General features: G+C 42.3%; 4 protein-coding genes across 6 annotated transcripts in view; 1 reads left to right on the top strand and 3 right to left on the bottom strand.

Annotated features, from left to right (window-relative positions):
• slc35f1 (solute carrier family 35 member F1) overlaps window positions 1-19,433 on the bottom strand; it is a 112,907-nt gene extending 93,474 nt beyond the window's left edge. Inside the window, exon 1 of the mRNA XM_021600417.2 lies at window positions 18,969-19,433. Coding sequence (XP_021456092.1) covers window positions 18,969-19,093 — 125 coding nt within the window. The 5' untranslated portion in view covers window positions 19,094-19,433. The remainder of the gene's footprint in view (window positions 1-18,968) is intronic.
• A 12,948-nt stretch (window positions 19,434-32,381) lies between these two features.
• On the bottom strand, window positions 32,382-45,058 carry nus1 (NUS1 dehydrodolichyl diphosphate synthase subunit). Of its 2 annotated transcripts, XM_036975782.1 has the most exons (6): window positions 44,487-45,058; window positions 43,641-43,775; window positions 37,057-37,209; window positions 34,577-34,676; window positions 33,520-33,629; window positions 32,382-33,468 (listed from the first exon to the last, which is right to left on the bottom strand). In XM_036975782.1, the coding sequence occupies exons 1-5, from the start codon at window positions 44,851-44,853 to the stop codon at window positions 33,539-33,541; spliced, it is 846 nt and encodes a 281-aa protein (XP_036831677.1). In that variant the 5' UTR covers window positions 44,854-45,058; the 3' UTR covers window positions 32,382-33,468; window positions 33,520-33,538. The 2 variants fall into 2 exon arrangements, with proteins under 2 accessions (XP_036831677.1, XP_021456096.1); XM_021600421.2 differs by having other exon boundaries at window positions 32,382-33,629; window positions 44,487-45,057.
• Window positions 45,059-57,286: 12,228 nt separating this feature from the next.
• Window positions 57,287-66,861, top strand: gopc (golgi-associated PDZ and coiled-coil motif containing). 2 transcript variants are annotated; one of them, XM_021600422.2, is made up of 9 exons: window positions 57,287-57,870; window positions 60,927-61,091; window positions 61,438-61,461; window positions 62,261-62,436; window positions 62,693-62,858; window positions 62,966-63,061; window positions 63,189-63,353; window positions 63,883-64,057; window positions 64,380-66,861. In XM_021600422.2, the coding sequence occupies exons 1-9, from the start codon at window positions 57,601-57,603 to the stop codon at window positions 64,496-64,498; spliced, it is 1,356 nt and encodes a 451-aa protein (XP_021456097.1). In that variant the 5' UTR covers window positions 57,287-57,600; the 3' UTR covers window positions 64,499-66,861. The 2 variants fall into 2 exon arrangements, with proteins under 2 accessions (XP_021456097.1, XP_021456098.1); XM_021600423.2 differs by lacking the exon at window positions 61,438-61,461 and having other exon boundaries at window positions 57,289-57,870.
• A 1,122-nt stretch (window positions 66,862-67,983) lies between these two features.
• dcbld1 (discoidin, CUB and LCCL domain containing 1) lies at window positions 67,984-104,023 on the bottom strand. Its single transcript, XM_021600424.2, has 15 exons — window positions 103,762-104,023; window positions 96,361-96,579; window positions 92,270-92,413; window positions 90,951-91,002; window positions 90,578-90,650; window positions 86,914-87,047; window positions 85,047-85,087; window positions 83,042-83,248; window positions 79,437-79,558; window positions 79,061-79,208; window positions 77,026-77,130; window positions 76,862-76,940; window positions 73,431-73,480; window positions 72,911-73,030; window positions 67,984-69,820 (listed from the first exon to the last, which is right to left on the bottom strand). The coding sequence occupies exons 1-15, from the start codon at window positions 103,832-103,834 to the stop codon at window positions 69,276-69,278; spliced, it is 2,112 nt and encodes a 703-aa protein (XP_021456099.2). The 5' UTR covers window positions 103,835-104,023; the 3' UTR covers window positions 67,984-69,275.
• Between the last annotated feature and the right edge of the window lie 40,156 nt (window positions 104,024-144,179).

Below are 144,179 nucleotides of genomic sequence, written 5' to 3' on the forward strand. Positions count from 1 at the left end.
TGTTCCGCATTCATGACCCCTGGAAGAGTGCACCAGTATTTTTTTGTTTGGGAGGGGGGTCACTTTCTCACACACATGGCCATTCATCTCCTATGTGTGAGGAAAATTGTATGGAACAAGTCCTTATTGAGACGCGGAAGAAAGATAAAGCCATGTTCTCTCTCCACATCTTTTTCTCTCTCCGCCCATTTCTCCCTCCATCTTTTCCTTCCCCTCTCAACATCCCTCTTCTTCTAGCTATCTTTCCTCTCTCTCAGTTTCCTTCTTGGTCAAGCCCTCTGTCTATCTCTTCCCCTCTTCCTCCCCTTGTCTCTCCCTGTATGTTCCGGTGAGGGCTATTCCGCCAGTGTCTCTGGGAATGGACTGACTGGGTCCATGGTGGCTGGCTGGCTGCCCCGCAGACCTGACCTACAGTACTTCACTAAGCCCAGCCTCATCAGTTGGGGAGCGCTGTGGTGTGGTGTAAGGAGACACTACACTCAGGAGCGTCCCAGACCCAACTAGCTAACACACAGCCAATCAGCAGAGCTTATTCATCCAGTTCAAGGCTAGCGCCACTAGCTAATTAGCTACATCCAGACAGTCAGGAATCCTACCCAGCACTCTCAGCTCTCTTGCCCACAGATTCCTATTCATCAGTGGGGCAGTGTGCTCGGCTGAGCCTGCTAAACTCCCTGGGTCCTGGGGGACTGTGGGAGGCCTGGTTTGGCTGTCTGAGAGAGTGGTCACTCTGCTTTTCAAAAACACCTGGTAGGATGGGAATATCAAACATGGAAGTGAAGTAATTAACAGACTTCCTCAGCAGATAGTCGAAAGATCTTCTCCACCACTAGATAACAGTGTCATGTGAGGTCTGGCACTTAAGGTTTAATAGTGCATATGACATATTGAATCTGTGCAGTCTGAGGTTTCACTCTGACAAATGTGCATCTCTGGGTTTCTCTATATGCTGGCAGGTATGGATTTACAGTCTGTGGTGCCGCTGCACTGGCATATTGCATGTTGTTGCCAATTCCATATGGCACGTGCTCAAAGTGAGCAATCACAGGCGCTTAGATCAATAGTAACCTATCATCAATAAAATACGACAGTCAACATTAAATCCGTGCATTAAATAGATGTCTCTGAGCATATCATTTTGTTTACTTAGGAATTCCTGTCAATGAGGTTCGATAGTATGAAACTACATGAACTATCTTCTAGAAATGAATGACTGCTCTCCGTTGTTGGTGCAGCAGATTGTAAAGATGGAGGAGACCTAGCTATTGTGTGTCCCACCTCAACACTTTCCCCACTATTCCTCAGGAGTCACAGTAACATTTTTCATTTTTCAAAATAATGGCCCTACTCAATCCTCCGGCAGAAACATTTCCTATAGCATTTTCCTCAAAACATTCAACGTTCTTGATCGAGATTGAATTTGCTGCAGGAGTTCCTTAATGCTACAAGCCTAGGCACTGACACAGAAGTGCCCTCATATTTCCTTCAGTGACAGAGATATGAAACCTTATTTCCAGGAACAATGTTCTCTAGCAACATACTGTATTGTGCCAACACACATCAATACAACACAACACAGGAACTGACAGAAGACCTCCATGATGGCGAGATAATGTCTCTACCACCCCTTTGTCACACTCTCTCGGTGTTGATTCCCATGTTCAGCCTTATGCATTGACTGATGGCACTGAAATTATTTTAAATGACTGCTTTGCAATTCTTAGTAATGTCAATTCTGCATTTCTCATCTCCCTGGCGTACACACTAAGCTACGCCACATCATCCCAGACTGAGTGGAAGTAGGAAATGAAATATCACTGCCATTTCCCTTCCTGTCTTTGCCTGTGAAGGACAGTGCAGAGTGTATGCTACAGTAGTAGGGTCCTGAGAGTCAATCCCCCAGAATCCACAGCAAGACGGGCATGGACGATCCAGCCCTTTTAATGAACACCTGTGTTCTCTCTCTCTCTCTCTCCCTCTCCCTCTCCCTCTCCCTCTCTCTCTCTCTCTCTCTCTCTCTCTCTCTCTCTCTCTCTCTCTCTCTCTCTCTCTCTCTCTCTCTCTCAGCATGAATACACTGGGGACGACAGTCTCTCAAATTCAGATGACAGCAGACGAGAAAAAAAAAGCCCATTTCATTTCTCTTCGTCTCGCTTATCTCCCTCACTTTCAAACATGATGAGAAAATACTGTGTGTTGGTAAGATCCTCAAGCAGGTAGCGTACTGGTATACTTCCAAGACAAGCATGAACCTTCAGTTAGAAAATCTGTTTGCCATCGTCTGCTATAGTTATTGGAGCATGAAAAATAAAGCTATAATTTTCTTAAAAAGAGTTGCCTGTAGGAATGCTTTTTTAAAATGTGCAGGCACTGAATTTCCACGTTGAAAATATGTTCTGATTCCATTGGTGTGAAACAGACCAAAGCACAATTACCACACTGGGGAAAAGGCATCAGTTCACTGAGCCATAGCCCCAAGCTATCTGCAAGGCATCAGATCCAGCAGTGTTGAAATGCACTGCAACGTCTGAATATTACCACTTCAAAACAAACTTGGATACATGTTTCACTTGCATTATAAAATAGCTGCATTAGCGGCCTACCGTCAAGCTTCTTGGTGACCTTTGGAATACACTAACATGGTAAATGTAGGCCACTAGCCTGTTGGACCAACCTGTTGGTTTAGGTCAGTAACCTAAGAATGGTACGAGGCTATAAGGTGAATCCATTTGATTTCAATCCCTTTTTGACAGCACCTCTTTTGATTTGAACAAAGCCTTCCATTACATATATGCCCAAGTGCTAAGAAACTACCTTTTTGGACCTGAATGCCAAAACGTTCACGAGATAAAGGTGTTCAAAGTTGACCTATTTTACATACCCCACCCGTCGATACAGAACATTCTCTTGAATACAGGTTAGGTGTCATGTTTTGGAAGATAAATGTACTCAAATGTACTTGGAATTTCACCTTTCAAATGGTACCACAAAGATGGTTGGAGGTCATAGAAATATAGATATAGAATAGACATTCAATGGTGGATGGACCGACATTTCCAGAAGTAAAAATGTCAATTTGATTTCAATTTCAATGGTGTACAAGCTAAATTGCAATGGTCTGAAGGGATAGATAGGTCCATTCTATGAATTCAATTGTTATGATTGAAATGACACCCACCCTGCATTCAAGAGCATGTTGTCCATCCACAATTGAATGTATATTCTATGTCTATATTTCTATCATTTCAATAGGTTTCCTATAGAGGTTTGACAGGATAATTGAAAATAATAGATATTTCCGTTCAAGTCAACATTCTCTGATGTGTGGACCTCCAACCATTTTTTGTGGTACCATTTGAAAGTTGAAATTTCAATTTTATTCCCTTTTAAGTGCAGCCAAAACATGACACCCACCCTGTATTCAAGAGCATGTTGTGTCTAAACTGATGGCGGGCACAACACAAAAACCTCAGATGACGTGAAATACGGTCTAAGTAACGACATGTGCGAATATGAAAAAAGTGAATGCGTTTTTAGATAATTTATGTTAAAAGGTCAAAACAAGATGGAGATTTTTTTTTTAGAAACATTTCAAGAAATGATACAATATTTTAACAAGGCTGAGTTTCTGCACAGCAATTTGTGACATCAGCTGTAAGAAGGGCTTTATAAATACAGTTGATTGATTGAATTTGATTGTATAGTGGCATGGCTGACAAAACATGGGCCATGTCTGAATACCTAGACGTTCTAAATACTAGGCTTTTGTGGTATACGAAATAGAACGTTTTATAGTATGTACAGTTCAGAAAATAAAGTATGCTTTAAATATCAGGATGTCATACTCATTTCATTTACCAATACATTTGTGTTGATATTTGCTTACTGCATATGTTTTTACTTAACAGTGTGCTCTAAATAGTATGTAGTACTATTAGTAAACAATGTGTTGTTTTAGTAGGCGAGACAGATTCGGGACACGGCCATGGTTCATTTCAGAGACGCATGCAGATGGAAAAGACAGCATCATTAATTTATTACCAACCTGGCAATGATGAGACCATGGACCTCATAGATGTGACAGTCTTTCCCTTTACTCATATTTTATTTGAAAGAGTGTATTAGCCTGTGAATAAGGACATTTAACTGCAAAATGAGCAGTGAAGTGGGTAGACTACACAGTGATGTAATGCAGCATTTGCCAGTATCAAACACAAACAGGACATTGTCCATCTATGAATCTTGCCAGGAGTTAACCCTGCTGGGACTGCATGCCCTATTTTCAGTTGAAACTTTTCCTCCGCGAACAGTTTGTCTGACTCTATAGGATTTAATATGACAACACAGTGCTTCTCCAGAGTGCGAACTTTGGTTTCTGATGAGCCATGTAAGGCTCTGTGGCTTGACTCACTTTTGAATTACTTTCTGAAATTAAACTCCAAAACTGCAAGTGGCATTCGACGTTGGCTCAGCAAAGAGCTTTAGTATTGTTTCCAGAGACAGTGAGTAGAATTGGTTTGTTAGACCAAGCTCTCTCTATGGATATCATGTTGAGCTGAGTATTTCAAATATTTCACAAAATGTTGTCAAACTATTTCAAATCGATGTATCTTTATTCATTTCAAATTAACAGTACCAACTGAATTCCCATTTTGTATTTAAAAGTAATTGATTAAACCAAGCACCAGTCTTCGCTTTCCATCTTAATAAGTGGGCAGATAGATTCTAGGGTTCCCTTCAGCGGTTCATTGCCTAGTCATGCTGCCGTAGGAAAGGGGAACAAAGTTGCGCCACAGACAGAAGGGGTAAACCAGAAACGTCACACGGGCTATAAAGCTGAAGCATCAGTTTAGAATGTTTTCTCACCACCAAATATGGTAGTGAGAGGAAGTCCAGTCACGGGTAGTTGGAGAGGATGGAACTAGGTGAAACTGGGCCGCCATTCTGCTAATTTTCTCATCAATTTAACAACTGATACCCCAAATAATCGGTGTCCCCAAAACTAAAATCTGTTACGAACACAGTGCACTAAGTTTTATAGGCTTGACGCTTTGTCAAAGTTTTTTAAATTTGTGTTGTTTAGAAGGAGTGCAAGGTCGAATTCAGTTTACAGACGCTCACGTCACAGAAATAAGCAAATACACACTACAACAACCAATAGGATATCGCCAGCTTGGGCTTGGCTTTGCCCACCTCCTTGTTCTGCCCACTATGCTTCATTTGCTCCCACTGTAAACGACACAGATTAACTATCTTGGGTTAGTTTTAAATACCTTCGGTTGCTCTGTGTGACCCACAGTGGACATGAATGTCTTGGATGCCCAGAACAATGCTCTCCGCCTGCCGTTTCCTCAGACAGCCGCCCAAATTCCATGTATTATACCCCAGGTTGCCTGGCACTGAACCCCTCCTATTGGAGCCCAAATCACACTTCACAGCCTGCCAAAAGGCAATGGTTTAAAAGATATGAAAATAACCTGTCTACTACATTGTAAAAGCCACCATTAATTTATATCTATTTCTATCAAATAGCCGTTTCTTTTGCAATGCTGGAACCGAGAAAGTCCAATTTTAGCTTTAGCACACAAGTTGGAACAAGTTTTGTATTTATATTAGCAGCAGATGAGCACCTTTTCAGGAGTTGAAAAGATGAATCTCCCTTTTCAAGTAAACATGCTCTACGTGCTTGACTTGCACAAGGTTGAATGAAAACAACTAAAGAGAGAAAGAGACCCTCAGCCTGGCAGAATCTGTGCTCACTATTTCTATCCTCTTTACTTCTTTGAGGATAGCTTCCCAACAAAAACACAACACGTTGATTAAATCTCCATAATACCATTTGTTTTTATCAAAGTACAAAACATCTCCTGCAACCTATTCATCGTGGAAGCTTGTGGTACCTTAATAGACGTTATCTAAGGGCACAAAGACATTTGGAGGGAAGTCCTTGTGTTAATCTGTATTGTAACTGAGAATGAGATCGCTCTGTCAATCCTGCGACTTATCGATCCCAGCCTAAAGTATTTGAATAACAGATGCATGCGTTGCCCTGTTGCACCGCCGCAAGACAGTCAAAGTAATACATCTCGTTATGAGGTGAGAGAAACCCAACCAGGTTGGTAATTGAAATAAAAGAGCTCAGTGAACAGGACAGAGCCTCCATTTTCTATAGTGAAACATAATTGCGCTGCTAAAAATCACTCTGGTTTATGGCCTGAAGCCAGGCTGGGGTGGATGAAAATAACCCTAAAGCTAATGAATTCAGAGGACATGTCCCTTTTCATCCATCTTTCAACACACCACGGAATGAATGTTATTTCAGTTCTTGTAATATTTAATGAAAAATAGAAACAGTGTGACAGGCAGCAAGGAAAAGCTCAAAAGCTGCGTGAAGACGGATGGATAATTCCCGTAAACACATTGCTCTGGGTAAATACCACAGAGCCAAAGAATTCGCTTCATCAGCATAAAGTGGAGAAAGAAATCAATGGCAAAGTTTGGTGATAGTCTATTGTTCTCTGTTGTTGTGTTGAGTTCCCTCAAGTTAGTCTGTAGCAAGCTGCAAAGCAATACAATTGCACAGTCCATAAAGGGCAAAGCAGTACATGAACTGGAATCGTTTGTAATTGTCCACCATTTCCCTTTAGGATAGAGTACGCATTTACATAATGTATATACTGCAGTTTAGGGAGCTATTCAAATGTTGATTTGCAGTAACCTTTTAGCCTTACCAAAACAAATAGATTCCGATGCTGCCATTAGCCTATAGCTAAAATGTTAGAGAGATGATTATGCAAAACCCCTAACATGTCTCTTCATCAGTGAGTCTATCAAGTAGAGAAGCAGATACCCTTTATGTGATAATGCCTTCGAAGCCCGTGTTTGGAAGATATTTTGGAACGGGTGTTGCTAGGCCCAAGACGAAGTCTCACTGTGCCAATATATCCGCCAAACACCGGCTCCGAGGGCATTATCACTTTTATGCAACGGGTTACCAGCATGATTCAAATAATGATTTACATATTTGAATTAAAACATTATTTTGATTCATTCATTCATACTATTTCATCCTTCCACACGATATAGTCCCGACACAAATCTAGGGTCATACCCAAGTCTGGTTGGTCATTCGTTCTATCGGTTCGGTTGCCAGAGACGTGACCCAGTCGTTATGTTTTTGTTTTGTTCTGTATCTATGGGTTTCGAACCAGTCGTTTGTTCTAAATCTTGTATTACCATACTGGCTGGCAACGTTCTTATCCCTTGCTTGCTAGCTAGCCAACTACGGCTAACTCACAGTCACGTCAAACAGTGCAATAAGCTGTTTTCTAGGGACAATCATTTGGATACATCCATAACAATGTGCAATTCATGCGTGATTTCACCTGGCATAGAAAATGTGCTCTCTCTTCAGGACGGAGGAGCTAGCCAACAACACAGCTAACACAATCACTCCACTGAAGCTGGAAGGACTGCACTTTGTTTTACCTGTCTTCTATTGACATGTCTTTGTACAGTTGAAGTCGGGAGTTTACATACACTTAGGTTGGAGTCATTAAAACTTGTCTTTCAACCAATCCACACATTGCTTGTTAACAAACTATAGTTTTGGAAAGTCGGTTAGGACATCTATTTTGTGCATGACACAAGTCATTCTTCCAACAATTGTTTACAGAGAGATTATTTCACTTATAATTCACTGTATCGCAATTCCAGTGGGTCAGAAGTTTACATACACTAAGTTGACTGTGCCTTTAAACAGCTTGGAAAATTCCAGAAAAGGATGTCATGGCTTTAGATGCTTCTGATTGACATAATTTGAGTCAATTGGAGGTGTACCTGTGGATGTATTTCAAGGCCTACCTTCAAACTCAGTGCTTCTTTGCTTGACATCATGGGAAATCAAAATAAATCAGCCAAGACCTCAGGAAGAAAATTTCAGACCTCCACAAGTCTGGTTCATCCTTAGGAGCAATTTCAAAACTCCTGAAGGTACCACGTTCATCTGTACAAACAACAGTACGCAAGTATAAACACCATGAGACCATACAGCCGTCATACCGCTCAGGAAGGAGATGCGTTCTGTCTCCTAGAGATTAATGTACTTTGGTGCGAAAAGTGCAAATCAATCTCAGAACAACAACAAATAACCTTGTGAAGATGCTGGAGGAAACAGGTACAAAAGTATCTATATCCACAGTAAAATGAGTCCTATATCGACATAACCTGAAGGCCGCTCAGCAAGGAAGAAGCCACTGCTCCAAAACCGGCATAAAAAAGCCAGACTGCGGTTTGCAACTGCACATGGGGACAAAGATCGTACTTTTTGGAGAAATGTCCTCTGGTCTGATGAAATAAAAATAGACCTGTTTGGCCATAATGACCATTGTTATGTTGTGAGGAAAAAGGGGGACGCTTGTAAGCCGAAGAACAGCATCCCAGCCGTGAAGCACGGAGGTGGCAGCATGATGGTATTAGGGTGCTTTTCTGCAGGTAGTACTGGTGCACTTCACAAAATAGATGGCATCATGAGGTAGGAAATTATATGGATATATTGATGCAACATCTCAGGACATCAGTCAGGAAGTTAAAGCTTGGTCACAAATGGGTCTTCCAAATGGACAATGAACCCAAGCATACTTCCAAAGTTGTGGCAAAATGGCTTAAGGACAACAAAGTCAAGGTATTGGAGTGGCCATCACAAAGCCCTGACCTCAAAACTATAGAAAATGTGTGGGCTGAACTGAAAAAGCATATGCGAGCAAGGAGGAATACAAACCTGACTCAGTTACACCAGCTCTGTCAGGAGGAATGGGTCAAAATTCCCCAACCTACTTTTGGAGGCTTGTGGAAAGCTACCAGAAATGTTTGACCCAAGTTAAACAACTTATAGGCAATGCTACCAAATACTAATTGAGTGTATGTAAACTTCTGACCCACTGGGAATGTGATGAAATAAATAAAAGCTGAAATAAATCATTCTCTCTACTATTATTCTGCCATTTCACATTCTTAAAATGAAGTGGTGATCCTAACTAACCAAAGACTAGGATTAAATGTCAGGAAAAACTAAGTTTAAATGTATTTGGCTAAGGTGTAAGTAAACTTCCGATTTAAACTGTATATATATATATATATATATATATATATATATATATATATATATATATATATATATATAAATGATGCTTATTCTTGATTTTGACTGGCTGAGGAAAGCTGTCTGCCTGTCTGTCTCATCCAAAGTCCCGACCCCTACACCTTCATTACTATGGGACAGCTGGAGATCGAATTTCAAAACTGAAACAATGTTACAAATGTCAGAGTGACAGACAGCAAGGTTTATACAAATCGGCGCTATTGAAAACCAACTGCTTGTCTAAAAGTAATGGAAGATAATGTCTAGATGATCTTTACAGTGGAATTCAAGTTCATAAATAGTCTGGCTGGGCTGATGAGACAGTGGATTGCGTGGTGAGATGCAACAGAGTAAATAGGCATTTCAACGTCAAAGCCTTAACCGGAGGTAATTTTTGCAATAGACACTGGCTGGAATGCGCTTTTAACCAATCAGTGTCCAGGATTAAACCCACCCATTGTATAAGTTCTACTATAAACTGGGTGGTTTGAACCCTGAATGCTGATTGACTGACAGCCATGGTATATCAGACCATAAACCACTTGTATGACAAAATATTTATTTTTTACTGCTCCAATTACGTTGGTAACCAGTTTATAATAGCAATAAGGCATCTTGGAGGTTAGTGGTATTTGTGGTATATGACCAAAATATGACGGCTAAGGGCTGTACCCAGGCACTCCGATTTGTGTTGTGCATAAGAACAGCCCTTAGCCGTGGTATATTGGCCATATACCACACCCCCTCAGGCCTTACTGCTTAAATATTCCACTCCATCAAGTCATGGCATCAGCTAATTCAAGCTTCTGCAAACACAAAACTTCACAACCCTGATATACAGATACAATTGAAGTCGGAAGTTTACATACACCTTAGCCAAGTACATTTAAACTCACGTTTTTCACAATTCCTAACATTTAGTCCTAGTAAAAACTCCCTGTCTTAGGTCATTTAGGATCACAACTTTATTTTAAGAATAATAGTAGAGACAATTATTTATTTAAACGTATATTTCTTTCATCACAGTCCCAGTGGGTCAGAAGTTTACATACACTCAATTAGTATTTGGTAGCATTGCCTATAAATTGTTTAACTTGGGTCAAATGTGTCAGGTAGCCTTCCACAAGCCATAAGATGGGGGAATTTTGGCCCATTCCTCCTGACAGAGCTGGTGTAACTGAGTCAGGTTTGTAGGCCTCCTTGCTCCCACACGCTTGTGGGCAGAACACTTTTTCGGTTCTGCCCACACATTTTCTATAGGTTTGAGGTCAGGGCTTTGTGATGGCCACTCCAATACCTTGACTTGTTTGTCCTTAAGCCATTTTGCCAGAACTTTGGAAGTATGCTTGGGGTCATTGTCCATTTGGAAGACCCATTTGCGACCAAGCTTTAACTTCATGACTGACGTCTTGAGATGTTGCTTCAATATATTCACATAATTTCCTACCTCATGATGTCAAGCAAAGAGGTACTGAGTTTGAAGATAGGCCTTGAAATACATCCACAGGCCTAATTGGTGGAGTGCTGCAGAGATGGTTGTCCTCCTGGAAGGATCTCCCATCTCAACAGAGAAACTCTAGAGCTCTGTCAGAGCGACCATCGAGTTCTTGGTCACCTCCCTGATCAAGGACCTTCTCCCCCGATTGCTCATTTTGGCCAGGCGGCCAGCTCTAGGAAGAGTCTTGGTGGTTCCAAACTTCTTACATTTAAGAATGATGGAGGACACTGTGTTCTTGGGGCCCTTCAGCATGCTGCAGAAATGTTTTGGTAGCCTTCCCTTCAACTGTGGGACCTTATATAGACAGGTGTGTGTCTTTCCAAATCATGTCCAATCAATTGAATTTACCACAAGTGGACTCCAATCAAGTTACAGAAACATCTCAAGGATGATCAATGGAAACAAGATGCACCTGAGCTCAATTTCGAGTCTCATAGCAAAGGGTCTGAATACTTATGTAAATAAGGCATTTCTGTTTTTTGTTTTTAATAAATGTGCAAAAATTTCACATCCGGAGATCATCCGTTCACCTACTCTGCGTCTCACAAAGACACGGCGGTTGGAACCAAAAATCTCAAATTTGGACTCATCAGACCAAAGGACAGATTTCCACCCATCTAATGTCCAATGCTCGTGTTTCTTGGCCCAAGCAAGTCTCTTCTTCTTATTGGTGTCCTTTAGTAGTGGTTTCTTTGCAGCAATTCGACCATGAAGGCCTGATTCACGCAGTCTCCTCTGAACAGTTGATGTTGAGATGTGTGTTACTTTAACTCTGTGAAGCATTTATTTGGTCTGCAATCTGAGGTGCAGTTAACACTAATGACCTTATCCTCTGCATCAGAGGTAACTCTGGGTCTTCCTTCCTTGTGGCGGACCTCATGATAACCAGTTTCATCATAGCGCTTGATGGTTTTTGCTACTGAACTTGAAGAAACTTTCAAAGTTCTTGAAATGTTCCGGATTGACTAACCTTCATGTCTTAAAGTAATGATGGACTGTTTCTCTTTGCTTATTTGAGCTATCCTTGCCATAATATGGACTAGAGCTGTGTTCGAATACTCATACTAACCGCACTAACCATACTATTTGTGACGTGAATTGAGTATATAGTATGCTTATTGGTCATTGTATGGATATAGTTAGTATGCCAAAAGTTCCCAGATGTCATACTAAATTCACACAGTATACACACAGAGGACACTATATATACAGTATACTATTCACACAGTATACACACAGAGGACACTATTTCCATACTTTAGGGCCCATAATGCAATTCGGCAGGAAATGGGCGTTGCTTCAAATCAAAATCAAATCAAACATTGTTTGTCACATGCGCTGAATACAACCTTACAGTGAAATGCTTACTTACAAGCCCTTCACCAACAATGCAGTTTTAAGAAAATACACAAAAAAAGTAATTAACAAATTATTAAAGAGCAGCAGTAAATAATGCAAATAGTCTGGGTAGCCATTTGATAAGCTGTTCAGGAGTCTTATGGCTTTGGGGTAGAAGCTATTTAGGAGCCTCTTCGACCTAGACTTGGTGCTCCGGTAATGCTTGCCGTGTGGTAGCAGGGAGAACAGTCTATGACTAGAGTGGCTGGAGTCTTTGACAATTTCTAGTGCCTTCCTCTGATACCGCCTGGTATAGAGGTCCTGGATGGCAAGAAGCTTGGCCCTGGTGATGTACTGGGCCGTACGCACTACCCTCTGTAGTGCCTTGTGGTCGGAGGCCGAGCAGTTCCATACCAGGCAGTGATGCAACCCATCAGGATGCTCTCGATGGTGCAGCTGTAAAACCTTTTGAGGATCTGAGGACGCATGCCAAATCTTTTCAGTCTCCTTTTGGGGAATAGGTTTGTCATGCCCTCTTCACGACTGTTTTGGTGTGCTTGGACCTGTCGATGAGAATGGGGGCGTGCTCGGTTCTACATTCCCTGTAGTCCACGATCATCTCCTTTGTCTTGATCTCGTTGAGGGAGGGGTTGTTGTCCTTGCACAACACGGGCAGGCCTCTGACCTCCTCCCTATAAGCTGTCTCATCATTGTCGGTGATCAGGCCTACCACTGTTGTGTCGTCAGCAAACTTAATGATGGTGTTGGAGTCGTGCCTGGCCTTGCAGTCATGAGTGAACAGGAAGTACAAGACGGGACTGAGTACGCATCCCTAAGGGGCCCCCGTGTTGTGTGGCGGATGAGTTGTTACCTAATCTTACCACATCGGGGCGGCCCGTCAGGAAGTCCAGGATCCAGTTGCAGAGGGAGGTGTTTAGTCACAGGGTCCTTAACTTATTGATGAGCTTTGAGGGCACTATGGTGTTGAACGCTGAGCTGTAGTCAATTAATAGCATTCTCACATAGGTGTGGAGTGCAATAGAGATTGCATCACCTGTGGATCTGTTGGTGCGGTATGCAAATTGGAGTGGGTCTAGGGTTTCTGGGATAATTGTGTTGATGTAAGCCATGACCAGCCTTTCAAAGCATTTCATGGCTGCAGACGTGAGTGCTACGGGTCGGTAGTCATTTAGGCAGGTTACCTTAGTGTCCTTGGGCACAGGGACTATGGTGGTCTGCTTGAACCATGTTGGTATTACAGACTCAGACAGGGAGAGGTTGAAAATGTCAGTGAAGACATTTGCCAGTTGGTCAGCGCATGCTTGGAGTACATGTCCTGGTAATCCGTCTGGCCCTGCGACCTTGTGAATGTTGACCTGTTTAAAGGTCTTACTCACATCGGCTACAGAGAGCTTGATCACACAGTCGTCCAGAACAGCTGATGCTCTCATGCATGTTTCAGTGATACTTGCCTCGAATCGAGCATAGAAGTTATTTAGCTCGTCTGGTAGGCTCGTGTCACTGGGCACCTCTCAGCTGTGCTTCCTTTTGTAGTCTGTAATAGTTTACAGTCCCTGTCACATCCGACGAGCATCGTAGCCGGTGTAGTACGATTCGATCTTAGTCCTGTACAGTCGTGGCCAAAAGTTTTGAGAATGACACAAATATTAATTTTCACAAAGTCTGCTGCCTCATTTTGTATGATGGCAATTTGCATATACTCCAGAATGTTATGAAGAGTGATCAGATGAATTGCAAAGTCCCTATTTGCCATGCAAATTAACTGAATCCCCCAAAAACATTTCCACTGCATTTCAGCCCTGCCACAAAAGGACCAGCTGACATCATGTCAGTGATTCTCTCCTTGACACAGGTGTGAGTGTTGACAAGGACAGGGCTGGAGATCACTCTGTCATGCTGATTGCGTTCGAATAACAGACTGGAAGCTTCAAAAGGAGGGTGGTGCTTGGAAACATTGTTCTTCCTCAGTCAACCATGGTTACCTGCACGGAAACACATGCCGTCATCATTGCTTTACACAAAAAGGGCTTCACAGGCAAGGATATTGCTGCCGTAAGATTGCACCTAAGTCAACCATTTATCGGATCATCAAGAACTTCAAGGAGAGCGGTTCAATTGTTGTGAAGAAGGGTTCAGGGCGCCCAAGAAAGTCCAGCAAGCGCCAGGACCATCTCCTAAAGTTGATTCAGCTGCGGGATCGGGGCACTACCAGTACAAAGCTTGCTCAGGAATGGCAGCAGGCAGGTGTGAGTGCATCTGCACGCACAGTGAGGCGAAGACTTTCGGAGGATGGCCTGGTGTCAAGAATGGCAGAAAAGAAGCCACTTCTCTCCAGGAAAAATATCAAGGATAGACTGATATTCTGCAAAAGGTACAGGGATTGGACTGCTGAGGACTGGGGTAAAGTAATTTTCTCTGATGAATCCCCTTTCCGATTGTTTGGGACATCCAGAAAAAACCTTGTCCGGAGAAGACAAGGTGAGCACTACCATCAGTCCTGTGTCATGCCAACAGTAAAGCATCCTGAGACTATTCATGTGTGGGGTTCCTTCTCAGCCAAGGGAGTGGGCTCACTCACAATTTTGCCGAAGACCCCAGCCATGAATAAAGAATGGTACCAACACATCCTCCGAGAGCAACTTCTCCCAACCATCCAGGAACAGTTTGGTGACGAACAATGCCTTTTTCAGCATGATGGAGCACCTTGCCATAAGGCAAAAGTGATAACTAAGTGACTCTGGGAACAAAACATTGATATTTTGAGTCCATAGCCAGGAAACTCCCCAGACCTTAATTCCATTGAGAACTTGTGGTCAATTATCAAGAGGCGGGTGGACAAACAAAACCCCACAAATTCTGACAAACTTCAAGCATTGATTATGCAAGAATGGGCTGCCATCAGTCAGGATGTGGCCCAGAAATTAATTGACAGCATACCAGGGCTGATTGCAGAGGTCTTGAAAATGAAGGGTCAACACTGCAAATATTGACTCTTTGCTCTTCATGTAATTATTAATAAAACACTTATGAAATGCTTGTAATTATACTTCAGTATTCCATAGTAACATCTGACAAAAATATCTACAGACACTGAAGCAACAAACTTTGTGAAAATGTATATTTGTGTCATACCCCAAACTTTTGGCCACGACTATATTGACCACATAGCGTATCATTACAGCAGTATGTACCGGTATGTTGTTAGCTAGCTACCTAACATTAGTTGGCTACTTGTACATCAAACTTGCCAAAATATTAACTATATGCTATCTAACTAACTACACAAAGTTTATTGACTTTATTATTCCTGTCATTCTTAGCTTAGCTAAATGGTATAGTCAATGGACATTCGGGTGCTTTTATAAATTCGCTCTGGCTATCTACTCCGATTTCAGAGCACTCTCGTCTGAGTGTACCAGAGCGCAGAATAATGAATTTACAAGTGTTCAACATCCATTGAATATGGCTGGTGTCAGTAAACTTTGGCAAAAAAAAACGTAATTAAATTGTTGCCAGTGTAGCCGGTGCTATACTGCACCGCTGTAACTCTGCTTTGTGTGTGGTTGATTGAGACTATAAACGTGGACTTTGGAGATCAGGTAGTTTTAACCAAGCAGAACTCACTCTCTGCATCCTGCATCTGCATCCAAGAGGAAATAAAACATTTGTAGAGCCACATATGTTCTGAGAATCGTCGCCTCTTTCTACAACAGATGCACAATAGGAGGGACTGGGATCATTCGAGGAGCTAGCCATCGTTCACACATACTGCTGCTAATACCTTAGCTAGCTATTAACCACATGTTGAATTCAGAATGTTGATATCACCCTAAAAAGTACAATTACAAGTGCATCTTAACAATACCATCCACTTATGAGTAACCTCTAAATATACATCATTATTCATGAACAAAACACTGTGTGTATGACTTTGTACTTAAAAGAATCAAACTTTTCTGACGACAGAAAAAGCGTGCCTACCTCTCTCAGTGCATCAAAATGATTTGAGCACGAGCACGCAGGGGAAAACGTAAGTACACACTCCCCTTCTCCCAGGATGCAGGCATGCATAACAAATCAACACAACATATTAATATATGAACCTGGTGAAATTCACATAGTACTTTAACAACTGTTTTACCAGCAGCACAGTTACAGTCACCAATGCTCTGGATAACATGAAAACTGCCTGACCAGCTCTGCTAGGGCAATTAAAATGGTCAGAGTGGTCTCATTTGTGTCTGGAAGTAGCTAGCAAGCTAGCCAATGTTAGCTTGGGTTCTTGACTGCCGTACGCTCAAATCAACCCTAATCCTCGGCCCAAGCTTCCAGTGTGCGCTCCGAGAGCAAAACGCTCTGAATTTACAAACAATCTGACAACACTCTGAATTTACGAGCACACTCTGGCACTCCAGATTGAATTTAAGAACCCACCGAGGTTGTAAGATGTCTAACTAGTAATTTGTTATGCTAACTAGCTAGCAAGAGGTTGCATAGCAACAGCATCAACTTCCAGTAGACAGGCGAAGAGCTAGTACGCTCAACTAAAAGCATACTGCTCATTTACAGTATACTAAAATGAACTATTAGTATATAGTATGTAGTATACAGTATGTTAGTATGGGTATTCAAACACAGCTTTGGTATTTTACCAAAAAGGGCTATCTTCTATATACCACCACTACCTTGTCATAACACAACTGATTGGCTCAAATGCATTAAGAAGGAAAGAAATTCTACAAATTAACTTTTAACATTGTGCACCTGTTAATTGAAATGCATTCCAGGTGACTACCTCATGAAGCTAGTTGAGAGAATGCTAAGAGTGTGCACCGCTGTCATCAAGGCAAAGGGTGGCTACTTTGAAGAATCTCAAATATTAAATATATGTTCATTTGTTTAACACTTATCTGGTTACTACATGATTCCATATGTGTTATTTCAAAGTGTTGATGTCGTCACCACTATTCTACAATGTAGAAAATAGTAAAAAATGATTTTAAAAAGACCCTGGAATGAGTAGATGTGTCCAAAACGTTTGACTGGTACTCTATAGTACTCTACAGTACCAGCCAAACGTTTTGGACACATCTACTCATTCCAGGGTCTTTTTAAAATCATTTTTTACTATACACACACACACACACACACAGTTTACTATTATTATTTTTTATATAATATGTTTTATCCTGCTACCAGTCACTTTCTCATAATCCCTGCCTATATGTACATTCTACCTCAAATACTCCAGTATCCCTGCGCATTGTAAAATGAGTACTGATCCTGTATATAGCTTCCTCTCTTTCGTATTTCAATTTGTGTTCCTTTTTTCTCACATCAATTATACTTTGTTTACTTTAAATACTGCACTGTTGGGTAGGGCTTGCGAGTTAAGCATTTCACTGTACTTGTTGTGCACGTGACAAATAAAACTTCAACTTGAACTTTATGTTAGGGATGGCTTTTTTCATCTCTCTAAGCATAGAGCTATTGTACTCTTGGACAGTTCAGTACAGTAACTTCCAGCTGGTAAGAGAAGCCTTGATTCTTTGTGCAGCCCTTGGCAACAGCCCCAGTAAGAGATACAACAGCGAGTCACTTTCCCCGGGAGAGTGGAATTCTCTCCTTCCAGGACAACAATAGCCCCAGAGCAGCACAGTGGGCAACCCGATCTGGGCCTGCACAGATTACACCTCGCGGGACATTGTTCTCTGGCTAAATGGGAGTCCAAGGGATGAAAGGGCCAGCAGATGGCAAGGAGAGGAGAGAGCAGGCTGACCAAGACAAGACCACCAGCTGTCATCCTTCACTGTGTCCTCTCACTGTCGCAGCTGGTCCTCCATTACCCCTGTCTGAGGCTCAGAGGCACACACAACAAGCAGATACACAAGCACACGCCACACACATTCCGCGAGAGAGGAAACCTCCACTTGCTCGAGTCTAGAGTGTACAACCACACACACTTCTTAAGGTGATATGGCACTGGCAAACACACACATAGACACACAGCGTTGAGCCAAACCAAAGTTTAGGAGAGTGGAATAAAAGCAAGCAACAGAAAGTATTCATTTAGTCACTTAAGACACTCTGCTCCTGGGTTGTGGTAATGAATGTCTAGTCGAATTCTGTCTAGGGGTGTGGATGACTCAAGTAAACCATTATTTTCAACCTATGAGTCTCCAACAGGTTTTATACTAGAACACTTGAATAGGCTTTGCTGAAAGACCCCCACGGACGCAAGAATACGAACTCATGGTGGATGGGGCGATACACACAACAGAACAAAGACCATCCACTGGGCATTACTCTGATGACCACTCTTAATGAAGAATTTGCAGAGACTAGTAGCTTAATCACTATTATTTTCTGACCCGTGAATAGCCTACAATTGTTAATTGGAACCCCCAAGAGTCTGGAATGTTGGTTTTGGCCTTTTGGACATCATTTGAGAGAAAAGGTAACACCCTTTAAACGCATGAAACAAGCAGGATGAAAAAACAAACCATTCCATAGGCTATAACAAGCACATTATCCATCATTATGAGGACAGACAATACTATATGAGCTAGGTAATTGTGATTAATGCAGGTGGCTGATGATGCTGAATTTTCAGGCACCAACGCTATTGTTTAGTACAAATATAAAAAACACATAACCAAAAACAATATTTCAATATAGATAGAAAAAATTATATTGTATTATAAAACTGTATTTATTCACACACTATGCTGAAATGTGTTTTCTGTCTCTGACCAATGCTCTGCTGTTTCAGAAGATGATGACGTTTTGATTGACGTGCGCTGAATTTTAAACCTTGGCAAGTGGTGCTTTACAAAAGAACCGAATGAATCAACAATCATAGGCTATGTCAAGTGATTCTGATGTCGAATTTAAAACTTGAATAGTATGCATTTTTTTAAATCAAATTTGGTCCAGTAAAATCTGCAGTAGCATAACATTTCTCATCCTTACCTGCTAAACACTTTTCTTATCCTTTGAACCATTGTCGGCGATGACGTGATAGTTTCAGGAGGCATAGTCTCAATGGTGGTGACAACATGATTCTGCTGTGAGGGAATCATCTCTGAACTAAACATTTAACAATCAGAAACCAGGGCGCATTCTGCTCCGTGCAAGGAGATGACGTAGGCTCGGGCTACTCCACGAGGGTCGAGATCCAATTCTCCGGACGCGCGATGGATAACCTCAGCATTCCATAATTCACACAGGTGAAGGTGATGTTGACGATATTGATGTATTTCCACAGTGAGGAATGTGTTTTGGCCCCACAGCCTTTGGCGCGCGGGGGGCTCGTGCAAGATGCACCTGTTCCTTAGTGAAAATGTTTGCAGAGGTACCCCTGTTCGTCAGCGTGCATTTTCTTAATGCCTTCTCCGGACTGTGCGGTGATTCTGAGAGGCGACTCGTTTTGGATGAAACGTACCTTTATTAGCCAACAGGGGGAGTGCTTTCACCACAGGTAGTGGGGTTGAACCAGTGTGTCGAACCTGAGGAATAAATCCACGGATTTAGGCCCAACTGGAATGTACCAGCAATGTAAATAGCCTCCAGAAGGCAGATAATTGTGCACTGTGTAAATAGTCCCTACTAATAGTCTGGTGTGTGGTTATAACAGATAAGCAATGCATGTGTAAATGGGCAAAAATAATAGTGTATGGAAATGACAATGTCACATCATTTCAGTAATACTATTTACTAGGCTTTTACTTTTTCAGTTTCAAAAGGGTCTGGACTATGAATATTCTGCAGGGCCTAGTGATTATTTTAATGGCAAATAAGGACATATTTGTATATTCATTTAAATAATTGTCATCATCCATATCAGCTGAATTATAGCAATGTTTCTAGTGCCCATGAATATGTTTACTAGATTCACTATACCTCGCTACCTTGAAGTCAAGTTAGCTATCACATATTCTCGTGTGGCCAACCTTTGAAGTCCTGTCTCGAAGCCTGAGGCCAGAGGTCCAAGGCTAGCTGTCGCAAGATCAGATGTCAAGGAAAGCTGTCAGAGAGTTTGTAACTAAACCACAGTCACAAAAAGAGAGCTGAGCTCTGCTTCCTATAGTCAGAAAGAACCTCAACATAAACCTAGTCCTTTTTTCTCTCTCTGCTCATCTCTTCCCACACAGGGAAATATTCTCAGGCGGTCAAGACAGGCTATATTTGGAGCTGTCAGTCTCCTTGTTGAAAGCCCATGAGTCGGAGTCACTCGTGAACTGTACTCAACAATCACACTATTTGCAGGGAGAAAAACAGCATCTTGAACAGGAAGTGTGTTATCAAAGGCTTCCAAGATTAAATGCCATGTTCCATGATTTATGAAATGACGTCTGGACAGCAATGGGATGAAAGGGTCTCTTCTCTCAGATATAGAGAGGTGCCGTGTAGTTCTGCAGCAGCACAGTGTATGAGAATCTAGGGAGACTGTGTTGAATCATCGGAGACCTTAGTCATAATTGTAATTCAAATGGCCATGCTACACCTTGTCAGAGGAACTACAGCCTCTTATTTAAAAAAATAAAATACAGTCAACTTCATATCCATAATCTCCAGCACCACCCCAACATCAACATATGTGAAAATGGCACGTTTATGTTTTATGGGGAAAAAGACAAAGGAAGACAAGTTTTTTTAATGACATCATTGGAGTGCATCATGTGATTTTAACCAATTATGAGTAGGAATTGCCTACTAATTGGTTGATGTCACTGGAAACAAATCTTCCGCTCTTGTTTTTATAGAAATGTGCCATTTTCACATACAGTGCCTTCAGAAAGTATTCACACCCTTTTACTTTTTCCACATTTTGTTGTGTTACAGCCTGAATTTAAAACAGATTAAATTAATATTTTGTGTCACTGGCCTACTACACACAATACCTCAATGTCAAAGTGGAATTAAGTTTTGAAATTTGACAAATGAATTACAAAATAAAAGCTTAAATAAGTTCAGGAGTAAAAATGTACTTAACAAGTCATAATTATCACATTTCAGGTAAGACCCAGATGCAGACAACGTCAAAGTAACAACAGTTTATTAATCACACAGGGGCAGGCAAAAGACAGGTCAAGGGCAGGTAGAGACCAGTAATCCAGATAGGTGGGGCAAAGGTACAGGATGGCAGGCAGGCTCAGGGTAGGCAACGGTCAGTAATCCAGACATCCTTCCTAACTCAGTTGCCAGAAAGGAAGGAAATTGCTCAGGGATTTCACCTTGAGGCCAATGGTGACTTTAAAACAGTTACAGAGTTTAATAGCTGTGATAGGAGAAAGCTGAGGATGGATCAACAATGTTGTAGTTACTCCACAATACTAACCTAATTGATAGAGTGAAAAGAGCAGTGTACAGAATACAAATATTCCAAAACATGCATACTGTTTGCAATAAGGCACTAAAGTAAAACTGCATAAAAAAATGTAACAATGAAATTAACTTCATGTCCTGAATACAAAATGTTATGTTTGGAGCAAATCCAACCCAAGACATCCCTTAGTACCACTCTTCATATTTTCAAGCATGGTGGTGGCTGCATCATGTTATGGGTATGATTGTCATCGGCAAGGACTAGGTTTTTTTTAATGATAAAAAGAAACAAAAGAGCTAAGCACAGGTAAAATCCTAGAGGAAAACCTGGTTCAGTCTGCTTTCCAACAGACGCTGGGAGACAAACTCACCTTTCAGCAGGACAATAACCTAAAACACAAGGCTAAATATACACCGGAGTTGCTTACCAAGACGACATTGAATGATCCTGAGTGGCCTAGCTACAGTTTTGACATATATCTGCTTGAAAATGAGGGAGACGCATTATATTATATTTGAGAGAGCTAGGTTTAATGTGTGCCAACAGGAGCAGGGCGAAACCACCAACAGTTTGATCACAGCTGTTCACAAGCTAGCAGAACACTGTCAGTTTGGCGCACTCAAGGAAGAGCTGATCCGAGATCGGATTGTAGTGGGAATAAGAAATATCTCACAATCTGAAAAGTTAGTTGGATTCCCAGCTTATCTTGTCCAAAGCTGTAAATCAGATTAAGCCAGACAGTAAAGATAGCAGACGATGCTGCGCCGCAGCAGCTCCTTGCAGAGAAAAGAGAGTGAGGAAATAAATGTGTTTTCATACCGTGCTAAAAAAAACAGAGGGGAACGCAGAACAGAGCCAGACGTGGAGAAAACAATCAGACAGGGATAGCTAGTTTAAGTGTTTGTCGCAAATGTGGGAAATCACCTTTCCACAGCTGGAAAGATTGCCCAGCAAAGGATGCGGAATGCAGGAAATGTCACAGGAGAGGACACTTTTGAGCTGCCTGTCGATCAAAGCAAATGCATGAGGTCTCAGAGGAGGAACAGCAGCTACAGCAGGATAGCATCTTTCTGGGAGAAGTAAGAGAAAAACAATGCTGGCTTGCACTCAGATATCAATGGGGAGGTTGTCATTTAAACTAGACACAGGGGCAGCAGTGACAGCAATCTGGCACTAGGCTATAGTAGAGATGGCCCTTTTCTCTCTACAAACAAAAAACTACCAGCCCATTAATAAGATACTACCAGTGGTAGGGCAGTTGGTGAGTAAACTGGAGAGTAAAGACACAAGTGCCATCCAGCTTGTCTTCTTCATTGACTCTCTTACCAGACCGTTGCTGGGGCTGCCAGCAATTGAAGCATTGTAACTCATTGAGAGTGCACGCGAACTGGAGGACCCAGGGGAGGTTTTCGAAAAGACATTCCCAAAAGTGTTTTCTGGCCTAGGAAGGCTAGAAGGTGACTACAAAATCTGCCTGAAAGAGGATGCTGTCCTCTATGCCCTTACCACCCCCCGCCATGTGCCTATCCCTTTATTGGCCAAAATAAAGGAAAAGTTGGGGAGGATGGAAGAAATCTGGCCTGTGTCTAAAACACACTAACTGGTGTGCATGGATGGTGGTGTCCCAAAAGCCAATGGGGACATAAGTAAGGATCTGTGCGGACATGACTAATTTGAATGAGGAATTCTGCGGAGAGAGACACATCTTACCATCAGTGGAGAAGTCGCTGGCTCAGTTGGAAGTCTTCACAAAGCTGGATGCCCGCTCAGGCTTCTGGCAGATACCCGTGACCAGAGAGTAGGTCGCTCACAACGTTTATAACACAGTTTAACGTTTTGCCATTTGGAATCGCTTCCGGTCCTGAGTATTTCCAAAGACGCATGTCCCAGCTGTTGGATGGGCTAAGTGGTATCATAGTCCACGCAGACGACGTGCTCATGTGCGGACAGGACAGAGCAGAACATGATGTAAGGCTCACAGCAGTTCTGACCAGAAGACTCCAGGAGACTGGCATGACACTCAATGAAAAATGCACCTTTGCACAGGCAGAGGTCTTGTTCTTGGGACACAAAATCAGTGCAGCTGGAATAGAGCCGGACCCGGAGAAGATCATCGCCATCACGGAAGATGGTTGAAGTCAGAATCTTCTTAGGCATGGCCACATATGTGGGTAAGTTCCTCCCAGTTTTCAGATACAACCAAACCCCTGAGAGACTTACTAGCCAAAGAGAATGACTGGTCATGGAAAAACAGGTGGCATTGGACAAAATCAAAGGGGACCTGGCCTCACATACAGTGCTGGCCCAGTACCGCCCCAACGCTAAGACAAAGGTATCAGCAGATGCATCATCACCTCTATGGGCGGTCCTCACACAGATGCAGGACAACATGTATGCTATTGGACGCCACTCCATGTCACAAAGCTTATCCAACACATTGCAAAGGTATGCACAAGTGGAGAAGGAGGCATTGGCCATCACATGGGCATGTGAAAGGCTCAGCCAATACCTTATTAGCCTGCAGTTTACAGTAGAGACTGACCACAAACCACTGTTGGCTCTGTTAGGGACAAAAGCTCTGTACGACTTGCCTCCCAGAGTTCTGCGCTTCCGCCTTAGATTGCTGAGGTTCACCTACAAGATGGTGTATGTGCCAGAGAAGGCACTGATCACAGCAGACGCACTCACCAGGGCCCCAATTAAACAATTAAATTAGACACCCATAACCACATCAGCTGGAGTCATCAATGGATTAACATCCATTTTTTCCAAGCAAGGGGTTGCTGAGGTCCTGGTTGGAGATTACGCCCCCCAGGTTTCTGTGAGCTCCTTTTCTGCTTTTGCCGCAGAATATGACTTCACACATGTGACCAGTAACCATTACCATGCACAGAGTAACAGTGAAGCAGAGAGAGCTGTAAAAACAGTCAGGGGACTAGCAATAGTGCTGAGGAAAGCTGATGCCCCACGCGCCTATGTGGTGGACACAGGCTCAAAACACAGAGCTCTTCCAGATCTAACAGACACACAGGCTGAGGAGGCCACAGACAACAAACAAAAAGAGGGGGAAGGAGAGAGAATGCTCACAGAGCCACAAGCTCACCCAAAAAGGGATGTGAAGCCACCAAAGTGGCTGAAAGACTATGTTGTGAATATAATATATACTGTTGAGGACCATACCCGGCAAAAAGAGACTGTACCTAAGTTGATGCATAGGAGTTCAGACTGTGTAATTTAATGCTTTCATACTTCAGGATGTGAAGTAGCATGTTAAAGTGAATAATACTGGTTTTCAAATTGCATTTCAGTTATGCTTCAGTGGTTATGAATGTTGAATATTTGTTCATTGGTGTGGGTATCAGTAACCTATATATGACTTACGCAGACTAGGCTAGTAAACGTGCTGAAGCTAGAACCTCGTTGTCTTGCCTCCCTATTTTGAGAGGGTTTAATTAAAGGGGGCTTTACTATTCTTAGGTAGAGTAATGACTTTTGCTTCCCACCAGGCCAAGGGGCGCACACTTTCTAGTAGGCTTAAATTGAAAATATGGCAAATAGGAGTGGCAATATCGTCTGCTATTATCCTCAGTAATTTTCCATCCAAGTTGTCAGACCCCGGAGGCTTGTCATTGTTGATAGACAACAATCCTTTTTTCACCTCTTCCACACTCACTTTACGGAATTCAAAATTACAATGCTTGTATTTCTTAATTTGGTCAGATATACTTGGATGTGTAGTGTCTGTGTGTTGCTGGCATGTCATGCCTAAATTTGCTAGTCTTGCCAATGAAAAAATAATTAAAGTAGTTGCCAATATCAGTCGGTTTTGTGATGAATGAACCATCTGATTCAATGAATGATGGAGCTGAGTTTGCCTTTTTTCACAAAGCTTTTTACTATAATTATTTGTAATTTATCTTTGTTTCATAGTCTAGATTATTTTTATTCAGTTTATTCACATAACTTCTCAAATGTTTAATACGTTTGCCCATCGGTTGTGCAGCCAGACTTATTTGCTATTCCTTTTGCCTCATCCCTCTCAACCATGCAATTTTTCAATTCCTCATCAATCCACAGGGATTTAACAGTTTTTACAGTCATTTTCTTAATGGGTAAATGCTTATTAGTAACTGGAATAAGCAATTACATAAATGTGTTAAGTGCAGCATCTGTTGGCTCCTCATTACACACCACGGACCAAAAAAATATTCTTTACATCAACATAGGAATCACTACAAAACGTATTGTATGACCTGGATAAGGCCACTATATTGTGATCTCTACATCGAATGGATCAGCATACTGCTTTAATGCAAATTTCTGCAGCATTAGTAAAGATGTGATCAATACATGTTGATGATTTCATTCCTGTGCTGTTTGTAACTACCCTGGTAGGTTGACTGATAACCTGAACCAGGTTGCAGGCACTGGTTACAATTTGAAGCTTTTTCTTGAGTGGGCAGCTTGATGAAAGCCAGTCAATATTTAAATCACTCAGAAAATATACCTCTCTGTTGATATCACAAACATTATCAAGCATTTCACACATTATCCAGATACTGACTGTTATCACTTGGTGGTCTATAGCAGCTGTTATTACAACAAGAGAAAGATGCTGTCAAGGATGTACCTTGTCAATGTATTGCCCCATGTTGCTCCCAACAATATACCTGTGGATCTAATGAATCCATCAAACTGTTTGGTCCGAGGCCAATTAGAATACTCCAGCTATTATCTGATAATACACACTTTAATTAGGCTACATATTACATTATTATCTAATCATTTAGATGTGCTTGATTTACATTCGTTGGTACATGTTGGGAACGGCTACTTCCTACAATTATGCAGACATGGTTTTGGAATGTAATATATTTTATCATCAGAAATATGTCATGTGTATGTGACTTTTATATGGCATTGTCATTGCGATTTTATGTTGGGACTATTATTCGGGAAAATATCCTTCCCAGACTCACCTGCGTGTGAGGAGGAATCACAGGAGAGATGTGTGACAGAGAAGTGAAGTGATGGAGATGTAACCTGTTGTGCCACTAAGGTTTGTGCTGTTGCTACATGGAAGGATTAAACTATAGAAAAGAACTCGATTGTAACCCGACTCGTTATCATCAAACCCACGGGTCCTTCGGAGGTGATAGATAATAATTAGGGTTACAATTACATGTTTCCAGACACTGCTCTAATCATCCATCGGCTGGAAGTTGAAAAGGTGCTGGGAAACATTTTCATGCACCAACACTCAGGCTCTCACCTATCGGAGTTGTCATGGAAACATTTGATGATCAGGCAGAGCTGGAGTATTTCTGCCACACACACACAACCAGATGCACAGGCAACCTCTCTCTCTCTGGTCTCTGAGTCTGCTCTACTCAAGGGTCACTTTCAATACAGGAGGGAATACTCAAGAGATAGCTGGTACCTGCCCACACTATTGGTTCTCTTGTGGCATGTACTCTACACACATGCAGCCTTGTCCATGTTCAAGGACTGATCATTGATTTCAACATGTTGTTGTAGTACTATGCTGCTGTCTGTTCATATTAAGTAGCCTCAATCCTTTTGAGTGCCTGTCTTTAGCATTCCTCAAGGCAGCCCTCGAGGTACTCATAGATTAATCATGATAACTAGGCATTAATAAAACAAATCTGCCAAGGACAAATCAGCCAGCTAGAAGGATCTGTTTTGTTGTCGTTGTTGATTCCGTAAGCTGAGCTGTATCCTAACCTTTGCGAGAGAGAGAGAGCGCGAGAGAGAGAGAGATGTCGTTATTAGAGGAATAAGCACACACATGTATCAGTCACTGTCAGATAATTGTGGCTCTGTCTGAAAGGGTATCAGTAGCCAAACCCCATTTCCAATTTCAAACCCGGTGTGGTGTAATGATGCATCAGGGGGACATTCATCTTAGCTGGAGTGTGTTAGTGGAGCATGGTTCCCCCAGCTACAGACAAACACCCTGAAAGGAAAGAAATAGCAACTCAAGTGTCTGCACTAAATATAGCAGGCTACAGCATTCAAATCAATAAAACAGAGGCAACTCGCGGGTCTTAATCAACCAAAGTCCGTGGATGTGTTTATGTCTTCCCTAACGTGTCCTGACTAGGCTCGTGTGCTCATAAAGGGATCCGAAATGATGATTTAGCCTTGGGCTTCAGGACCTTATTCTGAATCAATGTGCTGGGACTAATTCATGTAGATTTACTGACACCGAGGTTGGGCTTTGCTCTATTAAATCGATTGATCTGTTACTATTCATAGTGCCAACATCCTGTGATATTTGTCAAATTCACCCCAATGGGTATTTACTGCAGTTTACTGTCAATGCTGAATCAAGTCACAATGGGGGACTGCCACAGGTCCTAAAAAAGGAATACTGTGTATTGTAGTAGACCAAGGTATGTTATTTTAAAAAATGTTTTATTTAACTAAGTTAAGAACAAATTCTTATTTACAATGACGGCCTAGGAACAGTGGGTTAACTGGCAGAATGACAGATTTGTACCTTGTCAGCCCGGGGATTCGATCCAGCAACCTTTCTGTTACTGGCCCAACGCTCTATGCTGTTGCCATTGAGGATGAAACTGAGGATGAAAATATAGAAGTGAACATATAAGAACAGCAGTTCAGTTTATAATCAATTTTCCTTTTAATGTTCACCCTTCATTTAAAATAGGTACACAGGTCATTTGTTTCAAGATCATTTTTCTGGATCAAGAAAAACTGTTTTACAATCATACACAGATTAACAATGTGGTTGCCGTGGTTATTTCAGCACTACACAGGAAACATATAAAACATGTGAAAACCCCTACCATCCCTTACCCCAGATCATAGTGGCTTTGGCACTGTTTACAAATAGACCGTCTGTCTGTTATTTCCCCCTGCACCAGACTGAAAATGAAAATAAACATTCACAAATGAAGTACAAGGTCACATCTTCATTATTGTTTTCATTTCACGGCTCTATTTACAGTTAGCTGCTAGGCCAGAATACGGAGAGCCACCAATACTTTCTGGAATCCCCTTGATCAATCAGCAGGGAGAACCAGAGGGCAGTTATTGGGAAGGAAAGACTCATGAAAATATGCTTTTGTCATTCTGACTCTACATCATAACTGTACAAACGATGTCAACATCTCATATAAGACTCTTTCTGTTCAGTGGCCCCACAATGGTATTGCGTAACAAAATCAAACAAATGTGAATCTAGCACTCACGACTACTGCAGTCATCGATATTTCAGAAGGTTGGTTCTAGAATGGATAGGAGAATATTGTCCGCTTGGCTTCCCAAGCTGCGTCATCAGAGCTTGTGCAGACCAGCAGACTGGAGTGTTTAAAGACAAATTCAATCTCTACATATCCCAGTCGGTTGTCCCCACTTGCTTCAAGATGTCCACCATTGTTCATGTTCCCAAGAAAGCAAAGGTAACTGAACTAAATGACTAATCGCACTGTAGCACTCACTTCTGTCATCATGACCCCCTAAGAGCACCGGCTGCATCAATGTAAGTTAGAACAAAGAAATCCCTCAAAATCTGTCAATTTAAGCTAGAGATGTGTTTTTTTGCTTCGTTTTTTCCCGCATCTGCGGTGAAAGGTGGCAGAGCTAGAGCGGTACTTGGCAGACCATGAGTCATCCCGAAAACTGGTATTCTCACAAACGTCTGAAGCCGGTTACGACATTGAACTGCAGTCTGGTGAAGACCCTGGTGAGGACGACGAGCACACAGATGGGCTTTTGGTATAGAAATTAACGTTCAATTCGCTGGCAACAGCTCTGGTGGACATTCCTGCAGTCAGTATGCCAATTGCACGCACCCTCAAAACTTGAGACATCTGTGGCATTGTGTTGTGTGACCAAACTGCACATTTTAGAGTGGCCTTTTATTGTCCCCAGCACCTGTGTAATGATCATGCTGTTTAATCAACTTCCTGATATAATCCATCCACCTGACAGGTGTAGCATCTTGGCAAAGGAGAAAATACTCACTAACAGGGTTGTAAACACATTTGAGAGAAATAAGCTTGTTGTGCATATGGACAATTTTGTGTTCTTTAATTTCAGCTCATGAAAAATGGGACCAACACTTTACATGTTGCGTTTATATTTTTATTCAGTAAAATTTGAGCGTCCCGGATTTACATTTACTATGTTATGTCTAGTCTATGAGACCAGGCTGCACCGCCACCTTACGCAACAACCTAGACCGGCTACAATTTGCATAACGCACCAACAGATCCACGGACGACGCAATCGCCATTACAATGTACAATCCCACCTGGACAAGAGAAATACCCAAGTAAGAACGGGGTTAATAAACTACAGCTCAGCCTTTAACACCATAGTGCCCTCTAAGCTCAGTGCCCTGGGTCTGAACCCCTCCCTGTGCACCTGGGTCCTGGACTTACTGACTTCCCAAGTGGTGAAGGTAGGCAACAACATCTCCGCCATGCTGATCTTCAACATGGGGGCACCACAGGGGTGTGTGCTCAGCCCCCTTCTGTACTACCTGTTCACCCATAACTGCGTGGCCACACACTTCTACAACTCAGAGAGCCCTGGCAGAGTGGTGCCAGGAAAATAAACTCACCCTCAATGTCAACAAAATGAAGGAGCTGATCGTGGACTACAGGAGACAGCAGAGAGAGCACGGCCCCATCGACAGGGCTATAGTGGAGAGGGTCAAAAGCGTCAAGTTCCTCGGCATGCACATCACTGAAGACAACAGTGCCTCTTCAACCTCAGAAGGCTGAAGAAATTTTGCTTGGTCCCTAAGACCCTCACAAACTTCTACAGATGCACAATGGAGAGCATCCTGTCCAGCTGTATCACCGCCTGGTACGGCAATTGCACCGTCCGTCCCCAACTGCAGGGCTCTCCAGCGGGTGGTGTGGTCAGCCCAACACATCATCGGTGGCACACTGTCTGCCCTCCAGGACGTCTACAGCACCTGGTGTCACAGGAAGGCCAAGAAGATCATCAAAGTCCTCAGCCACCCAAGCCACGGCCTGTTCACCCTGCTACCAACTTGGAGACAGTAAAGGTGCATCAAAGCAGTGACCAAGAGACTGAGAAACAGCTTCTATCTCCAGGCCATCAGACTGTTAAATAGTCACCACTAGCCAGCCTCCAAACAGTACCCTGCCCTGAACTTTAATTACTGTTTACTAGCCACCTACCACCTTGTCCTCTACATTCCACAGGGATGCTGGCCCATGTTGACACCAATGCTTGCCACAGTTGTTTGAAGTTGGCTGGATGTCCTTTGGGTGGTGGACCATTCATACACACGGAAAACCTTTTAAGCATGAAAACCCCAGCAGTGTTGCAGCTCGACACAAACCGGTGTGCCTGGCACCTACTACCTTACCCCATTCAAAACGCACTTCCAATTTTCATCTTGACCATTCAACATCTGAATGGCACACATACACAATCCATTCCTGGCACACATACACAATCCAGTCTCAAGGCTTAAAAATCCTTCTTTAAAAACAGTCTCCTCTCATTCATCTACACTGATTCAAGTGGATTTAACAAGGGACATCAATAAGGAGCTTTGACATTATGTCATGGCAATAACAGGGGTTCTTAAAGCTGCAATATGCAACCTTTTGGGGCGACCAACAAAATGTACATAGAAATGAGAGTTATAGATCTGTCACTCATTGAAAGCAAGTCTCAGAAGCTGTACAAAACATTAGGAACACCTGCTCTTTCCATGACAGACTGACCAGGTGAAAGCAGTGATCCCTTACTGATGTCACCAGTTAAATCCACTTCAATCAGTGTAGATGAAGGGGAGGAGGCAGGCTAAATAAGGATTTTAAGCCTCGAGACAATAGAGACACGGATTGTGTATGTGTGCCATTCAGAGGGTGAATGGACAAGACTAAATATTTTAGTGCCTTTGAATGAGGTATGCCAGGCCAACTGGTTTGAGTGTGTCAAGAACTGCAACGCTGCTGGGTTTGTCACAACATTTCCCTGTGTCTATCAAGAATGGTCCACCATCCAAAGGACATCCAACCAACTTGACACTGTGGAAAACATTGGAGTCAACATGGGCCAGCATCCCTGTGGAACACTCCTTGCCCCAACAACTTGAGGCTGTTCTGAGGGGAAAAAGTGGGTGCAACTCAATATTAGGAAGGTATTCATAATGTCTTGTACACTAAGTATATATGTATTCTGGACTCTGACATTGCCCGTTCTGATATTTAATGACATTTTTGAATTGTGTGTATTACTAGGTATTATTAATGCACTTCTGTAGCAAAAAATACAATAATTTTGCTGCACCTGCAAGTATGTGACAGAGTTCAGCTATGCAGATGACAGTAGGTAACAGGGACCTTCCCTAGTCCTTTTGCAGTACGGTTGAATACGTTTTGCAATGCATAGAAAACATAATGTAGAAACAGCCGACATCGCAAACCCTCTAAAACACAACCATCTTCAATTGGAAGGGGATGTTTAGGGGTGTAAAGTGCTGCATCTGAAAGGAAGTGGAGTAGCAGTAGTGGTTGGGGCTACTCTCAGCTGCGTGGGCCAGTGTGTTTGATCTAAAAACACAGCATCCAGGGAGACGCAGCTCTCCTGCACACCTCAGACAGTTATGAAGCGTTTCAAGTTGCTTTCCCTTTGAATGATGGTGTCGTCTTTCATGCATTTGGATGATTGCTGCATATCAATTGAGAAGGACTAGAAACCTGCATCGGAGTCCCTCTCCCGAGTCACACGGCTTTCAGCTAACAAATCCAAGGGGACTATGGCTTGACTCTTTCAATTGTTCAAAGGTTGATCATTTGAGGTTTAAAAGCCACCAGGCCCTTGACACCTCTTGGTACATACAGTACTAGGGATACAACACTTGTTCACCAAACACATTACATGCAGAAAATGAGGTCATACAACACAACTATAAAAATCAACCATTTACATCCGTTCCATTTATCTCAAAGGAAGATTATTCACAAGACATTGTCAGCCTGTCTTAAAAAAAAACATCCAATCAAAGCAGGTACTGTATATATTGGGTTTTCAGTAACATTTATTGATCATTTAAACCGACAGGCTCCATGTGGAACAACCCACCAAACCTTCCAATGACAACTCAACCGCTGGCACCTTAGCTAGTGAAGGATTGGGAGTTTTAGTCCCATTGGTATGAAAAGTTAGCATGATGGTGAAAATACTACTGTATGCCATCTAACCAGAGAGAAAGAAAACACTGAATCTGGGTTTTAAAAAGAGTTCATGAGATAAGGAAATAGCAGACCAACAACATGGATGAACAACCGGAGGCAGCACTGTGGATTCTTACGGGGCAGTTCAATATGCAATCATCTTCACGTTATGGACGGAGCAATAGAAAGAGTAGTGATGGTCACATTGTATACAGACAACTGCTTTCTCTTTCTTCAAAGATTGGATTTAGTGTAGGTTAAGTGTGACATGCTGGCTGAGCTTCACACACGTACACAAGCAGACACAGTCCACCAATAGTAACTTGGAATAAAGACTTAAAAGTACAACCATGTAGTCGGGCATCCTTCACATCATGAGCAGAGTATAGTCATGGATTACAGAGCTCTCGTTCCACATTGATCAAGCGCTATATTTGAAGCACATTTCCATTCAAACCCCCAAGGAGGTCCCCCACGTAGTCAGAGATAGAGAGACCTCCTGATGAGCGATGTGGAGAAATGTTGTTCAGCACTAAACATTTTGCCTCACACACCCCTCTCAACACATCGCACCCTTCAGAGCAGCAGAACGTCATCCTCAGCCATACCTCAGGGGCACAGCAGGATCTAGAGCAAACAGAGAGAGAAGCGAAGCTAAACTAGATTTATACCATACTGCTAACCATGTCCTTCAGGTGATGTTGGTTCCTCGTTAATCTGACTGACGTGGGGGTAGATGTTCAGTGCGTGACGCTACCTTGGCAGGGCCCGTACTACCCAGCATGCCTCACAGAGGTGGCCTGGCAAGCCTTGCGCGTTCCAGATGAGCAGAGAAACAGTGAGTGAGTGGTGGTGGAGATGCGATTCAATGTGGCGGTACGCTGTCTGCTTGTTCTCTAGCGCCTGCACTGTAAACAGAGACCCGGGAGGAGGAGGGGCAAGGGCAGCTCCTACCCCACCCCTGTCGTTCCCAATCCTCTGAAGGGGGCCTGGCCAATCACTCACTTCCCCAGCCGCTGCTCACAGGAGGAGTAGTGCTGAAGGGCGCTGAATAAGTCCTCATAGGAGACATCCACATGGGAGGGTAAGGAGCTGCAGGAGAGAGGGAGGATGTCAGAGATATATACTAGTGAGACACCTCTAGCCTACTTCAGATGGCAGCAGTTTATCTCAAATCAAAATGTATTTGTCACGTGTGCCGAATACAACAGGTGTAGAACTTACAGTAAAATGCTCACTAACCAATAGTGCAAAAAAGGTATTAGGTGAAGCACCCGTAAAACTGCTGCCATTTCTTCCGGGCGCCATTTTAACAAATAATAATGCTAAATAATGTTGTTAAAATAGATACCAAGCAATAAGGGATCAACAGAAATGTCATGTTACATTAGTAAAGACTCACAGTAAATACAATTATGTACTTTACGACGGCTGTCATAAACAAATCTCCTGTGATTACCAAAAGCTGCTGCTTGAGCTACCGTCAAAGCAGTTACAGTACTATACCGCCATCTAGTGTTTGGTGAAGGTAAAAAGTCCAAAAAGGTCCTTACAAATACAGTCGGTCAAATAAAATGTTGCTTTGTAAAAACTGATAACGTTCAATAATGTGGGCCATTCGGACTGAACTTCATGACTCCCAAACAATGACGTCTAAAAATAGCATTGTTAGTGATGCATCATCATCTGGTAAAGTCTAATTACACATTTTATGTAGGCTGAACTGCAACATTAACTCTCAGTATTTCCATGATCCTTAAAATAGCCCTATTACTTATACAGGGTTGCACAGAGGCATTTTTAAAAGTCTTGCCAATCGTTCAAGCCGGGAGGTAAGTGAGGCAGCAGAGACCGGATTACCAGTTATTCTGCACAGATGAACACAACAGGCCCATATCCATTCTACTCCAGATGTAAAGCATAAGCACACACACACACTTCCTCAGTCTCCCACACACACAGCGAGTGGTTATAATGGGACATTCCTGTCCAGCTCTACAGAGCAGCGACTATCCCAGAATGTCTTCTGCAATACTCACATGAACTCTGTCAGTCTGATGTGCCAGGGCAGGAACCCCAGGGTGCTTTCTACTGGGCCGAACTTCAGAACCAGGTCAGGATCTGGTGTAGTCTTCGACTCTGCACAAACCGAGATAGCATGGACAGAGGTCAATGATAAACACAATCAATGGAAATCTCAAAAGTGCCCTCTCGAGACATTTTTTGTGGACCCGAAGAAATCAAACGAGTATAATAAACAAAATCCCCATCAAAATCTGCCTGTTGAAGCTAGACAAACGAGTTCTCTACATGGCGGACTTCTGCATCTGCGGTGGAAGGTGGCCGAGCTACAGCGGTGTTTGTCTTCTCCCGAAAACGGCTGTACCGTCCGAACGGTTTGGCCGACAAGCTAATATGACCAGTCTATGGAAAGATGACTCACGAACATGTCAGTTGTTTTGCTCTAAGACCCCCCCACACACACAAGCCGCACAAGACTCATCTGAAGTCGGTAGCACCGATCTGCCAACTTCTGTCTGAAGAGTCCTAACGGTTTGGCCTCTCAAGAGCATGTCGATTGTTTTGCTCTAGGACACCCCCAAGCCTCACAAGACTTGATGAATGGAAGTGTACAGTGCCTTCAGAAAGTATTCACACCACTTGACTTATTTCACATTTTGTTGTATTACAGCCTGAATAAAAAAAAGAAGAGAGATTTCTTGGGAACTGGCCTAAACACAATAACACATAATATCATAGTGGAATTCTGTTTTTCAAAATTTGTACAAACTAATAAAAAAATTAAAAGCTGAAATGTCTTGAGTCGTCAATAAGTATTCAACCCCTTTATATCAAGCCAAACAAAGTTCAGGAGTAAAACTATTTCCACCAGACACTTGTAGATGAATTCACCATTCAGCATTACAAAAACAAGTCCAAATCTACACTGGAGTTGCTTACCAAGAAGACAGTGAATGTTCCTGAGTGGCTGACTTACAGTTTTGACTTGAAAATGGTTGTCTAGCAACGATCAATGACCAATTTGACAGAGCTTGAAGAATTTAGAAAACAATAAAATGGGCAAATATTATACAATCCAGGTGTGGAAAGCTCTTGCGCACATACCCAGAAAGACACTCATCTGTAATCGCTGCCAAAGGTACTTCTACAAAGTATTGACTCAGGGGTGTGAATACTTATGTAAATGAGACCATATTTCTGTATTAAAAAACAACAACTAAAAAACACATTTGCAAACACGTTTTCACTTTGTCATTATGGGGTATTGTGTGTAGTTGGGTAAAAAATAAAAAAAAAGTATAATGGACACCTTTAAAAATATAGAAAACATTAGATCAAACCATGAATTGGGCCTTACTGATATTAGTCCATAGTAATGCATTGAATAACAGATTCATACATGGAAAAACAGATATTTTGTTTTGAAGTGTTTGTCCTTTATCTGAGAGATATAAGAAAAATATCAGGAAATTATTATTTTTTTGACATATTTAGGAGGTTGCTAAAGCATAAGGACTGTTGAAAAGATTGAGAGAACCTAGATATCTGAAATGACAGTTCAATTCCTTCTTGAATGTTAGGCTGCATCTACACAGGCATCACAATTCTGATATTTTTGCTACTAATTGGTCTTTTGATCAATCAGATCTTCTGCCAATAGTTTGGCAAAATAATTAGAACTGGGCTGCCTGTGTAAACACAGCTTAGAGAACAGCAGCAGCAGCTTGCCAAGCCCCTTAGATAGTGAGATGATTAGAGACTCCCTTTCGCTGTGCGCCCCTGGATCCTGACAGCGAGCGGGTCTCCGACATCTGATTGTACTGACGAGCAGCTGCACTGACTGGGCCTGAGGTAAACACACCATAACTTCACGGTACACTACGCTGGACTTAACTGCACTGAAGTGAACTCTGCTATCCTCTGTAGTTTATATTCTGTCTGGAGACCATCTTTCTCATGAGTTTGTTCATATCCCTGCCTTGGGTCTCATCCAGCACCTTCTACTGAATGAGTACACACGGATGTGTTCCACTGAAGTACTCGTGACGTGATTTACAGCGGGCGAGGGTGATCAGTCTTAGCCAGGGACTAATGACGGGCAGAGCTGGGGTGGGCAGAGGGCTCAGGGAAAATAACCCACTGAGAGAAGAGGTCACTCTGGCACAGACTCTCAGTGCTTCATGTTTCCTTCATCTTTTGATCAAACACTGTGGAAGGCTAGTCTAACAGGGGGCTCCTTGACCTTTACTCAAACCCTTTCCTACATCCTTGTTGAGCTTCAAATAGTGAAATTGCTATTCAGAACATCATGCCAAAGGAGAGCTGGTGAGCTAAGCTTCACTACAGCTTGTAATAGTATGGCACAGATTTACAGTCTATGATCAATAGAATGTCTGTGGGGTTTAACCTGATAAAACAATGAAATAAAAGGTATTGTCCACAGTGAGAACCATGTCCTGTCCTCCTGCTGGTCATGGGGGAGGGACCTCCTCCTCACCTCTGAGTAGAGAGTCAAGCACAGTGACGTTGATGTCTTTGGCTGTCTTCTCCATCTGTTCCACAGCTCTACACAGCTCCTGTGCTGCCTGGACGATCCTCAGCTTCCCATCATCTGGAGACAGCACCTTCACCACTGACTGACACGACAGCACTGTGAACACACACACACACACAGGAACACAGTCATAATCAGCCCCACAAAACACAAATACCGGTACTCAGGCACAAACACACACCCATTCACAGTAATAATACCAATCAATGTGTCAATGTAAACATGTCAGGTGTCTGACTAAAGGTCAGTGGGTGGTAACTCGGAAATCCTGCTTCACAATCCTGCTGTTGCGCTTGAATATTGCATTCATAAACAAGTGATTTGTTGGATTACAAAACAATCAATAACAGGAATCACAATGAAGAACAGTATCATAGAATTCATAAGTTATTTACGTGAATTATAGGGTATTTAAGCAGGAATTCATTATTATTATTTTTTTTTTTTTTACATTTTAGCATACACTCTTATCCACGGGTTAAGTGTCTTGCTCAAGGGCACATTGACAGATTTCTCAGCTAGTTGGCTGAGAACTTTTCCGTTTGCTAGACTACCTGCCACCCAACTTCCTTTGGTGAAGAGAATTCTTCTGTGTTGTGTTCCTGCACAACTCCATATGGTCTAATTCTGACTGTATGTCATAACAGATTGACTTGCTCAGGGGATAAAGGTGTGGTGCCAAAAGCATATGGAGAGTAAAACCACACAATGCATCTTAAATTAGCCCATACAGGCTGGCTGCAGTCCACATGCCACAGAAAATATAAACAAAAGCCTGGTGGAACTGGAATCCATCTAAAAAAAATTATAATATTTATAATCGGTTTCAAACTTCATTCAATAAATGAGGAATTGTGAAAATTGCACTCCCAATGATGCCTTGCTATCTAAAATCAACTCAAAGTGTTTGTGTATTTGTATCCACTAGAATAGAATTGAATTGATTATTTATTCATAATGGTTATTCACAACCAAATAGCCTACACATGGCAGAGTTCTGAATGCTTCTCTGTTGTAGCCCTTCCCGTTTTTCAGGCTATGGTGTTAAATAGGCTTGATGAAGTGATGTCCTTCATTTACTACATATCATTAATGCAGTCTATGTGCTTATCAATGCACAAACGCCTTTACTCCCGCCACTCCTGTCAATAAAATAATGTCATCCAAAATAGTCATACACAAGTTTTGGTGTGTGTGATGTTTCAAATGCATTTTGTCATTACTAAATGTGTAATGTGATAGGCATTTTAAAATGACTATTTAAACTGGGGATGCACAATATAAAAATCGGTGAACATATCGGAATCGGACGATATTGGCTAAAAAATACCAACATCGGTATCGACCCGATGTCTAGTTTAACGGCGATGTGAAAAACTGAAAGTTGACGTGCACACCTATATAACATAGGTAGATGACATAATGACACCACGTAAAACATTGCGCTACACCTGCAACTCAGCATTCCTAACCTAGCCCACAACGTCTACTGTGTGGATCAAACAGTCAACAAGTCGAGCAGTCATTTGAAAGAGTAAGAACATTTCAGCAAGGCAACTCAAAGGAGAAATCCATTAAAGCCAAGATAATGGAATTAATTTCCCTTGACAATCAACCGTTCTCTGTCGTGAGTGATGTTGGCTTTCGTGACTGGTCGAGCACCGGTACACACTAACGTTACGAAGTGTGCTATTGTTCAGATGTTGCCCTACCGGAGTTACACAGTATTAGCGTCACGACATATATACTATGGAACGCTGTTTGGGTTTTTGCGTGTCAAAAAAGATACGTCAAATAGCACTATTTGACAATAATACTATTGGACACGTTAAATAAGCTTTTAATTTGACATGTCATATAACACAGTTTTAATTATAGAATGTTGTGGGTTCTGAATTTGCACGTGCAAACCAAGCGCCACCACTACTATCAGCACTGTCAAAGCTGTACAAAAAAGAATGCAAACAAGCAAACACCGGCCACGAACGATGTGCTTACAATAATAAAGCATTATTTTAGCTTTATATTGGTAGCACCAATACAACCAGCCTGAAAACAATGATCAGAAGAAACTGCAGTCATTTACACTATTCTTGGAATTTGCGGATTGCCTTCAAAATAAAAGTACAGTGGGGCAAAAAAGTATTTAGTCAGCCACCAATTGTGCAAGTTCTCCCACTTAAAAAGATGAGAGAGGCCTGTAATTTTCATCATAGGTACACTTCAACTATGACAGAAAATCACATTGTAGGATTTTTAATGAATTTATTTGTCCAGGCCCGTCTGAAGCAGCAAAGGACCCTGTACCTGTTTCCTCCAGCATCTTCACAAAAGTATCTATATCCATAGTAAAACGAGTCCTATATCAACATAACCTGAAAGGCCGCTCAGCAAGGAAGAAGCCACTGCTCCAAAACCACCATAAAAAACAGACTACTATTTGCAACTGCACATGGGTACAAAGTTCAGACTTTTTGGAGAAATATCCTCTGGTCTGATGAAACAAAAATAGATTTGTTTGGCCATAATGACCATCACTATGTTTGGAGGAAAAAGGGGGAGGCTTGCAGGCCGAACACCACCATCCCAACCGTGAAGCACGGGGGTGGCAGCATCATGTTGTTGGGGTGCTTTGCTGCAGGAGGGACTGGTGCACTTCACAAAATAGACGACATCATGAGGAAGGAACATTATGTGGATATATTGAAGCAACATCTCAAGACATCAGTCAGGAAGTTAAAGCTTGGTTGCAAATGGGTCTTCTAAGTGGACAATGACCCCAAGCATACTTCCAAAGTTGTGGAAAAATGGCTTAAGGACAACAAAGTCAAGGTATTGGAGTGGCCATCACAAAGCCCTGACCTCAATCCTATTGAAGATTTGTGGGCAGAACTGGAAAAGTGTGTGCGATCAAAGGAGGCCTACAAACCCGACTCAGTTACACCAGCTCTGTCAGGAGGAATGGAACAAAATTCACCCAACTTATTGTGGGAAGCTTGTGGAAAGCTACTTGAAACATTTGACCCAAGTTGAACAATTTAAAGGCAATACACTCGATTAGTATTTGGTAGCATGTAAACTTCTGATCCACTGGGAATGTGAAAGAAATAAAAGCTGAAATAAATCATTCTCTACTATTATTGACAATTCACATTCTTAAAATAAAAGTGGTGACCCTAAATTACATAAAATTGAATTTTTACTAGGATTAAATGTCAAGAACTGTGAAAAACTGAGTTTAATATGGATTTGGCTAAGGTGTATGTAAGCTTCCGACTAACTGTATGAACTTAAATGTATAAATTGACCAATTCAGCACAGTTGGGCAAGCTCCTGGCAGACTTCATACAAAATATTGTGTCGTGACGTAATTCTTCACTGGATCAGTCTGAAACTTTGCACACACACACTGCTGCCATCTTGTGGGGGGAAAAAAATGAAATTACACCTAGGATCCTAACGCAATGTATGGCCTTTTTCATGCATTTCAAAGATGAAAAAATAAAACATTTTTTGGTTTGTATTATCTTTTACCAGATCTAATGTGTTATATTATCCTACATTAATTTCACATTTCCACAAACTTCAAAGTGTTTCCTTTCAAATGGTATCAAGAATCTGCATATCTCCTTGCTTTAGGTTCTGAGCAACAGGCACATTTGGGTGTAATTTTTGGCGAAAATTTAAAAAATGTAAGACCTTAAGAGGTTTTAATCACCCCGATAAAAACATCAAGACACAAATTACTAAAGAGGGAGCCAGAGATCAATATAGCCTAACCAGAAGAACAAAAACCTGTTCCCAACCCCCCCCCCTCCTCCCTCTGCTGCTGGCCTTCACATATTCTGCCAATATGCTCCTGATGTTGCCGGTAAAAGGCTACACCAGCGGTCGGTATCCTTTTGCATTTGGAGTGCCAAATTACTGTACCATTTCTACTTATCTGCGTGCCAGTTATGATTTTCATATGCACATTTGTGGAACAGTTTAATTTCATATATAATAAAGTATTCTTATCTAAAAATCTATGTCATGTGGTTAATCAACACTATCTAAATGAAAATGACAAATCTGAAAGTAACTTCTATTGCCATTGCATATAAGTAAAAATAGCCTACATAAAGGCAACAAATAAAAACATTGCAGCATCGCAGATAGAAAATATCCTGATAGAAATGTATATCCTATAAATCCTGTTGGTTACGCATGGCCTGTCTGCAAGGAACTTGCCTCCATAATGGATCAGTCCACTCAAACAGGTGTAAATAAGACAGTTGTCTTGTACACCATGATTATTCAATATTTTTTTGCTGCTGCTCGACTAAAGAAATCTCAGTCGACCAACAGCCTATTAACAAAACAATTGACTAAATGGGGTCAGCCCTTATCTCCAGTTTTGCAAACAGGCGTGCGTGATGTACTTTACAATCGAAGTTACCTGCTACATATCTCAGAGTTCTGCGCTCAGCTCTTTTGCCGCCAATTGCTCTCTGTGTATCCATTATATTTCAGTGGGTGTATCATACTATGCGTTCATATGGCAGAGGGAGACACATTCATAACTACATTGCAGAGGCCTGCCTGGCGTCCCGTGACAGATGTCGCCTCATCTGTGCAAAAGCCCACCATTCGACGAAGCAGCAAACAAAAGTCAATGCACGGCCCTCACAGCTAGTGTCCATTTGGAGAACATAAGATGGGGAGTTTGAGTCGTTCAGTCAGTTTCCTCTGGATATTGCTAGCTATAGCATCAATTCTTAAGTTTCACAGTGCTATCTGACAAAGGTATTGAATCAAGTTTCTGTGCCTCCCAACACATTGTTTTCACCATATCAATTGCGGCCGGTAATATCAAAGTTTCTGCAATAGTGTGTGGTTTCATAGCGTGGCTTAGCCATTCACCATGGGAATGATTCAAGTGCAACGGTCAAGTGCAGCCTTTTCTCATGATCTAAGGGAACTCTCTGGTTGAATTTTGACTTTTAAATTAGATTTATTTTACCCCGTTTTCTCCCCAATTTCATGGTATACAATTGGTAGTTACAGTCTTGTCTCATCTCTGTAACTCCCGTACGGACCCAGGAGAGGCAAAGGTGGAGAGCCGTGCGTCCTCCGAAACACAACCGCACTGCTTCTTGACACAATGCCCACTTAACCCGGAAGCCAGCCGCACCAATGTGTCGGAGGAAACACTGCATCTGGCAACCGTGTCAGCGTGCACTGTGCCCAGCCCGCCAAAGGAGTCGCTAGCGCACGATGGGACAAGGACATGCCTGCCGGCCAAACCCTCCCCTAACCCGGGCGACGCCGGGCCAACTGTGCGCCGCCCCATGGGTCTCCCAGTCACGGCTGGCTAATCAATACAATGTTACGACAATGTCTTAAAGGACTGCCTTTTCTCTTTGCTTATTTGAGCTGATCTTGCCATAATATGGATTTGGTATTTTACCAAATGGGGCTATTTTTTGTATACCACCCCTACCTTGTCACAGCACAACTGATTGGCTCAAACACATTAAGGAAAGAAATTCCACAAATTAACTTTTAACAAGGCACACCTGTTACTTGAAATGCATTCCAGGTGACTATCTCGAAGTTGGTTGAGAGAATGCCAAGAGTGTGCAAAGCTGTCATCAAGGCAAAGGGTGGCTACTTTGAAGAATTTGTTTAACACTTTTGATCTATTCACTATTATTCTACAATATAGAAAATAGTAAAAATAAAGAAAAATCCTGTAATATGTAGGTGTCCAAACTTTTGACAGGTACTGTATATGATACCCACGTTTCAGTCACACTTTTCTTTACCCACATGTAGGCTAAATGATTTCCATATTGATGAAAAAAATGATGCCTGACTTATTTATGTTCTATGGTCGGCCTACAGTACTTTTAAACTGATATGAGAGTAGGCTTAATTGTTCATTTTTGATAGGCTAATGTTGCTTGATGAAGACATGCTGTTAGCAACTCTGTGCTTTGTCTTGAGACTAAAATATAATAGGTGTAGCCTACAGACGAAGAAATTTAACCTTTATGGTCTGCACGTTTGTGAATCGTTGCGTTATTCAAGAGTGTAATGTGGTTTGTATCCATTTTTCAAACGTGTAATATGGTTAAAGATGAAAAGACGCTTGCATAGTCGAAGCACGCTGGCTAGTGGCTATACTGGGATATTTCATTGGGATATTTGCAGTAAATGCCCATTGCCAAGAGCCGAACGATCTCGCGGCACATGATGTTCCGTTGCGAATGTGAATTGAAAAGTGTACTGTAACACTGCCTCTCCAACTTTCATTAATGAGAAAAGCCCCTTAGCCTGCCTGGGAGCAGGTTAGTTTTTAAGGATTTGTTGCCTTAAAAATGTACCTGGCTAAAATGTGAGCTACTTTCGTGGTACCGGTTGTCCTGAGTTCAAAGTTACCTCACTAACTCCTTAAACAAAATATGTAGTATAGGGCACAGCTCTTTAGACCAGCACTCCTAATCTGGGAAGCTTGAAACATACCCTGGCCCCTGGTGTCTCACCTTGATGGTCCTGTTTGTCAGTGCCATTGCTGAGGAACTCTACAGAGTGCTGCTTGGAGCCTTCCAGACCCAGGAGCTCCTGCTGCTGCTTCAGGATCTCCTCCATCAGCCTGGAGTTGTTCCTCCTGAACACACCTGGGAACCAAAAAGGGATATGTGAGCAACCCAATAGCTTATATCATATGGGGGGTTACACACAATCTCAACAACTTTGAAACAAGAAAAATGAGCGAGAAATAATTTGCTGTCTTTTAGAGCTGAGATCTGAAATTAACATCATGATATAGCAAGTAAGGCTAGTCATTAGGGGCAAATAATGTGTCATATACCAGATTTGGCTGTGCCACACCACCAAACACTTAGACGGCCATCAAGAAGGATTCAAAATATTTTACAACAACTAGCCTATGACCCAGTAGGAGTGGCTGTGGTGAAACAGGAATAGCAATACAGTGTGTGAGTGTGTGTGTGTGTGTTAAGACAATTCCCTGTAGGGTCAAATAACGAATTAGGTGAAAAAGCCATTGGGCAAACCTTGAAAGCCTATTGAGGCTCCTCTGTCTGAAATCATCTGTAATGATACATTACTAAGCATATATGGCAGAAGTGGGTTGTTGTAGACTTCTGAAAGGGAATTAGGCCGTATAAAGCCATTTACTATCAGGAAAATAATGTAGATAAGTTATCAAAGATAACTAAGCACCAAAATAGAAAAATTCACGACTTGCTGAATCTGAATACAAAAACAGAGGTAGCTGGCACATGACTGTCTGCTGGTGTTGTATGTAGCACTTCCTGGCATGAATAAAAATAATGAACACATTTTATAATCAAATGACATCTTACCGTGATTATCGTACACACTGATATAAGATATGCCGACTGCCATGCACCACACGACAAGGTTGGCAATGTCTGTGTATCTCGGCTCTTCTTCCGCTATCAACAAGCCGATATGGTCAGGCAGCTTCTCCAGGGATTTCCCATCCGCCCCCCAGCGATACCGACGACCAACGCGTTTACCGGGTGCAGGAACGAGCTTTTTCTGTTTGGGAAACGAGAGAGCTATCGGCACAAGAAGCGCCGCTAAGGCTCGTGACCATAGCTGCCCATTCCAATTGCGAAGACGGATTCGGAACAAAGTGATAAACGTTCTATGAATGTGGAGAAGGACATGCAAAACCCGCCACATGAACTCGTACACGTGCACCATTATGCAGCCCTCCTCGACAAAAATGTCAAAATATAATAATTATCAGAAATGCATATAGCTCTGCATTTCAAGTGTAGTAATGATGGCTAAACAAGAGTCTAGTTCTGTGAGCCATTTCGCTTACTGCCAACACCTCCGTTTGCCGACAGCCATCTTCATCCAACCATTACCCTCTGAACTCGGAGATACACGTTACTCAGTCGAGCTCAGTGATTGGACGATTCAGCAAACATGAAATCACGCGAGATCTAGGGTTGGACTTTCTATAGCAAACTAGATTATTATAATTTTTTTAAATGTTTATTGGAACAATAATAACAATATCACACATCAATTCAGGGACATTCCTGTGAATATAATTGGAAAAAATGAAATAATAGAACACCAAACGACCCCCCCCCCCCCCCAAAAAAAAAGATTTCATAATTCATATGTGACAAGGCAACGAGACATTAACAGACATTCAAAGACATGACTTCTAATAATTTAACAACTTTTTGTGTTTCGCAAGTTTGAGGGATTTATGAAATTGTAACAGTTCAATGACAAAAACTACAAAATAAGGAATTTTTCCACCCCGTTTAGATTTGTGAATATAACATTTGGCCAAGAGAATAATAATCTTAATAAAATAGTTATGATTGGAATTACAAGGATAAGCTTATAATGCCATTTAACATCATCAAAAGTAAACATAGGTAATTCTGGAGATTTTATACAAACCATTCATGAATTTCAATCCATAGTTTACTAGAATGGCGGCATGAAAAAAATAAATGCTGTATAGATTCTGAATCAGAAGAACAAAAAACACAAGGCATTTTGTCAAAATGTTATCTTTTGTGCAATAAATCATTAACATGGTAGATGGAAGAAAATATTTTAAAATAAGTTTCTTTAGCTTTTGGGATAACTGGACAAGTAATGTAAAAGGTAGTCACTTTTGACCATAGCATGGGTTGGTCACTTCCATAGCAATATATTGAATTATAATCACCAAAAATGACTTCATTCAATTCCAATTGTATCCACTTATTGTAGCATTTTTTATCCAAAAGATTCAAGTCATTCATTTGTTAACTTTGAAAAGAGAGAACAACCTCATAATATAACAAAGTGTTCTTAATGAGTCCTAGTAAAGGAAGTGGAATTGCTTTGCAAACCTTCAAATATTCTCTCTGAGTAATATTAACCTGAAATTTACCAATGAACTCATCAAATGGCAAAAACTCCCCAGTGTTGTCTACCAAATCACATACAACCTAATGTGCAGGTTTAGTACCCTAGAAGTGCAAGTCTGTCTATGTATTCTACTCATACCTATTTACTAATGTATATTGCAGTAGCTGTTAATACAGTAGTTTAATGTTTTTTATATAGGCTACACAGCTAAAAGTAACTTCCTTATGTTAGGTTATATTATTAGAGGAAGAACTCAATGGACACTGGGAAAGCTAAAACCAAGTTTTTTCTTCCCAGACAGTCAATACAGCTGCATTAGACAAAGACATGGTTTCACCCGTGGTAGTATACGGTTGAAGTCGGAAGTTTACATACACTTAGGTTGGAGTCATTAAACTCGTTTTTCAACCACTCCACAAATTTCTTGTTCAAAAACTATACTTTTGGCAAGTCGCTTAGGACATCTACTTTGTGCATGACACAAGTACATTTTCCAACAATTGTTTCCAGACAGATTTTTTCACTTATAATTCACTGTATCACAATTCCAGTGGGTCAGAAGTTTACATACACTAAGTTGACCGTGCCTTTAAACAGATTGGAAAATTCCAGAAAATGATGTCATGGCTTTAGAAGCTTCTGATAGGCTAATTGACATCATTTGAGTCAATTGGAGGTGTACCTGTTGAAGAATTTCAAGGCCTACCTTCAAACTCAGTGCCTCTTTGCTTGACATCATGGGAAAATCAAAAGAAATCAGCCAAGACCTCAGAAAAAAAAGTAGACCACAAGTCTGGTTCATCCTTGGGAGCAATTTCCAAATGCCTGAAGGTACCATGTTCATCTGTCCATACAATAGTATGCAATTATAAACACCATGGGACTACGCAACCGTCATACCGCTCAGGAAAAAGACATGTTCTGTCTCCTAGAGATGAACATACTTTGGTGCGAAAAGTGCAAATCAATCTCAGAACAACAGAAAAGGACCTTGTGAAGATGCTGGAAGAAACAGGTACAAAAGTATCTATATCCACAGTAAAACGAGTCCTATATCGACATAACCTGAAAGGCCGCCCAGCAAGGAAGAAGCCACTGCTCCAAAACCGGCATAAAAAAACCAGACTACGGTTTGCAACTGCACATGGGGACAAAGATCATACTTTTTGGAGAAATGTCCTCTGGTGTGATGAAACAAAAATAGAACTGTTTGGCCATAATGACCATCACTATGTTTGGAGGAAAAAGAGGGAGGCTTGCAAGCCAAAGAACACCATCCCAGCCGTGAAGCATTGGGGTGGCACCATCATGTTGTGGGGGTGCTTTGCTCAGGAGGGACTGGTGCACTTCACAAAATAGATGGCATCATGTGGAAGGAACATTATGTGGGTATATTGAAGCAACATCTCAAGACATCAGTCAGGAAGTTAAAACTTGGTCGCAAATGGACAATGACCCCAAGCATATTTCCAAAGTTGTGGCAAAATGGCTTAAGGACAAAGTCGAGGTATTGGAGTGGCCATCACAAAGCCCTGACCTCAATCCTATAGAAGATTTGTGGGCAGAAATGAAAAAGCTTGTGCGAGCAAGGAGGCCTACAAACCTGACTCAGTTACACCAGCTCTGTCAGGAGGAATGGACCAAAATTCCCCCATCTTATTGTGAGAAGCTTGTGGAAGGCTACCCGAAACGTTTGACCCAAGTCAAACAATTTAAAGGCAATGCTACCAAATACTGATTGAGTGTATGTAAACTTCTGACCCACTGGGAATGTGATGAAAGAAATAAAAACTGAAATAAATAATTCTCTCTATTATTCTGACATTTCACATTCTTAAATAAAGTGGTGATCCTAACTGACTTAAGAAAGGGAATTGTTACTTGGATTAAATGTCAGGAATTGTGAAAAACTGAGTTTAAATGTATTTGGCAAAGGTATATGTAAACTTCCGACTTCAACTGTACATGTACAAATGACCTAACCTGTACCCTTAAAAAGGGTTTATTTACAACTTATTGGGTATAAGATGTTGGGAAAAGTTGTATAGGATAGTCCAACATATAACCCCCAACGTGAGTACAGTCTTCGCCAATGAGAACCAAGAGGGGTCTAGCTTCGTCCTTCCTGACTGGGAAAGGCCTCGTTTCGAGGCCGTGGAAAATCCTACTTCCATCTCATTAGATCAGAACAGGTTGGTTCAACAGTGATTCATATTACTGGTTTGCATCCTAAAAAAAGGGATAGTTGTGTTTTGCTGCATAACACTTACATTATTTGTCTACTCATATGATGTGGATCATTGTCAGGTTATTAGATATTTAAGCTTCTGTAACAAAATAACACCATGGTTATAATAACACTTTAAACAGGTAGTTTGTAAATGTGTAGAATGTGTTTGCTTTGGGTCCACATTGGTAAGTTAACTTGTGTAAATTAGACAGTCACAGAGGATTTTCTTCAGAATAACTGGTCAGAGCATAGCACTTTCCATTCACCTTCAGGCAACTTTGATGTAAGGCTTGATCACACCTGTAGTGACAACTTCTAACCATTACACCCATTGTTGCTTATCCATTGTTCACTAGATATATCCATGTAATTACACCCAACACAATGTTGAAAAACAGAATGCTTCCCACCACTAGATCACAGAACTAGACTTGGGCTGGACGAGATCCCAATGCTGCCACCAATGTAGCAGAAGAAAGTGAATGCTGCAACAGGGACTCTAACCAGGGCTCATACGTGGCAAAGTAAACTCTAATGGCCGTTGCCGTGAAAACCTAGTAGGCCTATGGGCAGAGGCAGTGGGTCAACAATGCTGGCATATGCCTTGTTAGTTGTTACAATAGCCTAAGTATATAACATGATTGACACAACATAATAATCATCATGAAACAGCTTTGGAAGTGCCATACTGTAGGTGGAAGCCAACATACTTCATTATTTTTTACATAGCCTGTTTAACTGGATTGATATGGCTTAACTGATCATATTCCAGACTCGTCATAGTTGCAAATACCATTCAGTTGCACCGGGGGAAATGAAACCAAACAGATCTTCTATTTCCCAACATTTATTGATGAATTACTTTCCCATCATGAAAATGTATCCCCATTCCCCAATCAAATACCTTCATCGATACCACAAAAAACAGACAAATACAACTTTTTATTCCAATCTGGCAACCCTCATAAAATCTGACATAACACCATTATCCCAAAATATAAAGTGAAACAAAGCACAGAAAACAGCATTAGCATTAATAAAATAAAATAAACGTAAGGCTATTATTATAATTACAAGTATTTTGGTGACAACCTGGTTTATTAAAAAATGTTGGTTGTTAACACTTTTTTTAAATAAACTACCGTTCAAAAGTTTGGGGTCACTTAAAAATGTCCTTGTTTTTGAAAGAAAAGCACATTTTCCATTAAAATAACATCAAATTGATCAGAAAGACAGTGTAGACATTGTTAATATTGTAAATGACTATTGTAGCTGGAAACGGTTGATTTTTAATGGAATATTTACATCAGGCGTACAGAGGCACATTATCAGCAACCATCACTCCTGTGTTCCAATGGCACGTTGTGTTAGCTAATCCAAGTTTATCATTTTAAAAGGATAATTGATCATTAGAAAACCCTTTGGAATTATGTTAGCACAGCTGAAAACGGTTGTCCTGATTAAAGAAGCAATAAAACTGTCCTTCTTTAGACTAGTTGAGTATCTGGAGCATCAGCATTTGTGGGTTTGATTACAGGCTCAAAATGGCCAGAAACAAATAACTTTCTACTGAAACTCGTCAGTCTATTCTTGTTCTGAGAAATGAAGGCTATTCCATGCAAAAAAATTGCCAAGAAACTGAAGATCTCGTACAACGCTGCCTTCGCAGAACAGCGCAAACTGGCTCTAACCAGAATAGAAAGAGGACTGGGAGGCCCTGGTGCACAACTGAGCAAGAGGACAAGTACATTAGAGTGTCTAGTTTGAGAAACAGATGTCTCAACTGTCAGCTTCATTAAATAGTACCCACAAAACACCAGTCTCAACGTCAACAGTGAAGAGGCGACTCCGGGATGCTGGCCTTCTAGGCGGAGTTGCAAAGAAAAGCCATATCTCAGACTGGCCAATAAAAATAAAATATTCATATGGGCAAAAGAACACAGACACTGGAAGATTGGAAAAAAGTGTTATTGACAGACAAATCTAAGTTTGAAGTGTTCGGATCACAAAGTAGAACATTCGTAACACGCATAAAAAATGCAAAGATGCTGGATGAGTGCTTGATGCCATCTGTCAGGACAATGACCCAAACTATGCAATAACTATTTAGGGAAGAAGCGGTCAGCTGGTATTCTGTCTATAATGGAGTGGCCAGCACCGTCCGCGAATATCAACCCTATTGAGCTGTTGTGGGAGCATCAAGCCAATCCAGTTTGTGGGAGGTGCTTTAGGAAGCATGGGGTGAAATCTCTTCAGAAAACCTCAAACAAATTGACAACTAGAATGCCAAAGGTCTGCAAGGCTGTAAATGCTGCAAATGGAGGATCATTTGACAATAGCAAAGTTTGAAGGACACAATTATTATTTCAATTAAAAATGATTATTTATAACCTTGTCAACATCTTAACTATATTTCATATTCATTTTGCAACTCATTTAATGTATGTTTTCATGGAAAACAAGGACATTTCTAAGTGACACCAAACCTTTGAACGGTAGTGTATGTAAATAAGGTAATTCTGTTTATTTATTTTTAATACATTTGCAAACATTTCTAAACCTGCTTTCACTTTGTCATTATGTGCTTTTGTGTGTAGATTGATGAGGAACTTGTTTTATTGAATCCATTTTAGAATTAGGCCTGTAACGTAACAAAATGTGGAAAAAGTAAAGGGGTCTGAATATTTTCCGAATGCACTGTATGCTACAGATCCTTCCTCTGATCTACATAAAGTGACTCCAATCTGATATTGACGTGCTCTCTACCAGACAAGCTGAACAATTACTCTTACAAGCTTGGTCCAGAGTGTGTGAGCAAGGCAACAAGGCCAGTAAACTCCTTTCACATCAGATCCGTGAATCAGAGGCCTCACATTTAATCCCACAAAACAGGACCCTGTCTGGTGCTACCACAGTTATACATAAAGAGATCAATGATCCGTTTTTTAAAAATTACTCTGCGCTGTACAACTCCCTTTGTTGATTGATTCGTTCTCCGACGGTCTGAAAAGGCTTTCAATTGATACAGACTTTCATGACGGTTTAGAAGAACAATTTACACTTGAGGATATTGCAACTGTAGTGTCCGCAATGAAAAGTGGTAAATCACCGGGTTTGGACAGTTTTCCAAACTAATTTTAGAGGACCGAACGTTTTCCGGTCTGCTTTACCCATTCCTGTCTCGATTATTTGCAGAGTGCCTTGATACATTACAGCTACCGCCTAGTCTTTATCAGGCTTCAATTTCATTACTATTAAAGGAAAGCAAGGACCTCCTGGAATGTGGATCTTATCTCCCAATCTCGCTTTTAAATTGTGATTACAAAATCCGAGCCAAGCTCTAAGCTATCCGTATGGAGGGCTCGCTGCACCAAGTAATACACTGTGACCAGACTGGCTTTATGAGAAATAGGCATTTGTTTTTCAATATTAGATGCCTTATGAATATCCTGTATGCCCCAGCGTCTGGGAACCCGGAGGTGCTGGTCTCGCTCAATGCGGAAAAAGCTGTTGACCGCTTTGAGTGGGACTACCTAACAGCCGCCCTTCATAGATTTGGCTTTGGTCCCAAATTCATTGCGTGGGTAAAGATGATTTATTTCTCTCCCATGGCTTCGGTACGGACTAATAACTTGTCCTCTGATTATTTTCCCTTGGACCGGATCCAGACAGGGTTGTCCACTCTCCACCAAATTAATTACTTACAAATCATACAATGTGATTTTCTGGATTTTTAGATTCCGTCTCTCACAGTTGAAGTGTACTGTACCTATGATAAAAATTACAGACCTCTACATGCTTTGTAAGTAGGAAAACCTGCAAAATCGTCAGTGTATCAAATACTTGTTCTCCCCAATATATATATATACAGTTGAAGTCAGAGGTTTACAAACACCTTAGCCAAATACATTTAAAGTCAGTTTTTCACAATTCCTGGCATTTAATCCTAGTAAGAATTCCCTGTTTTAGGTCAGTTAGGATCACCACTTTATTTTAAGAATGTGAAATGTCAGAATAATAGTAGAGAATGATTTATTTCAGCTTTTATTTCTTTCATCACATTCCCGGTGGGTCAGAGGTTTACATACACTCAATTAGTATTTGGTAGCATTTCCTATAAATGTTTAACTTGGGTCAAACGTTTTGGGTAGCCTTCCACAAGCTTCCCACAATAATCGTACTTTTTTAATTAAAAAAAAATACAACGTAAAATGTGATAACTAGGCCTATAGGCCTTAATTAGCATTCTTCTGTCTAATAAAATATATATCCCCCTCTATCACATCAGTACAGTAGCCTTTGCTTCGGAGGTGGAGGGGTTGGTAGCCTAAACATGATGCACACCTTGGCAAAGATTTTCAGCTTGCAGGCAGACACTGGAATAAGTTTCTGACTGACTGAGTGAGTGCTTTGCATAGGCGCGTTGTTCAGTTTTTTTTGTTGGACTAGAAGAAAATGCCTGGAATATAAAATAATGTTATTAACCGGTTTACATGCTTTTAAAATAACGGTTCTGTTCCGGAACAGTATGGATTACATTTGTTTCCGTTTCTGTTAATTATTTAAGTAAGTTATTTTCCGGTTTTCGGTTCTGTTCCCTGAACAGGTTCCAACCTCTGTGCAATATGTAGATTTTTGGGTGACCTGACCAAATTCACATAGAAATGGGAGTTATAGATCTGTCATTCTCATTGAAATCAAGTGTAAGACGCAGTAGATCTCTTCTATGCGGATTATTTCTATGCTTCCCGTTCTTAAGTTTTGTTTTTAACTTTCGGTTTTGTACGCCAACTTAAAAAGCTGAAAAATATTTTGGGTTATGGAAATTTTAGATGGTTTTGAAGGTACAATTATTCTCTATACTATACTTGCTTGTTTTGTCACAAACTGAAATTAAGCAAACTATTAGTATATTAGCAATCAGGAAATGCCGGAGCGATTTCTGCATAATGCTTCTAAGTTAAATCGAGCAATATACCACAATACATCTTACTAGTAATACATTTCTTGTTTTAGAAACATCACTAAGCATGCTCATCAGTTTTTTTTGTGAAAATTTGGCAGAAAAAATATTTTGCCTTGTAAAAAATATATTTTCTAATCTACCTGCCACAGTGGCTGGTATTTAAAAAAGTTAATTTTAGGCCCTGCTCCTAGTGCAAGGAGTGGCTGAAGAGATACTATATATAACTATATATAACGAGATTGTCTCCGCCCTAACAATGGAAGTCGGTGTCCCAAAGGCAGGAAGACAGGCGGTCGGTCTGCTTATCGTGGAGCAAACCCTTTCGCTTCACTGCCTCTTCTTCTTTGAGATTGGGTTGGCGGATCACATCCACATGTTAAAGTGCATACACCGCCATCTACTGTACTGGAGTGAGGACAGTCCCGGCCTACCTACATTAAATTCTCTTCATTATTTATGTTCCTCAAAGAAAGTGAAAAAGCCCTAGACACCACGTCCTCACCCTATTCTCTCCTGCCAACAATCATGTCCACATCTACACTTGGTTTCAGAAACATCCATGGAGGAACATTCCCCAATGCAATTCCCAGCCCTCTCTCTCTCCCCCCCAGTCCATATTCTACCAATAAGATGTCCTTCTGATCTCCCTTTCAAACTCACTCAGTAGGCTAATGCAAGTTTGTCCTGCCTTATCCTCAGTGGTAGTTCCCCACTATCCACCTACAATGCCTCAACAGGTGTCGTCCTGAAGGCACCCACTCACAGTCTAAGGACCGTTGACGGTATCCTATCCAGGTGCCTAGTACTGTTTTGGTTGCCAATCCATATACAAAGCACCCATAATCCAAAGATCAATGCCTGATACATATACAACAGTGTTGGTGTATCCAACCCCAAATCATACCCTGCTACTGCTTTTGTGAGGTTCAGCACCTTCCTACACTTAATTTCAATATACTCAACATGTCCCTTCCATGTAAGCCTCTCATTAAACCTCATACCTAAATACTTAAACTCAGACACCATATAGAATGGGGAGAACAAGTATTTGATATACTGCCGATTTTGCAGGTTTTCCTACTTACAAAGCATGTAGAGGTCTGTAATTTTTATCATAGGTACACTTCAACTACGTTTCCTGTAGTTCTTGACCAGGTTTGCACACACTGCAGCAGGGATTTTGGCCCACTCAGGTGCAGTCGTCCTGTCCCCTTTGCAGAAAAGCATCCCCAAAGAATGATGTTTCCACCTCCATGCTTCACGGTTGGGATGGTGTTCTTGGGGTTGTACTCATCCTTCTTCCTCCAAACACGGCGAGTGGAGTTTAGACCAAAAAGCTCTATTTTTGTCTCATCAGACCACATGACCTCCCATTCCTCCTCTGGATCATCCAGATGGTAATTGGCAAACTTCAGACAGGCCTGGACATGCGCTGGCTTGAGCAGGGGGACCTTGCGTGCACTGTAGGATTTTAATCCATGACGGCGTAGTGTGTTACTAATGGTTTTCTTTGAGACTGTGGTCCCAGCTCTCTTCAGGTCATTGACCAGATCCTGCCGTGTAGTTCTGGGATGATCTCTCACCTTCTTCATGATCATTGATGCCCCACGAGGTGAGATCTTGCATGGAGCCCCAGACCGAGGATGATTGACCGTCATCTTGAACTTCTTCCATTTTCTAATAATTGCGGCAACAGTTGTTGCCTTCTCACCAAGCTGCTTGCCTATTGTCCTGTAGCCCATCCCAGCTTTGTGCAGGTCTACAATTTTATCCCTGATGTCCTTACACAGCTCTGGTCTTGGCCATTGTGGAGAGGTTGGAGTCTGTTTGATTGAGTGTGTGGACAGGTGTCTTTTATACAGGTAACGAGTTCAAACAGGTGCAGTTAATATAGGTAATGAGTGGAGAACAGGAGGGCTTCTTAAAGAAAAACTAACAGGTATGTGAGAGCCGGAATTCTTACTGGTTGGTAGGTGATCAAATACTTATGTCATACAATACAAAATGCAAATTAATAACTTAAAAATCATACAATGTGAGTTTTGTATTTTTGTTTTAGATTCCGTCTATCACAGTTGAAATGTACCTATGATAAAAATTACAGACCTCTACATGCTTTGTAAGTAGAAAAACCTGCAAGATCGGCAGTGTATCAAATACTTGTTCTCCACACTGTATTTGCAGCCTGAAATATTGAACCTTCCTCCTAGAATACACCATAAAGCAGGACTTGGCCAGAGACATCCTAAACCCCCATGTTAGAGACCAATCTTCCACAACTCTCACAGCTTCTTGCATCTTCCTCATCACACATTTGACATTCCCACCTCTCTTTCATACTCATCTGCATACAAAGCCACGCCCACTCCCTGTCCCACCTCCTTAAAGATGCAATTTGCAGAGAAATCACTGCCATTTCCTGGTTGCCAAAATTCGAAAAGTCAGCCTAATTTCAGTTTGTCACAAAAAAGCAGTCAATGTAAATAATAATTTTACCATCTAAACCACTGTGAATATATATTTTCCATAACCAAAAATATTGTATTTTCAGCTGTTTGAAGCTGGTGTATAAAAGTGAAGGTAAAAGATGCAAAAATGAAACTTACAAACAGGCAGCATAGAAATCGTACACATGGAACAGATCTACCGCATTTTAGACTTGCTTTCTATGCGACTGACAGATCTATAACTCACATTTCTTCTATGTGAATTTGGACAGATCGCCCAAAACGTTACATATTGCAGCTTTAAATATGTAATCTTTCATCAGGGTTAACAACACCGGACTAACTACACTTCCCTGAGAAGAAACATTGCCCACTTAAAACCACACTGACAATTCTGACCCCACCTTCACCCTTATGACTCAATCGAACTTGATCAACAACCCTTCCCTCCACATGGTATTGAAAGCTTTCTCAATGACAAAATACACAACACTCATCACCTCTTTTATTGTCAGGGCCTTGGCTATCTCTGTGCTAATTGTCATCAGGGCATCCATGGCAGACCTCCCTCTCCTGAACCAACTCTGTGCTACGCTCATCAAACCCTTAACTTCCCAGAGATACAGTACCTACAGTCCTACTCACTATCATATTTTCTGTCAAGTCACACATGTTGGATGTCTGCGCGATCGGCCGAAAACTGCACGCCCTAGCAGCATCTTTACCTAGTTTTACAAACGGCAACACCACAGCACATTTCCACCCAGCAGGTACCACCCCAGTCATCCACAGCATATTAAACAACCCTAACACAGCTTCCAACACACTATCCGGTGCGTGCTTAAATATCACATAACACACCCTCGAGGAGCAGTCCGCCTGCAGCCCTCCAACACCCTTGTCATCTCAAACACCCTTGTCATCTCAAACATGCCCTTACGAAAAAAGATTGCAGTCAGAGTGCAGTATAACTCCAGTGCACTACAGTATGCTGCAAATACTGCATCCAAAATACTTTTATGCAGTAATTTTGCAGTGTAACGGCAATACGGGTGCAGTACACTGCAGTTATTCTGCAATTACTGTGTCCAAAATACCACAGTCAACTGCAATTGCTGCACTTTCAAAGCTGTAATAGTTTTTGTAAGGGTAGAGAACTCATCCATAGCTTCTCCTGACTCCCCCTTTCTCTTTAAGACATATCCATGCTTCTTTAACTTTTCAATACGTCTCTTCTTACTCTCATAACACAGGTGCTCACATCTATGAACCGCTGCATTTGTCTTTTCTGTACTTGATACAGCTGTGACGTTTTCTTCTACCAACACTGGAATTCCAACTCTGCTTTTACTCCGCTTCGCCTCTTCGCTGTAAACTGTCCCAAAGTTCAACAGGGATCGACTATCTCTGCTATCGATATATTTTTCTCTGCTGTGTGGCAGACTGTGTAGTCGATTCATAGCTTTAAAATGTGGCGGATAAATAAAGATGTCCCACTCAGGCCGTTTACAATTGAAAAAAATGGTCACAGTTCCGGTCTGCTTAAGGGGTGTTTCTCCCATAGGCACCAATGCATTAGCAGCTGGGTCTGGTCCGCTTAGTTCATTGATTTGTATATGAACCAGAAAAAAGGAGCGAGTGAGATGTCTCGCTTCCTGTTTTATCTCTGATAGCTATGATCCATATCCGATTTCGGATTTCCTGATATGATTAGGGGTTGGGAAAGAACGAAGTTCATTCAATTTAGCTAGTCTTTTCTGAAACGTAACTGTTTCGTATGATTTGGGAATTTAGAGTACGATGTAACTCAAGTATTACGATTCAGTAAACGTACAAAGGCAAAGCGCTGTTTTTATTTGTGAAAAGAAGCGGCTAGGTTAGCCAGCTAGATTTAGCCAAAGCCTTTAGCCTGCACTGTTGAAATGTCTGCCTCGGCCGGTGTCTCTCCGTCAGCCCAGGGCACTGCCTTGGTCAGTCCAGGCACGGGGATGTCCATGTTTCGGTGGCTTGAGGTTCTGGAGAAGGAGTTTGACAAGGCGTTTGTTGACGTCGATTTACTACTGGGAGAAATCGATCCAGATCAAGCTGACATCACCTACGAGGGTCGTCAAAAGATGACAAGTCTCAGCTCCTGTTTTGCTCAGCTTTGCCACAAAGCCCAGACGATTTTTCAACTTAATCACAAAGTCGAGGTGAGCACAAGCTTTTCTTGTATCAATGTTAAAAAGTATGTGTATGATCATCTGGTATGTAAGGGTGTGCTGGTTATGTATGAATTATTAAATAGCTGTCAGAATGTCACTTTCCATGACAGTGCGTCTCTGCCCATCCAGCTGACTGTCAATTGAAATAGCTAATTGACATAGCTAATCAGGCATCACACACACACGATTTGAGTGCCCCTCCACGTTGACAAATCTATTGATGAGAGAAACAAAATGAAGGATCATGCTATCCCTTACTTCACGTATGACCTCACCATGCTCACATTAATGAATGTTTGATCAGGAGTGTAGTTGACTCTGTCAACAAGACTTTCCCAGCAATTCCTGACTACCATAGAGCTCTTATTACTGCATGTAAATCAATACTGCATTTCAGCCTTCAGCTTCAGCTCAATATATTGCTGAGGCCCCCAACAACACCAGAACGTCATTGCCTATTAGGCTATTTGACGTGGCTAAAGTAAACAACATTTGTGGAAAATCCGCTATCATGCAATTTGCGAAGTGCCTCAGTTTTCTGTCCATTGGCAGAGTGTGTGACCATTTAAAATGATTCTAAGATATATTGAGAGAAAATAGGTTAGATCTGCATTGTTACATCCTTACCTAGGCCTACATGTTTTCTACCGGCCTACTGTAGTTTTATGAGCTAATGGTAGGTTGATACAATGGTCATATTAGATGGTGGTTGTCCCCATGTCAGGTATCGGGTTTATAGCAGGAAGGGTAAGTCAGAAGCCCATGCTAAATATACATCAAAGGCCCAAAAAAATCCATGCCTTGTGCGGCCAGTGGCCATTGTGCCCTTCTCCCTGAGTGCTGCGTGCTCCATCACGTGATTGGGTCTTTCTCACAGGCTACAAGTGAAGACGGACACATCGGATCAAATTCCGAGGTGCATATTGAAGATATTGGAAGAACATCCACATTTACTTTTCTTCAGCCAACAAGATGAGTAGGCATAATGGACAGCAAAAGCACTAGCCTATGTCAATCTACTATCCCCCATAGTACAAAAGTCAACCTATTCTGTGCGAGAAATAAATATTTGTTTACTACATGATTCCATATGTGTTATTTCATAGTTTTGATGTCTTCCCTATTATTCTACAATGTAGAAAATAATAAAGAAAAACCCTGGAATGAGTAGTTGTCAACTTTTGACTGGTACTGTATGTATGCATTTTGTTTTGTTTTAGAATGGACCATTATCATGCACCTGTATCAAAACAGGGGCATCGGGAAAAATACATGTCATCTATGCACTTAAATAGCGAATGGAAGACACTTTTCTCCATGGTTTATTTTCATGCCAGGCAAGTAGGCTATACTCCTGTTGTAAATATAAGCAAAGTGCTTAATATTAGGGAAGTTGAGAAATAAATATAGAAAGCTGGTGCGATTCTCCTCTTTTTAGTAAAGGCCATCACTCTGTTTGCTCACGCAATTGCATAGCCTATGGAAATGTTGCGCAGCATGAGCTCAAGGGTTCTCATGAAGTGTTTGATTAGATTTTCAAATACATTTGCATTGTCGTCAGTGATTAGAGGGACAATAGAGTGCTGAGTACCAGGCAGTTAGCAAGTTTGGTAGGCTACTAATGACCAGCAGCATCAGAGCTTGGAGAAGCCTAATCACTGTGACTATACGGTCACTTGGAATTTGACTGCCCTCATGACTCGTGACTGCCGATGCGGCGGTAATACGATCACCGCAACAGCCCTATTTAGGCCTGCCCTACTAGACTGTTATTGATTACCAAACATAAAAAAGTGATTGCTCAGCTATTAAGACTTCCTCAGCCTCGTCTCCGGACTGTTACTCGGGTATTGTTTATCAGGAAGAGGTCAGCCGGACGCCTGTTTTTTCCTTCCTTCATGCTTAGAGAGCACAGTGTTTAGGAGCAAGGATATAGAGACTCCAACCACGAGACACACATTCCACACTTGCCCAACACTCTATGTCACATCAGGAAGTCCTGCCCCTTTTTGACGTGTGTGTGTGTGTGTGTGTGTGTGTGTGTGTGTGTGTGTGTGTGCATTTGTCTGCTTGCATGCGTGTGTCTGTATGTGTCTTTGTATTTTGTTGGTTTGGCGTGCGATGCCAGCAGCTGCACTGTGTAGGCTAATGTTTCTCCTGATGTAGCATACTGCCACCTGTGTGTCCAGACATGTGGGCTGTCTCAGTCTGAATAGGCAAAAGTGGTCAGCAAACAGACACACACACTCCTAATGTCCTGAATTATTTAAACTGTTTTCCCCCCTACTACCCTACATTTGAGGAGTAAATACAGGCTAAACTGTCTTAAATGGTGGGTTGTACTGTAGAATATTCTAGGCCTGTTTGATTTAGACTGGGTCTCTATTATAATGAAGGCCTGCCTGATTACTGCAATGATAGATGAGTCTCTGTCTGAGGATGATGATTGATAAATCATTTAGGAGACGGGTAGTTTAGTATTCAGGTAGATTCACATGATATAATCACACTCCTCTTTCATCATCATAGGTGGAGTGAATCCTAACCTTATTCAAAGAATACTGTGGATCAATTCATTCATACAGCTGTGACATGCAGGTGGCCCCATTTCAATGCCATAAATAAATAGATGAATTGTTCTCTGCACTCCACTCTGCTTCCCGTGTTGCCAAGCTGAATAAGCTCCAGAGACAAGCACAAATATATCTATTTTTTTCCCAGGGTTTTGTTGTGTACAATAGACAACCTTCAGCGCAAGATCTGTAGGCCAATTCATTTTGGCACAATTCCTTCAGGCTTGAATAACAAGGAGCCTGCTTTCTAAGAAAAATAGCATTGTAAAATCTGATGGAGAACAGACTGGAAATGTAAAACGGGAAAAATCAAAAATGGAATTTGATCCGTGCTGGGATAATGATTTGGACCTGGTACACTTGACTTGACTAAACATACATGATGATGAGGGTTCCTAAGAATCTAGGAAGTCTGAAGAAGCGTACAATTATGTAACTCTGTCTGTCTGACTCTCTCCCTCTCTCCTCCAGGCTCAGCTGGTTGGCCTGCGATCGGAGCTGACTGACGTGCAGGCAGAGAGGGTGGTGGTGGAGAGGGAGGTTCACGACCAGCTCCTCCAGCTCCATGCCATGCAGCTGCAGCTTCACGCCAAGGCTGGGCAGACCGTGGACTCGGACTCCATCAAAGACAGGATGGTAGGGCACCGACCACACACCCTTACACCCACACGACTCTCGCTCTAGTTTCTACTACGTACGTCCTACTGTGGTTTCTTATGTCGCTGTTCCGTCCGAGAATAAAACTACCTTTATGCGTCTTGGACATTCTTGGGAAGAAATACAAATACCTTTTTTATTTTTTTATTTTTTTTACCGTTGTTGATGCGTTACTGTACCTGAATCTTCGGACTGCTAAATTATATTATGGTATACCTGCTAAGGTTCCAGTGGGCCTGTAAAGTGGTAAATGGTCGCATTCTTCCCCACTGCTTGGCTGTGATTTTCTAACCTCTGACCCCTTCTCTGTTCTTCTCACCTTAAGCCTGTTCCCTCAGTGGAGGAGATGGTAAGTGTGTGCATGTCCTCTGTGTGTTTGTTGTTGTTTGGTTGGGGATAGCTGTGTGTCTGTGTCTGTACTCATCCCACCCTCAAGTTCTGTCTTTTCCTGCTCTTGCTAACAACAGTTCATCAACAAGTCCAACAGGCTGCCTATGGGGCTCATGCTGGCAATGACTGACAGTGACAACTGATCTGGAATTATTGTAGCTTTGTTACATTGTCTATTATTGCCTATTCATGTATGTCCGTGTTGCCCCATTTGATTGGAACGTGCATGTTTTGTTACTTGGAACGTGTTTTGTTTCAATTGTCAAAAAAGCGCAAAGGGAAGTCAATGATTTCCAGGATGTGTGTGTGTGTGAGTAACCCAGTTTGTGTGTTGTTCGTTCTTAATCAGCAGAAGTGTCAATGCTTTGAACTTATGACAGCCAAACCCACAGTCACCGATCTTGTTTGCGTGTATTTTGTTACCAAGTAGATATTTAATTTCTGCTTCACCGATACTGTATCCATGTTTGTCTGTGACATGGTCTTTGTGGCTGCAGTCCAGCCTGTGAGGATGCAGCAGTGGACTGCTCTTTTCCTGCTCCCTGCCCTGCGGGCTGCAGTGCCTGTCGACTGCGCTTCCTCTAATGTTGATCAGAGGAGATTGCTCCAACCTCCAGTCATGGCCCATTCTCTCTGACTCCTCAGTGGAGCAGGGATGGGTCTCTGTACAGCAAAGTGCCAGCTGACCGGAGTAAAGCACTTTCTCTGTAGAGTTTAACTCAACCATTTCTCTTTGTGTGTGTGTGTGTGTGTGACAGGAGAGGGAGCTGCAGGACAACAAGAAGGAGAAGGTGAAGGAAGTGAAGTTGGAGGCAGAGGTCAAGCTGCATAAGAAGGAGAATGAGGCCCTCCGCAGGCACATCGCCGTACTGCAGGCTGAGGTCTACGGGGCTAGACTGGCAGCCAAGTACCTGGACAAAGAGCTGGCTGGAAGGTAACCCTAGCTCCAGCTCCAACCCTAGCTCCAGCTCCAACCCTAGCTCCAGCTCCAACCCTAGCTCCAGCTCCAACCCTAATCTTGACATAACGCAAATAGGATCTTCCCCTCCAAATTCCCAATTTAACCCCTGATCAGGGCCATATCCATTTTTCCACAAACAGAAGCAAGCAGATTTGAAATAGGGAGGGACTACCTGAAACCAATAATGCTGGCATTGGTAACTGGTTGTCTTTGTGTCCATTGTCTCCAGAGTTCAGCAGATCCAGTTACTGGGTCGGGACATGAAGGGGCCCGCTCATGACAAACTATGGAACCAGCTGGAGGCTGAGATCCACCTCCACCGCCACAAGACAGTCATCCGAGCCTGCAGGGGGCGCAACGATCCCAAGAAACCCCTACCTTCTCCAGTAGGGCATGTGAGTAGACATCAGAGCCATCGCTAGGGGATTGATCTTAATTGTAGTTAAGGTATTTGTACTGTTTGCTTTTCACTATTTATTTGCCTGTTTGATCTCTCCCTCAGGAAACAGATGTACTGAAGAAGACCCAAGGAGTTGGTCCTATTCGTAAAGTAGTGCTGGCCAAAGAAGATCACGAGGGACTTGGAATTTCAATCACGGTAACCTCCACCAATTTAGCCCAAACCAGAAAGTGTTAAATGCTATGTCTTAACCCGTAGTGTGTTGCTCATCTGTCATGGTCCATACCTTAATATGTGTGTGTATGTCTTATTTCCGGATGGAAAGGGTGGTAAGGAACACGGGGTGCCCATCCTGATCTCAGAGATCCATCCTACCCAGCCTGCGGAGCGCTGTGGGGGGCTCCATGTGGGTGATGCCATCCTGGCTGTCAACAGCATCAACCTGAGGGACGCCAAACACAAGGAAGCCGTCACCATCCTCTCACAACAGGTCAGACTCGGCTCCTGGGAGAGAGAAGGGCTGAGTGCTCGCATCTTGAATTCAGGCAAACTTAGCCTGCTGGTCCAGATATGTTTGCTTTGTTATGTTTGTTGTCATGCTATACATGTATGACACAATGACTGCATTGAAGCGTTGGTCCATGTACACTAAGGGACCATTCTAAGTAAAACAATAGTAAAAAGCTAAGACATTCTTTTTGTGATTTCAAAAGCATTTATTGAGTTGGGGACACCTTTTTGTGTGAGTCTGTGTGACCATTTAGTGGTTAGCCTGGGGGTTAAAGCTTTTACTGAGAGTCAGTCATCTCTCCTCTCTCTAAAACATCAGTGGTGACCTCGGTCAGTCTACAACCGGAGGTTCATGCTGGGGTTAGTCAATTCAGCCTGCGGGACTGCTGCTCTGCATTGGGGGGGGAAACAGTTAATCATGCCTCAGCAAACCAACAAATGAACTAAGTAAGCTCTTGTTAAGTTTTGTCTCACCCTCTGTGGTGTGTGTGTGTGTGTGTCTCCTCCAGAGGGGAGAGATAGAGTTTGAGGTTGTGTACGTAGCCCCGGAGGTGGACTCTGACGATGAGAACGTGGAGTATGAGGATGACGACGGCCATCGCTACCGGCTCTACCTAGATGAGCTGGAGGAGGGGTCAGCCGCCAGCAGGAACAACGGCACCGCAGACTCCGCATCGCTACAAGGTATGTTATGTCTACTGTACCTCATTATTCATAGAAAACAAACACATTGTTTTCATAGTAGTATGGCTTTATTTTAATGTGCGTGCATTTTAAACAATGTTGTCTTACTTCACATTTCGCTTGCTTTATACAAATGGGAGTCTTTGTGTTAATGTGAAAATGGACTTTAAAGAGTGCCAAAATGACATATGAGCATATGGGAATGAACCGAAAATGTAGCGTTTCATCCACCTGAAAGGCCCACAGAAGGTGATGGTAGATCCTCCAGTAAAGAGAGAGTATTCACGTCTGTCTCTCTCTGTCTCTGTGCCTACTGCTGCAGCTCTGGAGAAGATGTCCGTGAGTGACAGCCCGGAGAACGGAGACACCGGGATCTCCAGTGAGACGACATCGGAGGAGACCCTGTCTAAGGCTGCTGAGTCCGGAGAGAGCTCGTCATAGAGCGGGGGGGGGCGGCTGAAAGACTGAAGTGCATGTGTGTTTGTGTACTATACTGTATGAGATTTGAGAGACTGGCCTGCACCAGATTCCCCCGGAGGATATATGTGGGGATAGAGTTGACTCATCATTAAGTTGTTATGGAAACACACTCGGAGCTCTGTTGAATTCACGTTACTATCTTCGTGCAGTGGTGAGGAGCCAATTAGATGAGACCTGATATTGAGGAGAGGATGTGGGTCTAGTTTGGAGAAGATGGTAGATCTCTCAACTGAGTGGTATTTTTCTCTGTTTGCGTATAGTTACTGATCCTTTTTTACCCCACACTGACGACACTACCTTACTGGGACTGCCCTGCTGGTAATGAATACTATTTTACAAGGCCGAGAAAGATCTTCTCCCTTCATAAATGTTGGCTTTTATTTCTCTCTTCCACATGTAGCTATTGTAGATGAGGGTCTTTCTCTCAACTTGAATGTTCATCTTCTACCACTGATTATGGTATCGATGTTGAATCCCACATCAAACCTGCACCGCTCTTAGATCCACCTACCAGTAGGCCTAGTCCTTAGTGTTCAGAATATGAGAGAGCTACATTCACCTACTGTATGTCAAAACAGAATGTACAGTGAAAGAATTCTAACTATATCAGCTATGAGGGTGTTCCATCTGTGTTTGATCAATGGTATCACATAATGTCACCATAGTTCAGTGTTTAAATGCTGGATACATCTGTTTTTCAGTCCTCTGAGCACTCATTACACAATGTTTTTCTTTAATGGCTCAGTTAAAAAAAAATTATATTAAAAAAACTCAATATAAAATCATTTCTGGGTAGCAATCAATTAAAATGGTTAAATAGAAGCAAATTGCTCCTCAGCAAGAGCAGTTTCTCAAGCAAGAATTGTGGTAGAACTGTCTGAGTGGTTTGAGTGAGGAGGTAAAAACTAGCTGTTATTGGCAGAGAGGTTTGGAACTCTCTCTTTCTTATTGGTCTAACAAATGTACCACCTGGTGATGTCAACAGGCAGGCAAAATCTCCATCCCACCAAAACTGGCTGAAATGTCAGGTGATCTTTTCAAACAGCTCTTATACTAAAAGGGCATTATCATAGTTAATGGTGTTTAACTGACCAGTGTTTTGTTGGGCTATATCTTCAACATTACACGGACAATGATATGATTTGCGTGTGTATAAAGCACTGCAAATTGAGTCGTCTGTAAGAGGAAGTGAGCGGTCAGGGGGACAACTCAAAAGGACAGAATAGGGAGACACCGGATTGGAGGGACAAATCTTGTCTTTTCAGTTGTCACGTTGACCGAAATCAGAAGTGCAATGTCTTTATTTCTCCTTTGTTCTATTCCCTTTTAACAAAGTACATATCTTGCCTTTTGGATGCATCTCCCAAAAGTCCATCGTTGGTTGGTTTTCCCCACCCTTCTCTACTGTCAGTGGCAGTCAAACTGTCTTCAGACTCGTTAGGACCCAAAGATGACTGACAACAGTGTGTCTGCTGCACTGTGTTCTGATATCTTCTTTAAATGTATTTATGTCACCTTTATTTAACCAGGGAGGCCAGTTGAGAACAAGTTCTCATTTACAACTGCGACCTGGCCAAGATAAAGCAAAGCAGTGCGACACAAAACAACACAAACAAACTTAGTCAATAACACAATAGAAAAAACATATGTACAGTCCGTCATAGGTTGGTCACCTTATCTGAGTGATGGGGGTTTGTTTTCTAGCTTTATTCAATTCATTTTACACAACCAAAAGGTTTCTGTATATGCAAAGGATAATAGCAATAGAATGTTTTTATGCACGATCCATTTATTCAAATTCACAAACTATCATCTTAGACTATAGAAATAAATCTGTATATGCTATATTAATGTATTAGCTATTTTAAAATCATTTTTGTAGATCATATTGGAATTTAGCTACTGTAGTAGCATCTCTACTTATTACAAATGTACCCCCATGGGTGGGGTCATGACAATCTGCAGCCTTGTGTTCTAGTGTTGATTTCATTCATGGCCATTTCTTATCAGTGAGGCTAAACTGCAGGTCCGGTTTTGGATGTAAATTGCGCTTTGATCTAACTCAAATGCTCTGCATGAAGGATGTGTCCACACCCTGCTTAACGTTAGTGAAATGAGAGCGGCACTAGAGACCGAGATGTCATGCCATAAAGAATGTTCATCTTTCCGCTTGTTGCCAGGGATTTCGCCCGAAGGAACAAAGGCTACCTTTTTGTACACAGTTTTTTTTACCCGACCTTGTTTTCTTAATGTTATTTTAAAAGGGGTCTCTGAAGTATCTGTACGTAATGTATAACATTAAATAAACAAATGTATTTGCCCAATGTGGTCTGTGGATAGCCCTGCCGTCAGGGCTCAGATCTCTTGAAGGATTCAATCTTCACTAGGTTGAAATGTGAAGATCCAAATGTTTGAATGAGGAACAGAATTATTAAGTGGAAGTTAATTTTTTCTGATCTGTTTGTTACTATAATATTGCTTTTGTTCAGTGAACCACAATGAACACCAGGGGGCAATGTAAACTGTAGAACCAGTCGGTACAGTCTGAGTTTATACATACATGAAATGTTGCTAATTAAGTTATGATTCAAACTGCTGATCTTAGTTATGGTAAAAAAAATTGCCAAATACTTTAAATAGGCTGCAATTTTAGATTTGAACCGTTTAAGCCGTTTCCATGGGAGGCACAGTACAAAACAGATGGGCCTTCAATCAATTGCATACTCTTTACGTCCTTTCATCTCCTCAAAACCCATTGGAGAAAGTCAGAGGGGAGGGACATCAGGCTTGGTTGAGGATACAGAGGTCTCGAGTAGTATGCAATTGAGAAAAAGCCATACTCTTCAAGCTCATATGAACAAAGTCAGCAGTCTGCAAGAAGAGACATGACTGGAATTTGAGGGGATAAGCTGAATAGCTAGGAGCAGTGTGTTCACAGAGAGCTGCTCTGAGTCTGAGCTTTCATGTAGTTTTGGGTTGGAGGCTGGAGGTGTAAACAGTGTTCCACACCCCTGTGTGAACGACCAAGCCGAGGCCACTGGCAGACACCACCTCACACACACATACAAAAGACTAGGCTTGAGTAGAGCCTATCTCCATCAGACCATCACCCTACCCCCCCCGCTTCTGAAGAGACCAGTGACGTGTTATCAGGGTCCTCAGATAGGCCGTCATACCCCCCACATCCCAGCTTTCTCCCCTCGGGTGGGCCCATAGCTGGGAGGACTGGGCAGCAGCGTGGCTGATCATCAGCTGCTTCCCCACGACCGACACCAAACTGCCACATTCCTCCACAGACAGACACAGGCTGAGTGGAGGTGGGGGGGATCCTGCAAACTTCCTGCTTCTTTGGGCGCTGGGACTGGAATGCCGGGCATCCTAGGGCCGAGGCTACGGCTGCTGAGAAACACATTTTCACATAGTAAAGAGACCTTGACATGAAGAAGTCAACTGCTGGTGTTTTTATTCAGGGCTCAGCTTACAGCCAACATGCAGTAGACACACAGAACGTTTTGAAAGAGTGACATCACAGAGAGAATAACTTCTCGCAGTACATGTACATACAACCCAGCTGAAAAGATCTCCCAAAAATATTTCACAGAAATGAAAGAGTTCTTAGCTCGATCCCAAGTTCTGTCTTCAGTACACAGCAGCAACACCACACGCACAGGTGCTTTAAATACAGTCGACAGCATTTATTCCATTTATTTTTTCTTTCCTCTTGGCAATATACATTTTCAAACTATGCCCTTGTATGTACACACCTATACACAATCGACTAGACTGTAGTATTGGTACCATTCAACATGGCTTTGTATTCAACATCCATTTAAATGGAACTGGCCTGTATAGTAGTTCACCATGTCCAGCTAAACAGAGCATCTGAAAAACACAGCTCTGTGATGTGTTTCAGTCCAGTTTACTCCCCTAAATCCCCTACCGGGCGCTCCTCAATACGCCAGACTAACTGTAAACACTCTCCTGTTGCCTTTTCATTGGCTCGCTGATCTCACTGACCAGATCTGCCTCCAGACTGACACAGAGCAGCGATGCAGCCGTCGGCTTCAGAGCCCCCTGCAACATGGTGACAAAGCCCCCATTGTGGGGGACCCCATGCGGTGACACCAGTCCTTTCAGTCACTTCATTCACAGTGTGTACTTACAATTCTTTGTTAAGAGCACGGACTGACTTTGTTAAACATCCTATAGTAGGACCCGCTGGGGACAAATCTACCACTTTTAACTGGGGTGCTGCTTTATTTAATAAAGCATTCTGCTTCCTCTATGCTTCCCTGCTGAAAGCAGCTTAACCTCAGACGAGAGATTCTGAAGGCTTTATCGTGACCTCAAAATATACTGTACAGTTAAGGAACGAAGTCACATTATTTCTTAATGTATGTTACAGTCACAAGCATCAGTCACAGTTGAGAATGAGGAGAGGTATTTTCCCATTTTCAGGATATTTCCTGTCTCCATCACCATTTGCTTTTTAATAAAATCACCCCACCCCTTAAAAGAAATAGGACAGTTGAAGTAACCATCTGTATTTTCTTATTCACAAAATGTCTGCCAGCACAGCCTCAGATACAAGCACTGTCGTCTCCCACATTCCTGAAAGTCAGTTGAGAAATAATTTAGCGGTTGTGTTTGCTACAGTAAGCTCAGTCCAAAATGGCCGTGAACTGATCAAAATCACAGTTTGACAGTTTAGTCCTGTAGTCCCAGACATGTTCCATCTTCAGGTTCCTCCAAAACTGCCCTCAGGGTCTGGTCTATGGTCCGGCCTGTGGCCCATGGTGGGAGCCACCCTCACACAGTCCCTGGGGGTGGAGTAGGTTTCCTGGGGCCTCTGGTAGTCTGAGAGGCCACTGCTCTGGCCCACAGGCTTGTTCACCTTGGGGCTGTCGTAGACCCCCTCAGAGTTACTGTGTCCCCGGTCTATTTTGAGCTGGGGCATCTGGTAGCCCCCGGAGGAGCCCACCCCTGCCTTCCTGTCCAGGGTTTTAAAGGATGGGGTCTTGCTGAGGACCACACCTGGGACGCTGTAACTAGCCGGGTCGGGCAGGAACCCGTCCTTGTGGAAGGTGTGATGCTCGATGATGGGCGTGGCGTACTCTGGCTCCTGGTTGGTGAGAGGCAGGGCATACTGGTTGGCTGTGTGCAGGTAGTCGTAGTGGGTGGAGGGGTTGCTAGGATCCTCTTTGGTCTCCGTGTCCATAGGCCGGAACGTAGAGCCCTTCCTGGCCACTGTGCCAACCCCAATCATCAGAGGCTGCTGGTACTCTGGAGGACAAGGACACAGGCCACTTAAGAACAGAATACTACCAACTTTATTACCGATGATCAAACGTGACAATCTGTTTTAGAATGAGCATATTAAAACACCAAATCAAAAAATTGTTTTCACTCAGTTATAATGAATAACATGACTCTGTTATAGATCAAAAGGACACCAATATTTCAACACAGACATTATCTCTTTGATTTCTCTGCATATACAGGTAGCAGGTTAACAGTGCACAGGGAGCCTGTGATCTATCTAAATATAGAATATTCAACCCTGGCAAAGTATGTGAATCATTAATAATTGGTGCCCTGAAGGGAAGCTGTGGATTATTAACAGTAGCAGTAGACCATTATTCATCTGGCTGCCTCTCAGCCTGTCAGGAACTATTCAGCAGACTAGTAGAGGACTTTCCAAAGTCAAGGATTACACCGGCTAGCCTCCTGCTGGCTCCAGCTTTAATGATCAAACCCTCTCCAGCTTACCCAGAATTACATGTAATTACTGATAAGAGCCAGAGAAGAGAGGATCGTCAACTGGCTTTACAGGCCATTGTGTGATGTCTTCTTACTTTGTATGGTCGGTTCACACACTGAGCCAGGAGCTTACAATGAGTTCTAGATTACCTTGGCCATGGAGTGAGCAGAGAACTGTAAAGCAGAGAATTGTGTGTGCGAGAAGGGTCACAGTTACTGTGAATGGAGTTGTCTGTAAAGAGTGGAGAGCTTGACTTTCAGAGTTCACCACCACACACTGCCTGGGTGATGGAGTAATTATGGATCAATACAAGTAACCCAGCCTCTCGTGAAGGAAGATGGAAGTTCAATAGCAGGTGGTGGTGCCTAGGGCTGTTACGGTGACTGTATTACCGCCACACCGGCAGTCACAAGTCATGAAGGGAGTCAAATTTAATTATGATCATTTAGTCACGGTGATTAGGCTTCTCCAGGCTCTGATACTGCTGATGGTCATTAGTAACCTACCAGACTTGCTAACTGGTACTCAGCACTCGATTGTCCCTCTAATCACTCTGACATCAATGCAAATGTAATCGAAAGTCTAAATCAAACACTTCATGAGAGCCCATGAGCTCATGTTCTAAAACATTTCTATAGGCTATGCAATTGGGTGAGAAAACAGAGTGATGGCCTCCACTAAAAAGAGGAGGATCCCATCAGCTTTCTATAGGCTTTTCCTAATATTAAGTAGGGCTGGGCGATATGACGATGTATATCGTGTGACGATAAATAAAGCATATCGTTTCATATTAAGCTCTCGTTTATTTCATTGTGTCGCAAATCACACTATACGGCAATATTTTTAGTCAGTTGGACGGCGCTTTGCGTTCTTCCACACGGCACGTGTGAAAGGAAATTTGCAACACAAACAAACATGGAGGAGAGTGAACGTGACACAGAGCACGGAGGCACAGAGCTCGGCCCTAAAAGAGGGGCTACTTCGCTCACATGGACGTGGTTTGGGTATGAAAAGTCTGACACGGACCAGAAAACAGTCCTCTGCTAAATATGCCGCAGGCCTCAAATACCACTAACCTATTTTACCACCTACGCAAGAATCATGTCAAACAGTACGGTGAGAGTCTATGGATGAGACCCCAAAAAATGTGTAGAGTGCTCAAAACAAACCCCCAACTTGCTGAGGCTTTTGCCCGCGGCAAACCATATGAAAAATAATCAAAGATGGAAGGAGATAACAGCTGCCGTTACAACTTACATCTGCAAAGACATGGTCCCAATTTACACGGTGGAGAAACGGGGGTTTCGTGAGTTGGTGCCAACACTCTGCCCAAGGTACCAAATGCAAATTGATTTGTGACATGTATTAAATGCGAAAATAACATGCAAAGCGGGCAAGCTGCCCGAGTTACACCAGGAATGCACAATCCCTGCATCAGTGCTCAGACTGTCCGCAATAGGCTTGATTGAGGGCTTGTAGGCCTGTTGTAAGGCAGGTCCTCACTAGACATCACCGGCAACAACGGTGCCTATGGGCACAAACCCACCGTCGCTGGACCAGACAGGATTGGCAAAAAGTGCTCTTCACTGACGAGTCACGGTTTTGTCTCACCAGGGGTGATGGTCGGATTCGGGTTTATCGTCGAAGGAATGATCGTTACACTGAGGCTCTTGAGTGGGATCGATTTGGAGGTGGAGGGTCCGTCATAGTTTAGGGCAGTGTGTCACAGCATCATCAGACTGAGCTTGTTGTCATTGCAGGCAATCTCAACGCTGTGCATTACAGGGAAGACATCCTCCTCCCTCATGTGGTACCCTTCCTGCAAGCTTATCCTGACATGAAAGTTACATTAATTAATCTAAATTAAGCATATAGGAATACCTATTTCTTTGTTAAACGCTCAACACAGAATTGCCGCATGTGCACACTCCAGCAAATTATTTGGAGAAAATATCCCTTCTATTTTATTCAGCTTTGTAAAATAATATAAAATAATGCCACGGAATTCTAAGCTAATCTTATCTACTAAATGAACTAGTGTAGCCCACTGCCATATGGCATAGTCAGATCAGGACCTAACATAAAGACAACTCAGTATGCTATTCTGTTCTTCTGAAATAGACTACATTTTCTTAATTTCATGTTTCTTTAGAACTTATTGTGAAGGTGTAGGCTATATTACATGGATTTATTAAACTGGATTTATTCAAATGTAGATGTTCCAAAGGTCTGCATCAGTGGTTTGTAGGTTGTGTGTGGAAGCCAGGAGATGCCAAAAGTGTTCATGCTAATTAACGGTCAATTACCATGGGACAGGCAGTTATTTGTTTGACAATCACCAGCTGACGAAATTTCGTGACCGCCACAGCCCTAGTGGTGCCGCCACAGCCCTAGTGGTGCCGCCACAGCCCTAGTGGTGCCGCCACAGCCCTAGTGGTGCCGCCACAGCCCTAGTGGTGCCGCCACAGCCCTAGTGGTGCCGCCACAGCCCTAGTGGTGCCGCCACAGAATGCTTCTATATTCACTTCCATGGGTGCCTCAGCCTCTTGAGTTGTGATGATTGGACGTGTGAGAGTATGGACGTACGTCTCAGTGAGTGCATGTGTCCTCACCTGCCATGGTGCTGGTGACCAGGTCTAGTTTCTGTATTGGGTCTTTCTCTGAACTGTAGCTGATGGTGAACTCTGTGGACTGGTGCCTGGCAAACGGCTGCTTGATCTGCTTCCAGCAACCTGAGGGCCGGCAGGCAGTAAAAAGACAACTCCACAGACAGACATAATGACAGGACTCTAGCATGGAGAGATAGCACATATATAAGCCCCAGATGCAAGCCCAGGCCTGACTGAATTTTCACTAACCACAACCCCCCACTACACAGCACAGACATGTTGTCACAGATCAACAAATGGGCTCTGGTAGTTTCATTAAAGCAGCCATAATGATAAGGAATGATATGTAACCTGTCCACTGCCCGGGTATCACTATAACATGGATTATCCTGCCTACAGTTTGTAAACAAAGGATTCTAGGGCTCATCTTCACCATACATGTTGTTTCTCACAAAAAAAGTGATTCAATTTTGATGTGCAGTAATATGAATGACATCTTTTACAATGTCAATTGTTCACCGACCTGGTTTCTGGGCATCTGAAGATCCGTACGAGTTCTCTTTTGTCTTCTTCCTGTGACAGAAAGACAAATGCCTTTGTGAACTCCAGTTACACGGAGGACAGTGGTGCTCCCTCACCCCATTCCTCTGATAACCTCCTGGGGGGAGATGAGGCACCACTGCCTGGCTCTGCTGAGCACCCCTTCTCTCGTTTCTCTTCCCCCCTCTCCCTTTTGCTCCCTCTCACGGGGAGTCAAACAGCTGGCCACATCTTCTGACACTGACAGATGACCCCGTAAGGCATTAGCATGCTTCAGCCGAACCGAATGAGAGTGCTCGCATACTCCGTTAGAAAGACCTTCGCTTGAAAAACGAGAAAAAAAGCGTCAATAGTACTGTTTGTCCATTTTGAGACGCAATAGCCAGTTCCTAGTCTGAATTAGGGTTGCGCATTTTCCATGTGAAGTTAAGCCCAGGAATTTTGCTTAAAATTCATCAAAGAAGTTAGCTTATGACAGTGAACCTTTTTTTTGTGGGATATACAAGGCAATTCTAGGTCTTGTGGCATATTTTGGTTAAACTATCCCCAATTCAATGGAATTGCAACCGTCTGTATGCACAGTGCACTCTTCCATTACATGTACAGCTGATTTTCAAGATCTTTCACACTAATGAGATGCTATTGAGCCCACACTACTACACTGTCTGAGCCAAGGACTACATGCTTTGATTACAATACTGGGTGGAGTAAATATTTTATATGACATACATGTTTTTTAGTTAACTAGTAAATAGTAGCCTACAGCAAAGTGTGTTTAAATAATTTCTAACTAGTTAGTTTTTGCTACCATGTGGGTTTTAGCTTGCCTGCTAACTGAGGAGTGTTAATTCACCTGTTTCCATACATGTTTCATTTTTTTTAAATTATCTTACACAGGAGTTGTTTAATCTAACTGCTTAACTATTTATCTGTGGAATTGTATTTGTTTGTTTTTTTACTATTGTTTTCTAATCTTTACAGGAAAATGCCATGGGCACTATCTGATGTGTGGAGACATTTCACTGTTTCTAATGTAGTAGTAAAAGCAATTTGCAAATAATGTGTCAAACCATATGAGAAGAATGCAACAAAGATGCAGAATAATCTGAAGTGCATAAAGTTGCCTCAGTGCTCACAACAAGCAACCTCTGACAAAAGTCCCTCTGCCTCTCTTCGAGGTGAAAATGACAAATCAGACACCTTATCAATAGCAACAGCTCACGGTCCTCCTGGAATCAGAAGTTTTTTTTTTACCTCAATGGAGGAACATAGTCAGAGAAATGCTGATGAATGTCTTGCTTGAGCTGTGTATGCAACTGATTCACCTCTTATGCTCACAAGCAATGTGTATTGGAAGACATTTCTGAATGTTCTTCGCCCAACATACACCCCTCCAACCAGACATGCTTTATCTACTAATTTGCTGGATGCCGATTTCAGAGTTCAAGTGAAGGTCAAGCAAATCATAGAGAAAGCAGACTGTATTGCAATCATCTCTGATGGGTGGTCAAATGTTTGTGGGCAAGGAATCATCTCCACCTCTCAACCAGTATTCTAAAAGAGCACAGACACAAGGGACAACAGACACACCGGTCTCTACATTGCAGATGAGCTGAAGGCAGTCATCAATGACTTGGACCACAGAAGGTGTTTGCACAGGTGACAGACAATGCTGCGAACATGAAGAGTGCTTGGTCTAAAGTGGAGGAGTCCTACCCTCACATCACACCCATTGGCTGTGCTGCTCATGCATTGAATCTGCTCCTCAAGGACATCAGGCACTGAAAACAATGGATACACTCTAGAAGAGAGCCAAGGAAAATGGTTAGGTATGTGAAGGGTCATCAAGTTATAGCAGCAATCTACTTCATCCAGCAAAGTAAGAAGAATAAGAGCACCACATTGAAGCTGCCCAGCAGCACCAGTTGGGGTGGTGTTGTCATCATGTTTGACAATCTCCTGGAGAGGAAGAAGTCTCTCCAAGAAATGGCCATATCACAGTCTGCTGATATGGACAGCCCCATCAAGAGGATCCTCCTGGATGATGTATTTTGGGAGAGAGTGGTAAGCAGCCTGAAACCTATGGCAGTAGCGGATTGAGGGAGACAATGCCATCCTGTCTGTTGCTCCAAGCAGAGGAAACTGCAGTTCTGAAATACATCAAAAAGCATGAAGACTTCTGCCTGAAGCCCATACACGCTGCAGCGTTCATGTTGGACCCCAAGTATGCTGGCAAGAGCATCCTGTCTGGTGCAGAGATCAACAAGGCCTATGGTGTCATCACTACCGTGTTTCGCCACCTTGTCCTGGATGAGAGAAAGGTTATTGGCAGCCTGGCAAAGTACACTTCCAAGCAAGGGCTTTGGGATGGAGATGCAATATGGCAGTCGTGCCAACATATCTCATCAGCCACCTGGTGGAAGGGACTTTGTGGATCTGAGGCTCTTTCCCCTGTTGACTCATCCTCCAAATCCCACCAACATCAGCCGCCTCAGAGCGCAACTGGTCCTTGGTTGGGCACACACACACCAAAACACACAACAGGCTGACCAATACAAGGGTTGAAAAATTGGTGGCCATCTGGGCAAATGTGAGGCTTTTTGATCCAGACAACGAACTGATAACAAGTTCAAATAGGTGCCATTAATACAGGTAACGAGTGGATGACAGAGGAGCCTCTTAAAGAAGAAGTTACAGGTCTGTGAGAGCCAGAAATCTTGCTTGTTTGTTATTGACCAAATACTTATTTTCCACCATAATTTGCAAATAAATTCATTAAAAATCCTACAATACTATTTTTTTTTCTCGTTTCGTCTATCATAGTTGAAGTGTACCTATGATGAAAATTACAGGCCTCTCTCATCTTTTTAAGTGGGAGAACTTGCACAATTGGTGGCTGACTAAATACTTTTTTGCCCCACTGTATGTTGTGCATCCTCCTCCAGTGTTCTCTCACTGACACGAATGACTGGTTGTGTTGGTGGTCAGACTTGTTATGTGAGCTGAGCAACAGACAGGCAGCTATTTCAAAGGACCGTTCTAGGAATTTTCCTGACCCTCATTGTCCCATACATCTATCTCTCCCTTGCTCCAATCTAATCCTTGTCCTCACCTCTCTCTTTTCCTGAAAATATCTCCTCCTCAGGCACATCCATACTGACAGACACACAGGCAGACAGACGACATCTCCCACACATAATTAACAGACATCGTCTAGAGAGTAGGCACACGGTAGAGAGAACCCGCTGCTACGGGGCCATATAAGGTCAGGCCAATCTGAGCTAGTCAGTCACGTTGTCATGGGGACAGGAACCCCATGAGTCATTAAGGTGCAAGCTCTTCTTACACGACCTTACACTACCGTCTCTAAAAGCATTACATTATCTATTCAAATGACATGAACGACCCACTTACTTCTGCAGCATCTTGAATAGACAAATCCCAATGAGCACCACAGATAAGACTGTGGGTACGATGATGATGGCCAGCTTTACTGAGAATAGAGAGGAGAGAGCATGTTAGCCAGCTATGACACAAACAAACATCTGGTGGAAGCAATGTTTTAATGATATGGGTACCTAGGTCTGCCTGGGAGGGCAACGGCTCAGTGATCTCCTCGTCCCCCACCGGAGGCTTGGGTTTGGTGGGTACCGTCTCCAGGGTGACCTGGGATGACATGTTCACTGAGGGTAAAGAGGGAAAGGGAGGAGGGTAAAGAGGGAAAGGGAGAAGAGTAGAGAAAAAAAAGTGGTAGCGAGTGAGCGTTGAACGATCAACAGATGTGCCAATAACATTCAGCAAAATTACAGATCTATCCTACTTCCCCACTTTATAGTAAACGTACTGTAAAACAATAGGTCAGTTCCCTACAGGAGCTGATCTTCCTCACCAAAGCTTCTCTAAAAGGCAATCAATCGCAAATACTGACTCACTGATAACACCATCTTGTCCTGCAGCCAAACCCACTCAACCAGACTGTTACAGTGGGGAGAACAAGTATTTGATACACTGCCGATTTTGTAGGTTTTCCTACTTACAAAGCATGTAGAGGTCTGTATTTTTTTATCATCGGTACACTTGAACTGTGAGAGACGGAATCTAAAACAAAAATCCAGAAAATCACATTGTATGATTTTTAAGTCATTTATTTGCATTTTATTGCATGACATAAGTATTTGATACATCAGAAAAGCAGAACTACAGAAACCTTTGTTTGCAATTACAGAGATCATACGTTTCCTGTAGTTCTTGACCAGGTTTGCACACACTGCAGCAGGGATTTTGGCCCACTCCTCCATATAGACCTTCTCCAGATCCTTCAGGTTTCGGTGCTGTCGCTGGGCAATACAGACTTTCAGCTCCCTCCAAAGATTTTCTATTGGGTTCAGGTCTGGAGACCGGCTAGGCCACTCCAGGACCTTGAGATGCTTCTTATGGAGCCACTCCTTAGTTGCCCTGGCTGTGTGTTTCGGGTGGTTGTCATGCTGGAAGACCCAGCCATGACCCATCTTCAATGCTCTTACTGAGGGAAGGAGGTTGTTGGCCAAGATCTCGCGAAACATGGCCCCATCCATCCTCCCCTCAATACGGTGCAGTCGTCCTGTCCCCTTTGCAGAAAAGCATCCCCAAAGAATGATGTTTCCACCACCATGCTTCACGGTTGGGATGGTGTTCTTGGGGTTGTACTCATCCTTCTTCCTCCAAACACAGCGAGTGGAGTTTAGACCAAAAAGCTCTCTTTTTGTCTCATCAGACCACATGACCTTCTCCCATTTCTCCTCTGGATCGTCCAGATGGTCATTGGCAAACTTCAGACGGGCCTGGACATGCGCTGGCTTGAGCAGGGGGACCTTGCATGCGCTGTAGGATTTTAATCCATGACGGCGTAGTGTGTTACTAATGGTTTTCTTTGAGACTGTGGTCCCAGCTCTCTTCAGGTCATTGACCAGGTCCTGCCGTGTAGTTCTGGGCTGATCCCTCACCTTCCTCATGATCATTGATGCCCCACGAGGTGAGATCTTGCATGGGGCCCCAGACCGAGGGTGATTGGCCGTCATCTTGAACTTCCATTTTCTAATAATTGCGCCAACTGTTGTTGCCTTCTCACCAAGCCACTTGTCTATTGTTCTGTAGCCCATCCCAGCCTTCTGCAGGTCTACAATTTTATCCCTGATATCCTTACACAGCTCTCTGGTCTTGGCCATTGTGGAGAGGTTGGAGTCCGTTTGATTGAGTGTGTGGACAGGTGTCTTTTATACAGGTAACGAGTTCAAACAGGTGCAGTTAATACAGGTAATGAGTGGAGAACAGGAGGGCTTCTTAAAGAAAAACTAACAGGTCTGTGAGAGCCGGAATTCTTGCTGGTTGGTAGGTGATCAAATACTTATGTCATGCAATAAAATGCAAATTGATTACTTAAAAAATCATACAATGTGGATTTTTGTTTTAGATTCCGTCTCTCACAGTTGAAGTGTACCTATGACAAAAATGACAGACCTCTCTCTACATGCTTTGTACGTAGGAAAACCTGCAAAATCATCAGTGTATCAAATACTTCTTCTCCCCACTGTATATTTCTGCTGTAGTCAGGTTAGATGTGGTTAGGATTTGTACCTCTGACATAGTTGCAGCCCAGCAGCTCTACTGTCATGGCAATCCTCTGGTGCCAGGTGTGAGGTATGATGCGTAAATAGCGGGCTATGATTGGAGGGTGGAAGGTGTTCCTGGTCTGATGCAGACTGTCCTGGTTCCCCTCAAATACCTGACCGGGAGAAAGGGAGAGACCAAGAGAGAGAGAGAGAGAGGAGAGGGTCAGAGGGACTGGCAAGCATTCTTGTGACTCATGAGTAACAGAAGACATTGATTATGCATATAGGAAGGTCTGTTGTTGTACAATAATGTATAAAGACAGTTAATTATGGAACAATAGACATAACAGGCAATTGAATATGGAAGTCAGATATCAGACAACTGGATTTGTAATACTCACCATGTTCTGTGTTCTATTGTTCTGTGTGTAGGTCCTCCACCGACGACTCTCCTTGTGATCGATCACAAAGCTCATCACATAGTAGTCATAGTCCAACATTGTGGAGCCAGTCGTGATAATTCCTGTAGAACAAAAACAGAGCGCATTTTCTTTCTATTGCTTAACATGTCCCCCCCCCCTTTAAATGTTTTATCTCGGTGTCCGAGGCAGTGATGTCACCCATTGGTCAGTCCTGGAATGTACTGGAACTGGGACAGGAGACATCACCTCAGAGAGCAGAACAATCACTGAACCACCACGTGGAAACCGTCACAGTCATTTGCAGCTCCCAGACAGTATGATTGAGCATTTTTGTGGCAGATGAGCACCTGACACTGGGCCAGAACAATATGGCGGCAGACGGGCGACCCGCAACATGTCATTACTCCACATTACACACGGCATTGTGGGTTATATGGAGACGCAGCACACCTATCATTATAGGAAATGACTGTCATAATTCCAATACAGGATCTCAGACCCTCAAGGTATTGAAAGTAACTATTGGATTGTTGGCTCATGGTTGAAATTGTACTTTTGGTGAACTTTGAGTGTAATAGTTTCCAATTCATAATTGTTAAATCTAATTTTAATTTGTCACGCGCAGAATACAACAGGTATTCCTTACGGTGAAATGCTTACTTACAAGCCCTTAACCAACAATGTTTTAAGAAGTTAAGAAAATAAATACAATTAAGTGTTAAGTTAAAAAAAAATAGATAAGTAGAAAATACAAAAGTTACAAATAATTAAACAGCAGCAGTTAAATAACAAGTGAGGCAATATACAGGGGATACCAGTACAGAGTCAATGTGCGGGGGCACCGGTTAATTGAGGTAATATGTACATGTAGGTAGAGTTCATTAAAGTGACTATGCATAGATTATAAACAGAGAGTAGCAGAAGTGTAAAAGAGGGGTCTGGGTAGCCCTTTGATTAGCTGTTCAGGAGTCTTACGGTTTGGGGGGGTGGAAGCTGTTAAGAAGCCTTTTGGACCTCGACTTGGCGCTCCGGTACCGCTTACTGTGCGGTAGCAGAGAGAACAGTCTATGACTAGGGTGGCTGAAGTCTGACAATTTTTAGGTCCTTCCTCTGACACCGCCTAATATAGAGGTCTTGGATGGCAGGAAGCTTGGCCCCAGTGATGTACTGTGTCGTAGGCACTACCCTCTGTAGTGCCTTGCGGTCGGAGGCCGAGCAGGTGCTCCCCGGACAGCCCCGTCGATGAGAATGGGGGCGTGCTAGGTCCTCCTTTTCCTGTAGTCCACAATCATCTCCTTTGTCTTAATCACGTTGAGGGAGAGGTTGTTGTCCTGGCACCACACGGTCAGGTCTCTGACCTCCCTATAGGCTGTCTCATTGTTGTCCGTGATCAGGCCTACCACTGTTGTGTCATCAAACTTGATGATGGGGTTGGATTCTTGCCTGGCCATGCAGTCATGAGTGAACAGGGAGTACAGGAGCGGACTGGGCACGCATCCCTGAGGGACCTGCATGTTGAGGAGCAGCGTGGTGGATGGGTTGTTCCCTACCTTTACCACCTGGGGGCAGCCCGTCAGGAAGTCCACAATCCAGTTGCAGAGGGAGGTTTTAGAAGCAGGGTCCTTAGCTTAGTGATGAGCTTTGAGGGCACTATGGGGTTGAACGCTGAGCTGTAGTCAAATAATAGCATTCTCACATAGGTGGGGAAGGGCAGTGTGGAGTGCAATAGAGATTGCATCATCTGTGGATCTGTTGGAGTGGTATGCAAATTGGAGTGGGTCTAGGATTTCTGGGACAATGGTGTTGATGTGAGCCATGACCAGCCTTTCAAAGCACTTCATGGCTACAGAAAAATGAGTGCTACAGATCGGTAATCATTTAGGCAGGTTACCTTCGTGTTCTTGGGCACCTGGACTATGGTGGTCTGCTTGAAACAGAGACAGGATGAAAATGTCAATGAAGACACTTGCCTGTTGGTCAGTGCATACTTGGAATACACGTCCTGGTAATCCGTCTGGCCCTGCGGCCTTGTGACCTGTTGAAAGGTCTTACTAACATTGGCTACGGAGAGCGTGATCACACAGTCGTTCGGAACAGCTGGTGCTCTCATGCATGTTTCAGTGTTACTTGCCTCGAAACGAGCATAGAAGTAATTTAGCTCGTCTGGTATGTTCGTGTAACTGGGCAGCTCGTGGCTGTGCTTCCCTTTGTTGTCTGTAATAGTTTGCAAGCCCTGCCACATCTGACGAGCGTCGGAGCCGGTGAGGTACGATTCGATCTTAGTCCTGTATTGAAGCTTTGCCTGTTTGATGGTTCGTCGGAGGGCATAGCGGGATTCTTACAGGCTTGCGGGTTAGAATCCCGCTCCTTGAAAGCGGCAGCTCAGTGCGGACGTTGCCTGTAATCCATGGCTTCTGGTTGGGGTATGTACGTACAGTCACTGTGGGGACGACGTCATCGATGCACTTATTGATGAAGCCAGTTACTGATGTGGTGTACTCCTCAATGCCATCTAAAGAATCCCAGAACATATTCTGACAACAGAAATCCAATCTACCATAATGTGATTATCAGAAAAGCATGACCGTCTAGGAAAGAAAGGGTTGTATTCCTCAGACTATAGAATCTTATGATTGTTGCACAACAACAATTCTACTATAAAAGTGCTTCCATTTTCAATAGCTCGCATTCCAATCAATACAATGTTCCCCTTAACTCTGAATTTCAGAAACAGCAGACATTCTTCATTGACTGGAACCCAATGTGTTGTAAAGCAGCATGACATTAACTTGTGACTTGCTGATTACACACACACCACGCTCAAAATAAATTGAGTCCGGCATGGTCCTATATTTAAACCAGCCTTTGTAAGTCTCTCTCTTATTTGTAGAGGAGCAATACAGAGGGGCATTCTCTAATGCTCTGTGTGTGTGTGTGTGTGTGTGTGTGTGGTGCACATGTGCCACGGTTTGGCAGTGGTGAACCGCCCTCCAGAGTTAAATCACGAGACAGACCCCTTTATAAGGATAACTACCCCCTCTAAAACAACCTTAATCCCTTGATCCCATTTCTATCCATCCTCTGCTTTTTCCGACAGATGTGTTCATGTTGCGCCTTAGCCCTTTTACCATCCTCTAGAGGGCTACGAATGAGGGGGAGGGGGGGCAGCCAGGCAGGAGAGAGTTAAAACTGAAGGCCTGTTTTTATATTGTTGCCACGGAGTGAGGAACTCTACAGCAAAGCTCTGCCATTGATCCTTTATGACTTGGCCAAGAACACCAGGGCTCCTACTTAATTACGGTTAACGGTTACAGTATGCTGAGCACGGAGCAGGCCCAGTAAGAAGGGATTGCCATTCATCAGGACAGAGAGCGTGGCAACGGTGGAAATATGTACCAGTAGGCTACAACCAAATCTCAAAATTCCAACAACAAAAAAACTTAAGCGTCGCCTGGTAACCCAAAGGCATGCTGGGCAAGCAAGACATGCTCTGTAGGGTGTGGAGCCAATATGGGAATCCAAATAAATCCTGAGAAAAAAAAAACAGTGCACTACTTATCTTCTGAGTAGGACTCTTATCTCACCTGTGATCCTCTTCTTCTCCCCCAGGTCCAGCAGGAGCCACTGCAGGCTGTCGTTCTGGTCTGCAGCCCAGGAGCGGCTCCCTGATCCTGGGTCAGCCTGGGAGCTGTTGGGCGCCCAGTCAGACTGATGACCCATCTCCCCTGCCCTCTTCCACCATGAACTGGCACTCACAGACACTGTCCGCAGCACTGACTGGTTCTTACAGTCTAGAAAACAACAAAGGAAGAGGAAAAAGTAAATAAGTTTAATTCAGGAGAATTATAAGTTAACTGAAATATTTCCAGTGTCTCCCTCCAACATGACTGCTTGTTTTTGTTTTTCTGATTTATTATGGATTATAAGTGATGAAGTTTAAAACCAAATTCAAAGGAGGGGGACTGTATATTGTTCCTCAACTTTGCACCAGCATTTAATTAACATAAAACGCATGTGGAACCAATAACACAGCCACTCGTGGCGAGCATTGACTCAACAGGAAAATGTACACGTCTTAAAAATCTGCCTCTGTACTCCTAACTGGAGTCACATGTTGTAAATGTTTTAAAAGAGCACAAAGGCAGTGGAGAAGCATTAGGGGAATCTGAGCCCAGCTTTTCTAAAGCCCACTTCTTTCTGAGGGGAGACATTCTGTCAGAACAGTCACAGGAGCACCTAGTCTGACTAAAGCCCCGTCGACTCCACAACTAACTAAAACCGTATGTAACAACTATGACTAAAGCCCTGTTGACTCCACAACTAACTAAAACCCTATGTAACAACTATGACTAAAGCCCTGTCGACTCCACAACTAACTAAAACCCTATGTAACAACTATGACTAAAGCCCTGTCAACTCGTCAACAAGCTAAACCCTTATGCACTAGGACCCTAAGGCAGCTATGACTCCTGTACTCATCACCATTCCAACATAATGAGTGTGTGGACAGAGGACAGTCAATAAGGAGCTAGTCTTGATTAAAGTGCAGGACATCGACGTTCTTGATGAGGTCATGAAGCTTCCAGACTAGGGAAAGTATGTCATGGCAGCATTTGTCAGTGTCAGGACATTTGTCAATGTGTCACGTGAACATTGATGCTGTCTAAGTCCATCGGAGAGATCTCTCCACTCAAAAGATAGATTTGTTAAAGGGAGTAGTCCTCGAGGCAATAAACTAACGATCACATATTAAAGGCCAATAGTCCACGAGAAACATAACTGAATTGGAAATGTTTCACATCACAAGTTCTTAGAAACCGGTACCGTTGTCCAGTTACTGAGCGCAAATATGACTAATACATGCAGCCAATCTGCGATTGTATCATCACGTGTCTGAATTAATACTTCTGCTCTCTATACTTAACACCAATGGTTCATTTCAAATCTTATTCGTCACGGGCTTCGTAAACAACAGGCGTAGACTAACAGTCAAATGCTGACGAGCCCTTTCCAACAATGCAGAGAGAAAGAGAGAAATAGAAAAGTAGTAATAATACAAATAAATAGACAATGAGTAACGAGTCGATGTGCAGAGGTACGAGGTAACAACAACAAATTGGAGTGGGTCCAGGGTCTCTGGGATGATGTGAATGTGATTATTTGTGGGTGTTCCCTGGAGGCCTGCCTGCCTGCTGTGAGATTAGCCAGAGCCTATCTATCCATCTCTCTCCACAGGTAGAGTTGACTGACTGGATGAAACTGTGCCAGATTGCAAACAGCCGTATTAAAATAAACAGACAGGAGATAAGGGGTTCCCATGCTTCCCAAGATAAGATGCGACTACGTTAGCTTTCATTTTTTCCAAATCAAGTAGGTATTTTGCCCATTTGGCACCTGTTGACTGTGAACTATTTCATTTTTCAACACCTATCAGCAAATTGTCAGAAAATGCCAGCGTACTATTTTTCATTTAGTAAGTTGTTTGTAGGCTTTGACAAATTTCTGCCTGAAATTCGGCACATTTAGTTTGAAATACAAATATTTAAAAAGCATAAAATCAGTAGCGAATGAGAACAAAACAAATCTTACCATTAGTGACGAACGTGAAGAGAGCATCGGACAAAGAACCGCTGGAAGAAGAAAAATAAGATTTCCATCAATGGCGGACTTCAACGATTACAATGATACACTGAGGGCCTGCCATTGTGGAGGAACATCCATTGTGGCCCCAAAGGAGCATCCCCACCCCGTTCTCTTCCCAAATCAGCCTTCCCCCAGGACCCAGTGCCTCGTTTCCCCTACCCTTCTACACTCTCTGTGGAGTCTCTTCTCTCCTCGCTGCCTGTAACTAGGGGATTAACCTGAACACATTAAGACACCGGGGGGGGGTGTGAATTAAAGGGAGCTTGTCGGAAGAATTATCTTTCTCAGACATCACTCAATATCCTGTCATTTTCACCAGCTTCCTGAATCTGATGTTTCTGAACAGTTCAAAAAAGCAGATCTGGTGGTTCAATTATATTTTGGGACGATTACAGAGGTGTGTCAAACTACAAAAAGATAAAACCCTTTAATGTAGGTAATAAATTTCACCTGAGTGTCAAAATAATCAAAGTATCTCAGTCAAAACGTAACTGATCCTGCTACAACGTGGATACAGTACGAACAACACAGGTATCCATCGTGATTTGACATCATCCAATTTCATATTACAAACAAGATATTGATATTTTCTTCCAGAGACAAAAACTTACATCTTCTGGAGGTGGGATGGGGCTCGAGTGAAAGCGATGTTTTTCCTTCCAGAATTTCATGTCCAAATCCAGCAGAATCCAACGGGAAAATGTCAAACTTGCCTTAACAGCGTCCAATACTTTCTGCATTTCATTCATACCACCTTAAATACCATTGGGAGTGTTGCAGTTAACAGTGGGTTCTGACAACCCAAGTACTCACCCCTTTTAGCAAAGGCCAAGCATTTGGAGAATTAGCCTTGTACATTTGACAAAGGAGCAGCACTATGCTTTATGTAGATCTGATGACATAGCACTTTTCAAGGGAAATCCACAAATACTGAAGGTCTATAAGGAGGTGTGTATTCAATTCAGCAGTGCATGTATAGCCAGTGAATCCAACGAAGCATTAAGAAAGTGATCGCTTGATGAGCAGCGTTCAACGATACGTGGAAACCTAACACACACATTTCAAAATGTCTCCGTTTGAATTGCCAACATAGCTTTAATGCATTCACATAGCTATAGGCCTTAGGGCTCTGAAGTCAATTTGTGATATCCATGACTTTTCAGGTCATCTTTGCATATATTACTTCTAAATGACAGAAACCTGTGCCCAACTGAATATATTACCGACAGCTTGAGTGATGGCCAATATTATTCTCTCCTCGGCCACCTCAGACCTCCATCACACATCTCGGTGATTGCCATAGGCCATACTGAGTGTCTCTGACGTTAGCGAGGAGCTGGCTAATCTTATCGCTGAAACAGTGCAGGAATGCAAGCCCGCTAGCCCTGCCTGATGAATCCTGTTTTGACTGAGGTAAACTATTCAAGGTCAGGGGCAGTGAGCAAGTGCCATTTATTTAACTCTCATAGCAGAGATGACAGAACATGAGGTGTCCCATCATGCAACCACTTCTTTCAGAATCTTACAACGAGCTATCCTAAGCCAGTAGATAATGTTTTTGGATACCAATTGGTACCTCTGCTTAGGCTGCATTTACACAGGCAGCCCAATTCTGATCATTTTTGACCAATCACATCAGATCTTTTCACAACAGATCTTTTTCACAGATCAGAATTGGGCTGCCTATCTAAAGAGCAGCCTTAGTAGTAGCCTTTAGTGCTGTTAAGGGCAACATATGATGCCTGACATTCACATCTACTGCTGTTGTACTGCCCGCCCTCTTAATCATGGCATGTCATTCCGCAGTACTCACTCTTTGGACTGGATCCCATTGGCTCTGGTGGCGGGGTAGTGACTCAGGCCTTTTTGGGTCTCCACGGATACCCAGCCTCCTAACTCATCCAGGATAACCCCGGCATGGACCGCAGCCTTACACAGCACAGACGTCTGAAAGCAGAGAGATATGAGATGTCACAGACAGTCAGCACAGATAACCACGACGAAACGCAGTGAGAAGAGTGAAACTTTGCACACTGGTAACGAAAGTCTGACCGTGAGCTAGCCAAAAACCACTACCACACAGAAATACTACGCATGGCAAAAACCATTTCATCAAGACAGTGTAGGCCACGGAACATACACATTTAAACATGGACACCCTAAGTGAAAAGGCTTGCACCACGGCTTCCATCAGCGCATCTCTGTTCATTACAATGCACCATCCCTCCTTCCGAGGTTCCCCTTTACGGGGACTGGCCCCGCCCCATGATAGACGGCGTGTACGCAATGCCGCACCCCATCATTCATCTGTGTCAGCAATGGGAGCACAGGCATCTCAACACAAATGAAAGAGGCAATCTCATGACATGGAGCCACAGTCGACTCTAATCTTATTTAAGGTCCATGCATTCTCAATCACGCCACACTTAACTTAAGCATGGGAAAAAAGGCACATTGTGATTGCGTTCTAGGGGCGACAATGACGGTAATTGTAGCTATAGGAGGAATGTCAAACATATTTCTCGGTGATGAGTTACTTAGAAAAGCAGTACCTTGTCACAGAACATAGCTCTGGAATAGCTAGCTGCCTACCGCTCAGTGAATGACCCACCCTGCTGCTGAAATGAAAGACTGGGACAGGTAGGAATGACCTCAGAGATAAGAGTATAAAACGTGCATTTTCTCCAAACAGACAGGATTGATGATTTACAATTGACGACTTACAATTAACATGGCAATCACTGGAGCGCTTTAAAAATGTATCCGAGCTCTGCGGATAACATTCTCCATTAGGGTCCATCAAGGATCAATTGAAACAAGCACTCAAACACATTAATACAGACCCCAAAAAAATGAGTTACTGAAAACATATTGTTATTCAAATGTAAAAAATAAATATATATAATAATTTAACTTTAACATGGGGACAAGGTGAAAGCTCTGTGCTAAAAATCCGTTTCGGCTCATTTCAGCCTGCAGCAATTTCCTCCCTTTCCATGTAAAAAGCAATTACAGACAGGCTAGATTCCAGACAGGCTGGTCTGGCAACTAGGTGTTCACTGAGCACATATTCCATGCTGGGTGGGAGGGAGGGCTGCTGCTCCCATAACAGGACCAGTGGCTGGGACCCTGAGGACCTGCTTTACAGAGTCTCTTATCTGGAATAACAGCTGCTCTGGGGACAGATTTAACTGCCTCGTGAGTATTACCCTGATCTTTTATATACTGCAGGGCAAGACAGCGTAAATACAGATAACCCTGTCCTGCTGCCCGTCCGTCTGGCTGCCGATAGAGCAGATGGATAGGCTCTGGTAGTTTGTATATTAGATCATGGCCCCAGTCAGTTATGTCTAGAGACTAATCATGGACTGGTGCTAGAGCAAGGCTGGGTTCAAGGTTGCTGCTGTTACTAGGAGAGGCATAGACTAGATAATGGCTTTAACACTTCAGCCAAGGACTGTCTGGTTCTAACTGAGACTGGCTATGTGTCCTGCCTCAGTTAACCTTCTCGTCTATACCTCTGCTGATTACTGTATTTCAGAGGAGCATTTACCATTTTAGCAGCGCGGGGGGGGGGGGGGGGGGGGGGGGGGGGTGGCGGGGGATTAATAACACACAGTAGAAGAGGAACCATCAACAGTTACTTACTTCCCTGCTGTCAATGCTCAAGGGTCATATTCACTAACTAAAGAGACAAATGACCTTTCAACAAACAGAACATATTGCTAAATGATTCATTTACTACAGTGCTTCTTCACACGGAATGGCGACATATGGTGTGATAACCACGTTAATTACCTATATGCAGTGTATCAAAACAATGTGAATGGTTACACCAAATATACTCTGAGGAGCCATTAATGCAACAGACCGCCCAGAACACGTACAAACGGTTGCGTTAGTCTAAATGCTAATGAGCGTGTCTATTGAATGGGTGCAGTGGACAGAGAAAACAACTTCTGTTCCACAGGCTTTATCTCGTAATCTAGGCCCTCCACCAAACCCTCCCTATACAATAGCCAACGTGGACTAATCGATCGCTCTGGAGACGAGCTCTATGGTTCAGTCCCTCGGCCCTAGACCCCTCATGCTTCTTCCCAGCAGCAGACGGTGGAACATTGTTGTTGTGCTCCAGCAGCCTATTGTTGTGGGGCTTGAGCTCCCTGCTGGGCTTCCTAGGCCTGAAGCTGTCTGTCACATTGTCACACTGACCTCTGGCCACTCAGTAGCCCTGATCACGCCCAAGAGAGAGCTGACCCTCAGGAGCTCGAGAAAGCCCCTGGTCTGAAAAGCCCCTCTCTTTTTAGATACACCAGCCAAGGCAGGGGTGGACAGGGCCGGAGGACCACAACTGGGGTTGATCCCCTCCAGGGGGCCCACATGAAAGGTTTCCCAGAGCCCCATAGAGATCATATAATTGATTTGATATGTCCTGAGCCCATAGATGGGAGGGCTGGTAAAACTATGGTTCGGAAGTGACTCTGGACATCAGTGACCAGAACTTTCTCACAGTGCTTAGTTCTTAAGTCTGTGTGTGTTTGGCTGTTTACCTTAGTATTACACATCTTATGGTATTACTATATAGCTACTATTTCCAGGTATTACACTGAAAGGTGGCAAATCTCTAGCTCTAAATAGGTGTAAGGAGCCCAAAGCGTTCTACAGTACAAGACCTCTAAGCCAGTTAGACACAAATACTTGTTGTTTGGTTTTACAGTTGCCTTGCTTCTGTGGTTTGACTGACCTGTGATGCAACCTACTAAACAGCAAAACCCAGCTCTGCTGCTGAGGAAAAATGCACAGCAGTTACATAAACAGAATACCCATCCAGTATACCTCCACAACCTGTGTGTGTGTGTGTGTGTGTGTGTGTTGGGGGAGGGTGGTGGGGGTTTATCACGGGAACAAAGGGCCCCCCCCCCCGTATGAACTCTGAGGTAGAAATGACACAACAAGCACCCTCGGGCAACACAGCAGTGTCCCAACAAATCACAACCACTTGCACAGCAGGAGCCAGACAAAAGCACCAGCAACAACTGGTTAGCCTGGGGCCAACTCCTCATATCCAGCTTTTGGTGTGTCTGTTTCTCTGGCTAACAAGGGCCCATTCAGTAAACCTACTACTACTCGAAGCACCTGTGGGCAGAGGACGGTGGTGGTCTAAGTGGCGCCTCTGAACAGTTTAGTTCCTCTGACACAAGACAGGACAGGCTAATGTAATGAAGAGTAAACAAACAAGTGCATGGCTGACTGGCTGCTTCAGGGGACTAGAACCTGTCAGGGCCACACTGTTGCCAAGGCTTCGAAGGACAGAAAGATGCCTTGTAAATAACGAATCCAATGTCTGTGGTTACACTTTCCCCAGGGAGGAGGCAGAGAGCAAACAGCATTTGTCTGCTTTTAGAAACCTGGGAACATACAGTTTAAAAAAGCATGCAGTAGGCTACCCTTGAGGACAGTAGTAGAATTATACTTACATGTCTGTAACCCTGGGAAATATCCCCGGATATGTCGCCCGTCACTGCTTTGCATCCTGCCGGACAGTACTTCCTGTGGGGGTAGACAACAATAGACACACCAGAGACACCAACATTACAACGCCGTAAGTGGACAAAAATTGACCTAAATGGAGACGTATAAGATACTGGAATCTAAATTGTATAAATATTTCAGAATATTGAGGAAATGAGAAGCCCATCTTTGACTAGCTGATGGGTAACAAGGGGTAATATTTTCCATTAAGGTCCATGATCAATCTAGTAATCTCTTGCCATTACAGTTCATCAAGGACACAAAGGAAGACATCTGACTGGTCGTCGACACACACCCCTACGTACGAAACACCCTTACCTGTACTTTAAGTCGGAGAAATGGCTGCCTTTGTCTAAACATGTCAGCAGATCTGAGGGGGGGGGGGGGGGGGGGGGGGACAGGAGAGGGAAGAGATACAATGAGAGCTAAAAATATAAATCTGACCAGAGGCTTCAGAGTAGAGCAGACAGAGGAAACCAGCCCTGTGGAGCAGAAGGGACCATAACAGGACACGATTAGAACAACAGGGTGAAGACCCTGGTTCCTTCCCTCCCTCTGGGATAAAGATTCATGTGTACACACACACATCTCTTACATGCTGACCAAACCGGCCCTGTTGCAAGCGTTGCAAAATAAATGTACACCTACATATTATTCAATCATTTCATCCAAATTGCTCGCACGCATCTGCCTAGCCAGGCCCAAAAATATAACTTCTATTTTAGATACTTGATGCGAGAAGTCCCACTTCTCGCATCTCCTCATTGGTTTTGAAGAGCATATGCCCACGTAGGCGATTGAAAGATGAAAAAAGTCCACACTCATGTCCAGTTGGTGGCGGTAACACACCTTAAAGTTGGCAGGCCAACTGGCATATAAACTCCACAGACGAAGGATCAACGAGGAGAGACTAGGTTTCCCTGTTTTATATGTGGATTAATTGTCGGAGTAGAGAACACACAATTGTGTATAACTCAATGGGTCAAAAGTCTACAAAGATACAGCAACAAAAAAATGGACCATATAGATTTCAGGTAAAATAAACAACCCGATGATTATCTTCCAGGACAAATGAGCTAGCAACAGCAAGCTAGCTGAATGTTTCATGTGTGTTTCGACCTGCCCCCACGGTTGGTATTGGTATTTGTATTTTAACCAGCATGTCATAAACACGTCTGGTGGGGACAGACAAAATCAACATGCGCATGATGGCGGACACACGCACAGAGACGGTTTGGTCAGCATGTTATCCACCAACGGTCATCTACATTATGCTTCGGATAACAACAACGGTGGAAACAGGGATATCCATCAAAACCAGTTTGCAAACTGACACCTATAATCTCCTGGATCAGCACACTGTGTGAAATGTGTGTCTTATTCAACTTGGCCTGACTGACAGCGGTCTACGCGGTGTTTGGAAACGATGCCTGTAGAAACAGCCCCAAGTTCACCCTGCGCAGAGAAACGAAGAGGAAAGGCAAGCCGTGGCATGTGGCAAAGCTGATTGGTTTACCGGGATCACTGTCTGTCCGGTAAACCAAGAGGGACGGAACAGGACACAGGTGCAACATTCAGACTCTGGTGTTCAATACTAAAACAGCATAACCGTTAGTTTAGGAGGAAGAGCTTCAAACCTCTGTTGTCCCCGGTGGAGTAGGAGAGAAGAAACCCTCGTCCGGAGTTGTGACGCCCGCTGCGGAACTGTACGATGACCTCATTGGAGTCTGTGTGCATCTCTCTGGGGTAGGACTTCAGGCTGCCACAGAATGTCCCATACACTGCAACCGGAGAGAATGGCAGGTTTATCAAAACAACCAACGACCTGCATTAATCTGAATTTTGACAGCAATGTGACCTTATTTCATATTCCAAATTACCAACACAAGACGGTGCCACCAGTGTTCTCCCTAAGTGCCGGCCAAACAGCCGGTAACAGACTCAATTTTCGGCCGGCTACTTTTCCCACTTCATAAATTAACTAGGCTACTTTTCATTTAAAAGTACGCTAGTACGCTTGTCAGAAAAGTCTGTATAGCCCTCTCCCGCTAGAATGAATGATATGCCTTGTCATCTTTTGATAAGTGAGCGATGACAGAGAAACTGCTGGTTTGTCAGTCTCCTGGCTGTCTTTCCTCCTCCGCACCGGTGTACATTTTGTGCGCCGTGGTTGGTTGCAGTAAAATGTATTTTCAGGATGCTTCTTTATCGTCTCCTGTGCGTGAATTTACACGTCCTATGTAAGTGGTATCTTAGCAAAATTATTGTTTTGTGGCACCTTCATGTGTTTTCTTTCACACGTTTCATATAGCCAGCCACAGAGACGCGGTGCACAGGCTCCTTACAAACCATGTGTTTGATGCATGCGAGACCATTCCACTTATTCCGCTCCAGCCATCATCACGAGCCTGTCCTCCCCATTTAAGGTGCCACCAATCTCCTGTTGTGGACTGGGTAGCTAACAGCAGCCCAGACAGCTCTTGCAAGGAATGAATAAGCGGAGCAGGCACTTTGATCTTAGCACTATAAAAAAGGGGGCTACACTGACAGACTTGATCCTCTCACTCATGTGAGACACATTTCACAGAAGTAACAAAAATTCTCGTACCAAACTGTGTTTTTTAAAAAAAATTATAAAAAAAGTACACATTTCGGTATACCGTGAAACTACTCAAGAGAACAGGTTAAATGTTCTCTTTCTTAGAAAATAGTCCTGATCATATAGGACTAGACAATATCCAAAACTATTAACAAAACACTGAATTCATACAGTACATTTTTCAGTCATTTTAATTGTCTTTCTACTCAACTCTTCTACCAATGTTGGAGGTAAAATAGTTTAGTTGTGTATTTCAGAAGAATCAAGGCATTAGAATGTAACAGGCCACCAAAATAGAGCAAATAATTGCATATTATCGGAAAACCCCGACACCATATCTGAGGTCACAGACAAGGTCTGACCTGCTATCTACAGGGTCCCCCCTCCCACTGGGACTGTTTGTCCCTCCAGACCTCACTAACGGGCGCTCTATTTTCAGCCCCAACAAGCCAAGCCACATCATGTCATCTAAACCGCTCTTCCTCTCCCTTTCACACAGGAGGGAAAAAAAGCTTCCCTTTTGTCAACGACAGGAATCTCACTGTAAATAATTTGCAGGGCAGACAAAGAGATGTGAGAGAGAGATGCCCAGGCCAACCTAGTGCCCAGGGCCCTTTCCAATGAGAGGGAACTCAGCCAGTGCTGGTTGTTCTTGGTCTCCATGGCCTTTGTGGCTTTTCTTTCACCTGACGGCCATGATGAGACACGATGCCTCCACCAGTCAGCGCCATGGAAGCCACAGCCTCTGGGGTGGAAATCACTATATCCACCGACTCACGGTACTACACGTTAACAACACCGAGGGATTTCACGATGAACAAATACATTCCTCAACCCTATTGTCCTACGGAACATTAGATGGGTCATATAAGAAGAAGTGTCAAAAGAACTGAAAATACCACTTTCAAGGTCAGGACACGATTTCCTGTTAGAAAAGTATGACCCGGGAATGGAATACTGTAAACAACACTAATTCCTATGGATATTTATGCGCAACACACGTTGTGAAACCTGGTCGGTAATGGAATGCTTCCACCAGGAAGCTGTTGAGGGGAGAAGCCAAGGCATGCAGTGTTTCACCACTGAGATTCCCAGGGGCCCTTGACACCCTGGCCTCTGTACTGGTAAACTCAGCCGTGGGCGAGTTGCAACATGGGCATGATAATAATTCACTGCATTAAGATGGATCTGGCAGCTCAACATTACCCTCAGCCCATACCCTGCTCTTCTCCCCAGCCTGCTCATTCTTACTCGCAGTGGCAGGCTGAAGGAGAGACTTCCTGCTCATTCTTACTCGCAGTGGCAGGCTGAAGGAGAGACTTCCTGCTCATTCTTACTCGCAGTAGCAGGCTGAAGGAGAGACTTCCTGGCACAGTGCTGCATGACAAATGCTTCTGTGTTGGGCTCCGCTAACAGCCGGCAGACGTTTCATTGCTCGTCAGATATACCGTGACTAATTGTCAGGTGAGGTGGCGGTTGCGTCTCACATGTTGTACACACTTGCGTCACTGTTTCCTTAGATGTGTTCAATACAAAATTGATCGACTTCTAACAAAATGTAGGACAATCAAAGTAAAGAAATTGGAATGAAGATTACATGGAGGGTCAAGGGTCACAATGTCTTACTGTACGAGTCAGTTAAGAGCACACCGTCTGTAAGGCCTGTCTATTCAACTCAAACATTCTACATATCTGCTGCAAAGCCCAGAGCATCTATTCTCGGTTAGTCCATATAATGGAAAGAACAGCAATAAAACTGAAGCGAAACGAGAGTCCATTACTTGAAGTTCAGTCAATCCGGAAAATGTCAAGAACTTTGAAAGTTTCTTCAAGTGCAGTTGCAAAAACCCTCAAGCACTATGATGAAACTGGCTCTCATGAGGACCGCCACAGGAATGGAAGACCCAGAGTTACCTCTGCAGCAGAGGATAAGTTCATTAGTGTTAACAGCCTCAGACAATTGGGATTTAACTGCACCTCAGATTGCAGCCCAAATAAATGCTTCAAAGTTCAAGTAACAGACATCTCCACATTAACAGACAGCGACTCCGCAAATCATTCTTGGTTCCAACCGCTGTGTCTTTGTGAGACGCAGAGTAGGTGAACGGATGATCTCCGCATGCGTGGTTCCCACCATGAAGCATGGAGGTGGGGGTGTTTTGCTGGTGACACTGTCTGTGATTTATTTAGAATTCAAGGCACACTTAACCAGCGTGGCTACCACAGCATTCTGCAGCGATACGCCATCCCATCTGGTTGCGCTTAGTGGGACTATCATTTGATTTTCAACAGGACAATGACCCAAAACACAACTCCAGGCTGTGTAGGGGCTATTTAACGAAGAAGGAGAGTGATGAGTGCTGCATCAGATGACCTGGACTCCACAATCACCAGACCTCAACCCAATTTAAATGGTTTGGGACAAGTTGGACCACAGAGTGGAGGAAAAGCAGACCAGTGCTCAGCATGTGAGAACTCCTTCAAGACTGTTGGAAAAGCTTTCCAGGTTACCTCATGAAGCTGGTTGAAAGAATGTCAAGAGTGTGCAAAGCTGTCATCGAGGCAATGGGTGGCTACTTTGAATAATCTCAAATATATTTTGATTTTGTTGATCACTTTTTTGGTTAGTACATGATTCCATGTGTGTTATTTCATAGTTTTGATGTCTTCACTATTATTCTATAATGTAGAAAATAGTCCAAATAAAGAAAAACCCTTGAACGAGTAGGTGTGTCCAAACTTTTGACTGGTAGTGTATATTCAAACCCTATCAAAGCACAGAGATCAAGTTAACAGAGACTTTAATAGAATAGTCGGTGGGCTTGAATTCTCGGACCAGCAGGATCATCCACACCGCCCTCTTTGTTGTATTTGCGAACAGCCTCAGAGACATCTGCGCCCTCCTCCAGCTCTCTATATAAATAGTCAAATCTCCCACAAGAACTCTGTCCTTGGCTACGTTATTAGGGATCCGCAGTCTGACATGTGCTTTTCATCTGTGGGGGAGGAACGTTGTGAAAACTGTTCTGTGTAAAACCACCACTACCACAGCTAGCTAGCTAGGTCATACATCAACTCATAGACCCAGAGAGACAATAGCCAAGGCCAAGATGGTTGACTCAGACTCACCATGTTCTCCCCCGTAGCCCCCCTTGAGGACCTTGACGTAGTCCGACTGGCAGTCCCGTGCCTCCACGTCGAGGTCACCAAACATGATGACTAGGCTGTTGCCCTCTGGCACCTGGATCTTCCACTCACACCAGGTATTGTTGGGGTAGGTGCCCGGGTAGCTCTTAGAGGAGAGGACACCGCTCTCTGGGCCCAGCACTGAGTGGCCACAACCGTCATCTGGACAAAACCATAGAAGAGAAGTCGAGTTAGATTAGGATGAAGCTCAGTCTCTACTTTGTTGTTGTATTTCAGCTACATCGCTGAAGACCTGTTAGACCATGATATGAGGAATGTGTGATGGTGGAGCTAGGTGGAGAGAAACCAATAAGGTGCAAAGTGCTCTGTCATCTGGAAGGCAAATAATAATTTTTTTTGTAAGACAATCAACATTGTACATTCAGGGCTCAACTTTCACTTCACAACCAGTAAAGACGACATTTATCAGTCTGCTTGACAACATTACTAATGTCGGCTCGGCAGCAGGTCTACAAAGAGAACATGCCAGTACATATAAAAACAATCACTCATGGTAAGTAAACATTGTGTGAGGGAGACAAGTCAAGACATGCCAAACATACTGTAAAATGTTGCATTGTGTCAGTCAAATACAACGCCTAATGAGAGCTATTTGAAGTCAGTCCTAATTACATCAATCACAGTGAGTCATAATGAACCAATGTCTCATGAGCCAATATCTTCTCCTTAGACAGACAAGTCAAAACAAACAGGAGTTACTTCACAGAAATACCTGCTGCATCTCTGCTTAGGAACACACAGCATAACACTGACACACAACCTCCAAGAAAGGCAATGCTTTCTCCCAGGAGATCCCCATTGGGTGAAAGAAGAGGTGGGGTGTTTGACTGTCTGAGACGCTCAGCTGCTGGGGCCAGACCAGATCCAGGCTCCTGCAGGTGTGGGGCTGCCCTTTGGCCGTGTGTGTGTCAGTGGATCCCACGCCTTGGAGCCCTGGTGACACAGTGGCCCCTGTTTACAGGGTGGTTAATCCACTGTCCCCCAGGGTGTGGCATTAACACCTGTGACAGCACTAACAGGCCTGCACGGGCCTCATGGCAGCTGTGTCCCACAGAGACCAGTCACCAGACTGCTTCCCACAGACCTTTTTTTTTTTTTTTTTTTTTTTTTACCTTTATTTAACCAGGCAAGTCAGTTAAGAACAAATTCTTATTTTCAATGACGGCCTGGGAACAGTGGGTTAACTGCCTGTTCAGGGGCAGAACGACAGATTTGTACCTTGTCAGCTCGGGGGTTTGAACTCACAACCTTCCGGTTACTAGTCCAACGCTCTAACCACTAGGCTACCCTGCCGCCCAGTTTGCCCTACCCTACCCTTGACCCAGTTATAGTCTCTAATCACTTGCGACTTATTGTGGATAGGACATTATTGCTTAGCAATATGGTGAAAATTAAACCTCTTATCAAAGGCTAGGTTGAGCTACTAAATTCTTCAATCATACCAATCTGTCATTCAGATTTATACTGAAATATAAAAACGCAACATGTTAAGTGTTGGTCCCATGTTTCATGAGCTGACATAAAAGATCCCAGAAATTGTCCATGCGCACAAAAAGCTTATTTGTCTCAAATGTTTTGTACATCCCTGTTAATGAGCATTTCTCCTTTGCCAAGATAATCCATCTACCTGACAGGTGTGGCATATCAAGAAGTTGATTAAACAGCATGACCATTACACAGGTGCACCTTGTGCTGGGGACAATAAGAGGCCACTCTAAAATGCACAGCTTTGTCACACAACACAATGCCACAGATGTCTCAAATGTTGAGGTTGCGTGCAATTGGCATGCTGACTACAGGAATGTCCACCAGAGCTGTTGCCAAATAATTTAATGTTAATTTCTCTACCAAAAGACGACTCCAACGTCGTTTTAGAGAACTTGGCAGTACGTCCAACCAGCCTCACAACCACACCAGTGGCCAGGAGGTAGGGGCTAGGGGTTTGTTTATGTGGACTGGACCCTTAAACTCAGATATATGTGGCACATAAACACTGTCCAGACATCAATGGTAGGTTCTGTGTGATGGTGGAGCATTTTGTATAGGAATAGACATGTATTAAAAAACACTTGACTTGTAGATAAGAATCCTTAAAGTTAGATTCTTTCTAAGGAAGGTAAATCAAATTTAGCGGAAAAACATTTAAGCAAAATTAGCAGGCCCGTGGACAAATGAGGCTCTTAAAAAAACAAGATGGGAGCTTTGGCTTGTCTGGCCAGTCCCAAGCCATGGAGCGGCAGGCACACACAGTGGCCTTTGTGGTCCGAGGCTGAACTAGGTCCAGATGTGAGGCTGGGCGAACAGCACAGCGGGACGGAACATTTTAAAAACAGGATGCAGCTACCCACCTGGGAGAAGGTGCAGGAGCGGTGACATCATTACCACAATGGTAAAGGAGGAAATAGACTACACCTATGCCACAGAGCATTACTGACCATAGGTGTGTAAACAGAGAAGGGCAGAGTGGGCCCTGTAACATCAGCTCAAGAATATTTTCATGTAGTGGTTTGTTTGGGACAATAAACATACAGTAGACAGAGGTTGATTGTTAAGTTTGAAGCTTTTCGTCGTTTAAAAAATATATATATATTATATAGTTAGTCCAGATGTACTTTTTTAAAACACTTGACAGCATCCCCAGCAAACACGACCTAGACATTTTCCGATCCGCTCATATGGGGTGCCTGTGTTGGTGGTTTCAGTCTGTCTTTTTTTTTATGCTCCTGAGATCTCATTCATAGCAAGGCAACATTTGTCTATGCAGTGCCTATAGCTAGCTTGACGACTCACACCGACTCATTTCTTCAGCTGCTCTGTCGTTCGCTACATACTTTAGCCCAAAACTCATTGAAGTTGTTTTGTAGTGACGAGTGGCGTTGTACAAAAAGTCCAGAACAGACTCTGGGAAACACACTGCAGTTGTCACACAACACAATGCCACTGATGTTAAGGTTTGGGGGAGTGTGCAGTTGGCATGCTGACTGCAGGAATGCCCACCAGAGCTGATGCCAGATAATTTAATTTTAATTTCCAACGTCTTTTTAGAGAATTTGGTAGTACGTCCAACCAGCCTCAACTGCAGACCACGTATAACCACATCAGCTTAAGACGTCAATATCCGGCTTCTTCGCCTGCGGGATCGTCTGAGACCAGCCACCCGGACAGCTGATGAAACTGAGTTTGCACAACCAAATAGTTTCTGCACAAACTGTCAAAAACAGTCTCAAGGAAGCTCTGCGTGCTCATCGTCCTCACCAGGGTCTTGACCTGAATGCAGTTTGGCGTCGTAACCGACTTGGGCAAATGCTCACCTTCGATGGCCACCGACACGCTGGAGAGTGTGCTCTTCACGGATGAATCCCGGTTCAACTGTACCGGGCAGACGGCAGACTGTGTGTGGCGTCGTGTGGGGGCGAGCAGTTTGCTGATGTTAGCGTTTTGAACAGAGTGCCCCATGGTGGCAGTGGGGTTATGGTATGGGCAGGCATAAACTACAGACAAACAAACACAATTGCATTTTATCGATGGCAATGCCCATGCACAGAGATACCATGACGAGATCCTGAGACCCATTATTGTGCCATTCATCCACAGCCATCACCTCATGTTTCAGCATGATAATACACGGCATCATGTCGCAAGGATCTGTGCACAATTCCTGGAAGCTGAAATTGTCCCAGATATTCCATAGCCTGTATACTCACCCATTGAGCATGTTTGGGATGCTCTGGATCAACGTGTTCGACAGCGTGTTCCAGTTCCCGCCAATATCCAGCAACTTCGCACAGCCATCGAGGAGGAGTGGGAAACATTCCACAGGCCACAATCAACAGCCTGATCAACTCTACGTGAAAGAGATGTGTCACGCTGCACGAGGCAAATGGTCACACCAGATACTGACTGGTTCTGATCCACGCCCCTATCCTTTTTAAAACGGTATCTGTGACCAGTAGATGCACATCTGTATTCCCAGTCATGTGAAATCCATAAATTAGGGCCTAATGAATTTATTTCAATTGACTGATTTCTTTATATGAACTGTAACTCAGTAAAATCTTTGAAATTGTTGCAGGTTGCGTTTACATTTTTGTTCAGTGTAGTTGTCGCGGTATTAGACTAAGCATATGTGATTTGATGATGTTGAAACATTGAAATGGTGTTGGAATAGTGCAGGCAGGTCCTGTTTTCATTGCAACTTCCAGGTAACTCTCCATGGTTCCAAATCAATAGGTGCTTAGTAATCCGAAAAATTCTGAAACATTTAAAAAAAGAAAGGTTCACCCATTTTGAATGGTACATTGTTTTTGTGCATCTCTGAGTGGTGTTCTATCGATTCCCTGGGTCATTTCATGTTTATCTGAGTTATTGGCGTTCAAACAGGCAGATATCCAGCCAGTATGATGTAACACTGTTAAAAGTCGCTCTCGTTTGGAAACCCAAACAGATATTTGACTAAAACATAATCATTTCAAACCTTGCTTACATTTGTATATGATCACATGTTTCTCTATTATGCGTGGGAATACTTGGAAAAGATTTCCCAAATTAAAAATCACAGAGCTGATTTCCTGGTGTTTTTACAATTAAGTTGAGCAGATTAGAGTATTTTCTTTGTCTTCTCTTCACAGCAATAGCCATTTCAAATCAAATTTGCAAATAAACTAAACTAAGTAATAGTCCAGGGAGCCATTTGATTAATTGTTCAGCAGTCTTATGGCTTGGGGGTAGAAGCTGTTAAGGAGCCTTTTGGACCTAGACTTGGCGCTCCGGTATCGCTTGCCGTGCGGTAGCAGAGAGAACCGTCTATGACCTGACCATTTTTGGGGCCTTCCTCTGACATTTGAACTCCAAACTATGTTTTCCAGCAATTGTATTTAGAAATATTGCGATATTCCTGGCTGGGCCTCTGTTTCACTGACATTCGCAACTCAACAATCCTCTCTTTACTATTTGCCACGCAGCGCTGCCCAAATTGCTGGCCCTTCCGACAGGCTATGCAATTTAAAACAAGCTTTTATTTTTATTTTATTTCGAGAAGCTAATGATCATCCAAATCATGCTTTCTGGTGTAGCATTTAGAATATTTTTTTTATTTTTTGGATTAAATTATTTTATTGATTATTTTACCCCTTTTTCTCCCCAATTTTGTGATATCCAATTGGTAGTTACAGTCCTGTTCCATCATTGCAACTCCCGTACGGACTCGGGAGGGGCGAAGGTCGAGATCCGTGCGTCCTCCGAAACACAACCCAGCCAAGCCGCCCTGCTTCTTGACACAATGCCCGCTTAACCCGGAAGCCAGCCGCACCAATGTGTCTGAGGAAGCACCGTACACCTGACTACCGTGTCAGCGTGCATTGCGCCTGGCCTGCCACAGCAGTCGCTAGTGCGCGATGGGACAGGAACATCCCTGCAGGCCAAACCCTCCCATAACCCGGACGACCCTGAGCCAAATTGTGCACCGCCCATGGGTCTCCCGGTCACAGCCAGCTGCGACAGAGCCTGGACTCGAACCAGGTTCTCTGTGGCACAGCTAGCACTGCAATGCAGTACCTTAGACCACCCGCGCCACTCGGGAGGCCCTTAATTTTATTAATTTCTGTATAGACTGGAATAGGCCAATTAGGCTAACTAACTTGTGCAATTCAATTTACTTTAGGGGAAGCTTAGCCTTATAGATGCGCCGCCTATGCTAATTCCCCCTAAACGGTGTGTATCCTTATTTCACTCCAGGCATACTGATAAACACCAACAAACTCGTGAAAAATAAAGTAGTAGCAGACAATATAATGATGCAATTTCAATTTAAAATGCCAGCGCATCTCTCATCGTCTCTCCTGATCACCTGGCTGACTACTGCCCTCGGGACAAACTTGAAATATTCACCTCAAACACTCAGAGGGGGAGCCGTGGAAGTAGACAATGTGACAAACAGGGAGGCTCAACCTAATGCCAGGTAGAGGCAGTGGGGTGAAAGCACCATCAAGGAATGACTGGAATCAATTCTTCCCCAACTCTATGTTGGACTATAATATGCATCGGACTAAAACTGCTCACTGCATGGATCAACATTAGAATCCCAAGGGCAGCCAGAGAGATTTAGCTGTCTCCTAAACTGACTGCTTGTGAGTGCTAAGGCATGCGTGGCACCACAGTTCATTGTTCAAGAGCCAGCAGCGCCTCCTTGGTAATGAGAGACAATACCACAGGAGCACAGGCACAAAAAGATGACCCAGCTTCTAAGGGAGAATCTCAATTGCATACCCTCGCCTCTTCAAAACCCATTGGATGAGAGAGCCAGAGGTCCTTTTCCTCCAATGGGTTTTGAGAAGGAGGTGAGAGGATGCGAGGAGTACGCAATTGAGATGCGTCCAATGGCACGTAGCCTACTATGAGCCTAGAAGGTTACATGAGTACAAAATCGAGCCATGCTGTCACTGTGGTGTGAGAGGACACTCATAGCTAGTATAAACCCAGCTCCAGTCAGTTCCTTCCTTTTGGCAGGTTTGTCACTGGTGAAAGTCACCTACTGTATCTTCTCAAGGATTGTTAGATTACAATTGACGGGTATAGTGTGTTGCCCTACATGTCAACAACATGATAGTTCAAAGACATCCTAACTGACAACACATTTGAATATTTAATATCATGGAAGCCTGCTGACAATCCCATACGAGTAGGGGATTTGCTGTGGAAACGTTGAAACAAACCGTCTCTGCTCAGTAGAAAGGTTGAAATATTTAAGCAGAGTGTGGAGATCAATGAATCTATAGGAGTGCATTTTTAAACTAAAGTCAACAGGTCTTAATGGTTCATCATTGCACATTCATCATCTAATATAGTAAGTACAACTCAAGGTGTAATGTTTGAAAGACAACTGTTAAAACATGACTGGTTACATTTGAGTCAGAGTTCTCAACGTTTTGCATGATTGATCGCAACTTAATGTGGCCTAACAATGATATGTAACAAATGTATGATGCATAAGATACATTGATTGTAGTTATGCCACACACTATTGTTACATTTGACTGTTGGCAACCCAGTTATCACACACGTAGGCTACTTAACATTCGAGGCTTGTTGAACATGCCACACAGTGTTATTAACCCTTGATCTGCCATGTGGCTCAGGCACACCAAAAGTGAATGAAGTCTAGTACAAAGTAAAACGATCAGAACCATGATGAATTAAATCTTCTTCTTTTTTCTCCAATCGAATGTAAGGTAACTGTATCTATGTTAAAGCTCATCGGTTGTAGTACAAAAAGTATTGGGTAATCGTGTAAATCACTGTTGCTTTAACAACGGTTAGTTTGCTTACCGAGTTTTTCACCGACCGCGGAAAGTATAGACCAAACGACAAAGAATCCATTAACTTTCTTCTTTACAGACATCTCAGCTTTTATCCACAGTAACGCAACGAAGGCGCATATGGAGACACATTTGTTTCGTTTTCATGGGATAATTTCCTTTAGGAAGTTTTGTCGTAATAGAAAGGATCCCGACGCGCTCCGTCTGTTTCTATCCTGCCTGCTTCTCCACAGTATATTCATTCCTTGAATGAACTCTTCCGTGTTTCATCCACAGGCGTCACCCAGTGGTCGGGTCGACCAACCAGTCTGGCCGCCTCCGTGTCGTTGGGGGGGAGAGGGGGATAATTGCTGAGCAGCCGAGAAAAGTAGACGCGCAACACAATTAATAAAAAATAATTGTTGAGTTCAACTGCCCACCCCGGCTGAAAGGTATAGGCCTATGATCGTTAATACTAGGCTTACTTCTTACATACACTATTCTGTAATCAATTGCCAGTTTGCCAACCTACATATTCGAGCCTATTTGATGATAGCAACACTATCACTTAGGTAAGGTGTTTTTTTTTGTTTAACATAAAGTGATGACCATAGGGCAGTGAGGTATGAATGACCCTGTTAATGTGTTAATTAGATCAAGTTAAATTTAATCAAATAGTATACCTGATTCTCTTTTGCTCTGTCTCTATGCATCTTTATCCTAAACATTCAAATCCACTTTTGATTGACTGGTGTTATTTCGCTTTAGGGAAATAAAAAAAAAATGTATTCCTTGTTTTTTTGAAAAATGTGAATAGAACCAATGCTATTGGTTGATCAACAAGATCTACTTGATCAATGTCTTTACTGTAAAGTAGGACTACTTTACTGTAAGGGCCATCTCCAAATTGTCCCCCTGCTGCTCTCTTGCCAAAGACAGAGAAGTTATACGCTGTCACACTACCACACAGTCACAGTACTGGCCTCTCAGGGGAGATGGTGAGGAGAGGCTGTGGGACTCCCCTAGGCCTGGGCCTGCTGCTAGCTGCAACAAACACATGTTAACACGTCCCCATTAAACACTTCCACAATCACATGGGCTCATATCACACATGTCCTGAACCATAAACTTTTATGGGTTTGATAATGGCAAATGCAGCTGGAGCTTAGGCTTACTACCAGCATAGATCAAATTGAGCAGAGTTAATCACTAGCTAGGCTGGAACTAAGTGCTGAGACCACAGGCACATAACGTGGTACAGTTACCAGATTATGCAATAAGAAGTTAAAAAGGGAGGAAGCATCAAGATAGGCAGACTCATAAGGCTCTGGTCCGACTGCCTTAATGCTGTGGTCTATTGTTTATTAGTCATGTAGTTTATCACCTTGCTGTATCTTCCTTTTCTTTTTTTCACTTTTTTTTTATTTTGCTTAAACAGCAGGCGATCTTACATATTGTGTCTTTAATGTTGATCTTTGGTCCATAAATTGAATAGTGGAACTATAGCTCATCCGAGTGGAATTTCTGTGCACTGCAGGTTAGTCACATTGCGCAGTAGGCACAGTAGAGACACAGATGAAAAGGGGTCGTGTCATAATATTTGGTGAAGATGCAGAGTGACAGAAAATCGGCAAATCGCTCATTTTTTTAATGTCCCTATTACAGCACTGGGTCTGAAAATAGTTTGTGTTTATTTTGAGGTCACTCTGGAGTAGGCCTATGTGACTTTCCGTATTGAAAGGCATAGACTTTCCCTTTTTCTTTACAGAACCATTTCAAGTGTCACCCATTACAATTGCTGTGTAAATCAAACACACTTCTGAAAGCGGTATCTGGAAATCCACTATCTGCAATTGATTGAATCCCTTTGGATAAAATAATCAAATGGCCTTCTAAGCTGAACAAAAATATGGATAGAATATAGCAGCCTGCAGATGGCACTGTTGATTAGGAAGGGATCGCATGCTCTTTTTTATACAGGGACTAAGACCCATTGGCGACTACACTGAGTGTACAAAACATTAGGACCACCGGAAATTGCTGCTGACATTGACAATAGCTTATATTGAACCTCAATGATATATTAATCCAAGGTTAGAAACAAGTTTTTATAAAAGGGAGAAACCTGGAAAAATAGCAAGTAATCATTGGTGCACTAGAACAGACTCAAGGACAGAGATAATAGATCTGTCTATAATGTACAGCACATCTTATGAAAGAAAGGCCATCAGGCTTATGGTTCCTTTCCTTTGGCCTCAGTTTTCATTTTATTTCCAAATGACACGGACCTACAATATACAGTGAATGTGTTCACAGGGCACAGGCGAGATCTTGACCATTCCGCATGCACCTAAGTGAAGCTTCAATGTTGACATTTTTCCACAAACATTGTCCACTAACAAGCAGCAGGTATTTCCATGACTTGATCATTGTGGACAAGCTCCCTGCGCTTGGTACATAGCAAACATATCAAAGGGCAGGGACACAGAGAACAGCTTGGAGATGCTTCCCACCGGGCACAGACGTCAGATCAAGGTTTCATTTTGATTCACATTTGGTTGAGTTGTCAACTGCCGTGAATTTAATGAGAAATACAAAAATAATTTCACCACGTCATTGGATTTAGGTGAAAAGTTGGGTGGGAAAAAATGACAAAATTCCCTTACGTTGATTACTTTTTTCAAACCCGTTCAGTTTTTCACGTTCATTCAACGTCATCACATTGATTTTCTTTGTTGAAATGACGTGTAAACAACATTGATTCAACCAGTTTTTGCCCAATGGGTTTGCATTAAAATGTCACACCCTTCCCCCAACTTAACTTATTTACATACCAGCTCATGTTACACTTACTGCCTATCAGGCAGTGTGTTGTAGAGCCATTGCCAATAAGGCTTTCGTTCAACTTAAAAATGGTGATTTTCTATCACTGATGATCTGAATAGTGTATTTCCACATACAAAAGGAAAGAGGGACTCAAATATTCTTTAGATTATATCCCTGCAATTACAGATGAATGGTCCTCACTCCACTCCAATTTACACCAAGCCACAAGCAATAGCTTACTGCATAGTCACCATTGTCCTAAAACTATTGCCAGCTGCATGCAAATTCACAAATAAATATAAATACTGTGACTTTTCCTTTACATTAGATTAAATCAAGGTTGGTTATCTTTTCATGTGTGAGATTTTGTTTTACATGTCTTGTGCCCTCTAATCTATTCTTAATGTTATGACTCAGAGCAGAAATGGTGGGTGAAATGAAGAACGTACAATTATTATTTTATTTCACTATTCTAACACTAGATCTTCATAGGCCTTGTTTAAACTCCATACAATTTTAGAGAATGCACAAGTCTGTATTGTTGTAGTTTGTAAAGTTCAAGGTCACCAATGTCTATCTCATAAGGACAAATGTACAATAGTACTTTTTTCCAAGGTTTCAATAGAGAGGAGAGTGCACTTCACCATTCAAGACTTGTGCTAAATCAATATCCAATTTTCAGACCACAATTTAAAATATCTCTTTTAATAAAAATAAAGGTTGATGCTTTCTTTGCAAAGGTCTCGCTAAAGGTTCCATTTCATTTTGATAATACAATTCCACAACACAAAATGAATTGTATGCAACGGTCTGTTGTTTTATTTGTTTGGACAGATTGTTAGAATTTGTTTATATATTAAGATGTTGACCCAGGAGAAACTGATTGACTTGTTCACTTGTAAAGTTGTTTACAAATCTCTTCCCTGACATTTTGACCTGTTTTTGTGTGGCTTAATTCGTGTGAAAAGACAAACATTTTTGTGCAACTTCAGTCATGTGAAAATACATTTTTGGGGGGCGAACTTTGGAACTATCTCTTTAAAGTTATTAGAGCTGTTCTAGGATTAGGGTATTTCATTCATTTCAGACACACTTTTTTGTGTGTCCCACAATGTGTCCCACATTGATTTATATATAGATTTTAAAAAATGTGTTAACAACCCAATATTGTTCATCAACCAGGTTGTCACCAAAATAATTACACATAGTTATATATTTTTCTTATTTAATATGTTTTTTTAAATGTTTTTATTTTTTACATTCAACCTTTATTTAACTAGGCAAGTCAGTTAAGAACAAATTCTTACTTACAATGACGGCCTACTAGGGAACAGTGGGTTAACTGCCTTGTTCAGGGGCAGAACGACAGATTTTTACTTTGTCAGCTCGAGAATTCCATCCAGCAACCTTTCGGTTACTGGCCCAACTCTCTAACCACTAGGCTACCTGCCGCCCCAAATTAATGGGTTGGGTGTTATTCATGCTTATAATGTTTTCTATGCTTGTTTTCACTTAACACTTTGGGATACAGGTATTTTTTAGTGTAGGCAACAGTAGGCCTACACAATTTTCTTCATAATGCATTTAATACAAGGCTCCACTTTTTCGTGTGCATTACACCATTTCTTTCATAATGCATTTAAAACAAGGCTATGTCAGATTTTATGAGGGTTGCCAGATTGGAGAAAAAAGCTTTATTTGTCTGTTTTTTTGTGTGGTATCGATGAAGATGTTTGATTGGCGAATGGGGATACATTTTTATGATGGGAAATTATAATACACACACACAGACACAAACACTTACACATACTCACTTTGTTTGTACTCATGTTATAGCCAACTCTTGCCTTATGTATCTAGTTGTCATATATTCATTAACTCACTAAATGTTTGTAGTTTGCATGTCTCAGTAATGATTAAATAGATTTAGCTTTTGGATATATTTGGCATTTTTATACATATTCTGTATTTCCACTGAAGAAAGAATGACTTAATCAACACACTACTGTAAATAAATGGACACTACCTGTTATAAAATGGGATTTGCTCTCCATAAATAAATGGTGAGAATTACTCAGTCTTCAGCCATTCAGCCATGGGTTTCACAGCCCTACAATAATGTTAATAATAACAAAGTTATATCAGCTTAAAAATTGTTTATTTACAACCTATGGGGTATAACATGTTGGGAATAGTGGGATAGGAGAGTCTGAAATTAATTCAATACCGTAATCCTAAACTATTTTCAATATCAGCAGCAATTTTCAGTGAGAAATGCTCAGTCTGAAGCCATTCGGCTATGTGTTTCACAGCCCTATAACCCCTAACTTGAGTACAGTCTTCGCCAATGAGAACCAAGAGGGGTCTAGCTTCGTCCTTCCTGACTGGGAAAGGCCTCGTTTCGAGGCCGTGGAAAATCCTACATCCTTCTCATTAGATCAGAACAGGTTGGTTCAACAGTGATTCATATTACTGGTTTGCATCCTAAAAAAAGGGATAGTTGTGTTTTGCTGCAAAACACTTACATTATTTGTCTACTCATATGATGTGGATCATTGTCAGGTTATTAGATATTTAAGCTTCTGTAACAAAATAACACCATGGTTATAATAACACTTTAAACAGGTAGTTTGTAAATGTGTAGAATGTGTTTGCTTTGGGTCCACATTGGTAAATTAACTTGTGTAAATTAGACAGTCACAGAGGATTTTCTTCAGAATAACTGGTCAGAGCACTTTCCATTCACCTTCAGGCAACTTTGATGTAAGGCTTGATCACACCTGTAGTGACAACTTCTAACCATTACGCCCATTGTTGCTTATCCATTGTTCACTAGATATATCCATGTAATTACACCCAACACAATGTTGAAAAACAGAATGCTTCCCACCACTAGATCACAGAACTAGACTTGGGCTGGACGAGATCCCAATGCTGCCACCAATGTAGCATAAAAAACAGCATTAGCCCATTATCAGCAACCATCACTCCTGTGTTCCAAAGGCACGTTGTAACGCTCGTCCTCTCCTTCTGACGAGGAGTTAGAGATATCGGACCAATACGCAGCGTGGTAAGTGTCCATAACGTTACTTTATTTACAAGAACACTAAACTACAAAATAACAACGTGAAATACCGAAACAAACGAAACAGTCCCGTGTGGCACAAACACTAACACGGAAAACAATCACCCACAACTCGAAAGTGAAACCAGGCTACCTAAGTATGGTTCTCAAACAGGGACAATGATTGACAGCTGCCTCTGATTGAGAACCATACCAGGCCAAACACAGAAATCCCAAAACATAGAAAAAGGAACATAGACAACCCACCCAACTCACGCCCTGACCATACTAAAACAAAGACATAACAACAGAACTACAGTGCCTTGCAAAAGTATTTGGCCCCCTTGAACTTTGCGACCTATTACCACATTTCAGGCTTCAAATATAAAGATATAAAACTGTATTGTTTTGTGAAGAATCAACAACAAGTGGGACACAATCATGAAGTGGAACGAAATTTATTGGATATTTCAAACTTTTTTAACAAATCAAAAACTGAAAAATTGGGCGTGCAAAATTATTCAGCCCCCTTAAGTTAATACTTTGTAGCGCCACCTTTTGCTGCGATTACAGCTGTAAGTCGCTTGGGGTATGTCTCTATCAGTTTTGCACATCGAGAGACTAACATTTTTTCCCATTCCTCCTTGCAAAACAGCTCGAGCTCAGTGAGGTTGGATGGAGAGCATTTGTGAACAGCATTTTTCAGTTCTTTCCACAGATTCTCGATTGGATTCAGGTCTGGACTTTGACTTGGCCATTCTAACACCTGGATATGTTTATTTTTGAACCATTCCATTGTAGATTTTGCTTTATGTTTTGGATCATTGTCTTGTTGGAAGACAAATCTTCGTCCCAGTCTCAGGTCTTTTGCAGACTCCATCAGGTTTTCTTCCAGAATGGTCCTGTATTTGGCTCCATACATCTTCCCATCAATTTTTTACCATCTTCCCTGTCCCTGCTGAAGAAAAGCAGGCCCAAACCATGATGCTGCCACCACCATGTTTGACAGTGGGGATGGTGTGTTCAGCTGTGTTGCTTTTACGCCAAACATAACGTTTTGCATTGTTGCCAAAAAGTTCAATTTTGGTTTCATCTGACCAGAGCACCATCTTCCACATGTTTGGTGTGTCTCCCAGGTGGCTTGTGGCAAACTTTAAACGACACTTTTTATGGATATCTTTAAGAAATGGCTTTCTTCTTGCCACTCTTCCCATAAAGGCCAGATTTGTGCAATATACGACTGATTGTTGTCCTATGGACAGAGTCTCCCACCTCAGCTGTAGATCTCTGCAGTTCATCCAGAGTGATCATGGGCCTCTTGGCTGCATCTCTGATCAGTCTTCTCCTTGTATGAGCTGAAAGTTTAGAGGGACGGCCAGGTCTTGGTAGATTTGCAGTGGTCTGATACTCCTTCCATTTCAATATTATCGCTTGCACAGTGCTCCTTGGGATGTTTAAAGCTTGGGAAATCTTTTTGTATCCAAATCCGGCTTTAAACTTCTTCACAACAGTATCTCGGACCTGCCTGGTGTGTTCCTTGTTCTTCATGATGCTCTCTGCGCTTTTGACGGACCTCTGAGACTATCACAGTGCAGGTGCATTTATACGGAGACTTGATTACACACAGGTGGATTGTATTTATCATCATTAGTCATTTAGGTCAACATTGGATCATTCAGAGATCCTCACTGAACTTCTGGAGAGAGTTTGCTGCACTGAAATTAAAGGGGCTGAATAATTTTGCAAGCCCAATTTTTCAGTTTTTGATTTGTTAAAAAAGTTTGAAATATCCAATGAATGTTGTTCCACTTCATGATTGTGTCCCACTTGTTGTCGATTCTTCACAAAAAAATACAGTTTTATATCTTTATGTTTGAAGCCTGAAATGTGGCAAAAGGTCGCAAAGTTCAAGGGGGCCGAATACTTTCGCAAGGCACTGTAAGGTCAGAATGTGACAGTACCCCCCCCCCCCCCAAAGGTCCGCAAAACCTGAACCTATAGGGGAGGGTCTGGGTGGGTGTCTGTCCGTGGTGGCGGCTCTGGCGAGGGACGTGGAACCCACTCCACCATAGTCTTTCTCCGCCTCTTTAACCACCTCCGTGGTCTCTTTAGAGCGGCGACGCTCGCTGCCGACGGGTCCCGAATGGACGGGAGAGTCCGGCAGCACCGGACGGACGGGTGACTCTGGCAGCTCAGGACAGACGGGCGACTCTGGCAGCTCAGGACAGACGGGCGACTCTGGCAGCTCAGGACAGACGGGCGACTCTGGCAGCTCAGGACAGACGGGCGACTCTGGCAGCTCAGGACAGACGGGCGACTCTGGCAGCTCAGGACAGACGGGCGACTCTGGCAGCTCAGGACAGACGGGCGACTCTGGCAGCTCAGGACAGACGGGCGACTCTGGCAGCTCAGGACAGACGGGCGACTCTGGCAGCTCAGGACAGACGGGCGACTCTGGCAGCTCAGGACAGACGGGCGACTCTGGCAGCTCAGGACAGACGGGCGAATCTGGCAGCTCAGGACAGACGGGCGACTCTGGCAGCTCAGGACAGACGGGCGACTCTGGCAGCTCAGGACAGACGGGCGACTCTGGCTGCACAGGACAGACGGGCGACTCTGGCAGCACAGGACAGACGGGCGACTCTGGCAGCTCAGGACAGACGGGAGACTCTGGCAGCTCAGGACAGACGGGAGACTCTGGCAGCTCAGGACAGACGGGAGACTCTGGCAGCTCAGGACAGACGGGAGACTCTGGCAGCTCAGGACAGACGGGAGACTCTGGCAGCTCAGGACAGACGGGAGACTCTGGCAGCTCATGACAGACGGGAGAATCTGTAGGGAGGAGACGGAGAGACAGCCTGGTGCGGGGGGCTACCACTGGAGGGCTGGTGCGTGGAGGTGGCACCGGAAAGACCGGACCGTGAAGGCGCACTGGAGGTCTCGAGCACCGAGCCTGCCCAACCCTACCTGGCTGAATGCTCCCCGTAGCCAGGCCAGTGCGGCGAGGTGGAATAGCCCGTACTGGGCTGTGCTGGCGAACCTGGGGACACCATGCGTAGGGCTGGTGCCATGTACCCCGGCCCGAGGAGACGCACTGGAGACCAGATGCGCTGAGCCGACTTCATGTCACCTGGCTCGATGCCCACTCTAGCCCGGCCGATACGAGGCGCTGCTATGTACCGCTCCGGGCTATGCCTGCGCACCGGGGACACCGTGCGCCTCACGGCATAACATGGTGCCTGCCCGGTCCCTCTCTCTCCACGGTAAGCACGGGGAGTTGGCTCAGGTCTCCTCCCAGCACACGGGGAGTGTGGATAAGTCAGGTAGGAGACCTGAGCCAACTCCCCGTGCTTACCATGGAGAGAGAGGGACACAAAAAAAGACAGTGTAGAACACCTTTGCCCAAAATGCATTGTTCCAATAACTTTCATAAGATTGTTCCGTAGTTTGCCCCCAAAAATGTATTTTCGTATGAATGAAGTCGCACAAAAATTTGTATTTTCCTACGAATTAAGTTGCACAGAAATGTGTGTATTTTTACACAAATTAAGCCACACAAAAACTCACAAAATCTGCTGAAATACTTTTTGTACATATTTGCACAAATTGTGTGAGATTGTGTTGGTCATTCCTATAGGAATGATGAGAATCATAGATACAGCATACTGAATGTTCTTGACTTGTGGGTACCTTTGTGTCTAAGATTTTACACTAGGCGGAGCTTTTTCTTACCCTTGGGTACAGTCCACACCCAGTGCTTGGTAGGTGAAATATATTTTTGTTACATTAAGAAATCCCCATGTTTTGAACTCTTAGAAGAAATATCGTCAAATCTAATTACAGTATAATTTCATTCATACTGCTAAACTAACTGGGCATAACTTCATTAGCTACCTATAAATCCCAAATCCAAACTATTTGACGGTTTATCTCACATTCCACTTGGGAATAGCGAAAGGCTATTTGCTATATAAATGGTATGCCATGGAAAAATATTATGGCACAAAACATGCAAGGCAGAAACATGCATTGACAAACAAACCATGAATAAAGACCAGAATACTACGTCATATCACAAACCACTTGCCCGTCAAGAAGAGAACTGTCCAGTGCCTCTGAATTCGTATTTTTCCATGTACTTGGTACATTGTTGTATTGAGCACATTTTCCCCTTAATTAACAAGAAGATTGCAGACATAGCTGCAATATATCAGTTCTCTGAAAACAAAGATGGAATGCTGTTGAGACCTTGGTTGTTATGTCTCTTTCTACCACAGATGTGACTGGCAGTGGTTGAAACACAAAGGCTGGCTATAACATAACATAGCTTCTTGACAGGAGGATTTATGGTGTGACTCGCTGGTTTTGAGCTACAGAGTCATTTCCCCCAGTCTTTGCTGGACCTGGCTGAGAGGGGCTCACGTCTCTGATAGGGTAATCGGTTTAGCCTTGCCATTATTCCTGTAGTCACAGAGTTCTCTCATAAACCTAACTCCCACATTATCTCTGTTTTAGACACAGATGAGTTGAGTGGGCATGCAAAAGCTGGGTGGCAGAATAAATATTTTACATGGTGGGGTCCCCAATTTGTCATTAAAAAAAAAACATTTTTTAAATTAACATATTGAAGCCATCACACACTCACCTTGATTTCAAAATCTGCAGAAAAATTTACCCATGCAGCATAGGAGGCTGGTGGGAGGAGCTATAGGAAGAGGGGCTCATTGTAAATGGCTAGAATGGAATAAATGGAACTGTATCAAACATATAAAAAATATGGAAACCCTGCTTGTCTCCGTTCTATCGATTCCATTCCAGACATTACAATGAGCTCGTCCTCCTATAGCTCTTCCCACCAGCCTCCACTGCCATGCAGCTATTTGACCAGATCATAGCAGCAGTGGCGTGTATTCATGGATGCCAAGGGAAGCCAGGCTTCACCAAAAATTGTAAAAAGAAAAAAAAGTAAAACAATTTATCTTTTGCCTCTGTGTTTCATAATTTCCCTTCAATTTGCAAGAGTCTGAATGTATACAGAACAAAAAGATGGTCCCATGTTTCATAAGCTGAAATAAAACTTACCAGACATTTTCCATATGCACAAAAATCGCATTTCTCTCAAATTTTCTTAACACATGTCTTTATATCCTTGTTAGTGAGCTTTTTCCTTTGCCAAGATAATCCATCCACCTGACAGGTCTAGCATATCAAGAAGCTGATAAAACAGCATGGTAATTACACAGGTGCACCTTGTGCGGGGGACAACAAAAGGCCACTGATGTCTTATGGTTTGAAGGAGAGTGCAATTGGCATACTAATTGCATGAATGTCCACCAGAGTTGTTGCCAGATAATTGAATGTTAATTTCTCTACCATAAGCCACCTCCGTCTTGTTAGAGAATTTGGCAGTATGTCTAACCGGCCTCACAACCACAGACCATGTGTAACCACGCCAGCCCAGGACCTCCACATCCAGCTTCTTCACCTGTGGGATCATCTGAGACCAACCACCCGAACAGCTGATGAAACTGTGGGTTTGCACAACCGAGAAATTTCTGCAAAAACTAAGAAACCGTCTCAGGGAAGCTAATCTGCGGGCTTGTCGTCCTTACCAAGGTGTTGACCGACTTCAGTGGGCAAATGCTCACTTTTGATGTCCACGTTGGAGAAATGCAGTGGTGGAAAAATAACTAAATTGACCTACTTGAGTAAAAGCAAAGATACCTTAATAGAAAATGACTCAAGTAAAAGTCATCCAGTAAAATACTACTTGAGTAAAAGTCTAAAAGTATTTGGTTTTAAATATACTTAAGTATCAAAAGAAAATGTAATTGCTAAAATACACTTAAGTATCAAAAGTAAAAGTATAAATCGTTTCGAATTCCTTATATTAAGCAAACCAGGCGGCACCTTTTTCTTTTTTAAATTTAGCCAGGGTCACACTTCAACACAAACATCATTTACAAACGAAGCATGTGTTTAGTGAGTCCGCCAGTAGTGATGACCAGGGACGTTCTCTTGATAAGTGTGTGAATTGGACCATTTTCCTGTCCTGCTAAGCAATGAAAACATAACAAATACTTTTTGGTGTCAGGGAAAATGTATGGTGAAAAAATAACATTATTTTCTTTAGGAATGTAGTGAAGTAAAAGTCAAAATTGTCAAAAATATAAATAGCAAAGTAAAGTACAGATACCCAAAACAACTACTTAAGTAGTACTTTCAAGTATTTTTACTTAAGTACTGTACACCACTGGAAAATTGTGCTTTTCATGGATTAATCCCGGTTTCAACTGTACCGAGCAGATGGAGGATGGCATGTATTGCGTCGTGTAGATGAATGTTGTGAACAGAGTGCCCCATGGTGGCGGTACGGAGATGGTATGGGCAGGCATAAGCTATGGACAACGAAACAGAATTACATTTTATTGATGGCAATTTGAATGCACAAAGATACCGTGACGATATCCTGAGACTCATTGTCGTGCCATTCATCCGCCGCCATCACCTCATGTTTCAGCATGGTAATGCAGGACCCCATGTCACAAGGATCTATACACAATTCCTGGAAGCTGAAAATCTCACCCATTGAGCATGTTTGGCATGCTCTGGATCAATGTATATGACAGCGTGTTCCAGTTCCAGCCAATATCCAGCAACTTCTCAAAGCCATTGAAGAGGAATGGGACAACATCCACAGGCCAAAATCAACAGCTTTATCAACTCTATTCGAAGGAGATGCGTCATGCTGCATGAGGCAAATGGTGGTCTCACCAGAGACTGACTGGTTTTCTGATCCACGTCCCTACCTTATTTTAAGGTATCTGTGACCAACAAATGCATATCTGTATTCCCAGTCATATGAACTAACAGGAATATAGGGCAAACAACACAATTATCACAACACATAGGTTGTAATGTGGCTTTTTTTTGTTGCTAGATTGGCTTCCCCAGTGATTTTACCCACACACCGCTACTGCATAGCAGGGATCTGTGAACAATCTCACACTACCCGCTAAGTCCTCTTGACTGAAAATGAAAATATTTCCACTTGGTAAGTGCTTGTTACATAAACCACCATACTGTGGAATTCAAGTCAGAACTGTAAGCTAAATCTTTCATATAGATTTAGACTCACAGAATGAATACTGTTAAAGTATCTATTCTATCATCAAGACTGTGCTTGTTTGAGGTCCTGTGTTTTGTTAGGTTTGGAATCAAACAGGATAGTAAAATCACACAATGAAGAAAAGGTACATTTTTACAAAGTACAAGACACATGTAAGTGATGTAATACATACGGCATCACATGGGCGATTAGGAATAACCCACTGGACATAGACGTCGGTTAAACTAATGTGAATTCAATGTGAAATCAACAAAAAAGGTCACCATGTCATTGGATTTAGGTTAAAGGTTTGGTGGGGAAAGAAACGAAATGCCCTTACATTGATTACTTTTTGCAAATCCAATCAGTTTTCCACGTTGATTCAACATCATCACGTCGATTTTTGGGGTTGAAATAACGTGGAAACAATGTTGATTCATGTCACGCCCTGGCCATAGAGAGGCTTTTTATTCTCTATCTTGGTTAGGCCAGGGTGTGGCTAGGGTGGGCATTCTATGTTATTTTTTCTATATTTTGAATTTCTATGTCTTTGCCTCGTATGGTTCTCAATCAGGGACAGCTGTCTATCATTGTCTCTGATTGAGAACCATACTTAGGTACCCTTTTCCCCCACCTGTTTTGTGGGAAGTTAACTTTTTTTTTCTTCTTTTGTCAGCGTCATTTTTAAATAAAGTAAAAATGTACGCTTACCATGCTGCACCTTGGTCCAGTCCTTCAGCAAGCTGTGACAATTCAACCAGTTCTTGCACAGTGGGAAGGTACTGATTGTCAGTATTATTGGTGCTGTTCTGTTGTGCAACTTTCCTCTCTGTTTGGACTTTCAGATGGGGGCTTTTTAAAAGCCTATAGGAGGAGAGGACACTGTCTTCTAGGGATGAAAGGGATGCAGGGGACAATGCTACTGTATGCTTTCATGCACTCCCGCTTCCATCTTTGAACTCAGCCTTTTACTGAAGCAATAGATTTTATACCATTTCTATGGTTGAATGTGGAAAAGACGGAAGGAAAGATTGTGTTAACCACTAAAAGGATTGAGATGAGGACGAGTGAGCTGACAGAGACAGACTGAGGGTAGTCTGTCCTATTCTTAGCAGCAGCTATTCATGGCATATTGTAGCCCCTAAAATCAGTGTTCCAACAATGCCATATTGGCTTGTGCGATATGGATGTGAGATATTATAAGTAAACTTCTGACTTGTTATTGCATGATCAAGACAAAATACTAAAGAAATATGTTGAATCCATGTAGAGTTGTAGATCAATAAACTCTTCAGAAATTCATTCTCTGTTCATTTCCAGCATCAATCTGTGTAAAGATTGCCAGATGCTCCATCCCAAATGGCATCCTATTCCCTATGTAATGTACTGGTCAAAAGTAGTGCTCCACATAGGGAATAGGGCTCCATTTGGGAGTAGCTACCAAAGAGAGGTATTACTGCAGCCGAATACTGCTCAGGTTTCAGATTTCTTGAATGTTTTAATTTCAGACTGAAAACGGGCAAAGGCCTCTACTGGCAACAAAGACATTCCATAAAGAAGCTATTGCTTCTTTAATTACAGTGATGCTAACGTCGCTCACATGGATTCCATTGGTAAAAATAAGTGGATTTTTTATTTATCCCAGACCTGTGTATAGCCTGTATTATGTGCCACAATAAAGTGCATCCTCCTTTAGAGACATTGATGTTCAGATGGGACCATCGGAGAGTTTATAAACTGCTAGCCCCAGCACACCTGTACTGCATTCCACCAATTGAGTACCTTTTGGGTAGTGTAACTTTGTCCAAATAAACATTTTATCTCACCAAATTCTTACATTCAGTCATAAAGATCACATGTTCACAAACCCAATCTCAAAATAAAATGCCAACCCATGGCGTAACTATTACGCCATGTGGTGCCATATCTTAGCTGTCAGTCAAACTCTGCAAAAGTAAAACTAAAACTTATGGTTGAAGTTAGGGTTAAACTTAAGTTTAGGCATCAATTCCAATTGGTTAAGTTCAGGGTTAAGGTTTGGGAAAAGCGTTTTAAAAAAGAGTATCTAGCACTGGGATTGAGCACACAACAAATGCAAATCCCCCATCCTCCATATACAACATCCTTCGAAGCCGCAAGCCTACTAGATGGTAATAGGTGCAAACTTGCCCCTAATGAACAGTATTTATAGGTTGCACCTCCGTCATTTGATCGTGTCATTGTTATGAATGTTCTCCAAGCCGCCCACTTCCGCCAGCGCAATAGTGCCCTAAAGTCATGATAAGCCCAGTCAATCTTGATGGAGACTAACAACTGTTTAGTCTAAATTACACTATAGTGCCTGGAAGTACGATGACATTGCTAAAGTAGTCAAATGTTCAGTAGTAAACAACTTTGCCAGAATAACCATGTTGGGCCTCCCGGGTGGCACAGTGGTTACCAGAGACTCTGGGTTCGCGCCCAGGCTCTGTCGTAACCGGCTGCTTCGTCCGGTTAGGGAGGGTTTGGCCGGTAGGGATGTCCTTGTCTCATCGCACTCCTGTGGCGGGCCGGGCGCAGTGCACACTAACCAAGGTTGCCAGGTGCACGGTGTTTCCTCCGACACATTGGTGCGGCTGGCTTCCGGGTTGGATGCGCGCTGTGTTAAGAAGCAGTGTGGCTTGGTTGGGTTGTGTTTCGGAGGATGCATGACTTTCAACCTTCGTCTCTCCCGAGCCCGTATGGGAGTTGTAGCGATGAGACAAGATAGTAGCTACTAAACAATTGGATACCACGAAATTGGAGAGAAAAAAGGGGTACATTTATTTATTTTTTAACCATGTTGTAAATTAAGTTCATAAAAAATTGCATTTCTAGCTAACGTTAGCTTGTCCTCCCCTCAATTTTAGCTAACTAACTAATGTTATACTGCATCTAAAAATCAATCTGGCGACATCAAAATGATGACACAAGGTTTTCCTTCTAATTATGTGCTTCCTTTTGAACAGCATTGTAATGCACTTTTGCATAAATCTTAATCAGCGCTTATTGACAATGCATTAAGTAGAATTCTCAGATGGGCATCAGTCCAAAATAAACGTTCAAAACAATATTGTGAACAAACATGCAAACCATGAATAGCTTCCACATTTCGCCAGGTCCAAATGTAATCATTTACCTTCAGAATCTACAACTCCAGGCGTATTCCATAAGAGAATGGGCTTCATGTTCAACTTAATAAAAAACATGTTTTCCCATCGCAAGAGGTCAAATACAAATACAACTATAGTAAGTGCCTATTAAGTGTTGAATAAAGTAACAGAGTTGACCGAAACAGGGTTGATGATTTCATCTTAAATCCCCTTGTGACCGGGGTAATGCATTCAGTTGTCCAACTGACTAGGAATTCCCCTTTCCCTTAATGGAAGCTGTTTGTGTTTAATAGTCTGGCTATCTATGGGTAACAGGTTTGACTTGTTATACTCGACACGCTCAGTTTTCCACCACAAAACACCAGGAAATGGCCAAAAAGAGTAGAACGAGCTCACCTACTTTTACACTATGATTCAGCTATTAGGTGTTCAATGTTTCTTTAGATAAAAAATACTTGGAAAATGAATAGTTTAACCATATTAAAATTGGTTCAGAGTTCAGTTCACTATCAGGTATGAATCACTTATCACATGAAATAAATGATCTTCTGATATGACTTTGTCAAAGCTTCAGAATAACTACGTACTTACAATGATGGAGAAAACTTGAAGAAATGTGAGATAAGTGTGTTAAAATCTTCCTAGAAGTCACAGAGGGTGTACAGAAAAACATGGCACTTGTCTTTATTCATATTAAAAAAAATCAAATTCATTCAATTTTTCATGGGGTCTATACAAAAGGCACTTCATTTAATATACAGGCTTTTAAAATTCAATACTGGTGTGCAAAAGGCACTCTTTTCGTGGATTGACCGAGTAGCACTCCGAGACAGGAGGCAATAAGCGACTAGAAGTTTGAGGGATATGGAACTTTTACTCACCCAAGAGTACAAACCCACACACTGGACATGAAGGCATGTTGATCATTACCGTCTAGCCACACAGATCCACTTGTTCAGGTTTCTTAATTACAAAGCTATGATTGAAGAGAAAAACTCAAAAGAGAACATATTTTCACTTGTTGGAGTGAGCAGCAGTTTTTTCTTTGACCCAAGGCCTGACATTATCTAACCAAAATGGTGTTTCTGATGCCAGTTCATGACGGAAAATAGTTTAAATACTTTTCCATCTCCTCTTTAATAGCCATTATATTTCACAATGATTAAAAAAAAAACTGTTTTCAGAGGGTTCCCATGTATACTGTAATTGCTTTACTGTCAAATGAGACCATTCATTCTAAGAATGTTGCCCTCCCAACAGACAAAATCAATTACCCTCTACTAGCTCTGACTTTGCTGATAGCTACTTTAATGAAAAATGTAATAGCTATGACTGATATGTGTTTGTCCCACCTAGTTATTTTAAAAGGTGCACTATACAGAAATCGCTCCACCATTTCCTGGTTGTTAAATTCTAATAGTTGGCCTAATTTCAGTTTACGTAACAAAACAAGTAGGTATAGTGTACAGAATTATTGTGTCATCTAAACCGCTGTGTAATATATTTTCCATAACCAAAAATAGATATTTCTGCTGTTTTAAGCTGGTGTACAAAGCCAAAAGTAAAAGACGCAAAAAACAAAGCTTAGGAACGGGATGCATAGAAATAGCACACATAGAACAGATCTACAGCTTCTTAGACTTGATTTCAAAGTGAATGACAGATCTAGAACTCACATTTCTATGTGAATTTGGTTGGGTCGCCCAAAAAGTTACATATTGCAGCTTTAAGACTAATGTTGTTTGATGTTGTGGATCTGTTTGGGATAGAATACTTCATACAATCAAAATATACTTCTGGAACTACTGAACGTTTTCATAAATTCCCCTTGATTGGAGCCAATAAAGCCTGATCACTCAAAATATCTTCAGGACCAATCTAAGGCAGGTACGTGATTACATCCCACTGGGCACACCACATCATTTCAACGTGGATAGTTGGGTAATATTTGGTTGAGACGTTGAACCTTTATTCACCCACTCAAAAATAATTCCCAAAGTGTTATCACTGTGCTTTCAACCATCTAAAAGCACATCCAAATTCCAATGGAAAAATAATGTCTGATTTTTGGTTTAGTCGTCACCCAAATGTCTATCATTGTGCTTTCAACGGTTTAAAACCACAGCAAAGTTCAAATGGGCATGCAAATGTCAGATATTTTGTTTATTAATACAACAGATGAATGTGTTATAACTGTGCTTTAGAACCACATGACCTGGGTTGCAGCTGAGATTACATTAAAAGTACACGGTGTAAATGATCAATGCCGTTCGAGATTCTGCACAGATTATTACAGCAATTGTGAAGATGTCCACAGACCTGCAACGACCTATCCAATGCACTCTGTCATTTTTTAAATTGAATATTAAAACATACAATCTACTTGCAGTGAAGCCGCTAGACATTTACATTACATTTAGTCATCTAACAGACTCCCATCCAGAGCGACCCACAGAAGCAACCAGGGTCAAAGGCCTGCCCAAGGGCACATGGACAGATCTCTCACAAGCTCAAAAACGGGGAACTGAACCAGCGACCTATCAGCCACCAGCCCAAGCTCCCAACCGCCAGGCCACCTCAAAGATCCCTTCCACAATTATCTGAGAGCTGCCCCTCAACCATCCGAGATGCCCCCCAATGCTATCATGAACATGCACGCTATATATGATTACATAAAAAGAAATTGATAGTTACCGTAACCTCAAAATGTGAGGATGCTACTAATTTTAAGGTTAAAGTAACATTGAATTGTGTTTGGTTGACAATGCAACAAAATATTAACATTTAAAGGAGATGCATCTACTGCTTGCATAGTTCCTTCTGAGCCACTGGCTTAATCAAATTCTATAACATATACTTTTGGTTTGAGTTGGAATCCAACATTTAATTAGTTAACTTGTCTACAATTTAATAGGCTATTTATTGTATGTCAAAAGTGATACTCAATTATGTTTGGGTGTCAACGCAACCAAATATCAACAGTATCTTCTGCTTGGATCATCTATTCCACTGACTTAGTCTGGACTTAATTACAGTTTGTCTACAAATTAATAATTGATTTGTTAAATTCTAATTTCCATCTCAAACATACAGTGCCTTGCGAAAGTATTCGGCCCCCTTGAACTTTGCGACCTTTTGCCACATTTCAGGCTTCAAACATAAAGATATAAAACTGTATTTTTTGTGAAGAATCAACAACAAGTGGGACACAATCATGAAGTGGAACGACATTTATTGGATATTTCAAACTTTTTTAACAAATCAAAAACTGAAAAATTGGCCGTGCAAAATTATTCAGCCCCTTTACTTTCAGTGCAGCAAACTCTCCAGAAGTTCAGTGAGGATCTCTGAATGATCCAATGTTGACCTAAATGACTAATGATGATAAATACAATCCACCTGTGTGTAATCAAGTCTCCGTATAAATGCACCTGCACTGTGATAGTCTCAGAGGTCCGTTAAAAGCGCAGAGAGCATCATGAAGAACAAGGAACACACCAGGCAGGTCCGAGATACTGTTGTGAAGAAGTTTAAAGCCGGATTTGGATACAAAAAGATTTCCCAAGCTTTAAACATCCCAAGGAGCACTGTGCAAGCGATAATATTGAAATGGAAGGAGTATCAGACCACTGCAAATCTACCAACAACCTGGCCGTCCCTCTAAACTTTCAGCTCATACAAGGACAAGACTGATCAGAGATGCAGCCAAGAGGCCCATGATCACTCTGGATGAACTGCAGAGATCTACAGCTGAGGTGGGAGACTCTGTCCATAGGACAACAACCAGTCGTATATTGCACAAATCTGGCCTTTATGGAAGAGTGGCAAGAAGAAAGCCATTTCTTAAAGATATCCATAAAAAGTGTTGTTTAAAGTTTGCCACAAGTCCACCTGGGAGACACACCAAACATGTGGAAGAAGGTGCTCTGGTCAGATGAAACCAAAATTGAACTTTTTGGCAACAATGCAAAACGTTGTGTTTGGCGTAAAAGCAACACAGCTCATCCCCCTGAACACACCATCCCCACTGTCAAACATGGTGGTGGCAGCATCATGGTTTGGGCCTGCTTTTCTTCAGCAGGGACAGGGAAGATGGTTAAAATTGATGGGAAGATGGATGGAGCCAAATACAGGACCATTCTGGAAGAAAACCTGATGGAGTCTGCAAAAGACCTGAGACTGGGACGGAGATTTGTCTTCCAACAAGATGGAATGGTTCAAAAATAAACATATCCAGGTGTTAGAATGGCCAAGTCAAAGTCCAGACCTGAATCCAATCGAGAATCTGTGGAAAGAACTGAAAACTGCTGTTCACAAATGCTCTCCATCCAACCTCACTGAGCTCGAGCTGTTTTGCAAGGAGGAATGGGAAAAAAAATTCAGTCTCTCGATTTGCAAAACTGATAGAGACATACCCCAAGCGACTTACAGCTGTAATCGCAGCAAAAGGTGGCGCTACAAAGTATTAACTTAAGGGGGCTGAATAATTTTGCACGCCCAATTTTTCAGTTTTTGATTTGTTAAAAAAGTTTGAAATATCCAATAAATGTCGTTCCACTTCATGATTGTGTCCCACTTGTCGTTGATTCTTCACAAAAAAATACAGTTTTATATCTTTATGTTTGAAGCCTGAAATGTGGCAAAAGGTTGCAAAGTTCAAGGGGGCCGAATTCTTTCGCAAGGCACTGTAAATCTAAGTTAAAGAATAAATTAACTAAATCTAATCAAACTTTAAATACCTGTCATCTGCGTGAGACAATAAAGTGTATTCTCCTTCAGAGACATTGTTATTTTGATGGGACCATGGGAGTTTAAATACTGCTAGCCCAAGCACACCTGTACACATCACTTCCTGTTGAATGCAGAATGAGGTAGAGCTTGGTTTGTTGTTTTGGAAAGTTTGAAAGTCTATTGACAAGTTTCTTAGTAGCTAGCTACCTTTTGAGTTTGGATCCAGCGACGCAATTGGCATCAGTTGCTGGGCCTGCTACAATCTGTCCAGTGATCCTGCCGACCAAGGCCGGGTCTGAGGAGTTGTTTGGCGTAGCAGCTAGCCTAGCTGCCTATCAAGCTAGCAAGGTTTTCTTGAGTGCTTGAACACAGCCCACGACCAGGTTAGCCATTGTGGCTGGGATATTCCCTGCGACCTGCCCTGTCTGGAACTGCGCGGAGTAACAGAGTAACCTATGTTACTACCGTGACAAAGACAAGTGGTGTCGCTCCATCACAGATGAAGGATCTTTTAAACTAACAATGTGTTTTGTCCAAATACTGGTGGAGTCAACTAATACAATAATGGACCTGAAGAACAGTTTGCAGTTCTCCCAGGTCAGCTCTGTGAGTTTAAACAGGAGAATGGCAAGATGAGTCATTGAGAGAGGACTTCAGTTCTGTATGTGAATCCATGATAACAATGACGGAGAAATCTGATTATCTCGAGGGACAGTCAAGGCGGAAGAACATAGTTGTGGACTGAATTACAGAACTGTGCTTCTACACCTGCATTGCTTGCAGTTTGGGGTTTTTTCACTGGGTTTCTGTACAGCACTTTGTGATATCAGCTGATGTAAGAAGGGCTACATAAATACATTTGATTTGAATCTCCACATGAGACCTGGATGGAGTTGGAGGACATAGTGAGGGAAATGACCTCGGAGAAACTGAAGATGGACCACAGGAAGACTGAGTTGGAGTGCGCCCACAGAACTGGAAAACCCACAGCCGGGCCCACGTGACAGGCCCAGGCCAATAGTGATCAAGTTCCTAAGGTTCAAGGACAAGTTAACTGGAAAGAGACAATAACTTGAGAGGAACATATATATTCTTCAACGAGAACTATCTGGAAGCTGTGCACCAGAAGAGGAAAGAATTTATCCCAGCCATGAAAGCTGCCAGAGCGCATTGGGACATTACTTACATCCGCTATGACAGGTTCATTATCCACCCTCCCTCCCAAAAGCCTGGAAAAGATGAGAGAGCTAAACCCAGGGTTGAGTAGTAACAGATTACATGTAAGGGATTACAAAAAAACGGTAGCTGTAATCTGTTACGCGTTACCAGCTAAAATATTGTAATCAGATTACAGATACTTTTGAAAAAAGGTGCAAGTTTAAGTTTGTTCCACGTGAGTGAGTCTGACCACAAGTTAGAGACCATTATGATGACACACCAAATGAGTTTGATGGATCGCGGGAAAAGAGCAGGATGAGGCCTGTGTAGGCTACAGTCCAAGATATATCTTTCAATAGTGTGACTGCTGTCGGCATCTAAAGATTATCCAACTTGAATAAATGCTTGGAGGTAAGGATGACAGCAGTGGTGTAGTCTACGGCGATACGGATGTGAGTCAGCCGGTCTACTGGCCGCCACAGATCCCCTTTTCCTTTTCTGTTTGTTTGGTCTTATTGGTTGCACCTGTCTCTTATTTTGTTTCTTGATTTATGTCTATTTAAGCCTGTTAGGCCTGCCTATTTTTGTGCAGGATTGTTTTTCTGTCAGTCAGGTTGCGCGTGCTGTGTTCCTGCCTAGTTTGTGCCCTGTGTTGGGTTGGGTTGGGTTGGGTTGGGTTGGGTTGGGTTGGGTTGGGCTGGGCTGGGCTGGGCTGGGCTGGGCTAGGCTATTTTCTGTCGATTTTTCGCCCGTTGTTTTGGGCGTTCGTTTTGGGTATCCTAATAAAGTTGGTTTTCCCAGTATCCTCTGCTCTCTGCATTTGACTCTGCACCCACCACTCCAGGCGTTTGTGACCGAATCACACTGCTGCTCTCTCATTTAGCTAATTGTGCCTTACGGATTGTGGTTGTTGTGGATGGCTGTTCACAAATCTAAATATGTATTTGAACCCAATAATGGTTGAATTCAATAAGTTTAAGCTGCCTATCAATCATTGTTTTTGAAACCAGTGGACAGCCAGTGAAAAATGTGCTCTTCCAACAGCTGCATAATGTGGATCCCAGCCTATGGAATAAAAGTGGGGCTTTAATTGCCCACGCAAATTAATTCTGCTAAAAAAGAAAATCAATGGACACAATCAAACTCACACACTTTTGATAAACAAAGGGGCAATCTGTAGCTGCTACATACATTTTTGGACTTACAAATTATATACAGTGCCTTCAGGAAAGTATTCAGACCCCTTGACTTTTTCCACATTTTGATACGTTACAGCCTTATTCTATAATGGCTTAAAATAATGCTTCATAATGACAAAGCGAAACACATTTATAGACATTTTTGCTAATTTAAAAATAAAATAAAAAACAGAAATACATTATTTACATATGTATTCAGACCATTTTCTATGAGACTCGAAATTGAGCTCAGGTGCATCCTGTTTCTATTGACCATCCTTGAGATGTTTTTACTACTTGATTGGAGTCCACCTGGGGTAAATTTAATTGATTGGACATGATTTGGAAAGGCACACACCTGTCTGCTTAAGGTCCCACAGTTGACAGCGCATGTCAGAGCAAAAACAAGCCATGAGGTCGAAGGAATTGTCCGTAGAGCTCCAAGACAGGATTTTGTCGAGGCACAGACCTAGGGAAGGGTATCAAAAAATGTCTGCAGCATTGAAGATCCCCAACACAGTGGCCTCCATCACCACCAAGACTCTTCCTAGAGCTGGCCGCCCAGGCAAACTGAGCAATCGTGGGAGAAGGGCCTTGTTCAGGGAGGTGACCAAGAACCCGATGGTCACTTTGACAGAGTTGTAGAGTTCCTCCGTGGAGATGGGAGAACCTTCCAGAAGGACAACCATCTCTGCAGCACTCCACCAATCAGGCCTTTATTGTAGAGTGGCCAGATGGAAGTCACTCCTCAGTAAAAGGCACATGACAGCATGCTTGGAGTTGCACCTAAAGACTCTCAGACCATGAGAAACAAGATTATCTGGTCTGATGAAACCAAGATTGAACTCTTTGGTCTGAATGCCAAGTGTCACGTCTGGAGGAAACCTGGCACCATCCCTACGGTGAAGCATGGTGGTGGCAGCATCAGGGGCTGGGAGACTAATAAGGAACGAGGCAAAGATTAACAGAGAAAAGTACAGAGAGATCCTTGATGAAAACCTGCTCCAGAGTGCTCAGGACCTCAGACTTGGGTTGAATGTTCACCTTCCAACAGGACAATGGCACAGTCAAGACAATGCAGGACTGGCTTCGGGACAAGTTTCTGAATGTCCTTGAGTAGCCCGAACTTGAACCTGATTGAACAACTCTGGAGAGACCTGAAAATAGCGGTGCAGCAATGCTCCCCATCTAGCCTGACAGTGCTTGAAAGGATCTGCAGAGAGGAATGTGAGAAAATACTGTGTGCCAAGCTTGTAGCGTCATACCCAAGAAGACTCAATGCTATAATCGCTGCCAAAGGTGCTTCAACAAAAAAAGGGTCTGAATACTTATGTAAATGTGTTTTTTTATTTGTAATAAATTAGCCAAAAATTTTTTTTAAATGGTTTTGCTTTGTCATTATGGGGTATTGTGTGTAGATTGATGAGGGGAAAAAAACACATTTAATACATTTTAGAATAAGGCTGTAAAGTAACAAAATCTGGAATACAGTGGGGCAAAAAGTATTTAGTCAGCCACCAATTGTGCAAGTTCTCCCACTTAAAAAGATGAGAGAGGCCTGTCATTTCCATCATAGGTACACTTCAACTATGACAGACAAAATTAGAAGAAAAAAATCCAGAAAATCACATTGTAGGATTTTTTATGAATTTATTTGCAAATTATGGTGGAAAATAAGTATTTGGTCATCTACAAACAAGCAAGATTTCTGGCTCTCACAGACCTGTAACTTTTTCTTTAAGAGGCTCATCTGTCCTCCACTCGTTACCTGTATTAATGGCACCTGTTTGAACTTGTTATCAGTATAAAAGACACCTGTCCACAACCTCAAACAGTCACACTCCAAACTCCACTATGGCCAAGACCAAAGAGCTGTCAAAGGACACCAGAAACAAAATTGTAGACCTGCACCAGGCTGGGAAGACTGAATCTGCAATAGGTAAGCAGCTTGGTTTGAAGAAATCAACTGTGGGAGCAATTGTTAGGAAATGGAAGACATACAAGACCACTGATAATCTCCCTCGATCTGAGGCTCCACGCAAGATCTCACCCCGTGGGGTCAAAATGATCACAAGAACGGTGAGCAAAAATCCCAGAACCACACGGGGGGACCTAGTGAATGACCTGCAGAGAGCTGGGACCAAAGTAACAAAGCCTACCATCAGCAAGGGCAATGAAGATGAAACGTGGCTGGGTCTTTCAGCATGACAATGATCCCAAACACACCGCCCGGGCAACGAAGGAGTGGCTTCGTAAGAAGCATTTCAAGGTCCTGGAGTGGCCTAGCTAGTCTCCAGATCTCAACCCCATAGAAAATCTTTGGAGGGAGTTGAAAGTCTGTGTTGCCCAGCAACAGCCCCAAAACATCACTGCTCTAGAGGAGATCTGCATGGAGGAATGGGCCAAAATACCAGCAACAGTGTGTGAAAACCTTGAGAAGACTTACAGAAAACGTTTGACCTCTGTCATTGCCAACAAAAGGTATATAACAAAGTATTGATATAAACTTTTGTTATTAACCATATATTTATTTTCCACCATAATTTGCAAATAAATTCATTAAAAATCCTACAATGTGATTTTCTGGATTTTTTTTCTTCATTTTGTCTGTCATAGTTGAAGTGTACCTATGATGAAAATTACAGGCCTCTCTCATCTTTTTAAGTGGGAGAACTTGCACAATTGGTGGCTGACTAAATACTTTTTTGCCCCAATGTAAGTCATGGGGTCTGAATACTTTCCAAAGTTTTCTGTATGTATCCATTGATTCTTGAAGAATATAACTTATAAATGCCTCATGAGCTTAGTTCCATTGTCACACTCCATGAGAACCCAAAATATAAGCTTGTTTTTCTCCAATGTTTGTAAACAGTGCAAATGTAAACAAACACTATATGGCTATATGGCCTCATAACATGGTTAAAATGTTGATATCATGGATGGTCAGTCCATTGAGAGCTCTGTCTATTAATCTGAGAGTGGTTACATTTCTCCAGTCCCATCCCTCAGCTTTTTTACCAACACAGATGTGGGCGACCGTTTTCTTTTTGTTTCATCTGTAGATTTGCCCTTTAAACAGCTGCATATTATCAAGATATCAAAGTGTCACCAACTAAAAGGTAAACAATAGGCCTATGGCAAATACAGCATGTGGCATACATTTCTCACATGTACTGTAAATATCACTTTACAGTAGTGCTCAAAGCACGCCATTCCATGAGAGCAGCATTTGTTTTTCAACTGGAATCAATGAGCCCAATCAGTCCTCCATGACAACAGAATCATAAACAACAGAGTAGGGCTGGCTAAGAAGTCTTTAGTTTTAGGCTCAGGTAAAACAATTTGGTTAATCTACACTTCCATGTTTCCAAGTTGTATTCTTGAAGATCGAGGAGATAAAATTTATTGGAATGACTGGAATTCTGATAGATTTGGTTTTTAACGTAAAGACATAATATTTTACTCATGTATGACAGTTGGGTACTTTTTCCACCACTCCCTACCAGGGTGTTTACAAAAACTACAGGAACAAGATCATCCACATGTATTGATCACCATTCCCATTGGATGCAGTGATCGCAATATAGTGGCTAGATCCAGGAAAACCAAACTTCCGAAGGCTGGGCCCAAAATAATGTATAAGAGATCATACAAAGGATTTTGCTGGGACTCTGATGTGGACGATGTAAAAAATATTTGTTGGTCTGATGTGATTAATAAGGAGCGTCCACACGCTGCACTTGACTCATTTATGAAGTTGCTTCTTCAAATTATTGATAAACATGCACCTGTTAAGAAACTGACTGTTAGAACTGTCACACCCTGATCTGTTTCACCTGTATTTGTGATTGTCTCCACCTCCTCCAGGTGTTGCACATCTTCCCCATTATCCCCTGTGTATTTATACCTGTGTTCTCTGTTTGTCTGTTGCCAGTTAATTTAGTTTGTCAAGCCTACCAGCGTTTTCCCCTTGCTCCTGTCTGTTTCTAGTTCCTGCTTTCTAGCTTTCCTGGCTTTGACCATTCTGCCTGCCCTGACCCTGAGCCTGCCTGCCGTTCTGTACCTTTTGGACTCTGATCTGGATTACTGACCTCTGCCTGCCCTTGACCTATCGTTTTGCCTGCCCCCTGTTCTATTAATAAACTTGTGTTACTTCGACACTGTCTGCATCTGGGTCTTCCCTAAAACGTGATAAGAACTGTTAAGGCTCCGTGGATTGATAAGAAATTGCAAAAACTTATGGCTGAAAGAGATTGGGCAAAAGGAGTGGCTAATAAGTCTGACTGGCTGACTTTGAGAAACGATATGACTGAACTCAACAAAAAGAAGAAGAAACTGAATTATGAAGCCAAGATCAATGATATAAACTTTGGAGTACATTAAATGAAATTATGGGCAGAAAGACATTCTACTCCATCTTTCAACGAATCAGATGACTTATTCATCCCAAAACCATTTGATGTCGCATGTTATTTTAATGATTACTTCATTGGCAAAGTGGGCAAACCTAGGCAGGAAATGGCAACAACGAACAGTGAGCCATCGTACGCATGGATAAAACAACTAATAATGAAAGAAAAACATTGCAAGTTTGAGTTTTGTAAAGTTAGTGTGGGAGAGGTGGATTTTTTAAATCAATCAATAATGACAAACCTCCTGGCATTGACAATTTAGATGGAAATCTACTGAGGATGGTAGCTGACTCTATAGCCACTCCTATCTGTCATATATTTAATCTGAGCCTAGAGGAAAGTCTTTGTCCTCGGGCCTGGAGGGAAGCCAAAGTCATTCCGCTACCCAAGAGTGGTAAAGGGGCCTTTACTGGTTCTAACAGACTAGAGATGAAACGGTATGAACATTTCATATCACGATTATAGTGACCGAAATTATCACTGTTATCAGTATTATCGCGGTATTGTTAAAATGTGTGGAAATGTTCAAAAAGTACTGATAGACACACTGAAATCATTTCACCAAGTTTTATATTGAAAACAACAAATAAAATTAGCAGCACTATGCACTTTTTGTGTGAATAAACATTCAAATAATAATAACCTTGAAGATGGCACCATGTGGCCATGAGAGGTAAAAGTTTCCCCAGTGCAGGTTTAAATGAACACAACCTTAAGTAAGCAAATCAAATAAACAAACAACCAATACAATTAGCAGCACTCACTTTGTAGTGAGGCACGGCAACCTTCATCAGCCTCAGACAGCCAGGCCTCTCAACAAATTGAAATGGCATCATGTCCTTTGCAATGTAATATGAAAGGGCTGCAGTGAGATTTTGATGTGGGTGTATCAGCAGCCTGTCTTTTAAATGCTTGCTCGAGTGTCTATGTCACAACTGTAGATGAGGAGGGACAAGCACGCTCACTCTGTAAACAAAGGGATAGCAAATGTATTATTATTATTATTAGTGTTGTTACATTATAATTATTCTTATTCACTTACACACACACACAGTCTATCTTCGGTGTTGCATTTAAGTATATGCAATGCAATTTACATAAATACAAATTAGTCTTAAGAAGACAGTGATAGTAATTGCAATGAGCCCAACAATTGCATAAATACAGGAGACCTGTATAGGAGTCTATAGTGTTTCTCCTGTTGGAACAGTTTTACAACCAAGTCAACGTCTGCTGGATTTTAATTGAACAAAATATGTTGGTTGGGTGACTAAACTACATCACGTGTTATCGTGTGTAATGGGCGAATAGAGTCTGCAGACACACAACACATACAGCAGCAGAACAACGTGTAGTGTTTTTACAAGAGTAGGTAACACTGAAAGCTTCAGTTCACATTATTGACCTTCTATTAGCAAGTTAGACAGACAAACCATGACATTTTCCCCCATTCTGAATACATCATGTATTGAGCTAAAAGTTAACTTACCTTGCATTCGCTATAAAATAGTGGGTGGTGGTCACGAGGATGTCTCAAGATATTTGAAGTGTTTCCCCCTTTCACAGCAATTTTTTTGCATGTTCTGCAGACAGGGTGACCATCTTCGATTAAGTTTCCCTCAGCTCTCTTGTAATACCCCAAATACGACCACACTTCAGATTTGGTCCTCTTAGAAGGTTGAAAAATCTCCCGAGCGCTGTCACTGCCTTCTGCCATGTTTTCACACAAAATAAAACCCTCGTTGCACACTGCACCTGCTATGTCAGACTGTTGCTAACTTTGGTTGATGCTGGACAGTATTTACCGTGAGTTTTTCAAACCGTGGTAATTAAACACGGTTTTAATGATGATTCAAATTTGAAACAGTAATACTAATTGTCGGGAATTTTACCGTTGTTTATCATGAAACCGGTATCCATTTCATCCTTAAAGCAGACCTATCAGCTTGCTGCCAGCTCTTTGCAAACTGTTGGGAAAAAAAGGTGTTTGACCAAATTCAATGCTATTTCTCTGTAAACAAATTAACAACAAACTTAGAAAGAAGGGTACTCAACATGTACTACACTGACACAAATGTCTGATTGTTAGATTTCAGTGCAGCCTTTGACATTATTGACCATAACCTGTTGTTGAAAAAAAACATGTGTTATGCTTTTCAACCTCTGCCATATCATTGATTCAGCGCTATCTATCTAATAGAACTCAGAGGGTTTTCTTTAATGGAAGCTTCTCTAATGTCAAACATATAAATTGTGGTGTGCCGCAGGACAGCTCTTTAGGCCCTCTACTCTTTTTCTATTTTTACCAATGACCTGCCACTGGCATTAAACAAAGCATGTGTGTCCATGTATGCATGATAATTCAACCATATACGCAGCAGCAACCACAGCTAATGAAGTCACTGAAACCCTTAACAAAGAGTTGCAGTTTGTTTTGGAATGGGTGGCCTGTAATAAACTGGTCCTGAACATCTCTAAAACTAAGAGCATTGTATATGGTACAAATCATTCCCTAAGCTCTAGACCTCAGCTGAATCTGGTAGTGAATTGTGTGACCGTTGAACAAGTTGAGGAGATTAAATTACTGGGTGTTACCTTAGATTGTTAATTGTCATGTTCAAAACATATAGATTCAATGATTGTAAAGATGGGGAGAGATCTGTCCATAAAAGAGAAATGCTCTGCGTTTATGACACCACACTCCAAAAAGCAAGTCCTGCAGGCTCTAGGTTTGTCTTATCTTGATTTTTGTCCAGTCGTGTAGTCAATTGCTGCAAGGAAAGACCTAGTTAAGTTGCAGCTGGCCCAGAACAGACTGACACGTCTTGCTCTTCATTGTAATCAGAGGGCTAATATAAATACTATGCATGCCAGTCTCTCTTGGCTAAGATTTGAGGAGAGACTGACTGCATCACTTCTTTTGTAAGAAACATTAACTGTTTGCCTAGTCAACTTACACACAGCTCTGACACACACACTTATCCCACCAGACATGCCACCAGTGGTCTTTTCACAGTCCCCAAATCCAGAACAAATTCAAGAAAGCATACAGTATTATATAGAGCCAAACCGTGGCGTAACTGCAGCAACAGAATTACATCATGGCTTGACATTTAAATTACGCCATGTGGTGCCATATCTTTGTTGTCACAGAATTACACCATGGCTTGTGGTGCTGTATATCTTATCTGTCAGTCAAACTCCACAAAAGTGAAACTAAAACATAATGGTTAAGGTTAGGGTTAAACTTAAGTTAAGGCATTACTTCCGAGTGGTTACAAAACACCAGGAAATGGCCAAAGAGTAGAACCAGCTCACCTGTTTTTACACTATGATTTAACTATTAGATGTTCAAAGTTAAAAAATATTCCAAAAGGAATTGTTTAACCACTTTAAAATCAGGTTCAGAGTTCAGTTCACGTAATAAGGTTGACCTTAAAATGAGGGACATATCATCAGTATCACTATCACATACGAATCACTTATCACATGAAATAAATAATCTTCTGATATGACTTTGTCAAAGTAACAGAATACCTACGTCTTTACAATGATGGAGAAAACGTTTATTTATTCTATTTTTCATGGGGTCTATACAAAAGGGCACTTCATTTAATATGACAAGCTTTTAAAATTCAATATTTGTGCGCAAAAGGCACTATTTTCGTGGATTGACCGAGTAGCACTCAGAGACAGGAGGCAATAAGCGACTAGAAGTTTGAGGGATATGGAACTTTTACTCACCCAAGAGTACAAACCCACACACTGGACATGAAGGCATGTTGATCATTACCGTCTAGCCACACAGATCCACTTGTTCAGGTTTCTTAAGTACAAAGCTATGGTTGAAGAGAAAAACTCAAAAGAGAACATATTTTCACTTGTTGGACTGAGCAGCAGTTTTTTTTTTGACCCAAGGCCTGACATTATCTAACCAAAATTGTGTTTCTGAAGCCAGTTCAAAACAGAAAATTGTTTAAATATTTTTCCATCTCCTCTTTAAAAGCCATTATATTTCACAATGATAAAAAAAACTGTTTTCAATTACATGTATACTGTAATTGCTTTACTGTCAAATAAGACCTTTCTTTCTAAGAATGTTACCCTCTCAACAAACAAAATAAATTACCAGTGGTAGAAAAAGTACTCAATTCTCATACTTGAGTAAACGTAAAGATACCTTAGTAGTTTAAAGTCAAAGTATTTGGTTCAAAATGTACTTAGAAAAAGTATGAATAATTTAAAATCCAATATTTTATGCAAACCTGTCACGACTGCTGCCAAAGTCGTTGCCTCTCCTTGTTCGGGCGGTGCTCGGCGTTCGACGTCACCGGTCTTCTAGCCATCATTGATCCTTTTTTCATTTTCCATTGGTTTTGTCTTGTCTTCCCATACACCTGTTTTCAATCCCATTCATTACCTGTTGTGTATTTAACCCTCTGTTTCCCCTCATGTCTTTGTCAGAGATTGTTTTATTGTCAGTGTAGTGTGATTGTTGTATAGGTGTGCGTCGGGTCCTTGTACCCATGTTTATGTACATTTAGTGTTATGGAGCATACTCCGTGGACTTTATTAAAAGACTCCATTTTACACTCCATTTGTCTCTCCTGCGCCTGACTTCCCTGCCACCTATTACATCTACGCATGACAAAACCAGATGGCACAATTTTCTTTTTTTTTTTTTTTTTTACGGATAGCCAGGGTCACACTCCAACACTCAGACATCATTTAAAAACAAAGCATTTGTGTTTAGTGAGTCCGCCAGATCAGAGGCAGTAGGGATGACCATGGGTGTTCTTTTAATAAGTGTGCGAATTAGACAATTTTCTGTCCTGCTAAGCATTCAAAATGTAATGAGTACTTTTGGGTGTCAGGGAAAATGTGTGGAGTAAAGTGTACATCATTTGCTTTAGGAATGTAGTGAAGTAAAAGTAAAAGTTGTCAAAAGTATAAATAGTAAAGTACAATTCACCCCAAAAAACGAAAGTATTTTTACTTAGGTACTTTACACCACTGTCAATTACATTCTACTAGCTCTGACTTTGCTGATAGCTACTTTAGTGAGGAAAAATGTACTTGCTATAAAGTGATATTGGGATCCCGAGTGATGCAGCGGTCTAAGGCACTGCATCTCAGTGCTATAGGCGTCACTACAGACCCTCGTTCGATTCCAGGCTGTATCACAACCGGCCGTGATTGGGAGTCCCATAGGACGACGCACAATTTGCACAGCGTCATTAGGGTTTGGATTCTTAACTGACTTGTCTAGTTAAATAAAGGTTCAATTTAAAAAAGATATACAAAAATATGTTGTTGTCATACCTAGTTATCTTAAAGTTGCACTATGCAGAAATCGCTCCGTCATTTCCTGGTTGTTCAATTGTAACATCAGTTTGTGTGACAAATCGATTAAGTTTATTGTACCTAAACTGCTGTGAAATATATTTCCATCACCAAAAATATTGTATTTTTAGCTGTTTGAAGGTGGTGTACAAAACTGAAAGTAAACTTAAGAACAGGAAGCATAGAAATAGCACACATAGAACAGATCTACCACTTCATAGACTTGCTTTTAATGAGAATGACAGATCTATAACTCACATTGCTATGTGAATTTGGTCAGGGCGCCTAGAAAGTCACATATTGCAGCTTTAAGATGAATGCATCTGGATAAGAGCATCTGCTAAATGACAAAAACATAAATGTGAATAGCAGACAAAGGTAGAAGGGCATATCAGACAGCCCATGTTGTTTGATGTTGTGGATCTGTTTGGGATAAGATACTTCATACAATCAAAATATACTTCTGGAACTACCGAAAGTTTTCATAAATTCCCCCTGATAAATATTTGTATGAGACATTGAAACTTTATTCACCCACTCAGAAAGACAGGCAAAAGTTGAATTTCCAATGTGTTATCACTATGCTTTCAACCATCTAAAAGCACATCCAAATTTCAATGGAAAAACAATGTCTGGTTTTTGGTTTAGTTGTCAGCCAAATGTTTATCACTGCCCTTTTAACCATTTAAAAGTACAGCAAAGTTCAAACGGGCATACAATGTCAGATATTTTGTTTATTTATACAACAGATTTGTAACGACTCTCGTGGGTTGAAGGAGACCAAGGTGCAGCGTTGTAGGCGTTCATGATTTTTAATAAACAGAACACCGCAACAAAATAACAAAGTAGAAAAAATGAAAGCGCACAGTTCTGTCAGGCAACAAAACAGCTAAACAGAAAATAACTACCCACAAAACACAGGTGGGAAAAAGGCTGCCTAAGTATGATTCCCAATCAGAGACAACGATAGACAGCTGTCCCTGATTGAGAACCAAACCCGGCCAAAACGTATAAATAAAGAAACTAGAATGCCCACCCTAGTCACACCCTGGCCTAACCAAAATAGAGAATAAAAGCCTCTCTATGGCCAGGGTGTGACAAGATTCATGTGTTATCACTATGCTTCATCAGAACCAAATCACCTGGATTTCAGTTGAGATTACATGAAAAGTACATGGTTCAAGTGATCAATGTCGTTCAAGATTCTGCACAGATTATTACAGCAATTGCGAAGATCTCCACAGACCTGCAACCAGTGGTGTAAAGTAGTTAAGTAAAAATACTTGAGTACTACTTAAGTCGTTTTTTGGGTACTTTACTATCTATATTTTTGACAACTTTTACTTTACTACATTCCTAAAGAAAATTATGTACTTTTTTACTTCATACATTTTCCTTGACACCCAAAAGTACTCGTTACATTTTGAATGCTTAGCAGGACAGGAAAATTGTCTAATTCACACACTTACTGTATCAAGAGAACATCGCTGGTCATCCCTACTGCCTCTGATCTGGCCAACTCACTAAACACATGCTTTGTTTGTAAATTATGTCTGAGTGTTGGAATGTGCCCCTGGCTATCTGTAAATAAACATAGAAAACAAGAAGATGGTGCCATCTATATTGCTTAATATAAGGAATTTGAAATTAGCTCATACTTTTACTTGATACTTAAGTATATTTTAGCAATTACATTTACTTTTGATACTTAAGTATACTTAAAACCAAATACTTTTACTCAAGTAGAATTTTACTGGGTGACTTTCACTTTTACTTGAGTCATTTTCCATTAAGGTATCTTTACTTTTACTCAAGCATGACAATTGGGTACTTTTCCCGCCATTGCCTGCAATGACCTATGCATGCTACAGTATCTTGAACATGCATGCTTTATATGATTACATACGAAGTAATGTATAGTTACAGTAACCTCAAAATGTGGCCATGCATGTGTTACTAATTTTAAGGTTGAATATTACATTCGTTTGTAAGATAGCCTTAACTTTAGTCTATATACTGTACTACAAAAGTAATTTTGAATTGCTTGGATAGTTCCATCTGAGCCACTGGCTTAATCCCATTATTTTATTTGTTATTGAATTGGAGACTTGACTCCAACATATCATTTGTTCACTTGTCGACAAGTTAATAGGCTATTTATTGTGTCAAAAAAGTATGTCGAATTATTTTGGGGTGTCAACGCAACCAAATATCAACATTTGAATGAGCTGTATCTTCTCCATCGATCTTCTGTTCCACTGACTTAGTCTGGATTTAATTCCAGATTGTCTACAAATGAATCATTTATATTTGAAAACGTCTTAGATGTAATAGCAACATGTAGATTTCCGCCTAAATAGACAAGCCCAAAAGTAACTGCTATTCATGTGTAATTACATGATTCTGACATTCCAAAACGTGGTATATTTAGAAAGAAGACACCGGAGGAAATGAACAGGAGATAGAGGTTATAGTTCAGAATACACAAGATCAAGCACACACAGTTTTTTTATTTTTTAATTTTGAAAGTATTCTTTCATTGACAAGCTATAACTGAATTATTGATGCCCAGAGCTGGAAACACATCAGATCGCTTCCACAACATGTGAACAATATCAGAAAAAAATGGGATTGATGGACCTAACAACTAGAAATGGACAGATGTTTTAGTAAGTGGTGTCAGGTATGGTCACCCAGCGTTTCCAAGTGTCCCGAAACCTGTCAAAAGTGGCATAAATTAGATAATTCTAGTGCTAATACATATTTGCAATCCCTAAATGCTATTTTTTCAGTATAAAAACAATTTCTACCATATCATCCTCACTCAAACATTGTGGTGGTGTTATGGGGTAGACACCCTCATGATCTGTGGAGTCCCGGCTTTCGGTGTGAATCAACGTATTCCATGTTAATTTCATTTATGCTTCACAACGCTAAAAGAAATGGAGCTAAAAGCCATCTTGAAATGAAGTCATTGGCTCGGCCTGCTGTTATACATTCGTATGCCCATAAATGGTAGTAAATGACACTGAAGATTTTAAGGCACAGATCAATAGCCAAGATACTCAGCTTTCCGCAGACACTCTGCTTCTGCAGATATGGGCTACCGTTCTCATACCAGACTGAATTGAATAAAAATCTAATAGGGTCCCCAAATATGGGGACTTTACATTTAAGAGGTTTTAAATTCACGTCTCCATCTCAACCACGCATCTAAGTTAAAGAATAGGACTAAGTCAAAACTTTAAATGTACTTTAAATAAAGTTTGACTTGATTTAGTCCTATTCAAATAATATATAGACATTAATAGCATCATTGATGATATATGAGTGATAAATATGGTCATTTAATTTGCTCTGTTAAACCTTCCCTTTGGAATGACTTTGATATCAACAGTGAATCTATTTCATTTTTAAGTGGAGATCTCTCAACAATCATTCTCACTATAGCACATTGGCCGAAGTCAGTGACAAATATCCTATATCAGCAGATTTGGGATTGGTTAAAACCCTGGACGGGAGACCAAAGGCTAGCTGTAGATAGATCAGTTCTCCAGTAGGAGGTGCTGCCCAAACTATTATTTTTTTTCTGATAGTGGCTATAACTTTGAAGATCTGATGTTGTTTTAAAGTTACAAATTCAACATGTTTTATACAAGGTTTGTCTGTTGAAATGTGGTTACTATTATGACATAATCCTGTGATTGGAAGTTATTTACTTTTTCTGAAGCCAATGTATTTTCCTCGTAAATTCCGAGTCACAATACGTTGACAAATTAAGTTGAAACAACGTCGATTCAACCAGTTTGTGCCCAGTGGAATAGTACTTACTTCTGATAAATTAATTTGTGTAAGTAAATACAAACAACTGAAAGCAAACTTGCTCAGTGCCCCATATATAAATGTTTTAGTAAGTACAGTGACAACTATCCCCTTTACACTGTATATCAACCTTCAGACAATCAAATAAACTACGAGAGAGAGAGGGATCAACAATCTGTCCCTGGCTCAGAAGGCCCTCAGAGTTCAACTGCCCCATTACCCAAGGCTCCAGAGTGTCCCATTGTTGCAAAAGACAACACATCGTGGCAGAGCCCAGCACAGCTGTCCAAGCTGTAAGAGAATACCCGGCCACACTAAACCACAGCATCAATCTCCAGGAAGCTGACAAGCGCTATGCCCACCTGTTCATCAGAGCTGACCGCGGCCCAGCAGTGTCCTGGCCAGCATCGAGCCTGTGTGTGTCACAACCAGTAGCATGTCAGCGTCAACCCTGGTCCCTGTGTTGTCTTCCCCCTTCACCACGTTTGCCCCGTCGCTATAGTGCCAACCTGCACGGCTCTGTCACAGAAGTTGTTGCAGATAACAGCCAACATAGCTCACACAGGATATCCTTTGTCTTACATGAGATATGACCACACCGGATCATGTTTTTGATATGTTATGTGTCCCTTATAAATGTTCATTTATAAATCTTAACTTGGAATTAAAAGTTTAGCAGGCTGTTGATATAGTTCCTGAACTAGAAATTCACAGCTAAGCGAGTCCCATGTTTGTAGCTAAAATGGTAAGATGGTTTTCCTGAATGGGCCCAACAGCAAGACTTAAAATCCCTATGGAGTATGAATGAAGACTATAAATCCAGTAGCATACAATACCAGGGAGCTGCCCAGTAACAGCTGACAGAGTGGGGAGTGACTGTGCTGCATGGTTTAGGTTGACATTAAAAATCACATTGAATCAGCGTCCCTGATCCCCCTGCCCATAAACCATAAACTCTGTGTACAAGACGTAACATCACGTATATGTTTCCTATGTACCACAGGAGGTACTGTATGTGCAACACTGATATTGAGTTACACATGCAGGATCTTAATTTGATCACTCTTTTGTTGGTGAGAATTTTCTTGTAAAGCAGGAAACTTGTAGTGTATTGGAGTTTGAAAAAGGCTTCTAAAGTTTGCAGTTTCCACTTTGAAATGTCATACTTTATTTGCCCTAATGAAAAAATGTATCAACCCCAACAAAAATGTCCATTAATTGTAATCCACATAATAATTAACATTTCATGTTGCCGCAGGATTATTTTTCTTCTGTAGTAAAATGGTTCAAATTAACATCCTACATCTCGTCTTTACATCATATACCATACATGTGTTCAAGAGCTTGGGACTAGAAGGTTTTTTATCTGCATTTTTAACGAACGTGCCATTCGTAGTGCACATAGGCACTAAACAAAACAATATCCCACAATGCAGGTGGGAAAAGGAACACACTAAGTATGATCCCCAATTAGAGGCAACGATAATCAGCTGCCTCCAATTGGGAACCATACTCACACACCAACATAGAACTATAATCACTAGAAAAAAAACCTAGTCACGCTCTGACCTATTACTGTCATGTACTGTCATGTTGTGTCTTGTCTCTGTCCTTTCCCTTCACCCTGTCTCCCTCTGCTGGTCGTTGTTAGGTTACCTTTTCTCCCCCGCTTTCCCCCAGCTGTTCCTTGTCTCCTCTTGACTACCTCGTCACCCCTTCTCCCACCTGTTCCCCTTTTCCCTCTGATTAGGTCCCTATATCTCTCTCTGTTTTTGTTCCTGTCCTTGTCGGATTCTTGTTTGTTGTGTTTCATGCCTGAACCAGACTGTCGTCATGTTTGCTGTAACCATGTCTTGTCCTGTCGGAATCTGCCGGTCCGTCTGAGCCTACCTATGTTTGGTAATTAAAGAAGCTCTGTTTAAGTTAATTCGCTTTTGGGTCCTCATTCACGCACCGTAACAATTACACCATAGAGAACCCCGAGGGCTCTCTATGGTCAGGGCGTGACAGTTATTGACATAGCCTTGACCTGTTCAATGTTCTCTACCTACATAGTACTCTAAATACCCCAATTCATGTTGTTAAGTTCTAAAAAATACTATATAAAAATTGCTGACACCATTCAAACCAATGAGGATTCTGAACGTTGAAGACATTTATCTCAGAATCATCTTATTGCAGATATAACCTTATAGTCCCAAGCTCTTAAATCTTTCTTGCACTAAACAAACGTGTCAGTTGTTTTTATGCTCTTTACTCTACATATCAAACCTATGTAATAATTTGCTCTTCTGACTATTACTGCTCTCATATTGAGGGCAATCATCTACGTCTGTAATTTTGGCATTCAGATATGTTCTCCTCAAATAAACCCCTAACAAACAAAGACAAATCCACTTTAAACTACTCTATTCTAGTCTAACATCCCAGACCTTCTCTGTTCTACTTGTTTCTATCAGTCACCTGTCAGGCTCTATCCTTGCTCTCAGCACACCTCACCTTCACACCTCACCTTCATACCTCACTTTCACGCCTCACCTTCACACCTCACTTTCACGCCTCACCTTCACACCTCACTTTCACACCTCGCCTTCACACCTCATCTTCACACCTCGCCTTCACACCTCACCTTCACACCTCACCTTCACACCTCACCTTCACACCTCACCTTCACACCTCACCAATCTCTTCTCATCCCCTACTCTTTCTGCCCCGTCTCTGCTCTTTTGTTCCCCCTCCATCTTTTTCACTCTGACTGTTGAGCTCCCCGCCCCGCCCCAACCCCCCATCCCTTCCCAAAGCCCCCCACCCCAGGGGCACAACACTAATGGTAGAGGGGCTTGGACCTAGGCTCTTAGGGGTGCCAGAGCAGGAAGTTGGGGGGTTTCATGTTACCTGGCCAGGTAAGACCATGTTTGTTTACCATTATCACAGCAAGTCCGGAGGTCATGGGACATGAAAAAGTGCGGTGACTTTGGAGAGTGAAGAATTGTTGACATTTGGAATAGCTGATACCTAATCCTGGCATTGTGTGGGATCCAGCACTCTAGCTCCCCGGCTCTCAACATTCCTCACCCACCATGGACAGACAGTGCAAGTCTAAAGGTGTGGCAGAGGCCCTTTTTTATGTCTGTGTTCCGCTATGGTCCTCACACCTACAACAACACCAACATGCATGCACACACTTACACACGCACACAAACACATGGTTTGTTTCTTGAACATGACTTAATTACAGCAACAAACAGAAATCAACATGTTGTTCCTCACATATCTATGTCGAAGTGCTCCAGTAGCATGGCAAACTTCCATTCCCATCATGTGTTCAGTTCAAAGTCAATTGTTGCACACTCAGTTTATTCCTAAATGGAACCATGTCTGTCTGACAAGGTCTACCTCTTTTAGAAGGGAGATGTACCACTACTCTCAAGACGCATAGTTCAAAGAAAATGGTGCCCTGTGCAGACGCAGGGTCCATCATCTTAAAAATAAAGTGATTGCAATTGATGGGAACAATTTATCCTACAGACATGACTTGACACAGACATTTTGGCGGAGGGAGCCCTTCCAGAGGCCAAGCTTTCACTGCCCCTGAGAGTTTCTGGAACAGCTGGGCCGGAGGACGTGGTGGCTGTTCCCCTGTAGCATGGCACACTGGACGGACGGGGCCACAGAG

Source organism: Oncorhynchus mykiss, chromosome 4 (assembly GCF_013265735.2).
Source record: "Oncorhynchus mykiss isolate Arlee chromosome 4, USDA_OmykA_1.1, whole genome shotgun sequence".
Classification (NCBI taxonomy): Eukaryota; Metazoa; Chordata; class Actinopteri; order Salmoniformes; family Salmonidae; genus Oncorhynchus; species Oncorhynchus mykiss.

Bases quoted from the DNA above. Each gene is read 5' to 3' on its own strand.
- dcbld1 (XM_021600424.2), bottom strand. From the start codon at position 103,834: ATGTCTGTAAAGAAGAAAGTTAATGGATTCTTTGTCGTTTGGTCTATA. The intron at 91,003-92,269 runs GTTTGAAGCTCT...CCCCCCCCTCAG, and splicing joins CTCCACCGGGGACAACAGAG to ATCTGCTGACATGTTTAGAC. The intron at 73,481-76,861 runs GTAAGTGGGTCG...TTTCTGTCACAG, and splicing joins CTATTCAAGATGCTGCAGAA to GAAGAAGACAAAAGAGAACT.
- gopc (XM_021600422.2), top strand. From the start codon at position 57,601: ATGTCTGCCTCGGCCGGTGTCTCTCCGTCAGCCCAGGGCACTGCCTTG. The intron at 61,092-61,437 runs GTAGGGCACCGA...TCTCACCTTAAG, and splicing joins ACTCCATCAAAGACAGGATG to CCTGTTCCCTCAGTGGAGGA. The intron at 62,859-62,965 runs GTGAGTAGACAT...TCTCTCCCTCAG, and splicing joins TACCTTCTCCAGTAGGGCAT to GAAACAGATGTACTGAAGAA.
- nus1 (XM_036975782.1), bottom strand. From the start codon at position 44,853: ATGGTGCACGTGTACGAGTTCATGTGGCGGGTTTTGCATGTCCTTCTC. The intron at 37,210-43,640 runs GTGAGACACCAG...GTGTGTTCACAG, and splicing joins TGACAAACAGGACCATCAAG to TGCTGTCGTGTCAGTCAGTG. The intron at 34,677-37,056 runs GTGAGGAGGAGG...CGGTTTGTGCAG, and splicing joins GCTTGACTCTCTACTCAGAG to AGTCGAAGACTACACCAGAT.